The sequence below is a fragment of the Melanotaenia boesemani genome, chromosome 4 (assembly GCF_017639745.1).
Source record: "Melanotaenia boesemani isolate fMelBoe1 chromosome 4, fMelBoe1.pri, whole genome shotgun sequence".
In the NCBI taxonomy this organism is placed as follows: Eukaryota; Metazoa; Chordata; class Actinopteri; order Atheriniformes; family Melanotaeniidae; genus Melanotaenia; species Melanotaenia boesemani.
In genome coordinates, this window is record NC_055685.1 from 1,594,966 (window position 1) to 1,739,144 (window position 144,179).

A 144,179-nucleotide genomic window follows, 5' to 3' on the forward strand; every position below is an offset into this window, starting at 1 on the left:
CATGGTCTGTAGATCTCCAGGGTTTGCATCCTGGTGTCCTCTTCATGGTCTGTAGATCTCCAGGGTCTGCATCCTGGTGGACTTCATGGTCTGTAGATCTCCAGGGTCTGCATCCTGGTGGACTTCAGGGTCTGTAGATCTCCAGGGTCTGCATCCTGGTGTCCTCTTCATGGTCTGTAGATTTCCAGGGTCTGCATCCCGGTGTCCTCTTCATGGTCTGCAGATCTCCAGGGTCTGCATGCTGGTGTCCTCTTCATGGTCTGTAGCTCTCCAGGGTCTGCATCCTGGTGTCCTCTTCATGGTCTGCAGATCTCCAGGGTCTGTATCCTGGTGTCCTCTTCATGGTCTGTAGATCTCCAGGGTCTGCATCCTGGTGTCCTCTTCATGGTCTGTAGATCTCCAGGGTCTGCATCCTGGTGTCCTCTTCATGGTCTGTAGATCTCCAGGGTCTGCATCCTGGTGGACTTCAGGGTCTGTAGATCTCCAGGGTCTGCATCCTGGTGTCCTCTTCATGGTCTGTAGATTTCCAGGGTCTGCATCCCGGTGTCCTCTCCATGGTCTGCAGATCTCCAGGGTCTGCATGCTGGTGTCCTCTTCATGGTCTGTAGCTCTCCAGGGTCTGCATCCTGGTGTCCTCTTCATGGTCTGCAGATCTCCAGGGTCTGCATCCTGGTGTCCTCTTCATGGTCTGTAGATCTCCAGGGTCTGCATCCTGGTGTCCTCTTCATGGTCTGTAGATCTCCAGGGTCTGCATCCTGGTGTCCTCTTCATGGTCTGTAGATCTCCAGGGTCTGCATCCTGGTGGACTTCATGGTCTGTAGATCTCCAGGGTCTGCATCCTGGTGTCCTCTTCATGGTTTGTAGATCTCCAGGGTCTGCATCCTGGTGTCCTCTTCATGGTCTGTAGATCTCCAGGGTCTGCATCCTGGTGTCCTCTTCATGGTCTGTAGATCTCCAGGGTCTGCATCCTGGTGTCCTCTTCATGGTCTGTAGATCTCCAGGGTCTGCACCCTGGTGCCCTCTTCATGGTCTGTAGATCTCCAGGGTCTGCATCCTGGTGGACTCCATGGTCTGTAGATCTCCAGGGTCTGCATCCTGGTGGACTTCATGGTCTGTAAATCTCCAGGGTCTGCATCCCTGTGTCCTCTTCATGGTCTGTAGATCTCCAGAGTCTGCATCCTGGTGTCCTCTTCATGGTCTGTAGATCTCCAGGGTCTGCATCCTGGTGGACTTCATGGTCTGTAGATCTCCAGGGTCTGCATCCTGGTGTCCTCTTCATGGTCTGTAGATCTCCAGGGTCTGCATCCTGGTGTCCTCTTCATGGTCTGTAGATCTCCAGGGTCTGCATCCTGGTGGACTTCATGGTCTGTAGATCTCCAGGGTCTGCATCCTGGTGTCCTCTTCATGGTCTGTAGATCTCCAGAGTCTGCATCCTGGTGTCCTCTTCATGGTATGTAGATCTCCAGGGTCTGCATCCTGGTGTCCTCTTCATGGTCTGTAGATCTCCAGGGTCTGCATCCTGGTGGACTCCATGGTCTGTAGATCTCCAGGGTTTGCATCCTGGTGTCCTCTTCATGGTCTGTAGATCTCCAGGGTCTGCATCCTGGTGGACTTCATGGTCTGTAAATCTCCAGGGTCTGCATCCTGGTGTCCTCTTCATGGTCTGTAGATCTCCAGAGTCTGCATCCTGGTGTCCTCTTCATGGTCTGTAGATCTCCAGGGTCTGCATCCTGTTGGACTTCATGGTCTGTAAATCTCCAGGGTCTGCATCCTGGTGTCCTCTTCATGGTCTGTAGATCTCCAGAGTCTGCATCCTGGTGTCCTCTTCATGGTCTGTAGATCTCCAGGGTCTGCATCCCGGTGTCCTCTTCATGGTCTGTAAATCTCCAGGGTCTGCATCCTGGTGTCCTCTTCATGGTCTGTAGATCTCCAGGGTCTGCATCCCGGTGTCCTCTTCATGGTCTGCAGATCTCCAGGGTCTGCATGCTGGTGTCCTCTTCATGGTCTGTAGCTCTCCAGGGTCTGCATCCTGGTGGACTTCATGGTCTGTAAATCTCCAGGGTCTGCATCCCTGTGTCCTCTTCATGGTCTGTAGATCTCCAGAGTCTGCATCCTGGTGTCCTCTTCATGGTCTGTAGATCTCCAGGGTCTGCATCCTGGTGGACTTCATGGTCTGTAGATCTCAAGGGTCTGCATCCTGGTGTCCTCTTCATGGTCTGTAGATCTCCAGGGTCTGCATCCTGGTGTCCTCTTCATGGTCTGTAGATCTCCAGGGTCTGCATCCTGGTGGACTTCATGGTCTGTAGATCTCCAGGGTCTGCATCCTGGTGTCCTCTTCATGGTCTGTAGATCTCCAGAGTCTGCATCCTGGTGTCCTCTTCATGGTATGTAGATCTCCAGGGTCTGCATCCTGGTGTCCTCTTCATGGTCTGTAGATCTCCAGGGTCTGCATCCTGGTGGACTCCATGGTCTGTAGATCTCCAGGGTTTGCATCCTGGTGTCCTCTTCATGGTCTGTAGCTCTCCAGGGTCTGCATCCTGGTGTCCTCTTCATGGTCTGCAGATCTCCAGGGTTTGCATCCTGGTGTCCTCTTCATGGTCTGTAGATCTCCAGGGTCTGCATCCTGGTGTCCTCTTCATGGTCTGTAGATCTCCAGGGTCTGCATCCTGGTGTCCTCTTCATGGTCTGTAGATCTCCAGGGTCTGCATCCTGGTGGACTCCATGGTCTGTAGATCTCCAGGGTCTGCATCCTGGTGGACTTCATGGTCTGTAAATCTCCAGGGTCTGCATCCCTGTGTCCTCTTCATGGTCTGTAGATCTCCAGAGTCTGCATCCTGGTGTCCTCTTCATGGTCTGTAGATCTCCAGGGTCTGCATCCTGGTGGACTTCATGGTCTGTAGATCTCCAGGGTCTGCATCCTGGTGTCCTCTTCATGGTCTGTAGATCTCCAGGGTCTGCATCCTGGTGTCCTCTTCATGGTCTGTAGATCTCCAGGGTCTGCATCCTGGTGGACTTCATGGTCTGTAGATCTCCAGGGTCTGCATCCTGGTGTCCTCTTCATGGTCTGTAGATCTCCAGAGTCTGCATCCTGGTGTCCTCTTCATGGTATGTAGATCTCCAGGGTCTGCATCCTGGTGTCCTCTTCATGGTCTGTAGATCTCCAGGGTCTGCATCCTGGTGGACTCCATGGTCTGTAGATCTCCAGGGTTTGCATCCTGGTGTCCTCTTCATGGTCTGTAGATCTCCAGGGTCTGCATCCTGGTGGACTTCATGGTCTGTAAATCTCCAGGGTCTGCATCCTGGTGTCCTCTTCATGGTCTGTAGATCTCCAGAGTCTGCATCCTGGTGTCCTCTTCATGGTCTGTAGATCTCCAGGGTCTGCATCCTTTTGGACTTCATGGTCTGTAAATCTCCAGGGTCTGCATCCTGGTGTCCTCTTCATGGTCTGTAGATCTCCAGAGTCTGCATCCTGGTGTCCTCTTCATGGTCTGTAGATCTCCAGGGTCTGCATCCTGGTGGACTCCATGGTCTGTAAATCTCCAGGGTCTGCATCCTGGTGTCCTCTTCATGGTCTGTAGATCTCCAGAGTCTGCATCCTGGTGTCCTCTTCATGGTCTGTAGATCTCCAGGGTCTGCATCCCGGTGTCCTCTTCATGGTCTGTAAATCTCCAGGGTCTGCATCCTGGTGTCCTCTTCATGGTCTGTAGATCTCCAGGGTCTGCATCCCGGTGTCCTCTTCATGGTCTGCAGATCTCCAGGGTCTGCATGCTGGTGTCCTCTTCATGGTCTGTAGCTCTCCAGGGTCTGCATCCTGGTGTCCTCTTCATGGTCTGCAGATCTCCAGGGTCTGCATCCTGGTGTCCTCTTCATGGTCTGTAGATCTCCAGTGTCTGCATCCTGGTGTCCTCTTCATGGTCTGTAGATCTCCAGGGTCTGCATCCTGGTGTCCTCTTCATGGTCTGCAGATCTCCAGGGTCTGCATCCTGGTGTCCTCTTCATGGTCTGTAGATCTCCAGGGTCTGCATCCTGGTGTCCTCTTCATGGTCTGTAGCTCTCCAGGGTCTGCATCCTGGTGTCCTCTTCATGGTCTGTAGATCTCCAGGGTCTGCATCCTGGTGTCCTCTTCATGGTCTGTAGCTCTCCAGGGTCTGCATCCTGGTGTCCTCTTCATGGTCTGTAGATCTCCAGGGTCTGCATCCTGGTGTCCTCTTCATGGTCTGTAGATCTCCAGAGTCTGCATCCTGGTGTCCTCTTCATGGTCTGTAGATCTCCAGGGTCTGCATCCTGGTGGACTTCATGGTCTGTAAATCTCCAGGGTCTGCATCCTGGTGTCCTCTTCATGGTCTGTAGATCTCCAGAGTCTGCATCCTGGTGTCCTCTTCATGGTCTGTAGATCTCCAGGGTCTGCATCCTGGTCGACTCCATGGTCTGTAGATCTCCAGGGTCTGCATCCTGGTGTCCTCTTCATGGTCTGTAGCTCTCCAGTGTCTGCATCCTGGTGAACTCCATGGTCTGTAGATCTCCAGGGTCTGCATCCTGGTGGACTCCATCTCTGCTGCTGCAGCGTCTCTTTCCTCAGCTGATCGTCTTCTTCGTCCTGCAGACCTGCAGCGTTTGTGGATGGAACTGATGTGTCCTGATGCAGGGTCTGCATCCTGGTGTCCTCTTCATGGTCTGTAGATCTCCAGAGTCTGCATACTGGTGTCCTCTTCATGGTCTGTAGATCTCCAGGGTCTGCATCCTGGTGGACTCCATGGTCTGTAAATCTCCAGGGTCTGCATCCTGGTGTCCTCTTCATGGTCTGTAGATCTCCAGAGTCTGCATCCTGGTGTCCTCTTCATGGTCTGTAGATCTCCAGGGTCTGCATCCTGGTGGACTTCATGGTCTGTAGATCTCCAGGGTCTGCATCCCGGTGTCCTCTTCATGGTCTGTAAATCTCCAGGGTCTGCATCCTGGTGTCCTCTTCATGGTCTGTAGATCTCCAGGGTCTGCATCCCGGTGTCCTCTTCATGGTCTGCAGATCTCCAGGGTCTGCATGCTGGTGTCCTCTTCATGGTCTGTAGCTCTCCAGGGTCTGCATCCTGGTGTCCTCTTCATGGTCTGCAGATCTCCAGGGTCTGCATCCTGGTGTCCTCTTCATGGTCTGTAGATCTCCAGGGTCTGCATCCTGGTGTCCTCTTCATGGTCTGTAGATCTCCAGGGTCTGCATCCTGGTGTCCTCTTCATGGTCTGCAGATCTCCAGGGTCTGCATCCTGGTGTCCTCTTCATGGTCTGTAGATCTCCAGGGTCTGCATCCTGGTGTCCTCTTCATGGTCTGTAGCTCTCCAGGGTCTGCATCCTGGTGTCCTCTTCATGGTCTGTAGATCTCCAGGGTCTGCATCCTGGTGTCCTCTTCATGGTCTGTAGCTCTCCAGGGTCTGCATCCTGGTGTCCTCTTCATGGTCTGTAGATCTCCAGGGTCTGCATCCTGGTGTCCTCTTCATGGTCTGTAGCTCTCCAGGGTCTGCATCCTGGTGTCCTCTTCATGGTCTGTAGATCTCCAGGGTCTGCATCCTGGTGTCCTCTTCATGGTCTGTAGCTCTCCAGGGTCTGCATCCTGGTGTCCTCTTCATGGTCTGTAGATCTCCAGGGTCTGCATCCTGGTGTCCTCTTCATGGTCTGTAGCTCTCCAGGGTCTGCATCCTGGTGGACTCCATGGTCTGTAGATCTCCAGGGTCTGCATCCTGGTGTCCTCTTCATGGTCTGTAGATCTCCAGGGTCTGCATCCTGGTGGACTCCATGGTCTGTAGATCTCCAGGGTCTGCATCCTGGTGTCCTCTTCATGGTCTGTAGATCTCCAGGGTCTGCATCCTGGTGGACTCCATGGTCTGTAGATCTCCAGGGTCTGCATCCTGGTGGACTCCATCTCTGCTGCTGCAGCGTCTCTTTCCTCAGCTGATCGTCTTCTTCGTCCTGCAGACCTGCAGCGTTTGTGGATGGAACTGATGTGTCCTAGAAGCAGGGATGGTGTCCAGTCTGAGCCTCCATAATTTCTTAAGCTGGTTGACCTGCAACCACATATTAGTTATTAAAAACTAGTTAATACTGGATGCTTCCATTAGTTTCACAATCTGGACCACTTAATCCAACCAGTTAACATGCATCAGGTCTCAGAGAACTCTTGGTATTTACCTGTATCTTTAAAATCATTCACTCTGTGACGTTTTATATAAAGATGATTAAATAAAATAAAAACTGATCAAGCACACACAGATGAACCCATTTCTATTTCACTTGTAGTTTACAAGTGAAGTTGGCCACTTTAAAAAAAGTGACTTTAAAAAGCTAAATTAAGCTTATTCAGAAACGTCAGGGAGGCTCCGTCCATACAGTCTACGGTACATACTCAGAAGTGGATTACAATATGTATGAAAAAACGAAATAAAATATGAAATATAATAATTTATAAATAATCTGAAATGAAACCTTTAAAAACTACATGGAAATACTAATGCAGTTAAATCGATTTTGCTTTTTATCTTTTCATATTGAAGACTAATCAGCACCAGAGCTCCATTCCCTTATTTTGATGTGGAAAATATTTCTTTCTGTAATAAATAAATAAATATTTCAAATAATTACACAGGGAATAAATTATTTTTTCATATAAAAAAATAAAATATTTTTTATTTGTATAAAAAATAGGCCTGAGGTTTTGATCTCCAGACCAAAGAGGTTTTTAATCTTGGGATGTTGATTCAATCAGCCCGTATCAAAAATGTAAAAAGAGGGCAACATACAAAAGACCCAATACAGGAGACAGAAACGTGATTTAAATCTTATCCATTCCCATTTTTCTTTTACAAAAATGTGCCAAAACAACACGAGCTAACCGGAAGTACAGTGTTAACGTGCTGTATTCTGAAAAACGCCGGCGGAAGTGGATCCTGTTGGTGTCGATGATGGCGGTTCCCGAGCTCCTGAAGCTAACGACTGCGGGCTGAAAAACAAACAGGGAGTTCTGTTATTAATCCAGACCGTCGTCAGCGTGTTGTTGAAGGTATTTAATTAACATTTAAAGGACGAGGTTACATGACGTGTGCAGGAACTCTTGGTAGCGTCTCTGTTCTGGCTAGCATTAGCCTGCTAACATGGCTGGTCCTGGATATGCGGGGATACGGAGGGAGGCCTTGCAATCCCCACCACATTTAAATGAACATATTCATTTAACTACAGTTTGGAATGATGTGCACATGTTACTGCATGGACGATCGCGGTTGTGCAGACTAAAACGAGTTGAAATCATGCGTGACGAGGATAAGATTTAAGATTGTCTGCCGTGGAGACCAACACCCCTCGCGGTGCGGTGTTTGTGTTTCAGGGGAGAGTTGAAACCTCAGCGCGGTGCAGGATTATGGATGAAAAGGCTTCTGTTTTCACTTAGAGATGTGAATCGTTGTAGTTTAATCATAACCCCGAACATGAAAATGATTGTTCGCTCTGAGATCATCCGGACGGAAAATAAGTTGGGCCTTCTTACTGTCAAAGTACCCCGAAGAAAAGATGCTGCTCCTTTCCTGGACCATCATCTGCACAATAATCTGTGTCCACCTGTCATGGTAAACATCTGCAACACTAAATGTTAATACTGGGAGTGAAGTTAACCAGTACAGAATCAGGCTGGTTAAATTGGCAAATGTCAGTCTCGGGCTGAGTGATCAGTACACGTCTGATTCAAAAACACTCAGCTGGAAAGTTGTTGACTTTACTGCCTATCTGACCAGTGGCCTTTCACAGGTTTTTATTTCTCTAGCCCTCTGTGCACAAGTTCTCACATTAAAATATTTGCAGAAGAGCTTGATCATATTTATTAAAACTGCTTGTGCATCAACTGTGACTTCATGAAAAAATTGGCTGAAGCTGCACTAAAAACCAAAATTCCCATTTTTGCCTTTGAAACTTAATCTGTGCTGAGTTCATGAACACATGTTGCTCCTCTGCGTGCACACCTTTCTGCTGGAAAAGGTGCAGATGGAGGTTATAAACTGCTGCTTCTATTTGGTTGTTGTCAGCCATTTTGCACGCCACGCAGGCATTTACATGGCTGAAGTTTTATAGTTTCCCCAACACATCTTATTAAACAGTGTTATTTGTATAAGACGTGCCATCTTGCTTGGTGCATTGTTTTTTGCAGCCATACTTTTATTTAACATCTCAAAGGTTGCCTGGATGAGCTTGAATGAAGTGTAGGATCTGTCTGCAAGGTTTCCCACACCTCCGTCTCACGTAGCCGAGGTTTTCAAATGGCTGCCCAACTATTGTCATCTCTAGTTGATTCACTTTGTGGCAGCCAGCCGCAGTAGCTTTCCAGGTCAGCCACTGCTATCTGACGTCCCCCACAGGTCACTGAGTCCCATCAAGATTCATGTCCTGGACTGCGAATGACAACAGTCGTTCTTACTATGTTTTTCAGAAGTGTGCCAGCTCTTCTTCTGGTTTGTGTGATGTCATTCATAGCTAACAGTCTAAGGCTCGAGCAGAGCAACAATTTTGATCACTATTTTCAGTTCAGAACAGTTATTGAGAGAGAGGTTTAGAAAAAAAGCAGCTGAGCACATTAGTGCCTGTTAATCATTTTTCATAAATTACAAGAAATGAAAATAATCACCATCTAATTCATTAGCCAGCCGATATATCGGGCTGGATTTGTTTATTTTTTTAACTAGTATTGGTGTGATTTCCAGACGGGCGTCCACAGGCGGCTCTGTGGTGTCTGAGACGCTCCAGTCAGAGCAGAGCCTGCATTACTCCTCCCTCACCAGCAGATGGCGCTGGAAATCCTGCTGCATCAGCTTCAAAACAACGTTGAGTTTTAAACTTCGTACACTTAGCAAATTCAAGGAAATTATATTTGTTATGAAATAATCTTGTATGCGATCAGTGTTTTCAGATCTCTGACAGTGATCGATCAGAGTGATCAGCTGATATAGCAGGCAGACAACAGCTTCCTTCCACTGTTTTATAAAGTCAAGAGCGTCAGTGCGTCTTGTTTTATTCTATGAAGTCTAGAAGTGGCTGCAGCACAAAGCTGGAAAAACCTCCGACACCTGCAGCGGGTGAGGCCAAGCCTGCAGCGGGTGAGGCCAAGCCTGCAGCGGGTGAGGCCAAGCCTGCAGCGGGTGAGGCAAAGCCTGCAGCGAGTGAGGCCAGTGTCCGAAATTAACTTTTTGCCTCATCAGCCAAGTTGGCCGGTAGATGAAAAAATCCACCGGCCAAACATATTTTTTACTGGCTAAATTATTAAATTATTGTACACACACACACACACACACCTCTACGTACATGTTATTTCTATAATATTATGTTGTGTGTTGTATCCAAACTGAAAGTGGAAGCCACAGCAACATTAAACAAAGGCAACAAGAAAAATGGTTTTATTTGATAAAGTGTTGATGTCTGAATTCATGAACTAGAACCTGACCAGACGCCTCCCTCTCTGCTCTTCGTCTGGCCTCCTGCTCCCAACAGTCCTTGTACCACAGCATTACAGCCTTGGTGGGATCAAACTCCCTGATTTTTGCTTTTTATCTTATTGTTTAAAGAATAAACGTAACAAAACCTGATAATAAATAAATTTAAAACTTATTGATCTGATTCATAATTATCGGTAATACTATAATATAATATATATAATATAAATAGCCTATCAATAATAATAAAAGCTGATTTATAATAATAATGAACTTAACTGATCAATACAATAATAATAATAGTGATAATAAGTATAATTATCATATTGATAAGTTAACCGGTTGACAGCTGTTCGTAGTCTCGCAGAGTCACGCCTGTTATGCAGCTGTCATCACCCTTCATGTTGTAAACAGCTAAGCTAACATGCTAACATCACGTCCAACAAAGTGCTGCTGTGCTGGCAGCGCGGCACTCGCAGGTGTGTCACAGCCTACTGTCGGCGCGCGCAGGTGTGTTACCGCCTACAGTCGGCGCGCGCAGGTGTGTCACCGCCTACAGTCGGCGCGCGCAGGTGTGTCTCCGCCTACTGTCGGCGCGCGCAGGTGTGTCACCGCCTACTGTCGGCGCGCGCAGGTGTATCTCCGCCTACTGTCGGCGCGCGCAGGTGTGTCACTGCCTACAGTCGCCGCGCGCAGGTGTGTTACCGCCTACTGTCGGCGCGCGCAGGTGTGTCACCGCCTACTGTCTGCGCGCGCAGGTGTATCTCCGCCTACTGTCGGCGCGCGCAGGTGTGTCACCGCCTACTGTCGGCGCGCGCAGGTGTGTCTCCGCCTACAGTCGGCGCGCGCAGGTGTGTCACCGCCTACTGTCGGCGCGCGCAGGTGTGTCTCCGCCTACAGTCGGCGCGCGCAGGTGTGTCACCGCCTAATGTCGGCGCGCGCATGTGTGTCTCCACCTACAGTCGGCGCGCGCAGGTGTGTCACCGCCTACTGTCGCCGCACGCAGGTGTGTCACCGCCTACTGTCGGCACATTCAGGTGTGTCACCGCCTACAGTCGGCGTTACTTCTGGGCCGGTGTCCCGGCGTATGTGGAAAAGCTCAGTGTCGCGTTGCATCGTCGCAGCGTTCCATCGTCGCAGCGTTGCATCATTGCAGCGTTGCATCGTCGCAGCGTTGCATCGTCGCAGCGTCGCATCGTTGCATCGTCGCAGCGTTGCATCATTGCAGCGTTGCATCGTTGCAGCGTTGCATCGTCGCAGCGTTGCATCGTCGCAGTGTTGCATCGTCGCAGTGTTGTGGTTCACTCACTGCTCATAGATCAGTCAGACACGCAGTGATGAGGGGAGATGGTTTATTGATCTTTGAAGGGGTGTAATTGTATTATTATGGCATTGTCATTATCTTAGTTGAAAATGGTCTCAAAATGACATCACATTACAGCTTTGCTTATCGCAGTCGTTTTTGAGAAAATGTATCGCACAGCAAAGTTTGTTATCCCGACAGGCCTACGGACATATTCATGTATGCTTATGAAATAAAATTCCCAATCTGAAAGGTCACATACCAGCAACAACTACCACTGATGTTTCATTACTAACACGGATCAATCAAGCTGGATACCAGTTCATCTTCCTGTACTGATGCCAGTGTTTTAACACAAACCAGTCAGTCAAACCAGTCAAACAGCAGCATGCATAAACAACAACTAATCATTCACCAATAATACGTGTCAGAGACTCACTTTATTCTAGTTGTTCACAGTCTCCTCCTCCACCAGCCTCCCTCTGCTCCTCCCCTCTCCTCCCCTGCTCCTTCACCCACCTCCCCTGCTCCTTCACCCACCTCCCCTGCTCCTCTCCTCTCCTCCCCTGCTCCTTCACCCGCCGCTCCTTCACCCACCTCCCCTGCTTCTCCCCTCTCCTCCCCTGCTCCTTCATCCACCTCCTCTGCTCCTCCCCTCTCCTCCCCTGCTCCTTCACCCGCCTCCCCTGCTCCTTCACCCACCTCCACCTGCTCATCATGTCCCTCTTAGATTACTGCAGCTCCCTATCTTACGGCATTGACCAGTCATCTCTACATCGACTGCAGCTGCCCAAAACGCTGCTGCTCGGTTGCTTACAGGGACAAGATGGCGTGATCACATCACCCCCGTGCTCGCCTCACTGCATTGGCTTCCTGTTAGTTTTAGGACCCAGTACAAGATTTTATTAATTAGGGTCCGAGCCATACGAAGTATGGAAGGACCCTATTGTTGTTCAAATGTTTCTTCTCCTAAGCCCTTTGAGGCCAAATATGACCCCCTAAACACCCATGAAAAGTTGTGAAATTTGGCACACGTCAAACCCGGCGAAAATCGCAATATTCTCAGGTCCGCATACACTTCAATACAAAATTGGCTCAACAGCACCACCTAGACACCCCAAAAATCCCCAAATGAATGGGGTCCTGAACGTCTACTTCGACGTAGGAAGACGAAACTCGACACACACGTCTAACACACCGAGTCGAGCAAAAAAGTCAATTGAACACCTGTTGCCATGGCAACGGGGTGCCCGCCATCTTGCCATGTACGTCCATTTTTTTACCCATGTTTTTTCACTTTACACACATCGTATTTGAACGAACTAGTCTGATGGGATTCGTGTGACTGACTCCAAACTTGGTGGGAAGCTTCCTGACAAGTTGGGGACCAAATGCTATTCACATCTTTCTAATAGGAAAAAGCGTGTAACCGTGGCAACTGACAGAAAAAAGCCTTCTCGCCATGTAACACGGTTTGCGCATATCTCCTTAGGAATACATGGGAACTGCACCAAAGTTGAAAGTATTCATACTTGTTGGGTCCTTAACTCAGTACACCACCTGTTGCCATGGCAACATAGAATGTTAGCTAGCATGTTAGCATATTAGCAAAAAATGCTAACTAGGTATATCAACATTTCAGATTCTCAGCTGGACGTTTTACCATGTTACTTACCATGTTAGCAGGTTCCCTAACATGCTAGGAAAAGGTATATGAGATGGGTGCCGAGGTCAAGAAGCTCGGACCCGATGGATGTCGCCTGCGACTTTAATTGTTTTTAAAGCCTTAAATGGTTTGGCTCCCTCATGCTTGTCATAGTTGCTACACCAGCAGGACTTTGAGGTCCTCCTCACAGCTCCTACTGAAGGTCCCGTCTGCCAGACTTCATCCAGGGTGACAGACTTTCTCTGCTGCTGCTCCTAAGCTGTGGAACAGCTTCACATCAGAGCTGCTCAGTCTGTCGCTGGTTTTACGTCTTTACGGAAGACTTCTTTGAGCTGACGTTTGAACAAAACTGAGCCTGACATTCACGTGTTTTATTGTATTTTTATTCTAGTTTCTATTCTAGTTTTGTTGTTTTTATTAATTTTATCTTTCATCAATTTTATTTTTTGTTTTTATTTTTATTGGTTTTTATTGTGGTGTAGTGTTTTATTTTCAACTGTGGAGTGTTTGTTCTATTGTTCAGCAACTGCTGTTGCAAAAAATGTGCTTTATAAATAAACTTGAACTTGAACCCTACTGCTCATCTCCTGCTCCTCCACCTGCCTCCTCTGCTCCTCCCCTGCTTTTCCCCTGCTCCTCCACCTGCCTCCCCTTCTCCTCCCCTGCTTTTCCCCTGCTCCTCCACCTGCTCCTCCACCAGCCTGCCCTGCATGCTGAGTTCAGGTGCAGAGCAGATGTCGGACATCAGAGAAGCTAGCGCCGCTGGCAGGGCCGGCTGTATTGAGAAGTGTTGACATTCATGTGAAATGATTTTACTCTCTGCATTTTGAAAGCTTGGCGCTAGCAATATAGTAATATAGTGGTGGTTGAGTCAGTGAAACAAGTTTTTTCTAGTTACTGTGATTTTAAACACGTGTCTTTTTGCAATGTTTCGTTTTTCATGGGAAAATGAGTCCGGTGAGAAGGACGCGTACCTAGCAACTAGAGCTACCAAGATTAGTCATGATTATGTTGACTATCAAAATAGTTTGTCCCTTATTTACTAATCAATGTCATTGTTTTTCTCTGAAAACTGCTGTACCTTCCACTGCCTTTCTGTCCTTGATGCACATGTGCAGTAGTGGCGTTCAGGGTCAGCCGTGACGTCACCTGAAAAGTTATGGAAGAACAACAGTATCATGGCGAGCCGGCATCGGAGCTTGAGAGTTTGGGAGCATTTTATGAAAAATGTGCGAGAAGCAAGTGCAATGCTAAATCTGTCAGGTAGAGCCTGCCTTCCACGGTAGTACCACAGTGTTGCAAGAGCATCTTCAAAGAAAGCACGTTGTGGCTGATTCAGTTTCTGGCTTAGAGGAACAGTCATCTCTATAAGCTAACTTGGCTAGTTAGCTGCTAACATCAACGTCAACAGTGAGCTACTTGTATTGTTAGCTGCATCGTTAACAGTGGTGATGGCGAGTTCGTTCTTCTTAGCGCACACACGTCATGTGCTGTAACGATACAACGTTTAAGTAGGAAATGTGATAACGCCGTTTTATAACGCTACGTTACAGCGTTAAAACATGTGTTCCTCTTCAGTAGACTTTGTTGCCAATTTATATAATTACATAATCTGATTAGTCGACTAAAACAATGAGGGACTAGTAGATTGTTAAAATAATTGTTTGTGACAGTGCTACCATCACTGATTCCAGGACAGGACAGCTGAGATTGCTCATTTAGGATCTCTGCAGGATTTATGATGGGGTCAATAATTGTGTTGTCTCTGGAGTGGCTTTGTGCTGTTTGAACAGCTCCTCCGTTATAGATCTGAATTCTATCACAGGTTAGTTTTCTCTCTCTCAGGGACCAGAAAGTTAGACTTCCTGGTAATTACATCCATACTTCAGGCGCGGTTTTCTATGATTATGACTTCATTGTTGTTGCATAACATTGATTTCTTTCCCATCCTGAGAGAAAGTTGTTTCGGGTGCAATGTACTACAAGAAAGCCATCTCCAAAGTGACTGCTTTCTTTTTAATGGAGACACTGCAGTCAAAATGAAGACTAGCAGCTTATAACAAGTGTTCTTGAAGAACAAGGAGCACTTTAATCTGAAAGCTGCTTTTGAAATGACATCTTGAAACTTGTTTATTGTAATAGTATATTTCTGCTTTCCACCTCAGCCTCACCGTGCACTCAGACTGTAGTTCTCACCTCGCTCCCGCCCTTCGTTCAGAGCGCTGTACAACGCTCCCCATCGCCCACCGTTCCAGAGGGACCCATTTCATATTTGGACCTGTGGCAGCAGTGACAGCTCTAGGACTTGCTCAAATTGAGACTCAAACACAGATCGCGCTGCAGCGACTCGCTGCATTAGCGTCCATCATTGTCGGCCATCCGTGCCGCAGCAGTGAGCTAGCAGCGGCGTTGCCTCCTCACCTGGCCCTCCTGAGTCTTGTAAACAGACAGCAGGTGTCCACTGCAGGACTAAACATCACCAGTAAGAACTGTATCATCACCTGGCCGGCTCTGTCTGCTGCCATGTATCAGCAGCATCCACAGCAGCAGGGGTCTCAGCCCTTTCCCAACCCACCCATGCCTCCTCATCATCAGCCTCCTGCAAACCAGCATCTAAACCGCTCCAACATGCAGGCCATGGGGTTTCAGTTTCCCCGTCCTACCCAACTCCCTGAGGAGCTGGAGTCTGCATTGGCTATTCGGGGTGCCAGGGACATGGACCATCGTCAACTGGACCACATGAATCCACCAAACCAAGGTTCCGGTTCGGGGCTTGGCCAACATGGGGTTTATGGTTCCAACCCACTGTCCCTTCCTGCTGATAATCAGCCTGGCCACCAGCAAGGAGTGGACTGGTCAAGCTACCAACCCCCAACTAAACTGTTTGCTATTCCTCCACCTAATGCTGGCCACCAGGGGGCACAACAGCCTCCCCAACCCCGACAGTCACTCGGTGGCAGAGGTGGGGGGGATGGACAGAGTTTGTACACACCAGAGAGCGCCGGGAGCATCTTGGCTAGCTTTGGACTTTCAAATGAGGACTTGGAGGTACTGAGTCACTACCCTGATGACCAGTTAACCCCGGACACTTTACCGTTCATACTCCGTGACATACAGATCAACAAGTCAGGCAACCAGAAAAGCGTGGCTTCCACATCCTCATCTACATTTCCACACAGCATCCACAAGATGCCAGCACCTCCTTCCTGCTCTTTAGGCTCTCCAGAAGTTCCCAGCCTCCTCACCGTCACACAGACAGCAGGTAAAGTTATCGACTATGGACACGCCAGCAGGGGAAAGGACGAGAGCACCACCAGAGAGACTTTCAAACGGGAGCCACTGTCTAGTGAAAGGACAGTTAAAATGTATCTGTTACCACCATCAGCTGCTCCCAAAGCAGATCAAACGGAAAGACGGCAAGTTCGTTTGGAACACAAGGAACCAAGCAAGCATGAAGACCGGGACTATCGAAGGACGGGGAGCGAAAAGCGCAAGAGCAGTCTGTCTCCTGGCAGGGAATTTCCACGTTTGCCTAAAACTCAGAATCTGGACAAAGACTATCGGCATGCGGGGTCCAAACCAAGACACTCATCTGAAACCAGGAGCGAGGCGTCTTCAAGACGGTCTCTGTCCTCTTCATCTGGCTCAAGACCACTCAGCAGCAGTAAGAAGTTACCTACTCCAGCCATGATAAGTGATTTTGCCGCTGCGTCTCCAAAGGCGTATCCCCATACCTGCTCCCTGTGCCACATTCAGTGTGATCAGGAAAAGGTGAGTGTTACCACGTCATTGTACCGATTTCCAAAAGCCTCATGTAGAGTTTTAGTCCAGGAAGTCACCAACCTGAGATTCTAATGTTATATTACTGCAGATCACAGGCAGACAGGGTCATTGCTTTTTAAAAATGAATGAGGATGTGGCTCAATGTAGCTTTCCCCAGACGTCTTTGAAAGCATCTGCCTTCAGTGTGACCCCTCATAGTGGTAACTACATGTACCATCGGTGCCGCAGCGCAGTCAGATAAAAGACGCTGTCACAGCAGACATGCTTGCCGTACCAGTAAAAGAAGCTAATCTCTGCTTCATCCCTCGTGGAGCTCACCTACATGACCATCAGAATCCGGTAACTGGGAGTAATCAGATTACTGCAAAAATCACATCTGATGCATCCACTTCTGAAATGTAATTTTCTTAAAAACCCTGGTCTGTATTTCTCAGTAGACTATCAGATTTATTTTGGAGTACATGCGTAGTGACATCACTTCCTGTTATTTTCAAACATCTGATCTTTGTTCAACATGGTGGGGGCAGGGGCGATGGGAACCCGGCATCATGTCCGAATTCTGCCATGTGGCTGTTGGTGATGGGAGAAAAAAGGACAAAACTAATACAGGTGACCTTGTCAGGGGCTACGGTCACCTCCGACATACCGTCGTCCACCCACTTCTCATGGCGGGAGGGTCCCACACCTACACTGATTTTGCTGCTCCAGTCGCTCCGTGCTGCAGCACTGCCGCTTCCTCCTCTCCTGTTGCTCACTGTCGGTGATCAGCTGATCGACTTTCTGTCCCAGCACATCGTCCAGCTCGTGCTGAGGAGGAGGAAACTAGCAGGACGATGTAAAACAGAAGCCAGTTTCTGGCAGACAGCCTTTGTTTGCATTTATTTTCTGTTGTTTTCACCATTAGCCGAGGTTTGCAGGTGACGCAGCTGGAAAACCTGCTGGTCCTGACAGCAGATGGATCAGGATCAGATATCTAATGAGTGTCCAGATTAAACCAGAGGACATCTTCTCTAGGTCATCGGTACTGTGCAGATGCTGGACCTTTTAGGAGCCATGAACGAGAGGCAGAAAAAGAAACAGAGGACCACACAACTCACACGGTATTAAAAGCCAGAAATTAAAAGTGGGTCTTTAGACGAGACTTAAAGCTGTGAGGGCAGATCGGACCTGGAGGAGCAGAGCGTTCCAGAGTCTGGGACCGACTACAGAGTCCCTACACCCTGTCCCCTCTACGTTTAAGTCTTGTCTAAGGCACCACGGCTGGGACCGGCCCTCGGACCTCAGAGCCACGCTGGAGTATAAATTTGGAGGCAGTCGGTTTAAAGCTTTAAATACAAACAATAAAATCTTTAAATCAATTCTAAAATGTACAGGCAGCCAGTGCAAGAAGATAACATAGGGGTGATGTGTTCACATTTCTTGGCACCGTTTAAAAGTCGTGCCGCAGAGTTCTGGACTAACTGCAACCGAGAAAGTGCGTTATTGCTGATGCCTGAATAAAGAGCATTGCAGTAGTCCAGAGGAGGAGATATACAAGCTCAACCTGTTAAAAAAGATTAAAAGATAAAAAGATTTCATTTTTGATAAAAGACGAAGGGGATAAAAACTCGATTTTAACGACATTGACATGTTTGTCAAATTTAAAATTACTGTCCATGGTGACGCCAAGGCTGGTGACTTTGGTATGAACATAATTTTGGAGGGGTCCCAAGTGAAAGAGGGCATATCCAAACATCACAATCTCAGCCTTTCCCTCACTCAGTTTAAACAAATTGGGCTAACCAAGCCTTGACGTCACTTACACAGTTAAGTAGGGGTGTCAGTTTTTCATCAGCACAGAAATGATAAGCCATGCCATGTTTTCTAAAAAGAGTGGGAGGAATAAATGAATTTGAATGTTCACATGTCATCTAAGTTGCAGCTTATTAGCCCCGACATTAGCAGCTAATGCTAAAAACGTGGCCACCGCCATGTTCTACAATGACCAGATGTTTTGGAAATAACAGGAATTAACGTCGCTATGTACGTACTTTGAAAGAAATCAAGAAATGGGCTGGAAAATGTAGAGCAGGGTTTGTGCCTGTAGACGGGTCAGATGTAATTATTACAGTAATCTGATTACTCCCGCTTATTATGGGGGTATTTCTCGATCTTTAATCTGTTGTTTGCTTTGAGAGCAAGATTTCTGGTTTGCAACGTTGGGTTTTCCTTACTTGTTAAGTGATGATCCCAGTTAAGTACCCATTTTCTGAGAGCACTGTGTCAAGTAAAACAAGCGTACCCTGAAGAAGGCGGGGACTATATGCTCAGTCATCATTTATCTAGAATTCTATTGGCTGGAGGAGGTTTGACTGACAGCTCATTCAGCACCCCGAGAGAGGAGAAATGTCCAGGAGCAGAAGTTGTGAGAGCAGAGGATGGGTCTGAGGGAACGAGGCCGAGCTGGAGCCCCAGAGATTTCAACCTGCAACCCTAAACCTGAGAAGAGGAGACGAGTTTGAGAGGAAGAAATATCTGAGCGTGAAATCTTGCTCTCCAGTCAAACAGTTGCGCTCTTGATTAAAAAGGGAAACTGCCCCATAGCTTTTTGGATTCTGATGGTCATGTAAATGGACTCATTGTCTAATAACGGAGAGCAGATTATGGTGTTTAGTCCAAGACCAGAAATTGAGTAAAGCAGGGGTGTCAAACTCCGGTCCTCAAGGGTCGCTATCCTGCAGGGTTTAGTTGTTTCCTTGCTCAAACACACCTGAATAAAATCAAATGAATCTTGTCAGTATCTCCAACCTTCCGTTGGGATCACTGAAATAAATGTTTGGAGAAGCCAGGATGGCGTAGATGTTGCATGTCTGCTGAGACTGCGGTCTGCTACTGAGAGGAGGCAGCTAGAGAAGCATCCACTCATCTTCTAAAACAGAAATTATTCTGATGTTAATAGACGGCTCTTAGTCCTCTTTCCCTGAGAACTGCACCGCTGTCAGCTCCACTCAGACTTCTTCAGATCAGAAAGGTGCTTCTGTAAAAACGAAGCTAAAGTGGCACAACATGGCCATGATTACTGCAGTCAGAGGAGACTTCAGGTAGAAATACCAAGGAAGGCAGGATCCTCGTTTTTAAGCTGTGCACGTTCTGTAGCGCTAAACTGGTTTCACATCAGGTCTTTAGGGGGTTTTCCTTCTCTTCAAATAGAAGAGTTTCCCAATAAAACCATCATATTCAAGTCTGTTGAATGTTTCTCTAACTGCAAGCAGTAAGCAGAGAGGTGCTTCCTCGGATTTCCTTCCGAGATGAAACCACAGAGCTTTCCTGAGGTGAAACTCAACCGTTGTCAGCGATGGTTAATTAATGAACATTATCAGTAGGTGTGGGGTACATATCCACATAACAAATGCTGAGCAATCCTGGAATGTCACCATTTTCTGCTGCTGATGGTACAAGTGATTTAAACTGGGCATCTAAGAGCTTCAGGACCTGGAGGTGTTTCTGCTGTGAAGATGTTCATGTTGCTGCAAAACCTATTTTTAAACTGAACTGCTGCTGAATAAACTCCCAAATTCCCTGAGAAAATGAGATGTGATGGAGTTTCTCATGTAAAAGTGATGTGATCGGGTAAATGTAGAAGGAAAGTTCACATCTGGGATTAAAGTAGTTTGTAAGTCGGGCTTTTCGGACTCTTCAGGTTTTTCCAGCTGTAGACTTTAGGAAAAGCTCCTCTATTAAGAATGAAAACAAGTCATTTCTTTGGATTTTAGATGTTGGTTAAGGATGACGTCATGGTTCCTGTTCTCTGTGAAACTGACTGGAAGGTTTTCAGCTCTTAACCTCTTCATTATTCAAAGCCTTTTAAAAATGGTGAGCATAAATGTGTCTTTGAAGCCGCTTTACATCAGGAACTCCAGGTAACAGACGATGCTTATCCACCAGTGATTTGTCCTCGTTTAGCCTGTTAATGGGGACGTTTTACAGCTGAGGACCATGGAAATAAAGCTTGTTCTGTGTTTCTGGCTGCAGCCATAAACTGTAAGAACTTCAGGCGGTGCCTTATGTAAAACACCGGCCCAGGTCCACCTCTGGGTCCCGACAGTAAGACGCACTGTCCGTCTGGTTCAGTGGTGACCTTTTCTTCTCTGCTTGTCTTTTGTTGTTTGTTTTCCTTTCCTCTAGGACTGGGTTGACCATATTAACACAGTCGACCACACAGCGGCCTGCAGGGATCTACGCAACAAGTGAGGACATTTTACGTAATGTGTGCTCGGCATTAGACAGTAGAAAGTAAAAGGACTATCACATAAAGCTAAAACAAATAGTTTTGTTATAGATTAGGTTATTTTTCCTTTATTTTCCAGTTCACTCTGCCTTATTCCACCAGATCTTCTCTAACGGCTGTTTGTGTTTGTTTGAAGGTACCCTGACTGGAAGCCACATCTACCGAGGTCAGTTGGACACTTGTTGCCGTGGCAGCCAGTGAAAGGTTTTTATGATTTTATATTAAAAGGACAGTCCCTCCAGGAATTTGCATTGGTGCAACTGTTGATGCAACTTCTGCATGTCCTGCAACCTTCACCAATCACACCGTTCTCCACCTCACCCGATGTACAAACACCATCAGCTTCCTGTGGGCAGGGGAAATGTGTCTCCATCCAGAGCCGCCATGAGGCTCCATGCTTGTCGAGTTCCCAGTGTTCAGGGAGAGGTTTAGTTAAACTGGCCGAGCTGCTGCATCTCATACAGAGACTACAGCACCCGGCCCAGGCTCCACTGAGTCAACATCATCCACATCTGCTGCAATTATTGAAATAATCCAGTTTTCCTCCATGATCAAGAAAGTATTTTTAATTTAATTTTCTTTTTATTTTAATAAAGACTGTTGGATGTTGAGCGGGCTGCTGACATGAGACCATCTTGTTATTGGGTGCAAAGGTTTCTAAAAGGAAAACAACTGGAAAAGAGGGACTTTGTCAAGAACTGAGGCCTCCAGCCATAAGGAAGTAGCTGTATAGGTGCCATGCTGCATTAGCTTAATTACTGTTAACCCATGAATAAAGTGATGAGTCATGCTGTAGACAGGAATGCATGTATTCAGACCAGGCTGAGGAGAACGTGCCTGACCCGAGAACGTGTTGGTAATGAGTTGGTTAGGTTGATAAGTGATGTGTTTAGGTAACCACTAAGGGTAGCCATGATGGAAGTTGAACCAGTCTTCTTACTCAAGATAAGAACTGATCTGACCAGTATCCATGGCAACATGACTGATGAGGAGCAGAGAAGGACATCTGTGGAGGCAGTGAGAATGGAAGCCGATCCTCGTGGAAACGGTGGAATTGTTACTCCCAGCTTGGGACCAAAGCACGTCATGGTGGACCAAGACTAGAACCCAGTTGTGTCTGTAACCCCTGGCAACAGCAGGAAGATCAATCGGAATGCAGCAACTTCCTGCCCAAGCTGCTCTCTGGCTTCCTCGTGTCAAGATGGAGGACAAGGACTGGTGGTGTCACCGCAGGAAAAGAACTGTTACGACACAAAGGGATGAGCAGACTGTTTAAATCTTCCTTCCAAGAATCCGTGGATTTACATCAGGACCAGACTAGGGTCTGGATTTACAGGGGCAGCATGGCTCAGCAATCGCGATACCCTCCAGCAGGACCTGGCTGGCTCTCTAGCCTGGTCCTGATGGGCCATCGTGATACCGTCCAGCGGGACCTGGCTGGCTCTCTAGTCTGGTCCTGATGGGCCATCGTGATACCTTCCAGCGGGACCTGGCTAGCTCTCTAGTCTGGTCCTGATGGGCCATCGTGATACCTCCCAGCGGGACCTGGCTGGCTCTCTAGCCTGGTCCTGATGGGCCATCGTGATACCTTCCAGCGGGACCTGGCTGGCTCTCTAGCCTGGTCCTGATGGGCCATCGTGATACCTTCCAGCGGGACCTGGCTGGCTCTCTAGTCTGGTCCTGATGGGCCATCGTGATACCTTCCAGCAGGATCTGGCTGGCTCTCTAGTCTAGTCCTGATGGGCCATCGTGATACCTTCCAGCAGGATCTGGCTGGCTCTCTAGTCTAGTCCTGATGGGCCATCGTGATACCTTCCAGCGGGACCTGGCTGGCTCTCTAGCCTGGTCCTGATGGGCCATCGTGATACCTCCCAGCTGGACTTTACCTGTGCAGAAACCTGAACTCTTACACAGTTACTGATGCAGCTTGGAGGGAATAAATAGCAGATGTCTTTTCAGGCTGTCACGGGCCTGTTTGCAGTTTTTACTCTCAGGTGGTCTAGGCTAAGCCAACAACTGTAGCTTTGCTTGGTCTGTGTTTTCTTTCCAGTCGAAGTGGCCGATATGGCAGCAGAGCTCTTTGGGATCCCAAGGATGGCTCTCCATTTCAGTCCACATCTCAGCCCCTGTCCCGTTCTCCAAGTCCTCGGCATCGGATGGACACCCACCGTCACAGGAGGGCCTACTCCCCCCACGGTCACCAGAGGCTTTTTCACTACTCCGGTAGGCCTTATTCCCTTCTCTATAAAGTAGAGAAAGAGAGAATTGAGTGATCTCCACCCTCAGAGTCAGAAATGGTAACAGTCAGATGTCCTGTGTAGAGTTTTAGACGGTGGACTAGGCCCTTAATGTTGATGGATGGTATCAGCTAGGGCTGGGCGATATGGCCTAAAAATAAAATCTCAGATTTTTTTATAACCAAATCCGATTTCCGATTTTAATCGATTTTTTGTCTTTTCTTTTACAAAACATAAATAAACTTATTAAAAACATGTATTTGTTTATATAGATGAATGCCAGCAAAAATAAAGCATATAATGTCATAGCTCTTCCACCATATAAACGACTTCATATCTTACATAGAAATATGCAACACAACTGCATCCGTGATCTCTTTCCATCTGGATCCTTACCATACAGGATCCACTGCAGGAATAATTCCCCTGATGAAGGTTGTCTCTTAACTAGGGTTTGAGGGTTAAGTTGACTAAGTTGAGCATTTCTCACTGCAGTTATACACACAGCTAAATCCCAGGCATGAGTGAAGGGTCACTTCTGTCAGACAAACACCGTCCTGGTGTGGACAGAGGGCTAAGTCTGCTGCTAACTAACTATGGAAAAGAATCACGATTTTCATAAAAATAAATCTCCAGAAATGGAAAATTCGATTTATCGAATTTATCGATTAATCGCCCAGCCCTAGTATCAGCTTTCACTGTCCTGTATGGGGCTTGAGATACTCACCGATAAATGTGTCCTCTTACGTCTTCATTTTTGTTCTAACGTAGAACGCAGTCATCGGTTCGTCCACCACCACTCCAGCTCACACAGTCCCCCCTATTCCCACCGAGCATCCTCATCCAACAGAGAGAACTGGTCTGAGAGGGGAACCAGGGAGTCCTCAGGTTAGTCATCCTGATTTTACTTCTTCACACAGCCTGTGCTCTTGTCTCAGTCTTCTGAACAAGATTTCACAAACATTCCATAAGAGTTTAACCCTTAAAACTCCAAACTGCTCCAGATCTCCATCATATCTCCCCGAGGTCCTCCTCCTCCTCCACCAGCAGCAGTGGTGTGTAGCTCTGTGGGGTAAATGTGATGGATAGCTACCCTTTAGATGATCTATGAAGTTTTCCAGGCATTTCTATCCCAGCCAGGAGGTTTACAATCCAGCCACTACATGTAGTTTTATTCAGAGACTATCTGGTAAATCCACAATGATCCATGATAACAGCATTATTTATCACATTCCATCATAAAAACATCACCATCACTGCTATGTTGCTAAGAGACCTCTATTTAGACCTGGACATGATGATGAAGCCACTTCCTGTCAGACTTTCCACCAATCAGAGAGCTTAGATTGACTGTAACGTCCAATCAGGAGCAGCCTAAGATCAACCAGTGAGCAGAAAGTTCTATGTGTGTGTGAAAAGAAGAAAAATAATGCTCCTCTATGGCTGGAATAAAGCCAAGAAGACGTTTCTGATGCACGGTGGCGCCACAAAGCAGCTGAGCTGGAGTTGGTTTAGTGAGGATAGCAGGTAAATAGTAGCAGGAATAACTGGAAATGAGGAAAAAGTGGAAACATGGAAATAGTTTCTGTTGTGTGTTTGTTTCAATAACAATATTTTTCCTCCTAAAAGCCAAGACTTGAGAGAACGATGAGATGAGAAAAGGTTTGGTCACTGTTGATCTGTGTGTTATTTCTACAAAGTTCTGTTAGTAATAAATTCTGCTTTCTTTTTCTGGTCTTTATGCTACTTTATCTATCAATACATTCATTTTACATCGTTTTACCTCCCAGTCTGACAGCTGCTACACACTGGTTTATACTGGGATTAAAAGCTGTTACAGACTGGTTTATACTGGGATTAAAAGCTGCTACAGACTGGTTTATACTGGGATTAAAAGCTGCTACAGACTGGTTTATACTGGGATTAAAAGCTGCTACAGACTGGTTTATACTGGGATTTAAAGCTGCTACAGACTGGTTTATACTGGGATTAAAGGCTGTTACAGACTGGTTTGTACTGGGATTAAAAGCTGCTACAGACTGGTTTATACTGGGATTAAAAGCTGTTACAGACTGGTTTATACTGGGAATAAAAGCTGCTACAGACTGGTTTATACTGGGATTAAAAGCTGCTACAGGCTGGTTTATACTGGGATTAAAAGCTGTTGCAGACTGGTTTATACTGGGATTAAAAGTTGCTACAGACTGGTTTATACTGGGATTAACAGCTGCTACTGACTGGTTTATACTGGGATTAAAAGCTGTTACAGACTGGTTTATACTGGGATTAAAAGCTGCTACAGACTGGTTTATACTGGGATTATAAGCTGCTACAGGCTGGTTTATACTGGGATTAACAGCTGTTACAGACTGGTTTATACTGGGATTAAAAGCTGCTACGGACTGGTTTATACTGGGATTAAAAGCTGCTACAGACTGGTTTATGCTGGGATTAAAAGCTGCTACAGACTGGTTTATACTGGGATTTAAAGCTGCTACAGACTGGTTTATACTGGGATTAAAAGCTGCTACAGACTGGTTTATACTGGGATTAAGAGCTGCTACAGAATGGTTTATACTGGGATTAAGAGCTGCTACAGACTGGTTTATACTGGGATTAAAAGCTGCTTCAGACTGGTTTATACTGGGATTAAAAGCTCCTACAGACTTGTTTATACTGGGATTAAAAGCTGCTACAGACTGGTTTATACTGGGATTGAAAGCTGCTACTGACTGGTTTATACTGGGATTAAAAGCTGCTACAGACTGGTTCATCCTGGGATTAAAAGCTGCTACAGACTGGTTTATACTGGGATTAAAAGCTGCTACAGACTGGTTTATACTGGGATTAAAAGCTGCTACAGACTGGTTTATACTGGGATTTAAAGCTGCTACAGACTGGTTTATACTGGGATTAAAAGCTGTTACAGACTGGTTTATACTGTAATTAAAAGCTGTTACAGACTGGTTTATACTGCGATTAAAAGCTGCTACAGACTGGTTTATACTGGGATTAAAAGCTGCTACAGACTGGTTTATACTGGGATTAAAAGCTGCTACAGACTGGTTTATACTGGGATTAAAAGCTGCTACAGACTGGTTTATACTGGGATTAAAAGCTGCTACAGACTGGTTTATACTGGGATTAAAAGCTGTTACAGACTGGTTTATATTGGGATTAAAAGCTGCTACAGACTGGTTTATGTTGGGATTAAAAGCTGTTACAGACTGGTTTATACTGGGATTAAAATCTGTTACAGACTGGTTTATACTGGGATCACGAGCTGTTACAGACTGGTTTATACTGGGATTAAAAGCTGATACAGACTGGTTTATACTGGGATTAAAAGCTGTTACAGACTGGTTTATACTGGGATTAAAAGCTGTTACAGACTGGTTTATACTGGGATTAAGAGCTGTTACAGACTGGTTTATACTGGGATTAAGAGCTGTTACAGACTGGTTTATACTGGGATTAAAAGCTGCTACAAACTGGTTTATACTGGGATTAAAAGCTGTTACAGACTGGTTTATACTGGGATTAAGAGTTGTTCCAGACTGGTTTATACTGGGATTAAGAGCTGTTACAGACTGGTTTATACTGGGATTTAAAAGCTGTTACAGACTGGTTTATACTGGGATTAAACGCTGCTTCAGACTAGTTTATACTGGGATTAAAAGCAGCTACAGACTGGTTTATTCTGGGATTAAACACTGCTACAGACTGGTTTATGATGGGATTTAAGGCTGCTTCAGACTGGTTTATACTGGGATTAAGAGCTGTCACAGACTGGTTTATACTGGGATTAAGAGCTGTTACAGACTGGTTTATACTGGGATTAAAAGCTGTTACAGACTGGTTTATCCTGGGATTAAACGCTGCTTCAGACTGGTTTATACTGGGATTAAAAGCAGCTACAGACTGGTTTATACTGGGATTAAACGCTGCTACAGACTGGTTTATACTGGGATTGAAAGCTGCTACAGACTGGTTTATACTGCGATTAAAAGCTGTTACAGACTGGTTTATACTGGGATTAAGAGCTGTTACAGACTGTTTATACTGGGATTAAAAGTTGCTACAAACTGGTTTATACTGGGATTAAAAGCTGTGATAGACTGGTTTGTACTGGGATTAAGAGCTGTTACAGACTGGTTCATACTGGGATTAAAAGTTGTTACAGACTGGTTTATACTGGGATTAAGAGCTGTTACAGACTGGTTTATACTGGGATTAAAAGCGGCTACAGACTGGTTTATACTGGGATTAAAAGCTGTTACAGACTGGTTTATACTGGGATTAAGAGCTGTTACAGACTGGTTTATACTAGGATTAAAAGTTGCTACAGACTGGTTTATACTGGGATTAAAAGCTGCTTCAGACTGGTTTATACTGGGATTAAAAGCAGCTACAGACTGGTTTATACTACGTTTAAAAGCTGCTACAGACTGGTTTATGTTGGGATTAAAAGCTGTTACAGACTGGTTTATACTGGGATTAAAATCTGTTACAGACTGGTTTATACTGGGATCACGAGCTGTTACAGACTGGTTTATACTGGGATTAAAAGCTGATACAGACTGGTTTATACTGGGATTAAAAGCTGTTACAGACTGGTTTATACTGGGATTAAAAGCTGTTACAGACTGGTTTATACTGGGATTAAGAGCTGTTACAGACTGGTTTATACTGGGATTAAGAGCTGTTACAGACTGGTTTATACTGGGATTAAAAGCTGCTACAAACTGGTTTATACTGGGATTAAAAGCTGTTACAGACTGGTTTATACTGGGATTAAGAGTTGTTCCAGACTGGTTTATACTGGGATTAAGAGCTGTTACAGACTGGTTTATACTGGGATTTAAAAGCTGTTACAGACTGGTTTATACTGGGATTAAACGCTGCTTCAGACTAGTTTATACTGGGATTAAAAGCAGCTACAGACTGGTTTATTCTGGGATTAAACACTGCTACAGACTGGTTTATGATGGGATTTAAGGCTGCTTCAGACTGGTTTATACTGGGATTAAGAGCTGTCACAGACTGGTTTATACTGGGATTAAGAGCTGTTACAGACTGGTTTATACTGGGATTAAAAGCTGTTACAGACTGGTTTATCCTGGGATTAAACGCTGCTTCAGACTGGTTTATACTGGGATTAAAAGCAGCTACAGACTGGTTTATACTGGGATTAAACGCTGCTACAGACTGGTTTATACTGGGATTGAAAGCTGCTACAGACTGGTTTATACTGCGATTAAAAGCTGTTACAGACTGGTTTATACTGGGATTAAGAGCTGTTACAGACTGGTTTATACTGGGATTAAAAGTTGCTACAAACTGGTTTATACTGGGATTAAAAGCTGTGATAGACTGGTTTGTACTGGGATTAAGAGCTGTTACAGACTGGTTCATACTGGGATTAAAAGTTGTTACAGACTGGTTTATACTGGGATTAAGAGCTGTTACAGACTGGTTTATACTGGGATTAAAAGCGGCTACAGACTGGTTTATACTGGGATTAAAAGCTGTTACAGACTGGTTTATACTGGGATTAAAAGCTGATACAGACTGGTTTATACTGGGATTAAAAGCTGTTACAGACTGGTTTATACTGGGATTAGAAGCTGCTACAGACTGGTTTATACTGGGATTAAAAGCTGCTACAGACTTGTTTATACTGGGATTAAAAGCTGCTACAGACTGGTTTATACTGGGATTAACAGCTGCTACTGACTGGTTTATACTTGGATTAAAAGCTGCTACAGACTGGTTTATACTGGGATTAACAGCTGTTACAGACTGGTTTATACTGGGATTAAGAGCTGTTACAGACTGGTTTATACTGAGAGTAAAAGCTGCTACAGACTGGTTTATACTGAGATTAAAAGCTGCTACAGACTGGTTTATACTGGGATTAAGAGCTGTTACAGACTGGTTTATACTAAGATTAAAAGCTGCTACAGACTGGTTTATACTGGGATTAAAAGCTCCTACAGACTGTTTTATACAGGGATTAAAAGCTGCTACAGACTGGTTTATACTGGAATTAAAAGCTGCTACAGACTGGTTTATACTGGGATTAAAAGGTGCTACAGACTGGTTTATCCTGGGGTTTAAAGCTGCTACAGACTGGTTTATACTGGGATTAAAAGCTGCTACAGACTGGTTTATACTGGGATGAAAAGCTGTTACAGACTGGTTTATACTGGGATTAAAAGCTGTTGCATACTGTTTTATACTGGGACTAAAAGCTGCTACAGACTGGTTTATACTGGGATTAAGAGCTCTTACAGACTGGTTTATACTGGGATTAAAAGATGTTACAGACTGGTTTATACTGGGATTAAAAGCTGTTACAGACTGGTTAATACTGGGATTAAAAGCTGTTACAGACTGGTTTATACTGGGATTAAGAGCTGTTACAGACTGGTTTATACTGGGATTAAAAGCTGTTACAGACTGGTTTATACTGAGATTAAAAGCTGCTACAGACTGGTTTATACTGGGATTAAGAGCTGTTACAGACTGGTTTATACTGAGATTAAAAGCTGCTACAGACTGGTTTATACTGGGATTAACAGCTCCTACAGACTGTTTTATACTGGGATTAAAAGCTGCAACAGACTGGTTTATACTGGAATTAAAAGCTGCTACAGACTGGTTTATACTGGGATTAAAAGCTGCTACAGACTGGTTTATACTGGGATTAAAAGCTGCTACAGACTGGTTTATACTGGGATTAAGAGCTGTTACAGACTGTTTTATACTGGGATTAAAAGCTGCTACAGACTGGTTTATGCTGGGATTAAAAGCTGCTACAGACTGGTTTATACTGGGATTAAAAGCTGCTACAGACTGGTTTATACTGGGATTAAAAGCTGCTACAGACTGGTTTATACTTGGATTAAACGCTGCTACAGACTTTTTTATACTGGGACTAAAAGCTGCTACAGACTGGTTTATACTGGGATTATAAACTGCTACACACTGGTTTATACTGGGAATAAAAGCTGCTACAGACTGGTTTATACTGGGATTAAAAGCTGCTACAGACTGGTTTATACTGGGATTAAGAACTGTTACAGACTGGTTTATACTGGGATTAAAAGCTGCTACAGACTGGTTTCTACTGGGATTAAGAGCTGTTACAGACTGGTTTATACTGGGATTAAGAGCTGTTATAGACTGGTTTATACTGGGATTAAGAGCTGTTACAGACTGGTTTATACTGGGATTAAAAGCTGTTACAGACTGGTTTATACTGGCATTAAACGCTGCTTCAGACTAGTTTATACTGGGATTAAAAGCAGCTACAGACTGGTTTATACTGGGATTAAGAGCTGTTACAGACTGGTTTATACTGGGATTAAACGCTGTTACAGACTGGTTTATACTGGGATTAAAAGCTGTTACACACTGGTTTATACTGGGATTAAAAGCTGCTACAGACTGGTTTATACTGGGATTAAAAGCTGTTGCAGACACGTTTATACTGGGATTAAAAGCAGCTACAGACTGGTTTATACTGGGATTAAAAGCTGTTACAGACTGGTTTATACTGGGATTAAAAGCTGTTACAGACTGGTTTATACAGGGACTCAAAGCTGCTACAGACTGGTTTATACTGGGATTAAAAGCAGCTACAGACTGGTTTATACTGGGATTAAACGCTGCTACAGACTGGTTTATACTGGGATTAAAAGCTGCTACAGACTGTTTTATACTGGGATTAAAAGCTGCTACAGACTGGTTTATACTGGGATTAAAAGCTGCTACAGACTTGTTTATACTGGGATTAAAAGCTGCTACACACTGGTTTATACTGGGAATAAACGCTGCTATAGACTGGTTTATACTGGGATTAAAAGCTGTTACAGACTGTTTTATACTGGGATTAAAAGCTGCTACAGACTGGTTTATGCTGGGATTAAAAGCTGCTACAGACTGGTTTATACTGGGATTAAAAGCTGCTACAGACTGGTTTATACTGGGATTAAAAGCTGTTACAGACTGGTTCATACTGGGATTAAGAGCTGTTACAGACTGTTTTATACTGGGATTAAAAGCTGCTACAGACTGGTTTATGCTGGGATTAAAAGCTGCTACAGACTGGTTTATACTGGGATTAAAAGCTGCTACAGACTGGTTTATACTGGGATTAAAAGCTGCTACAGACTGGTTTATACTTGGATTAAAAGCTGCTACAGACTGGCTTATACTGGGACTAAAAGCTGCTACAGACTGGTTTATACTGGGATTATAAACTGCTACACACTGGTTTATACTGGGAATAAAAGCTGCTACAGACTGGTTTATCCTGGGATTAAAAGCTGTTACAGACTGGTTTATACTGGGATTAAGAGCTGTTACAGACTGGTTTATACTGGGATCAAAAGCTGCTACAGACTGGTTTATACTGGGATTATAAACTGCTACACACTGGTTTATACTGGGAATAAAAGCTGCCACAGACTGGTTTATACTGGGATTAAGAGCTGTTACAGACTGTTTTATACTGGGATTAAAAGCTGCTACAGACTGGTTTATGATGGGATTAAAAGCTGCTACAGACTGGTTTATACTGGGATTAAAAGATGCTACAGACTGGTTTATACTGGGATTAAAAGCTGCTACAGACTGGTTTATACTTGGATTAAAAGCTGCTACAGACTGGCTTATACTGGGACTAAAAGCTGCTACAGACTGGTTTATACTGGGATTATAAACTGCTACACACTGGTTTATACTGGGAATAAAAGCTGTTACAGACTGGTTTATCCTGGGATTAAAAGCTGTTACAGACTGGTTTATACTGGGATTAAGAGCTGTTACAGACTGGTTTATACTGGGATTAAAAGCTGCTACAGACTGGTTTATACTGGGATTATAAACTGCTACACACTGGTTTATACTGGGAATAAAAGCTGCCACAGACTGGTTTATACTGGGATTAAAAGCTGTTACAGACTGGTTTATACTGGGATTAAAAGCTGTTACAGACTGGTTTATACTGGGATTAAGAGCTGTTACAGACTGGTTTATACTGGGACTAAAAGCTGCTCCAGTCTGGTTTATACTGGGATTATGACCTGCTACACACTGGTTCATACTGGGAATAAAAGCTGCTACAGACTGGTTTATACTGGGATTAAAAGCTGTTACAGACTGGTTTATACTGGGATTAAAAGCTGTTACAGACTGGTTTATACTGAGAGTAAAAGCTGCTACAGACTGGTTTATACTGGGATTAAAAGCTGCTACAGACTGGTTTATACTGGGATTAAGAGCTGTTACAGACTGGTTTATACTGGGATTAAAAGCTGCTACAGACTGGTTTCTACTGGGATTAAGAGCTGTTACAGACTGGTTTATACTGGGATTGAATGCTGTTACAGACTGGTTTATACTGGGATTAAAAGCTGTTACAGACTGGTTTATACTGGGATTAAGAGCGGCTACAGACTGGTTTATACTGGGATTAAAAGCTGTTACAGACTGGTTTATACTGGGATTAAGAGCTGTTACAGACTGGTTTATACTGGGATTAAAAGTTGCTACAAACTGGTTTATACTGGGATTAAAAGCTGTTACAGACTGGTTTATACTGGGATTAAAAGCTGCTACAGACTGGTTTATACTGGGATTAAGAACTGTTACAGACTGGTTTATACTGGGATTAAAAGCTGCTACAGACTGGTTTCTACTGGGATTAAGAGCTGTTACAGACTGGTTTATACTGGGATTAAGAGCGGCTACAGACTGGTTTATACTGGGATTAAAAGCTGTTACAGACTGGTTTATACTGGGATTAAGAGCTCCTACAGATTGTTTATACTGGGATTAAAAGTTGCTACAAACTGGTTTATACTGGGATTAAAAGCTGTTACAGACTGGTTTATACTGGGATTAAGAGCTGTTACAGACTGGTTTATACTGGGATTAAGAGCTGTTACAGACTGGTTTATACTGGGATTAAAAGCTGTTACAGACTGGTTTATACTGGGATTTAAAGCTGTTACAGACTGGTTCATACTGGGATTAAGAGCTGTTACAGACTGGTTTATACTGGGATTAAGAGCGGCTACAGACTGGTTTATACTGGGATTAAAAGCTGTTACAGACTGGTTTATACTGGGATTAAGAGCTGTTACAGACTGGTTTATACTGGGATTAAAAGTTGCTACAAACTGGTTTATACTGGGATTAAAAGCTGTTACAGACTGGTTTATACTGGGATTAAGAGCTGTTATAGACTGGTTTATACTGGGATTAAGAGCTGTTACAGACTGGTTTATACTGGGATTAAAAGCTGTTACAGACTGGTTTATACTGGCATTAAACGCTGCTTCAGACTAGTTTATACTGGGATTAAAAGCAGCTACAGACTGGTTTATACTGGGATTAAACGCTGTTACAGACTGGTTTATACTGGGATTAAAAGCTGTTACACACTGGTTTATACTGGGATTAAAAGCTGCTACAGACTGGTTTATACTGGGATTAAAAGCTGTTGCAGACACGTTTATACTGGGATTAAAAGCAGCTACAGACTGGTTTATACTGGGATTAAAAGCTGTTACAGACTGGTTTATACTGGGATTAAAAGCTGTTACAGACTGGTTTATACAGGGACTCAAAGCTGCTACAGACTGGTTTATACTGGGATTAAAAGCAGCTACAGACTGGTTTATACTGGGATTAAACGCTGCTACAGACTGGTTTATACTGGGATTAAAAGCTGCTACAGACTGTTTTATACTGGGATTAAAAGCTGCTACAGACTGGTTTATACTGGGATTAAAAGCTGCTACAGACTTGTTTATACTGGGATTAAAAGCTGCTACACACTGGTTTATACTGGGATTAAAAGCTGTTACAGACTGTTTTATACTGGGATTAAAAGCTGCTACAGACTGGTTTATGCTGGGATTAAAAGCTGCTACAGACTGGTTTATACTGGGATTAAAAGCTGCTACAGACTGGTTTATACTGGGATTAAAAGCTGTTACAGACTGGTTTATACTGGGATTAAGAGCTGTTACAGACTGTTTTATACTGGGATTAAAAGCTGCTACAGACTGGTTTATGCTGGGATTAAAAGCTGCTACAGACTGGTTTATACTGGGATTAAAAGCTGCTACAGACTGGTTTATACTGGGATTAAAAGCTGCTACAGACTGGTTTATACTTGGATTAAAAGCTGCTACAGACTGGCTTATACTGGGACTAAAAGCTGCTACAGACTGGTTTATACTGGGATTATAAACTGCTACAGACTGGTTTATACTGGGAATAAAAGCTGCTACAGACTGGTTTATCCTGGGATTAAAAGCTGTTACAGACTGGTTTATACTGGGATTAAGAGCTGTTACAGACTGGTTTATACTGGGATTAAAAGCTGCTACAGACTGGTTTATACTGGGATTATAAACTGCTACACACTGGTTTATACTGGGAATAAAAGCTGCCACAGACTGGTTTATACTGGGATTAAGAGCTGTTACAGACTGTTTTATACTGGGATTAAAAGCTGCTACAGACTGGTTTATGATGGGATTAAAAGCTGCTACAGACTGGTTTATACTGGGATTAAAAGCTGCTACAGACTGGTTTATACTGGGATTAAAAGCTGCTACAGACTGGTTTATACTTGGATTAAAAGCTGCTACAGACTGGCTTATACTGGGACTAAAAGCTGCTACAGACTGGTTTATACTGGGATTATAAACTGCTACACACTGGTTTATACTGGGAATAAAAGCTGTTACAGACTGGTTTATCCTGGGATTAAAAGCTGTTACAGACTGGTTTATACTGGGATTAAGAGCTGTTACAGACTGGTTTATACTGGGATTAAAAGCTGCTACAGACTGGTTTATACTGGGATTATAAACTGCTACACACTGGTTTATACTGGGAATAAAAGCTGCCACAGACTGGTTTATACTGGGATTAAAAGCTGTTACAGACTGGTTTATACTGGGATTAAAAGCTGTTACAGACTGGTTTATACTGGGATTAAGAGCTGTTACAGACTGGTTTATACTGGGACTAAAAGCTGCTCCAGACTGGTTTATACTGGGATTATGACCTGCTACACACTGGTTCATACTGGGAATAAAAGCTGCTACAGACTGGTTTATACTGGGATTAAAAGCTGTTACAGACTGGTTTATACTGGGATTAAAAGCTGTTACAGACTGGTTTATACTGAGAGTAAAAGCTGCTACAGACTGGTTTATACTGGGATTAAAAGCTGCTACAGACTGGTTTATACTGGGATTAAGAGCTGTTACAGACTGGTCTATACTGGGATTAAAAGCTGCTACAGACTGGTTTCTACTGGGATTAAGAGCTGTTACAGACTGGTTTATACTGGGATTGAATGCTGTTACAGACTGGTTTATACTGGGATTAAAAGCTGTTACAGACTGGTTTATACTGGGATTAAGAGCGGCTACAGACTGGTTTATACTGGGATTAAAAGCTGTTACAGACTGGTTTATACTGGGATTAAGAGCTGTTACAGACTGGTTTATACTGGGATTAAAAGTTGCTACAAACTGGTTTATACTGGGATTAAAAGCTGTTACAGACTGGTTTATACTGAGATTAAGAGCTGTTACAGACTGGTTTATACTGGGATTAAGAGCTGTTACAGACTGGTTTATATTGGGATTAAAAGCTGTTACAGACTGGTTTATACTGGGATTTACAGCTGTTACAGACTGGTTTATACTGAGATTAAAAGCTGCTACAGACTGGTTTATACTGGGATTAAAAGCTCCTACAGACTGTTTTATACTGGGATTAAAAGCTGCTACAGACTGGTTTATATTGGAATTTAAAGCTGCTACAGACTGGTTTATACTGGGATTAAAAGGTGCTACAGACTGGTTTATACTGGGATTAAAAGCTGCTACAGACTGGTTTATACTGGGATTTAAAGCTGCTACAGACTGGTTTATACTGGGATTAAAAGCTGCTACAGACTGGTTTATACTGGGATTAAAAGCTGCTACAGACTGGTTTATACTGGGATTCAAAGCTGCTACAGACTGGTTTATACTGGGACTTAAAGCTGCTACAGACTGGTTTATACTGGGATTAAAAGCTGTTACAGACTGGTTTATACTGGGATTAAGAGCTGTTACAGACTGTTTTATACTGGGATTAAAAGCTGCTACAGACTGGTTTATGCTGGGATTAAAAGCTGCTACAGACTGGTTTATACTGGGATTTAAAGCTGCTACAGACTGGTTTATACTGGGATTAAAAGCTGCTACAGACTGGTTTATACTTGGATTAAAAGCTGCTACAGACTGGTTTATACTGAGACTAAAAGCTGCTACAGACTGGTTTATACTGGGATTATAAACTGCTACACACTGGTTTATACTGGGAATAAAAGCTGCTACAGACTGGTTTATACTGGGATTAAGAGCTGTTACAGACTGGTTTATCCTGGGATTAAGAGCTGTTACAGACTGGTTTATACTGGGATTAAGAGCTGCCACAGACTGGTTTATACTGGGATTATGAACTGCTACACACTGGTTTATACTGGGAATAAAAGCTGCTACAGACTGGTTTATACTGGGATTAAAAGCTGTTACAGACTGGTTTATACTGGGATTAAAAGCTGTTACAGACTGGTTTATACTGGGATAAAGAGGTGTTACAGACTGGTTTATACTGGGACTAAAAGCTGCTACAGACTGGTTTATACTGGGATTATAAACTGCTACACAATGGTTTATACTGGGAATAAGAGCTGCTACAGACTGGTTTATACTGGGATTAAAAGCTGTTACAGACTGGTTTATACTGGGATTAAAAACTGTTACAGACTGGTTTATACTGGGATTAAGAGCTGTTACAGACTGGTTTATACTGGGATTAAGAGCTGTTACAGACTGGTTTATACTGGGATTCAAAGCAGCTACAAACTGGTTTATACTGGGATTATAAACTGCTACAGACTGGTTTATACTGGGAATAAAAGCTGCTACAGACTGGTTTATACTGGGATTAAAAGCTGTTACAGACTGGTTTATACTGGGATTAAAAGCTGTTACAGACTGGTTTATACTGGGATTAAAAGCTGCTACAGACTGGTTTATACTGGGATTATCAACTGCTACACACTGGTTTATACTGGGAATAAAAGCTGCTACAGACTGGTTTATACTGGGATTAAAATCTGTTACAGACTGGTTTTTACTGGGATTAAAAGCTGTTACAGACTGGTTTATACTGGGATTAAGAGCTGTTACAGACTGGATTATACTGGGACTAAAAGGTGCTACAGGCTGGTTTCTACTGGGAGTATAAACTGCTACACCCTGGTTTATACTGGGATTAAAAGCTGCTACAGACTGGTTTATACTGGGATTAAAAGCTGCTACAGACTGGTTTATACTGGGATTAAGAGCTGCTACAGACTGGTTTATACTGGGATTAAAAGCTGATACAGACTGGTTTATACTGGGATTAAAAGCTGCTACAGACTGGTTTATACTGGGATTAAAAGCTGCTACAGACTGGTTTATACTGGGATTAAGAACTGTTACACACTGGTTTATACTGGGGTTAAACGCTGTTACAGACTGGTTTATACTGGGATTAAAAGCTGTTACACACTGGTTTATACTGGGATTAAAAGCTGCTACAGACTGGTTTATACTGGGATTAAAAGCTGTTGCAGACACGTTTATACTGGGATTAAAAGCAGCTACAGACTGGTTTATACTGGGATTAAAAGCTGTTACAGACTGGTTTATACTGGGATTAAAAGCTGTTACAGACTGGTTTATACAGGGACTAAAAGCTGCTACAGACTGGTTTATACTGGGACTAAAAGCTGCTACAGACTGGTTTATACTGGGATTGAACGCTGCTACAGACTGGTTTATACTGGGATTAAAAGCTGCTACAGACTGGTTCATACTGGGATTAAAAGCCTCTACAGACTGGTTTATACTGGGACTAAAAGCTGCTACAGACTGGTTCATACTGGGATTAAAAGCTGCTACAGACTGGTTTATACTGGGACTAAAAGCTGCTACAGACTGGTTTATACTGGGATTAAAAGCTGCTACAGACTGGTTTATACTGGGATTAAAAGCTGTTACAGACTGGTTTATACTGGGACTAAAAGCTGCTACAGACTGGTTTGTACTGGGATTAAAAGCTGCTACAGACTGGTTTATACTGGGATTAAAAGCTGTACAAACTGGTTTATACTGGGATTAAGAACTGCTACAGACTGGTTTATAATGGGAATTAAAGCAGCTACAGACTGGTTTATACTGGGATTAAAAGCTGCTACAGACTGGTTTATACTGGGATTTAAAGATGCTACAGACTGGTTTTTTTCTCCGGTTAGCCTCACTGGTTGGTGGTTTTCTTCTGGCTCCACAGCTGTTCGGTCCCTTGAGCTCCTTCATTTTTCATGTCGAAATGTTTTAACTTTCACTATTAAACATGGTCCTGAGTTCTACTGCTGTTTTTCTTCCATCTGGCTCCACCAAATGTTAAATCACCATTATTTAGGATGTTTTTATGACCACGTTTCTTCCTGTAAGACGATGGTTCCCACCATCCTTCCAGTTTTAATGATGACATTGGACATCTTTGAACCATGTTCTAGTAGCTTCTGCTTCTCCTGGGATGTTTCCTCTGCTTGATACCGATGATCTGGACCAGACCAAACATCTTCTCCACGACCACAGATGTTTCTTTCCTCATGGTTGTTTCAGACATGAGAAGCTGCTCGTTGAACAGTTGGGGTTAAATAACTAGTTGCAGCTGGAAGATGTTCATCCTGCAGGAATCATCCAATAGGAGGCTCCCACCTGTTAGCTTAGTTAAATCCAGATGGACACTTCTGTGTTTTTTCTTTTTTTTTGGAAGTGCAGTGTGTAGCTGTGGATTATCAGAAGAGAAATGTCCCATTCATCTTCTCCTCCTGTGTGTTTGTTTCTGATGTATGGCGCCTCTACAGGGAGTTTTCCTCGCGGTGGTCTGAAGCGCCCACATGATGGTTTATCTAAGAGCTCTGCTGATAGCGGCCATGCTTCATCTTCCTTTGCAGCAGGTCTCAGCTCCAAACACCCTCCTTCTAAAAGTGTGAAGGGCGCGACGAAGCCAACAGTCAGAACTACCAAGACGGTGCGCACCGAGGCCCCAGACATTACTCTCAGCAAAGTTGTTAACATCATGAAGTGTTTGTGGTCGTGGAATAAAATTAAGCTGTTTGTGTCCAGTCTGTTAAACCTCCACCAGCCAAGAAGAAGAAGAAAGTGGTGACCCCAGCCTCCCAGAGCTCCGGTGTTGCAGATCGCCTGGTTTATCTGACAGGCATCCCAATGGATGCCACAGAACAGGAAGTTACTGACTTGGTCGGGTCCTTTGGAAAGATTAATAACGTGATCCTGATGCCGTGCTCTGAGGAAGAGAGTGAGAAGCACCAAGGGCAGAGGGTAAGTTTACCTATGAGCGATGCAGCTGAGGCCATGGTTTCTGTCTCAGGGACATGACTGACGTCCACGCTTGTTGCAGGCGTCTGTTTGCATGGTGAAGGCCGAGGACGCCCAGGCACTGGCTTCCTCTGCCAGCCTCTGTATCAGAGAGAAGGAAATCACAGCTTCAGTAGCCAAGGTATGAGGACGGGGTCCTGTCCTCGTGTCTGCTGGAGCCTTTCAGGACATTTAACTGCAAATCTGAGACAGACCTGGGATTAAATTTAGTCCTTTTCTCCACCTGGAGGGTTTCATAGCTGTAAACAATTTGACATTTTCCTCTTTCACACACTCACACACACACACACACACAAACTGCTTTCCAATAACCTGATGGCATCTGAAGCCCTCATCCATGTGTGAATGGCAGCCCCTAGTCCTCAGATATCTCAGGTCAGATTTGAGGTGGGCGTGGTTAACACAGAACAGAGACAAGCGGGGTTAGGGTTAACCCTTTCCCCTGACGCGAGGGTGAATGATAGCTTTAATACACAGCTGATTGAGGTGGTGAGAAAGTATGTAAATGCAAACAACGCGTAGCATTTAAATACACAACACTGCTGCGTCGGGCCAAGCTTCTTATGGAGGATGAATTAATCAGACCAGTACGAACATTTTTCTTTTTCTTTTAGCCTCAAGGACAAAATTCTGGCTTCTCATGGAGAATGTAACAAACTTTAATCAGTAACGTAAACGTATAGCTTTCACACAGCTGCGCTAATGTGAGATGTGAACAGCTGTTCACGAGAATGTGACCGGGTGAATTATTAAATCAATAAATAACAGCATTTAGCCATTCCTCCTCCCTGACTTTAGCCCTGATCATTAGCTCCATCACCAATTTCTTCACCATTTCAGCCAAAATGCTTTCTGGCTATATGTCCCATATTATTATCGTTATTGTTATTATTATTATTATTGTTAATCGGAACAGAGCTGGACTGTGGTGGATAAAACATTTCAGATGGAAACTCAAGCAGGCGGTTTACTGTTTGATAAAAGGTTGATGTGTAAACCTGTAATAGATTAAATGTTACTTTAAACGAGCATATCGGATTTATTATAAACTACGTGCATAGTGACACCACTTCCTGTTGAACGTAATAGTGACCGATCTCACCAAACCTCGGTAAGTCATACGAGTCGAGTCACGTTACAGGAAATAAGGACATTTAAAAAATCGATCTCCAGTTTTATGAATCGATATTCGGTTTATTTAATTTGAATCGATTAAAAATTTATGAATCAATTTTTTTTCCCAACCCTACCTAATACTATCCCTAATACGCAACCCGTCCCTAATACCTGTCCCTAATACCCGTCTCTAATACCCGTCCCCATACCCGTCCCTAATACCCGTCCCTAATAACCAAAGAAAACCAACCAGGAGAACCTTGGTTCAGCATGTTATCTTACAGTCAGCTGTTTTCATGGTCTCCATCCTGCGTTCTCCGGAGACAGAAGAGCTACAACCAGCAATTTATTACATGTTTTTTTAGCATTTTTTTATTTTTCCTTTTTTTTTTTTTTTTTGCTTGAAATGAATGGGAATAAAGTTGAGATAAGCAGTGGAACCAGGTATTGTGGATCACATGCAGGTGTGCCAGTGTGATTTTTTGTGTAACGTGTATTTTTCTTCTTGCAGAAGCCTAAAGATGGAGCATCTTCCGATGCCAACAGGTATGTCAAAGTTTTTCATTATTTTTACTCTGCTGATCTCAGTCATTCACTGCAGACCCAGTTAGTCCCACTCCTCTCTTCACAGCAAACCGGCTCCAGACCAGGACAAAGGTGTAGCTGGGAAAGGCTCCGGTAGGAATCTGTGCTCTATGCTCGTGTAAAGAAACCACTTAAAGCGTTAAAATGATGAGAAATTATACCAGCTGTGACAAAGAGGATTGCTATCATCCTCCTTTAACAACAAACTGAAGTTGTTTTTATTTCCAGGCTTTTAAATTGAACTAGATTTGTTGAAGATGTTTTTAAAGCTCTTTCTTCTCTAATCCATCAGAAGGTGAGGCTGACAACAAGGCTGAAGATCAGGTACATGATCCAGTACATACCATCTCCTTTACTTACCAGATAAAGCTCGTTTTTACCTCATCATTATGTCTTTAACAGAAGTGTAAGGTGCTGATCACAGGACTTCCTGAGTCTGGTTGGTCAGAGAGTGATGTCGCACAGCTTGTCCAGTCCTTCGAGACGCCGTCTGACATCATCCTGGCAGCACGCATCGGAAAGGTTAGCATCAGCACGATGCGATGGTCTGGAGAAGGTCTGGCCTCCTGGCTCCCAGTTTCTTTCTAAGAACTTAGAAAGAAAGGTGTAGAAACCATCCTTACAACTTCAGATTTGATTAAAAGTGTGACTTCAGCTGTAAAAATACAGCTCTGGGTTAGGGAGTGGAGCAGCCTCACATCTAACGCACCACAAAGATGTAGAACTATCAGGTAAATATTTGTTATGCATGAAAATTAGCTTGTTGGCATGGGTTTTCTGATAAAATCAGGCCAGGGGCCCTTACGGAGGAGAGAATTAGACACGGACCCATCACAATCCTGATTCCAGTCACTTTTACTGCTGTGTGAACTGTAGTTGAAAGGGACTCTTTCAACGTTTTAACTTCATACAACTTCACTACAACTTAAAATTAAGTTAGACATATAGCGTTATTGCGTTAACGCATCAATTGATTAACAGCATTCATTTTTCACGGGTTAACGCAGGTTTTTCTTCAAATACATAGACAATTTTAAATAGTAGTAAGCACCCTCGCTTGCTTTGAAGGGGGAGAAATGTCCGATGTAAATTTGTCAAGAGAGCGATTAAGGTGACAACTCCACCTGCAAGTAGCCCCTGAGACCCGGTCCAAAAAACCGCTAAAGTCTTGGAGAGAAAGTCAGGGGAGCAGGTTGGGGGACAATCTAGGTTCATGAATGTTTCCTCTTTACCTGCGAGAATTCCTTTAACTATTACACAGCGGCTCTGGCTGTCTTTAACACAGCCGAGACTTAAATGCCAGCTTTTTACTACGCCCCTACTGAAAGAAGAATATGAGGCAGCAAAGACCTGCCCCACTTAACTCCTCTGGAACTTAGCATGGTCCTCGTCCTCCAGGTGGGTCTCCTGGAGGAATTCGACAGATACATCTTCCTGGTTTTTCTTGGCAGGTTTTTGGAAGCCAGGAACAGATTTTAATATAATATAAATCAGACACTACCTTGAGGGCAACTGTAACGAAGCTGAGGTTCGTTACGTGGACTGGGACATGTAAATAGTATAGCACACTGATTGGTTTTCATGTACATTTTCACGTTAATTTACAGGCTGGCACTTTAAAAGAAGCACACTAAGGTTGAACTGTTTATTGAATACTGATATTTGGTTTGTTTTGCAGATACCTGCCAAAGACAGCCGTTAGCAGTGAATAGGTGTACATTTGAAGTCCATGGAGTAATGGGTTTTACTTACCTGGCGCATGGCCTCTCCAGGGTGACCGGGCAAGTGGGTTGCAGGTGGCCTGGATAGCTTTTAATGATTTGGGAGAGACCATGTGGCAGGAAGATTTTTTGGAGTTTATTTGTATATTGGGTTTTTGGTTTAACTTTATGATTGTAATATGTATATAGTGTGTAAATACTTTTAGCTTTGGTAGGAGGAATTTTAATAGAGAAATGTGTTATAATTGAGGATGCACCTATTGGAGGAATGGTACAGTCCTCGCCTCACTGTTTTCCAGCCGCTCTTAGGCCAGCCTGCTCACAGCAACAAAAAAGTCAGGGCCAGTTACACCTGCACTCATCCTGTAAATGCATCCCACAACCCACATTATCAAATACATAGGACGGTTACATTTAGCAGGAATGGAAACCACACTGATGCCCCACATAGATCTAGCACATCATGTCCTGAGCTAAACACCAAACAAGTATAACAAACGTACAACAGAGCAAAACAAACCATGGGTTTTTCCCCAAATAAACGGGACTGTTCACCATACAAACACCTTTCAAACTCGCCAAGAGTGAACCAACAGCATGGAATGAAAAGTGTGTCAGGCAAACTAAAAGAGTCCTCCCTTTGGGAGTGCCTTGTTTTTTATTGCAGTCGAAGAGGAAAATGATGGCTCGAAGGTAAATGCAAGGAAAGGGGAGGCACATTTGCGGCATATTTGCATGCCCTTGTAGAGAGAGGGAGGGCCCGAAATCAAACTTTCTATGTCCCATCACTGGATAATTCCAACAGCTGATCTTCTGATCTACTCTGAGGTGATTTACACTTGTTTAAGTGGGTTGATTTAAAATATATCCACTGGGTCAACGTGAGTGGCCTACATGCTAAACGAACGGTAGGAGTGCGTGGCAGCCGTGATATATACGTGTGGCTAACAGTAAGTATATCACAGCCTGCACTGGGAATGATATATCTTTTAAATTTTATTATATAAAGGCCAAATCAAAACTTGTCAACAAACCAGACCCCTTAGGGTCAGGACCTTTCTGAAGGTCTAGCTTAGTTTAAATGTCAGTTCTGGTGATAAATCCTTTTACAGTGATAGCTGCAAACACTCATCGATCAAAAGTATTTCCGTCTGGATGTAACCTGCCTCGTCCGAAGCCTGGAGGAAAGGTTTAGGTGATAAACTATGAGAGCCTCATGTCTTCTGAGGTGGTACATGATGTAAAAGGTTGGAGAACTCTGTTATCAGGGCTTTATTCTGATGTTGTTGCTTTCTGTTTTGAAGCCTCCACGTGAGTGGTTTAGTTAATAAACAGCCATGGAATGTGTTCAGGTCAATACGATGATTTAAATTCATCCAGTCAGTGGGATGTTTTCTCTGTGAATCGCTGCTTCTGTAATGATTCATTTGACTATTTCTTTAGAATCAGGTGTTGAAGTTGATGTATTTTTGGGGATTTTAGGCTCTTGTGTCACTGCCTGACCTGGAAGTCGCTGAGGAGATGGTGAAGGTCCACAGCTTCAAACCTGCAAAGATTAATGACAGCGAAGTAAAAATGACTCTGGTCAAACAGCCCATCAGCCTGAGCACGCCGGTACGTCCCTCGTCTTCCTGAAGATGTTTAACCCTTACAAATCCACTAGCTTTTACTTCTTCACAGCCTGTGCACAAGCTTTTAAAAACACTTTTTGAGAATTTAACCCTTAAAACTCCAAACTCCACTAGATCTCCAGCCCTCCTGAGGTCTATCTCTTCAATGATCATCAGTGTGTAGTAGTGTGTAACTCTGGGGTAGACTGTGATGGATAGCTTAACTACACAAGTTTTCCAGGCATTTTTGAGAAAAGGTTTGGTCACTGTTGGTCTGTGTGTTATTTCTACAAAGTTCTGTTAGTAATAAATTCTGCTTTCTTCTTCTGGTCGGTCTTTATGCTGCTATATCTATTCATACATTCATTTTACATCATTTTACCTCCCAATCTGACAGCTGAGGCTGGAAACATCATGTCTGCATGGTAACTGGGGTTTGAGGTTTTACATGGATTTTATATAAAAAGAAGAAAAAAAAAGTGGACCAATAATAGCCACAACTGTCTTGGAGTTTTAAGGGTTCGTGAATATGATCCTCTGATATTCTTTCATTATTCACCAATAAACTTTATCTAACAAATGCCAAAATCTCCTCACACAGGTGGCTCTTTATAACATCCTCATGAGTTCAGCAGATCCATTAGTGAGTATAACTGCTTCATTTTTGTCTGTGTAGCTGGAAGACTTGCTGTAATTTGTGACTGTTTATGAGCAGAGGTATCTGTTTGTGGTGCTTTTTAAATCCTCAGGACCTTTTCGTGTCTGTCCTGCAGGAGAGTTCAGGTCTGGTTGGATGGAGCAGCCTGTTGGTCATTAGGAACGTTCCAGACACACCAGCAGGCTCCTCCGAGGTCCTGAAACTAGTGCGACGCTTTGGTACGGTCATCAAGACTCTGGTGCTCAGTAACATGGTGAGAGCTGTTTGGTTAACCAGTACTCCCAGTTCAGTCCATTCCAGTGTGATCTAACTAGAATAATAAGTTCACCGCGCTGTTTTCTCCTCCTCGTCAGGTCATTTGTGAGATGGCGACCGCAGCAATGGCCTTGTCTGTCTACAAACGTTTCCAGATGTTTCCGTGCATCATCCAGAATAACCCTCTGTTTTTCTCCCGCAAGCCCGACCCCAAAGCCAGCACACAGGGTAAAGTCATCGCTGCGTATCGGGACGTATCCCAGGTTAGTGGTTGTGTGTCTGCGGTGCACTTGACTTAAGTACATGAGCCAGGGACTGGAAAAACATCACAATTAGAAAAAAATACTGCTTGTATATTTCTTTTCCACAATAGGGATACATCATGAAACTAGAATAGAAATGAAAAGGGTAAAGGGCACTGTGGAAAGGGGTCTGCAGGCAGCAGAGGTCCGGGCCTTCCTGGAGGCCCTGGGAAGATTTTATGTAATATTTATGGAATGGAAAAACCTCTGGAAAAGATTAATATAAATCCAAATGAAACCATGAACTTTGTGTAGGACATGTTAACATACATGGAACACCCATGACCTAACATATTACTGTAAAACTGAGTTCTATTACTTGTTTTGGAGTTGCCACCAGGCCACAGGATCAGCTACCAGTGTTGCTCTCAAGATTTATGGACGACACCTCCTTCCAATGTAATACCTTCACAAATTGGAGGACTGGGTTGATTGCTTATGATATCCACTACTTCAAGGCCAAAGCTGCCCTGAAACGTCGACTTGAGGTCCAAAAAACATGGATTAGGCTCTTGACTGCCAGAAAGATAAAGTAAAACTGACTACCAACAAACCCAGAAAGATGCATGGTCCATGATAATCCCGCAGTTCTTTTAGGAGATTTGACCAATATGAATACAGCTGCAGCAGCATGGAACCCAGACAATAGAAACCTCTCTCATGGACAAGAAATAGCTGCAGCCTTAGCAAGGTGTAACCCTGAATCAACCAAACACCTCTCCAGCATTAATACCTGATGAAACCTGGATTTTACAGACAAACCAGACAGACAGAAGATGTGCACATACTTTACATGTATGTTATTCCCTATGTCTGCCCGGTCTGGCTTGTCTCCAACAGCAAGCACTCCTGACAGAGGTGTACAGAGTAGCTTTAGCGTCCACCCCGATGGTCACTCTGGTCTTCAGGGCAGCGGGTACGATGAGTGGGCTAGTCTGCAGGCTTTTACTAACCTTGAAGGGAATAATCCTGACAGCGAGTTTATCATAGATACAGATAGTTTGAATCTATGTTCAGCTATAGAGCAGTCTCTCCAGGAGGGAGCCAGCATTGGGCCGGCAGCCCCAAAGGCCCCAGTACTGCAGAGATTTGCATTACTTTGTCCTGTTGGGGTCCTGAGTAGAGCGGCTGAACAGATGGGTGACCTGGACATACAGGAGCACCATAGTGGGGAACAAGCTTAAGCCTTGGGAGGTTATGGATTATTCTCCAAGTGGGGGATGTTTTCCAGACGGGAGATCATGCTTCATCAGCACTTCTGCTGTTCCAAGAGGGAGGTTTAGCCTGGCAGAGGTAAGGAGATGCAAGGAGAGACAGCAGAGGCAAACAGACTGTTCAGCTACTGCTGAGGCTAGAAGAGACTAATGATGGAGGAGAACAAACCACCAGGGAGGCGTCCAGGAGGTATCCTGACCAGATGCCCGAGCCATCTCATCTGGCTCCTCTCGATCTGGAGGAGCAGTGACTCTACTCTGAGCCCTTCCCGGATCACAGAGCTTCTCACCCTATCGCTAAGGGAGAGCCCGGCCACCCTGCAGAGAAAACTCATTTCAGCCGCTTGTATTCGAAATCTTGTTCTTTCGGTCACTACCCACAGCTCTTGACCATAGGTGAGGGTAGGAACGTAGATCGACCGGTAAATCGAGAGCTTTGCCTTTTGGCTCAGCTCCTTCTTCACCACGACAGACCGATGCAGAGTCCACATCACTGCAGACGCCGCAACAATCCGCCTGTCAATCTCCCGCTCCATCCTTCCCTCACCCGTGAACAAGAACATGAGATACGTGAACTCCTCCACTTGGGGCAGGACCTCATTTCTGACCCAGAGAAAACACTCCACCCTTTTCCAGTTCAGGACCATGGTCTTGGATGGTCATCCCAGACGCTTGACACTCGGCTGCGAATCACGACCCGATGAAGCCAACAGAACCACATCATCTGCAAAGAGCAGAGACCCAATCCTGAGGCCACCGAACCAGATCTTCTCAACACCTCGGCTGCACCTAGAAATTCTGTCCATAAAAGTTATGAACAGAATCGGTGACAGAGGACAGCCTTGGCGGAGTCCAATCCGCACTGGAAATGATTCTGATTTACTGCTGGCAATGCGGCCCAAGCTCTGACACCGGTCGTACAGGGACCGGACAGCTCGTACAAGCGGGTCCGGCACTCCATACTCCTGGAGTACCCCCCACAGGAGTCCCCGGGGGACACGGTCGAACACCTTCTCCAAGTCCACAAAGCACATGTGGACTGGTTCAGCGAACTCCCATGCCCCCTCCAAGACCCTGAAGAGGGTGTAGAGCTGATCCACTGTTCCACGAAAACCACACTGCGCCTCCTCAATCCGATTTTCGACTATCCGACGGACCCTCCTCTCAAGCACCCCTGATTAGACCTTACCGGGGAGGCTGAGGAGTGTGATTCCCCTGTAGTTGGAGCACACCCTCCGGTCCCCCTTTTTGAAGAGGGGGACCACCACCCCAGTCTGCCAGTCCAGGGGAACTGTCCCCGATGTCCACCTGATGCTGCAGAGGCGTGTCAGCTAAGACAGCCCTACAGCATCCAGAGCCTTAGGGAACTCTGGGCAGACCTCATCCACCCCCCGGGCCCTGCCACCAAGGAGCTTTTTAACCACCTCAGCGACCTCAGCCCCAGAGATGGGAGAACCAGCACCAGCTACCACAGACTCTGCTTCCTCATCGGAAAATGTGTTAGTGGGATTGAGAAGGTCTTCGACGTATTCTGTCCATCGCCTCAGAACGTCCTGAATCGAGGTCAGCAGACTCCCATCCCCACTGTACACAGTGTTGACGGAGCACTGCTTTCTCCTCCTGAGACGCCGGATGGTGGACCAGAATTTCCTCGAAGCCTTCCGGAAGTCACTCTCCATGGCCTCTCCAAACTCCTCCCCTGGTGTCCCTCCCCTTAGTTTTTGCCTTAGCGACCGCCGAAGCTGCTCTCCACTTAGCCCGCAATATGCAAGAACTATTTAGGGAAGAAGCAGTCAGCTGGTATTCTGTCTATAAGGGAGTGGCCAAAACAGTCACCAGATCTCAACCCTATTGAGCTGTTGTGGGAACAGCTTGACCGCACAGTGCGTAAGAAGTGTCCATCAAACCAATCCGACTTGTGTGAGGTTCTTTAGGAAGCATGTGGTGAAATTTCCTCAGATTACCTCAACAAAGTGACTGCTAGAATGCAAAAGGTCTGCAAGGCTTAATTGCTGCAAATGGAGGATTCTTTGATGAAAGCAAAGTTTGAAGGACAAAATTATTATTTCAAGTACAAATCATTATTTCTAACCTTGTCAATGTGTTTTGACTATATTTTCTATTGATTTTGCATCCCATTTGTTTAATAAAATGTGAGTTTTCATGTAAAATAAATGACAGTTTTGGATGACCCCAAACTTTTGAGTGGTAGTGTAAATAAAAAAAATATATATATATATATATATATATATACATAAATTTATAATGGACACCTCGAAGGGCATTATCCCGCTTACACCATGGTAACTTAGGAAAGAAATAAATATTAAATAAATTATTAATGTGTTAATGTCTATATATATATATATATATATATATATATATATATATATATATATATATATATATAATTATTGCACATCTTTAGGTGTACAATTAAAACCAAACTTAATTATTTATTTGACCCTAATCCAAACTTAAATAGAACCCAAAGCCAGAGTAAACTGCTTTGCAACAAAGGTTCTTCTTTATTGATGAAATAATACAAGTTGCCTTGTCTGAACAGACAAGAATTACATGTGGAGTTCCCCAAGGTTCCACCCTGGGGCCTCTTCTGTTTAACATCTACATGCTCCCACTGATACAGGTCATAAAGAACAACATTAGTTACCATAGCTATGCAGATGACACACAGGTATATATTACAATGTCACCAGGAGATCGAGGCCCCGTACAGCTTCTTGGTAAATGTATTGAGGAGATTTATGACTGGATGTGTCTGAATTTTTTTCAGTTAAACAAAAACTAAACTGAGGTGATGGAGCCACAGAGAAACGATTAAAGGTCACCACAGAGCTTCAGTCTACACACCTAAAAACCACCAACCAGACCAGAAATCTGGGTCTAGTGATGGACTCAGACTTAAACTTTGAGAAACACACGAAGGGAACCACAAAGTCACCTTAAGAACATATCAAGGGTAGATGTGATGTCTCAGCAGGACCTGGAAAAACTAGTCCAGCTTCCATCTTTAGTCGGCTTGATTATTGTAACAGTGTTTTTACAGGTTCTACCTAAAACATCAGTCAGACACCTGCAGCTGATCCAGAACTCTGCTGCTCCAGTCCTCACTAAGACCAAGAAAGTGGACCACATCAGTCCAGCTCTGAGGTCTTTACACTGGCTGCCGGTCCGTCAGAGGATAGACTTTAAAGTTCTGCTGCTGGTCTAGAAAGCTCTGAATGGTTTAGGACCAACATACATCAGAGACCTCTTATGAACCTACCAGAATCCTCAGGTCATCTGGATCCAGTTTCTTATCAGTTCCAGAGTCAGAACCAGACATGGAGAAGCTGTATTCAGCTTCTATGCTCCACATGCCTGGAACAAACTCCCAGAAAGCCTCAGATCAGCTGAAACACTCAGTTTATTTAGATCCAGGTTAAAGACCCACCTGTTCTCTGCTGTATAGACTAGTTTTTATTTAGAGTCCAGATCTAGATCTGGTTCTTTAAGCTGGAATCTTTAAACTTGATCATGTTTTAATGCTGTTTTTATCCATACTGGAACTTTATTTCTTGCATTTTATCTATTTTATTTTAGCTTTTTTTCTTTCTGTTTTTATTTATTTACTTTTATTTCTTTTGAAGGTTGTTTTTCATTGTTTTTCATTTGCTTCCTGCTCCCCGCTGTCATGCTTTTAATGTTTTATTTAAAGCACTTTGAATTGTATTGAACATGAAATAAATAAACTTGCCTTCCCTCATAATTTATGGTATGCAAAGTTGTGTAAAGAACAAATGATATGACAGTTATTGCTATTACCATTGAACTCTGTGGTCACAAGATGTCTCTGTATGTGTGGTGGTAGGATAAACCAGCGAATGGGGATGACAGCCAGTCAGCAGCAGCTGCAGAAGAGGTGATGGCACATGGAGAGAAATCAGAACCCCCGCTGGAGGCGGTGGAAAAAGACTGCGATGAAAAGATGGAGAAGATGGCTGAAGACGATATTAAGGAAGAGCGTATGGTTTCTGAGTCTCCAGCTGCACTAGATGCTGATTCAGTGACGGAGATAAAGGAAACATCAGATGCTGAAGAGAAGAAAGATGCTGGTTTTTCTGAGGAGGGAAAGGACTCCATGTCTGCTGGAGAAAAGACACAAAGACCTCCTGCTGATGGCAGCTCACTCCCCCAGGAGGCGGCAATGCCTGAACTCCCCAAGGTAACATCATTTAAGGTTGGGAGTCATCAACTGATTGGCTCATACGTTTTTACCATGTTTGTTTTTTAAATCCCTGTATGACCAGATGACCCAGGCGATGGTGAATGCACTGCTCGTAGAGTGCAGAACAAGAACCGCCAGTCATCCCAAGAAAACTGCAGCACCAGCGGCTGGAAAAACAGAGGAAGCACAAGCAAAGACAGAGGCAGAAACAGCAGAGGAGTCAGCCACACTGGAGGAGGAGAGGCAGGACAGGGACAGAAAAGACAGGGACTTCAGAAAGGAGAAGGAGGTGAAGGAGAGAGAAAGAAGGGAGAAGGAGAGAAGAGCCTGGGAGAAGGCGAGGGCCCGGAGGGAGAAGGAGCGAGCTGAGAAAGCCAGCAAGGAGAGGGAGAGGAGGGAGGAGGAGAGGAGATGGAGGGAGAGGAAGAGAGGCTACGGTGAAGATCTAGGATCTGGGTCCAGGTCCTCCTGCAGGTCTGAGGGGTACAGGCAGAGCTCCTGGAGGGATGGACAGTACGGTGGGGAGGCTGAATCCAGAAAGGTGAGAACACACCTGCCGACATGCCGACAGGTGAAACGTCGCTCAGTCTCATCTCATGGTTCTGGGTTTGTGTTCTAAACTCAGGTTGAGGAAGAGGAGTCGGATGACTTCCCCTTCAACATGAGTGACTTTGTTACAGTAGATGAAGTCGGCGATGTGGCAGACCTTCCTTCTCCCACTGTTGCCACGGAAACGTCACAGGAAGAGCATCCCACACCTGGACAGCAGGACGCTCCAGAGGTACATATCAGCTCTCCCGGCTCACAATAATGGCTGTATTAAATGCTACCATTAATTAATCATAAAGATCCATCCATATCCGGACCGTGTGATCACAGCAGGAAGGTAAACAACACGCGTGTTACTGCTTCCATGTTCTCACGCAGACTTAAACTTCCTTATAAGTTTATAAGAGCTGTAGGGCTCTCTTCTTCCGGCTCTCAACCGAGGCAGACGCTTTTTCTTCTCCCTCCCTCTCACTCTGCCCTGCTGCTACTGTCCTGTCATCTCTGAGCCTCTCTCTGCATTTCCTTCCAAAAACTAAATCTTGGATATGGATTTGATCAGCTGGTCCCTAAATGCAATCGACCAAATTTATTCGAACCGGAAAACAGGCGTAGGGGAGCCTGCTTGCCCTGGCGGAACGTTTTCGGCTGGATATGTGATGGATTCCTGGGGAGCGTGGAAAGTCATGTGTCTGTCGATTCTTTCTGTCGAGGACGTGGAGGACATCTATACATTCGGTTTCATGATAACTGGGTTTCTGCTGTTTGGAGCGGGCGGTTTCCTGGCATATCGCAAAATTCGGACACTGTCGGCAGTCACTGGCAAGCTGCCGGATTTCTGTGCGGGTGTGTGCCGAGCTACGAACAATCAGGCTGTGGCGGTACAGGAGCTGAATCGTAAACTGGAGGCTATTCCAGTACTGGATGGCAAACTGGTTGCGCTTTCTGGGCTTGTACGTGAGGTGGTCACCAACTTGGAGAAGTTGTCAGCTCGGCTGGATGGAAATTGACCCAAAATTCGGATCATTGGGAGTCGCCAGTGGGACCACTGAGAGACTTAAGGCAGACGAAACAGCTCTGGCCTGAACCAAAACAAATGCTGTTATCAAATTTGGCTCCCTGTGCTGGCCTTGAATGGCTGGCTGAAAGCTCCCTGGAATGTTTTGTTGATGGACGCTCAGTCCCCCACCCTCCCCTCACCCTCTTCACGGGGTAATGGACTTCAACCTGGATCAGCCCTCAAGGATGCCCCACTATCATCAGGTGGCAGAGACTGTGAGGGAGAACTGGGGCAAAGTTCATATGCTCACTTCTACGCACACACACGCACCACACTCAAGTACACGACTACAGATACACCTCCCCGTTATTCACTGCCTTGCTGTCCTTCCACCTCCTTCCACTCCCGGGCAGTGGGTTCATTGGACGCGCTCTGAGAATGCAGCTGCGTCTGCACTTGCTGCGATGGGAGTCCCCCCCCCTCCCCCCCCGCCACGTGTTTCTCATGTTGTGATTGTCTGAGTTATGTTTTTGTATGTACTGAGGAGTGTTTTTTTGTATCTCAATAATGGGCCCTTAGGCCCAGTGTGGAGATGCCTATTTTTTATCCTCTCAGCTACATCTTACTCCCTAATGTTCCTTTCACCTATATCTAAGACAAGGAGCGCTGTAGAAATGGCTGCTCCGTCAGTGTATGCCTGTTCTGTTTGTGTCATCACATGTTGTTTTGTCTAGTCTTGGATGGGTTGTACTGAAAACATGAATTTCCCTGCAAAGGGATTAATAAAGTATTTTTCATTCATTTCATTCATTCATTCATAATGAATCTGTGTCATCTGCTTCTTCAGGACACGCCCATGGAGGTCGCCGTGACCCAGGAGTACTCTGATGAGCCCACATCAAAGTCTGAAGATGTGAGCGAGCCGATAGCTGAGGTTTCACTTGGTTTCACAGCTGGTCTGGACCTGGTCCCTTCTACACCTGTTCCTCTGTGTCAGCCAGAGGACCCCCAGGATGAGGTCAAACCTGAGCCAGGTGCAGCCTCACACTCAGCAAACTGTCTTACAGAATGTAATTTAAAGAGCAGTTCTCCTGAAATCTGATTTTTCTTCAGACAAGAAGCCGAAAGCTTCTCTGGAATCCACCGCAGATGTAGAACCTGTCCCAGTTCCAGCCGACTCTTCCTCAAACAGCCCAACAACAGGTGTGATGGCTGAAGATGACAAGGACAGCAGCCCTCTTCTTCACGGTCAGCGTAACAGTGAGGAGGTGGACGTGTCCACCAAACAGGAGGAAGAGGACAAAGCCGAAGCAGGTCAGCTGAGTTTGTTCTGGAGTCGGCTCCACGTCTCAAACATGAAACCAGAAAAGTTGTTCCAAGCCTGGTCCCAGTAGAACATACAGGGGCAACTCAAAAATTTACACTATTTCACAAAACTTGAATTACTGAAATAAATTAACTTAAAAAGGGAAACTATTATTTTATATAGACTCATTACAAGCAGAGTTTTGTTATTTGTTCTAACAGCTGATGGAAACCCAGAAATCACACCTCAGGAATTAGAACATGAAGAGTCTGGTCCTGCATATGAACCAGGTCTCTGTCTAGTCCTGCATATGAACCAGGTCTCGGTCTAGTCCTGCATATGAACCAGGTCTCGGTCTAGTCCTGCATATGAACCAGGTCTTGGTCTGAGTCCTTCTGCATGGACTCCTGCCTCCATGCGGTGTGGATGTTACCAGCCTGGGGTCCTGCTGGGTGGAATGAAGACCAGGATGCTTCAGTCCTTCAGCTCTTCTGCATCGCTCCATCTCATATGTCTCATCTTCCTCTTCGCAACGGGGTCCAGGTCTGGAGAGTCTGCTAGCCAGTCCAGCCCAGTAATCCTTGGTCCTTGAACCAGATTCTGGTTCTTGTGGCAGTGTGGGCAGGTGCCGAGTCCTGCTGGAAGATAAAGTCCACATCTCCACAAAGGAAGCATGAAGAGCTCTAAGACCTTCTGGTAGACGCTGCGTGGACTCTGGACTTAGTAAAGCCTGGTGGACCAGCCCCAGAGGACACGGGTCCCATGTCACCACCCACTGTGGAAACTTCCCGCTGCTCTTTAAGGGTCTTTGATTGTTGCCTCTCTGGTCTTCCTCCAGACTCTGGCACCTGGATTTCCACACGAGATGCAGAACTTGCTCATCAGAAAAGACCCTTTGGACTACTGCTCAGCAGGCCAGATCCTGGTTTCTAAAGTCCAGGTGAGACACTGCTGAGGTGTTCAGAAGCGGCTGGACTAGAGTCCTACGACATGTGAAGTCCAGGTCTGTGTGGTGGCTCTGGAAGCTCTAACTCCAGCCTCAGTCCAGTCCTGGTGAAGCTCCCCCACATTTCTGACCAGCCTTTTCCTGACAGTCCTCTCCAGCTGCTTCATCCTGCTGCTTGTTCCAGCTTCGCCTTCCTCTTTGATGCAGCATTTTGATCATCCAGCTTCTTCTACAGCCGCCTGCTGAGGCTTTTCCTCCTGGTGGAGGGAGGTGATGGTTTCTGTCAGGTCAGCAGCCTTCCCCATGATGCTGGACTCTACTGGAACAGACTGAGACCATCTAGATGCTCAAGAGGCCTCTGCAGGTGTTTGGATGGATCAGCTGATCAGAGCAGCTCTTAGAAGCTACAACACTGAACCTTTCCACTATATTCTAATTTCTAAGATGTTTGGGTTTTCATCAGCTATAGCCATAATTATCAGAATTATAACAAATAAATGCTTCTCACTTTGCATATATCGGTCTGTATGTTTCCATTTTGAAGTTGAATTACTGAAATTATTACGTTTTACACAGTATTCTGAGCATGTGCCGTCAAGCTGAAGAAGGAGTCCTATCGGGCCTTTTTGGCCTGTGGGACTCCAGAGGCAGCTGATGGGTATCGGCAGGCTAAACGGAACTCAGCTTCGGCGGTCGCTAAGGCAAAAACTCGTGCATGGGAGGAGTTTGGAGAGGCCATGTAGAATGACTTCCGGACGGCTTCGAGGAGATTCTGGTCCACCATCCAGCGGCTCAGGAGGGGAAAGCAGTGCTCCGTCAACACTGTGTACAGTGGGGATGGGGGGCTGCTGACGTCGATTCAGGACGTTGTGAGGTGGTGGAGGGAATACTTCGAAGACCTTCTCAATCCCACTAACACGTCTTCCGATGAAGAAGCAGAGTCTGGGCACCCTGGTGTTGGCTCTCCTATCTCTGGGGCTGAGGTCGTTGAGGTGGTTAAAAAGCTCCTCAGTGGCAAGGCCCCGGGGTTAGATGAGGTCCGCCCAGAGTTCCTTAAGGCTCTGGATGCTGTAGGGCTGTCTTGGCTGACATGCCTCTGCAGCGTGGTCATCGGGGACAGTTCCCCTGGACTGGCAGACTGAGGTGCTCAGCCTCCCTGAATAAGGTCTAATCAGGGGTGCTGGAGAGGAGGGTCCGTCAGATAGTCGAACCTCGGATTTTTGTCCCGGTCGTGGAACAGTGGATCAGCTCTACACCCTCTTCAGGGTCTTGGAGGGGGCATGGGAGTTCGCTGAACCAGTCCACATGTGCTTTGTGGACTTGGAGAAGGTGTTCGACCGTGTCCCCCGGGGACTCCTGTGGGGGGTACTCCGCGAGTATGGAGTGCCGGACCCGCTTGTACGAGCTGTCCGGTCCCTCTACGACCGGTGTCAGAGCTTGGTCCACATCGCTGACAGTAAATCAGAATCGTTTCCAGTGCTAGTTGGACTCCACCAAGGCTGTCCTTTGTCACCGATTCTGTTCATTACTTTTATGGACAGAATTTCTAGGCGCAGCCGAGGTGTTGAGGGGATCCGGTTTGGTGGCCTCAGGATTGGATCTCTGCTCTTTGCGGATGATGTGGTTCTGTTGGCTTCATCGGGCCGTGATCTTCAGCTCTAACTGGAGCGATTCGCAGCCGAGTGTGAAGCGGCTGGGATGAGAATCAGCTCCTCCAAATCTCAGACCATGGTCCTCAGCCGGAAAAGGGTGGAGTGCTAGGCAGCTGCCCCTGCCACCCGACTCGGATAAGCGGCAGAAAATGGATAGATGGATGTGTGACAATATTCAAATTTTTTGAGTTTCCCCTGTAAACCACATATCAGATGTAGAAACTGAGACATTTTACCGTCTCAAGGAAGATATCTGGAGCAAGTCTAAAATATCTTGGTCCTGTAACAAAGGGTGTTGTATAAAACCAGGACCTTTGTTAGTCCTCAGGCCGCATCTTCAAGACATTTGTCTCTAACAGAAAAGCTGGAGAAGGCTGAGGAGTACAGCGAAGAGAAGAGCACAAAGACAGAGTTAAAGATGGACGTTAGCATGGACACACAGCAGCCCCTCCCTCCGTATGATTCCAGCAAACCTGTTGGTAAGAACTAGTATTCAGTCATAACGACGTGGTTCTGTAGACATCATGGCACAAACGCCTGTTGTTTCTGTTTCTGTGGACAGGTTTGGAGTATTTGGTCCCAAAAACAGGGTTTTTCTGTAGGGTGTGCAGTCGCTTTTTCAGTGGAGCCAAGGTGGCAGAGATCAGCCACTGCAAGACCCTCAAGCATTATGAGAACCTAAAGGTAAACATCAACCCTAAACCTCCAGCAGATCTCCACGAGGTCTCTCTCTTCCACCACCAGGAACAGTGGCATGTAGCTCTGTAATGGTTAGCTTAACTACACAAGTTTTCCAGCCATTTTTGAGAAAAGGTTTGGTCACTGTTGATCTGTGTGTTATTTCTACAAAGTTCTGTTAGTAATAAATTCTGCTTTCTTCTTCTGGTCGACCTTTATGCTGCTAAATCTATTCATACATTCATTTTACATCATTTTACCTCCCAGTCTGACAGCTGCTACACACTGGTTTATACTGGGATTAAAAGCTGCTACACACTGGTTTATACTAGGATTAAAAGCTGTTACACACTGGTTTATACTGGGATTAAAAGCTGCTACAGACTGGTTTATACTAGGATTAAAAGCTGCTACACACTGGTTTATACTGGGATTAAAAGCTGCTACACACTGGTTTATACTAGGATTAAAAGCTGCTACACACTGGTTTATACTGGGATTAAAAGCTGTTACACACTGGTTTATACTGGGATTAAAAGCTGTTACAGACACGTTTATACTGGGATTAAAAGCAGCTACAGACTGGTTTATACGGGGAATAAAAGCTGCTACAGACTGGTTTATACTGGGATTAAAAGCTGCTACAGACTGGTTTATACTGGGATTAAAAGCTGTTACACACTGGTTTATACTGGGATTAAAAGCTGTTACAGACTGGTTTATACTGGGATTAAAGGCTGCTACAGACTGGTTTATACTGGGATTAAAAACTGTTACAGACTGGTTTATACTGGGATTTAAAACTGCTACAGACTGATTTATACTGGGATTAAAAGCTGTTACAGACTGGTTTGTACTGGGATTAAAAGCTGCTACAGACTGGTTTATACTGGGATTAAAAGCTGTTACACACTGGCTTATACTAGGATTAAAAGCTGTTACAGACTGGTTCATACTGGGATTAAAAGCTGCTACGGACTGGTTTATACTGGGATTAAAAGCTGTTACAGACACGTTTATACTGGGATTAAAAGCAGCTACAGACTGGTTTATACTGGGATTAAAAGCTGCTACAGACTGGTTTAAACTGGGATTAAAAGCTGCTACAGACTGGTTTATACTGGGATTAAAAACTGCTACACACTGGTTTATACTGGGATTAAAAGCTGCTACAGACTGGTTCATACTGGGATTAAAAGCTGCTACAGACTGGTTCATCCTGGGATTAAAAGCTGTTACAGACTGGTTTATACTAGGATTAAAAGCTGCTACAGACTGTTTTAAACTGGGATTAAAAACTGCTACAGACTGGTTTATACTGGGATTAAAAGCTGCTACAGACTGGTTCATACTGGGATTAAAAGCTGCTACAGACTGGTTCATCCTGGGATTAAAAGCTGTTACAGACTGGTTTATACTAGGATTAAAAGCTGCTACAGACTGGTTTATACTGGGATTAAAAACTGCTACAGACTGGTTTATACTGGGATTAAAAACTGCTACAGACTGGTTTATACTGGGATTAAAAGCAGCTACAGACTGGTTTATACTGGGATTAAAAACTTCTACAGACTGGTTTATACTGGGATTAAACGCTGCTACAGACTGGTTTATACTGGGATTAAAAACTTCTACAGACTGGTTTATACTGGGATTAAAAGCTGTTACAGACTGGTTTATACTGGGATTAAAAGCTGTTACAGACTGGTTAATACTGGGATTATAAGCTGCTACAGACTGGTTTATACTGGGATTAAAAACTGTTACAGACTGGTTTATACTGGGATTAAAAGATGCTACAGACTGGTTTATACTGGGATTAAAAGATGCTACAGACTGGTTTATACTGGGATTAAAAGCTGCTACAGACTGGTTTATACTGGGATTATAAGCTGCTACAGACTGGTTTATACTCGGATTAAAAACTGCTACAGACTGGTTTATACTGGGATTAAAAGCTGTTACAGACACGTTTATGCTGGGATTAAAAGCAGCTACAGACTGGTTTATACTGGGATTAAAAGCTGCTACAGACTGGTTTACACTGAGATTAAAAACTGCTACAGACTGGTTTATACTGGGATTATGAGCTGTTACAGACTGGTTTATACTGGGATTAAAAGCTGCTACAGACTGGTTCATACTGGGATTATAAGCTGCTACAGACTGGTTTATACTGGGATTAAAAGCTGTTACAGACTGGTTTATTCTGGGAATAAAAGCTGCTACAGACTGGTTTATACTGGGATTATAAACTGCTACAGACTGGTTTATATTGGGATTAAAAACCGCTACAAACTGGTTTATACTGGGATTCAAAGCTGCTACAGACTGGTTTATACCGGGATTATAAGCTGTTACAGACTGGTTTATACTGGGATTAAAAGCTGCTACAGACTGGTTTATACTGGGATTAAAAGATGCTACAGACTGGTTTATACTGGGATTAAAAGATGCTACAGACTGGTTTATACTGGGATTAAAAGCTGCTACAGACTGGTTTATACTGGGATTATGAGCTGTTACAGACTGGTTTATACTGGGATTAAAAGCTGCTACAGACTGGTTTATACTGGGATTAAAAGCTGTTACAGACTGGTTTATACTGGGATTAAAAGCTGCTACAGACTGGTTTATACTGGGATTAAAAGCAGCTACCGACTGGTTTATACTGGGATTAAAAGCTGTTACACACTGGTTTATCCTGGGATTAAACGCTGCTACAGACTGGTTTATACTGGGATTAAAAGCTGCTACAGACTGGTTTACACTGAGATTAAAACTGCTACAGACTGGTTTATACTGGGATTAAAAGCTGCTACAGACCGGTTTATACTGGGATTATAAACTGTTACAGACTGGTTTATACTGGGATTAAAAGCTGCTACAGACTGGTTTATACTGGGATTAAGAGATGCTACAGACTGGTTTATACTGGGATTAAAAGATGCTACAGACTGGTTTATACTGGGATTATGAGCTGTTACAGACTGGTTTATACTGGGATTAAAAGCTGCTACAGACTGGTTTATACTGGGATTAAAAGCTGTTACAAACTTGTTTATACTGGGATTAAAAGCTGCTACAGACTGGTTTATACTGGGATTAAATGCCGTTACAGACTGGTTTATACTGGGATTAAAAGCTGCTACAGACTGGTTTATACTGGGATTAAAAGCTGTTACAAACTTGTTTATACTGGGATTAAAAGCTGCTACAGACTGGTTTATACTGGGATTAAAAGCAGCTACAGACTGGTTTATACTGGGATTAAACGCTGCTACACACTGGTTTATACTGGGATTAAAAGCCGTTACAGACTGGTTTATACTGGGATTAAAATCTGCTACAGACTGGTTTATACTGGAATTAAAAGCTCTGTGAGTGGGGTCATCTTTATTCATTGTCATTAAACTGTGTAATTCACTTGTTTCCTTTTTTCTTTCAGAAATTTCTGCAGACGAAAGCAGAATAGATCCTGGCCGTCAAACCGGACTACAACAGAACACGTCTAAAACTGGATTATTAGCTCCGTCTCCAACGCTGGGTTCAGCATTTACATGTTGGTCTTTCCTTTTACATTATGTCTCCGTAGTTATTTAGTAATCATTTTCTTTCTGTTCATGATGAGCTGGAAGCTGTACAGTGGAGGTCTTCCTGATCAATAAAATGTTTTTACTGAACTGTCTGGCCATGTCTCATTTCAGTTGTATTGAAGTCCGTTTGGGTTTGCTGACATATCAGGTAGTTTAATGCTTTCTGCTGTGTTAAATAGAAATGGTCCCATTTGCAGAGAAGTGGTGGAAGCATCAGACCTGGAGGCTGAAAGCAGTGTTGCTTGTAGGACCTTTTTAGACCAGAAGGTGGCAGCAGAGGGCTGTTAAAGCTGCTAGCACCACAATCCCTCCGAAGCCTGAACTGCTGAGTATTTTTAGTAAAATTCTTTATTGGTTTGGTAAACGATGTTTACAGCTCACACTAAAAGAGGAACAGAAGGAAATTCATGCTCATCTAATCCCACCCCCATTTAATAAGCCATTATATCTTTTTTACACTGTATAACACATACTACATGTACCACTAAAGCATGTACCTTTCTGTATGTTTCTTCGGTTATTGACACTGAGTAAAGATCATATCCTGTTTGTAGTGGCAACAACTGGTAGCACTTTAAAGCCACTCTTTTACTGGACAGGAGGTGAGGTTGGATTAGAGCAAACGTAATGCCTACTTCAGGTGCTGTAGGACATTTAACAACTAGGCGAACATCAAAAAATAGTGTAACACAATGAATACCACAGTACAAGAAAAATAACCAAAGTACACTAACCTACGCCAAATATCCTTACTTTTCATATCACAGTTTAGCTCCTACACTGTTCTTATACAGAGTTATACCTATTAACCTGTCCGCATTTAAAATATTTTACTCCATGATGCTCCAGATGCTGCAAGTTGCGCTGTAATGCCAAAAGTATTGTTTCACCAGCCTTGACTCCTGTATGAACTTAACAGACATCCATTCTTAATCAGACGAGTTCACTATGACGTTGGCCCACCGTTTGCAGCCATAACAACTTCAACTATCCTGGGAAGGCTTTCCACACGTTCAGGAGTGTTTATAGGAATTTCTGACCATTGCTCCAGAAGCACCTTTATGAGTTCCTTTCACTGGAACTAAGGGGCCAAGCCCAGCTCCTGGAAAACAGCCCTAAACCATAACCCCCCCTCCACCAAACTTTACACTTGGCCCAATGCAGTCACACCAGTACCGTTGTCCTGGCAACCGCCATATCTAGACTTCTCCATCAGATCGCCAGATGGTGACGTACGATTCGTCCTTCCAGAGAGCGACTCTCCACTGATCTAGAGTCCAGTGGCAGCGTTCTCTCCACCGCTGCATCCCACGCTTTGCATTGCTTCTGGTGATGGCGGCCTGGATGCAGCTGCTGCCGTGGAAACCCGATCCATGAAGCTCTCTTCTGTTCTAGAGCTGATCTGAAAGCCACATGAAGTCTGGAGGTCTGGAGCGATCGATAGCGGAAAGTTGTTGACCTTTGCGCACCATGCGCCTCAGCATCCGCCGACCCTGCTCAATCATTTTACAGCTGACTGGAATGTTTAGGAGTGAGGAAATTTCACGACTGGACTGTGATCGGTGGCATCCCATCACAGTACCACACTGGAATCTACTGAGCTGAGAGCGACCCATTCTTTCACAATGTTAGTAGAAACAGTCTGCATGCCTCAGGTCGGGGTTTTATACACCTGTGGCCATGGAAGTGACTGGAACACCTGATTCCAATTATTTGGCTGTGTGAGTGAATACTTTAGCTAGATGGATGGATGGATGGATGGATGGATAGATAGATAAGCCAAAAATAAAGCAGCAAAATTTACATATAAATATATAAATCTATAAACCAAATCTACTGATCTATCCATTCACCAGCGGTGCTTCTCAGTCTGGTTGGAGAAGGAGCTCCGCTGGTTGACCAGTGTGGTGGAGAGGATGGTCGGGTTCTCCATGATGGAAACGAGATTGTTCAGCACCTCCTCTCCACCAGTTCCAGCCTTCTTTTTAAGTGTGTTCAGGCTGCTTCCCCAGCACAGCAAGGAGAAGCTCCCTGGAGACGGCAGACTGGTAAAAGATCTCCAACATGTTACTGCAGGCTTTTGTGTCCAGAAAATACACCGACCATGGCTCAACTAGCTTTTATTTACAAACCACAGCATCTTACATAACAGACTCCTCTCACAGAAGTGACATCACACCGTGGTGACCCTGCTTTGACGTTGCGTACAGCTGTATACCACATTCACACCTTCTGTTTACAAACCTGAAAAAACACAACCCAGAACATTTCAGTGCCTAAATAGAACCAAACTGACTGGATAAACCAGGCAGACCGCTGATTTACCCGCATAGCCTTGTGGAGTAATCTGCCACATGACTGGCTATGGAATGACTGCCAAACACATGAAACACTCAAAAGTCTGTAACATAGTCACTGATATAAGGAGGCCTCTGATGGCTCCGTGCAGGGTGATGTCCTGGCTGAAGGGATCTCGCTGACAGGTCAGTTTCTGGCAGACACCCAACTGGAATCTCCAACTGATCGTCCACGAAGTCTCAGACCGCTGCCATAGGAAACGGGTCAGGTGCAGCTGGACGTTCAGAGGGTACGCCATCTGTCTGAGACCAGTGCGAACCATCGACCAAGCGCTTAGTGATCTGCTGTGGTGCAGACCAGAAAGAGCTTGTGGGACCAATTGTGTCGACAGACCCGAACACAGTCCAACACGGCGAGGTCAGGGCGTTTCACTGTTCTGTGGTCGTCCGTAACACATACATATGCAGAGCTGGGTGAAAACAGGGTCATGTGCAGATGCAGCATGGAGCTCCTGCAGGGAAACAGTGGCTTGGAGGGGCGTATGCTGCATGAGGACCAGTTCTGGCTCTGAGAGGTCCTGAGCAGCGTCCAGTGCAGAGCTGGTTGTGGCTCAGGTCAGCTACAACATTCTCCCTGCTGGGCGTGAACTGTGTGGTGGAATTATACGCATGTAGCATGTCAAACCACAGATAAAGGTGCAGGGGTCTGTGTCCTGATCCAGTTGTGGCCAGCAGAGCTGTGACCTGCGGTCTCAGGTTGGCCAAGACCAGCCTTTCCAGCACCTTCATCACATGCAATGTGAAGCCACTGGACGGTGGTCGTTGAGGTCTGGACGTCTTGGGGAAAGGAACCAAGCAGGACGTCTTCCAGAGAACTGGAACTCTCTCCTGACTCAGGCTCAGACTGAATCAGTGCTGCAAGATGAGGACACAGCTGGGTGGTGCAGGTCTTCAGGATCCTGGGCCAGATCCCATCTGGACCTGGTGGTCAGGTTGTGAAGTGGAGATACCAGCTACCTGCTTGTCTCCTTCCAACCTGTGATCTCCTTCATACTGTCCCGTGTTGTAGAAAAATTACCAAGCGTCTGGAATGAGTAAAAGTATATAAGGTTTATTTACAGAAGTATTGAATAAAGAATTACTTGCAAGTAATGAGAGTGGTCGTCCCGACTCGCGTGAAGGCGGGAGAGACTCTGAAGATTTATCAGAGAGAAACAGTTTTATTCAGCTGGTCGCCAGCTGAAGGTCAAACAGCAAAATAATAAATGAGGAATAGAAGACTTAGTGGCGCCACTTTCTTCCAGTTTTCAGACAAAACCCACAAACCACAACAAGCTGATATCCCAAACAACTACTGCTAAAAACCAGCCTCAACTCTGTCATATCAGAGCTCTGGGAAGAAAGTGGTCAGTCTGACCTCACACACACACACACACACAATGAAAACTGTAACTTCAGTATTCTGTAGAATGAGAACACAATATGAAAAAGTAATAGTGAATGGATTAACAATAATAAATTAATAATGAAAACTGAATATACATGTGATTATTATATGAGTATATATGTAGTGAGTGAGTGATTACCATAAGCAGCTAAATTTCTTTCACACCCGTAAGTCTTATTTTAAAGGAGAAAGTTGGGAGATGAAGAACAACAAATTTCTGTTCAGCATGCCGAGAGCCTTTTCTGGAACATGTGGTAATAATTATCATCCTGGAGCAGAATTTTCTAATTATTATCTCTACTTTCTCAGTTTCAGTCATCTGGAGAGGTTTAGATGGATGATGGTTCTGGATGAACTTCCACAGAGGACGGTTAGATTATATCTTTAATTTACACCAAACGCAACTACACTCACCATCCTCTTCATCGGGTCTGCCTTCTAGTAATGGGTCGTCCTCTCCATCGGGTCCGCCTTCTAGTACCGGGTCGTCCTCTCCATCGGGTCCGTCTTCTAGTACCGGGTCAACTCTTCATCGGGTCCGCCTTCTAGTAACGGGTCAACTCTTCATCGGGTCCGCCTTCTAGTACCGGGTCGTCCTCTCCATCGGGTCCGTCTTCTAGTACCGGGTCAACTCTTCATCGGGTCCACCTTCTAGTACCGGGTCGTCCTCTCCATCGGGTACGCCTTCTAGTACCGGGTCCTTCTCTTCACTGGGTCCGCCTTCTAGTACTGGGTCGTCCTCTCCACCGGGTCCGCCTTCTAGTACCGGGTCGTCCTCTCCATCGGGTCCGCCTTCTAGTACCGGGTCGTCCTGTCCATCGGGTCCGCCTTCTAGTACCGGGTCGTCCTCTCCATCGGGTCCACCTTCTAGTACCGGGTCGTCCTCTCCGTCGGGTATGCCATCTAGTACCGGGTCAACTCTTCATCGGGTCCGCCTTCTAGTACCGGGTCGTCCTGTCCATCGGGTCCGCCTTCTAGTACCGGGTCGTCCGCTCCATCGGGTCCGCCTTCTAGTACTGGGTCGTCCTCTCCATCGGGTCCGCCTTCTAGTACCAGGTCAACTCTTCACTGGGTCCGCCTTCTAGTACTGGGTCGTCCTCTCCACCGGGTCCGCCTTCTAGTACCGGGTCGTCCTCTCCATCGGGTCCGCCTTCTAGTACCGGGTCGTCCTGTCCATCGGGTCCGCCTTCTAGTACCGGGTCGTCCTCTCCATCGGGTCCACCTTCTAGTACCGGGTCGTCCTCTCCATCGGGTATGCCATCTAGTACCGGGTCAACTCTTCATCGGGTCCGCCTTCTAGTACCGGGTCGTCCTGTCCATCGGGTCCGCCTTCTAGTACCGGGTCGTCCGCTCCATCGGGTCCGCCTTCTAGTACTGGGTCGTCCTCTCCATCGGGTCCGCCTTCTAGTACCGGGTCAACTCTTCATCGGGTCCGCCTTCTAGTACTGGGTCGTCCTCTCCATCGGGTCCGCCTTCTAGTACCGGGTCAACTCTTCATCGGGTCCGCCTTCTAGTACTGGGTCGTCCTCTCCATCTGGTCCGCCTTCTAGTACCGGGTCAACTCTTCATCGGGTCCGCCTTCTAGCACTGGGTCGTCCTCTCCATCGGGTCCGCCTTCTAGTACTGGGTCGTCCTCTCCATCGGGTCCGCCATCTAGTACCGGGTCAACTCTCCATCGGGTCCGCCTTCTAGTACCGGGTCGTCCTCTCCATCGGGTCCGCCTTCTAGTACCGGGTCGTCCTCTCCATCAGGTCTGCCTTCTACTACTGGGTCGTCCTGTCCATCGGGTCCACCTTCTACTACCGGGTCGTCCTCTCCATCGGGTCTGCCTTCTAGTACCGGGTCCTTCTCTTCACTGGGTCCGCCTTCTAGTACCGGGTCGTCCTCTCAATTGGGTCCGCCTTCTAGTACCGGGTTGTCCTCTCCATCGGGCCGCCTTCTACTACCGGGTCGTCCTCTCCATCGGGTCCGCCTTCTACTACTGGGTCGTCCTGTCCATCGGGTCCACCTTCTAGTACCGGGTCGTCCTCTCCATCGGGTCCGCCTTCTAGTACCGGGTCCTTCTCTTCACTGGGTCCGCCTTCTAGTACCGGGTCGTCCTCTCCATCGGGTCCGCCTTCTAGTACCGGGTCGTCCTCTCCATCGGGTCCACCTTCTAGTACCAGGTCGTCCTCTCCATCGGTTCCGCCTTCTAGTACCAGGTCGTCCTCTCCATTGGGTCCACCTTCTAGTACCAGTTCATCCTCTCCATCAGGTCTGCCATCTAGTACCGGGTTGTCCTCTCCATCGGGTCCGCCTTCTAGTACCGGGTTGTCCTCTCCATCGGGTCCGCCTTCTAGTACCGGGTCGTCCTCTCCATCGGGTCTGCCATCTAGTAGCGGGTTGTCCTCTCCATCGGGTCCGCCTTCTAGTACCGGGTTGTCCTCTCCATCGGGTCCGCCTTCTAGTACCGGGTCGTCCTCTCCATCGGGTACGCCTTCTAGTAACGGGAGAGTTTATATCTGTGGGTGAGGTTTCTCTAATTCACACCAAATAAATACTAAAAACTATATTCTTATTCAGATTCCAGGTGTTTCAGCATCAGGAAGCAGAGGAACTATTCATCTACTGAGTAGTCAGTGTGCTTCGTTTCAGCAGCGTCTGGGCTGCAGAGGAAGATGGAAACAGGTTATTCCGCGCTGCACCTGTTGAACAGGTTGGGGTGGTGACGTTTGTCGGGGGGAGGGCTGAGAAGGAAGGAGCAAGGAGAAAAATGAAAAACATTCAAAGGAAAACACTGAGAGACGGCTGACAACATCAGGAAATCATCCTCCTCTTCCTCACAGACAGGTGAGTTTAGGTAAATAAGAACTTTCTCAGGAAATTAAATTGTTCTGTATCATGAAGTTAGTTCAAGGTGTTTTTTTCTCCAAGTGGCGCCGATAGTTTCATCATTCAGGTGAAAAGAAGAAACTATGGAGACACAGGGTGAGGGCTGCAGGCGTTATGTTAGATGACTGTGACAGAAATTTACTGGCTGTTTGATGGACGTAGGCTCACCAATCACGGATCATGTAGCAGCAGGTAAATGACTGGCTGGAGTTGGACTTTGTAAAGCTTCTTTGAATTGAGGTAGTGAACGAGTGGCTGTTAAACAGCAGAAAGATCTGAGCCACCACACCTCTTACAGTCAGGTAAGACTTTACCTGAGGGACAGGTTACATCAGAACGATGATGAACCAGGCTCATTTCTGTGTCCACATCTGGTGGGACAGATTTTCTTCTTTATGTCAAAATTCTGTGATAAATGATGTTGTAGTTCTGAGTTTGACTTGAACAGGTTGCATCTAAAATTTATGATTCAGTGTCTCAAAGTTCTGATTTACAAGCCTCAAAATCTGGTTTCTCAAATTTCTACTTAGAAACTTCAGCTTCTCAGTTCATTTCAGATTATTCTGACCTGGTATATCATTGCTTTTACTAAAAATCACAAAATTTTGATCAATTTTCTTATTCAGTGTGCAAAAATGATGACTCATCCAACCAGAAACGTCGGACTGTGTCTGAATCCGGACATGAAACAGATTAGAAATAATAAAACTAATCAGAATGATGGGAACCTTGTCCTCTTCTTTAATGAAGGAAGTTTTTGATCATTTTATCTCAGCTCATCTCGGTCCTCAGGTGCCTTGCTTCGTACCTGAAGCTTGAACAACGGCTCACCAGTTGCAAACTGGTGCAGTCTGTTGAGCAACTGTTTGATAAGATCCTGAAGTTGTGGGAAATGTCCTCACGGTGGCAGTTTTCATTCTGTAAACCCACCGAACGGCCAAACAAACGTATGTGCTCTGGATCGGTTACGCTTTTGGTACAAAACTAAGATCTAATTTATTCATAATGTTGACCAGGGGTGTCCAGCTCCGGTTCTTTAAAGGCCACAATCCTGTAGGTTTTCAATGTGTCCCTGCTCCAAAACCACCTGAATCAAACTGATGAGTCATTGTGCAAAACCTAATAGGCTGTTGGATCTATTTCATTTGAGTCAGGTGTGTTGAAGCAGGAAACATTGAAAACCTGCAGGACAGCGGCCCTCGAGGACCGACTTCAGGCACCCCTGATCTAGATGATGTTAAAGGAAATTCTGGTGTCATTTTGTTGTCTGGAAATGTCTCAGTTTCTCTAAAGCAGCTGATGTTTTCGTTTTCTGGAAAGACTTTCTCCTCCAGGACCCCATCACGCCTCGTTCAGGTCGGGCTAAAGTCAGAGAACCAGGTTCACTGAAACGAGCTGCAGGATCTTTGTTTTCAGTAGCGACCAGGAAATGACTCGTAGGTCATGTGTAACGATGATGTCATCATGATCATCCTCCTACCAAACCTGATTTTCCAGATCTCCCCAGGGTGTGTGTGTTTAAGTGCACCCGGATGGAGGCCTCATAGGACTGCTTCATTGAGGAAGAACTTGACTTTGGTTTGGTCTCGAGTTCAATGAAGAAACAGAATTAGATGAAATGATTTATTCGCGTCTGTCACACAAGTTTTACTATCCTGCTTTTATCCTCACTTCTATGTATGTTGAATCATATGTGTGTGCAGTGTAATTTCCCTTTAAGGGATTAATAAATAATGATTAATAAATAATGATTATTGATTCAGCCCATCTTCCCTGTGGAACAGCTGAACTCTGTTATGGCGCTGCCTGCTGCCTGCCTCTCTGAGGACCAGTTCACCTGCTCCATCTGTCTGGAGGTCTTCAAAAACCCAGTCTCAACACCATGTGGCCACAGCTTCTGCAAACCCTGCATCAACTCTTACTGGAATGGAGGAGAAAGAGGACGGGGTGCAAAGTTTTACCAGTGTCCCCTGTGCAAGGAGTCGTTCCGCAAGCGTCCAGAGCTCCACATCAACCGAACCCTGAAGGAAATCACTGAACAGTTCCAGCTGATGGCGAGTCTGCCAGCAGATGCAAGAGTCGGAGGGGTTGAGCACCCACATCATCATCACCATCATCCTCAATCAGTCCAGTCTGCTCCTTCACGACCGGGGGAAATGCCAGAGAGCCTCTTAGCTGAGATGATTACACGTTTTCAGCAGCTGGCAGCTCCTGGGATGCTCGGTGCCACCCCGTCCCATCCTAGTGATCCTCAAACCCTAAACCCCGATGTGGCCTTCCAGACTCAGAACCCACCTCACAGGTACAAATCTACACTTCTTACACCAAAAATTATATATATATATATATATATATAGCATATATATATATATATATATATATATATATATATATATATATATATAGCATATATATATACACACACACACACATACACCCTGTTAAGGTTTGTGGGAAGACAGGCAGGAACCAGGATGGAGCAGACGGTGAATTTAGTGAAGCAGTAACAAGTTTATTTTGGGTTGTCACAGAGTCCTTGAAAGTCACTGAGGCAGAGGGTGGTGGCAGGGCAGCAGGCCAGAATGAAGAGCTTGTGGTTGGTCCTTCCAACTGGAAAAACAGCATTCCACTGTAGGGTAGGGAAACAAAACAAAAAAACTGTTACGAACAAGACTGCATACAAAAGTCAATAAATCTTTTAATGGCCGGAGTTGTACCACTAGGGTAAGGCAACGATCTGGCGACGAGTAGACTGCAAACTGGCTCTTAAGTAGGCTGGTAAGGCCAGACAGCAGCAGGTGCGTGGCATCTCCCATTACTGCCAGGTGAGGAGAATCTCCAATTAACACCACCATGCCCAGTGGGATCTCTGACTTACAAGGCACAAAAAGAATATATGACAACATAACAGTAAAACACAATCCTGACAAACCCTGCACAATGTGTTATTTCTTTCCTTTAGTTTTAGTTTGGAATCCATAAAATAGAGACTTTTTATAGATCTCTTCTAATACGTCAAATGTCCCATTAACTTCTATTATCATGGAATAAAAAAGAACAGAAGCAGATCCACATTGGTCCAGGAAAAAGTCCCATTCTGGTAATATGGTCTTGTTTCTCCCTCTTATGAGAGAACTAGAACCTGTGAACACATAGCCCCCGAGCTGTCGTCGCTCTGCTGGCGTCCAGCTGGTTTTAGAATTGATTTTAAACTTCTGTCTGTGTTCAATGTTTGTAGCAGCAAAATGATAATCTGGTTTCTGTATCATGCTGAGCAAATTTGCTCTGCCAAGGGGGGGCCTATGGGTAAGGCTCCTCTTGATAACCTGATTAATTAATTAATTTATTTACTTTGAATCATGGAATCTATGTAATCTTGCTGGACCTGACCGGAGGGGACAGAAAAAGATGGAAAATAGCAAAAAGAGCAAAAGAAGAAAGGCGACAAAAAGATCACAGACAGAAGGAAAACGACCCTGCAATCCACACCATCACCAGACAACAAACTGTTACACCTGTACATGAACACACCAGAACATTTCCTACAACTTTTACAAAAACAGAAACACACACACAGAAAAAAACAGGGCTGCCCGTCATTAAGAGTTTTTAAATAATAACCAAATCAAAAAGACATAACAGCGACCAGATACTAACTCACAGGAAAAATAAAAAGAAGAATTATCTCTTAGTATAAAAACCCACTGGACAACTCAATGACTGTGTCAGCATGCAGAGGATGAGGAAGAGGAGCGATCACTGATGAAGAGTGGTGCCTCCACCACGCCTCCACGGAGGCCAGAGGCAGACCAGGGCCCTCAGCAGCAGACCTGGAGCACTAACCCAAGCCACCCCACCACGAAGACGACTCCAGCCCCACCCGAAGGGCGGCAGAGGAGAGCCCCAGCAAGAGTCCCCCACGGTTCCGGGGCACAGGCCCCAGTGGGCCAAAATCAGCAGCCGCCGGCCCCGCCAGGGACCAGCCACCCAGGGCAGCCCAAACGAAGGGCCCAGGGCCCCAGGAGCCCAGAGGCGGCCGCCCCACCCCCCAAAGGCAGAGGGCCCGCAACATACCTAGGACCAGGCCCCCCCAGACAGCCACCCGGCGTAGGCCAGCACACACCCTGATGTTCCAGCCACACACCCCGGGATCCAGGGTGCCATCGGCCCCCTCCCCCCACTCCCCACCTACTCCAATCCGCACCCCATATAACCCCACACTCACACCCTCCCCCGCGCCACATCCACAAGCACTCACCACCAGAGGACAGCGAGCCCCAAGCACCCCCCCTTGACCCAACACCCACAGAGCCAGCAGCCACCAGCGCAGCCACCCCGGGACCCGGCCCCGGGGCAACCATCCCCCCCCGCCTGTCCCCAGCCACACACAGGGGGAACAGGGGTGTGAGAGGTCCGCAATACCCTCTCCCTCCCCGCTCCTGACTGTTTATGTAGTGTGTGTTGTGTGCAATTAAAATTGAGGGGCAGTGACCGCAATGAGCCGGGAGCCGGGCCACCTAAGTGGCCCTTCCCGACATGCACCGCATGCCATGCCCCCCAGGTGTTGTTTGTGTGTTGTGTTTCAACAAACTTCCCTCTGGATGATGAGCCTCTAGTGGCATTAGGCACCCCCGCTCCCCAGGAGGCCCCCCAGGGCAAGACAGGCCAGGAGAGGCCACCCCCCACAACCGGGCCATTCAGGGACCACAGCCAGTAAGCAGTCACCAACCCTAGAAAGTACTGCTGTGTTTAATGCTGTTAATGGCCTGGTGCCCTCCCACTTGTCTGAGATTTTATTTATCCGTAATCAGGTGGGGTGGGGAGGGATCACATGACCCTGTGGGGGAGGCCTGGGGTGGTGCGCCGTGGATCTGGCCTCTCCCGCTATTCTTCTCCTGCTCCTCCCCTTCCCCCCTGGGTGGCTGGTGGGTGCCTTCTTGGGTCGGTGGCGACTCATTGGCTGTGGTCACTGTATGGCCCGGTCATGGGGGGCGGCTGCTCCTGGCCTGTCTTGTCCTGGGGGGCCTCGTGGGGAACAGGGGTGCCTAGTAACATCCAGAGGGAGTTTCGCTTCCCTTCAGACTTACATCCCCAGATCCCTCTTCTTCCCCGCTCTCTCTCTCTTTCTCTCTCTCTCTCACACACACTCACACACACGCACACACACACACACACACACACACATAGGGATTTGGGAGGCATGCACGTCATGCAGGGTGGAGCGGAGGGGGCCACCCATGTGGCTTCTTTGGCTGCACCCTGTGGCGACTCGCCTCTCAGTTTTAATTACACTTAGACATCAAAACAAAAGCACAACACACAAATAACTTCTTGTGGGGTGTGTCATGCAGTGCAGGGTGGGCGGGGCCTCACTCCCAGCACAATGCGGTCACTGCGCCTTAATTTTAATTGCAAACAACACACACTTCATAAACGGTCAAGAGGGAGGGAGAGGGTAAAGGGACCTCCCACACCTCTGTTGCCCGTGGGTGTGGCCGGGGGCGGGTGGGGGGTGGTGGTTGCCCCAGGAACCGGGACCCATTTTGACTGCACTGATGGGATGCTGGCTCTGGGGGTGGTAATGTGTACTGTGCTTAGGGCTCGCTGTCCTTTGGTCCGCCTTGGACTTCCCCCACAGGACATGGTGGGAGGGTTATGTGAGACGTGACTGTGTGATAGTGAGTGCTTGTGGGTACAGCGCAGGGGAGGGTGTGAGTGTGGGGTTATATGGGTGGAGATTGGAGTAGGGAAAGGGTGGGGGAGGGGGTTAATGGCAGCCAATCTTGGCCCACTGGGACCTGTGCCCCAAGACTGCAGGGGGCTCTGGCTGGGGCTCATCTTCTTGGGGTAGCTTGGGTTAGTGCTCCGGGGCTGCTGCTGAGGGCCCGGGTCTCTGGACTGCCCTGGTCTGCCTCTGACCTCCATAGAGGCGTGGTTGTATTTGCATGACCTCACTCATCACTTTACTTCATTGTTCCAGATACAATGTGAGTGATCCAGGTGAGTTCTCCCCCAGCCTCCCTCTGTGTCCCGTCCACCTGAGAGGTCTGGAGTTCTTCTGTCGCACCGACAACACCTGCATCTGCTGCATCTGTGTGGAGACAGCCGAGCACCGAGGACACGCCGTCGTCCCCGCCCACCGCGAGTGGCAAATCAGCAAGGTGAGTGTCAGTTATTCACTTTATTCCAGTTTTATTTATACAACAACAATTCACAACAAAGTCATCCAGATACAGTCCGGGTGAAACAAATCCATCATTCGATCCACATTAGTCCTGTTTATAAAATAATGATCTAGAAAAACCTACATCAGAACCAAGAAGAAATCCTTTTATCAGAACCAGGAAGAAAACCCTTTATCAGAACCAGAACCAGGAAGAAACACCTCCATCAGAACCAAGAATAAATCCCTTCATCAGAACCAGGACCAAAAAGAAAACCCTCTATCAAAATCAAAATCTGATTTTTCTTCCTGGACTGTCTCTGAGTCTCTGTCCACATGGCGCCAAAGCCGGTTCAGGTGTGACCGCTGTTGTACATACTACAAGGCTGTGGGGGGCGTTATGATGATTACACAGTAACACTCCAGCGCTAGAACCAGATGTAGCTCACTGCGTGTTGCAGGAAGTTCACACTGGAAGAAGAGAAGATGGCTGAGGATTCCCTGCGAGGAAAAGACTAAACATTAGTTTGGACTGATGAAGAAGTCGAGCTTCCTCTTCAAGTAGCACTGGACTACAAAGCAAAAACCATTTAGGAAGACGTGGACTGGGAATTGGAGCATGTTCTTCACATCATATCCTCCAGTGGTGTGATTACCCTGTCCTCACGTAACACAGATGATTGGGGTTCAGACATGATCGGGTTCATGGAGGCTAATCCCTGGTTTCGTGGGAATGAAAGGTGGATTGCTAGGTGTCGTTGGGATGGCCCCTGAGTCTGTCTGTGGTGGTTTTAATGCTCCTACCCAGCTTTCCTGATGGAGGCGGTACAAACAGGGCGTTGCCCGGGTGGGCAGGGTCGGCTGCAGTGCGTCTGGCATACTTCTGGACTCGGGCGGTGTAGATGGACTCCAGATCTGGTAGACGGCGGCCCCCTATTCCCCTGAGCTGTCCTCACCAGCCGGGCTATGCTCCTCTGGTCCTGTGCAGCTGCCGTACCGTCACTCTGAGACACAGGATGCTCTCCATGGAGGCTCTGTAGAAGTTCACCAGCAGCTGAGAAGAGAGTCCCGTCGCTTCACCTTCCTGAGGAAGAAGAGTCGTTGTTGGCCTTCTTCACCAGGTGGGAAATGTTCAGTCCAGGAGAGGTCACAGGAAATGTGGATGTCCAGGAACTTCATGCTGTCCACTGGCTCCACTGCCTCTCTGCAGAGAAAGAAGAAGAGAAACACTAACGAATGACAACAACATCAGATGTTTCTACATGAAGAGTAAAGCGAGCAGAGAGGAGCCCAGTGCATCATGGGATGTCCCCCAGCAGCCTCGGCCTCTAGCAGCAGGACTAGAGGATGGTTCAGGGTCACCAAGCCAGAATTGTTATAAGATTTAGCAAAAATGAAAGTTTGTAGATGATATGAAGGTAGACAGGGGGTCTGATACTTGAAGCTAAACTGGGAGCTGGTTCCACAGAGAGGGGTCCGATAACTCATCAGAACCCCTGCCGGTTCAGTGGAGGCTCTGCTTCCTGAAGCTAAACTTGGAGCTCTTATTATAAAACCCTACATGCCATCATCATGCATTAGCCTAGACCAGGGGTCACCAACTCCGGTCCTGGAGATCCACCATCCTGCAGGTTTTTGTGTTTCGCTGCTGTTACACCTGATTGCAATGAAAAGCTTCTCCAACAACTTCTCAGCTTCTGCACCAGCCTGTTAATGAGCTGTTGATATGAGTCAGGTGTCACAGCAGGGAAGGACTAAAATCTGCAGGATGGTGGATCTCCAGGACTGGAGTTGGTGACCCCTAGCCTACAGTATTTTCCCTGTACATTTTTAGGACTCCTGTTTTTTGTTTTTACCTTCAGTCTCATTTAGGAATTGCAGAGGTGGAGCTGAAAGATCTCATCTGTGAGAGACAGAGGAAAGTGGAGGAGATCCACATCTCTGTTCAAGAGATAAAGGTGAGTGTTAGGGTTATTCTCCCATTTTAACACAACTCACATCACCTTCATACCTGGGTTAGGGTTATGAAACGTGTGTGTGTACTGCAGTATTAGTACATTTCTGTCTCCCAGGGAACAATCTGGACCTCAAGGTATCCGTGTTTACATACCTGAGGGCTTTAAAAGGTACATTTATGTTGCCAAGTAATTAACGGTACATTAATGTACTATTCCCTCTTTTTATTCGGATACGACACCAGGAAATAGTCTGTGTTGTGAAAAACAAAAAGAAAGAAATGGCTGCATGTATTCTCCTTCCCTTCCAGCTAGATTTCAATATATGGTGTAATAATCAAACTACACCATTTATTGAAATGGGGGTGGATAGATAGACTAAAGAATGTAGCTGTATTAAAATGTAGAAATTGGAGAAATTTATGAGAGTACTGATGGACAGATGACGATGAATCAAAGACAGACATTTCCCCAGGTCCTGACCAGGTACTGGTCAATGGTCTGTGGTGGGAAATGGTATGAAGCCACGTCTCATTCAGAATACAGAGAAAAGCCTGATGATGACTTTAGAAAACAACTAAACTCTGCTGAGTTGTTTCACTAAAGCAGCATTATCTCAAGTAAGTCCAGTTTTCTAAGATTCTTAAAATAAGTCTTTATGCTGATGATGTATTACTTTTCCTCCAGAACTCCCCGACATCTCTCCCCCAGACAATCACACTTATTAACACATTCTCATCAACATCTGAATACTCTATTAACTGGTCTAAGACTATTGTTAACTGTGACCTAAACAACACACCCAATACTACAATACAGTCTGGAAACATTAGATATTTAGGCATAAACATTTCCCCCAGGTTATCAGAACTAACAAAGCTAAATTCTGTCCAGCTACTTAAAGCAATAGAGGATGATCTCTCACGGTGGAGGCACTTACCCATATCACTCATGAGGAGGGTTGCCACCATAAAAATGATGGTTCTACCTAAAGTCAACTGGCTGTTTTCAATGATACCCACTAAACCATCCTCCAACTGGTTTAAGTCGCTGGACTCACATATATCTAAATTTTTATGGAAAAACAAGCCGTCACATATCAATCTAAAAACTTTACAACAGACTAAAGGTGGATTGGAGCTACCCAACTTTAATCATGTTTTCTTAGCTAACAAGCTGCAGTATATCTCAGAATGGCTTAAACCTAGCAGTCTGGATGAAACATGGTTAGATGTAGAGCAAGCATTGTGTGAGGATGTGTTTGTCTCTGACCTGCCATTCATCAGCTCAACCATCAAAACACTTAAGTGTTTTAAAAGCATTAATATCAGTTCCTCTTTAGTGGCTTGGTGGGAATTTCTAAAAATAACCAAATCTTCATTTTTTCTATGTAAGCTTCACCCATCTGGAACAACCCTGACATCCTTCAGAACAACAGCTGATTACTTTCACTCAATGGAAAAATAAAGGAATAAAACCACTTATCTTCCTACTTCAAAATGGAAGGGTGACTTATGCAGTAAGTAAGAATTCAAATGTGCAACTAATACAATTCAAAATTCAGCATAGAACTCATTATACAGGACAAAGGATGTTCAGGATGGGTCTGTCACAATCAAATGCAATGAAAACACGACTGACAACTACTTCCATGCCTTGTGGTCCTGCATACCTGTCCGCAGGTTCTGGCTTCAGGTATGTGAAGACATGTCAACGTGGCTTCAATGTAATATTCCTGCAAACACCACACTGTCTACTAGGTGACTTGGGTGACATTAATATAGCAATTAACTCTGGGCTCTCGGGGCCTGGGGCCCTTCGCTGGTGCCTGGCTGGGTTGGCAGCTGCTGATCTTGGTCCGCCGGGACCTGTGCCCTGTGACTGCAGGGGGCTCTGGCTGGGACTTTCCTCTGCAACCCTCTTGGGTCTGGGGTTGTCTTTGTGGTGGGGAGACTTGCGTTCGGGCTCTGAGATCACTGCTGATAGCCCGGGTCTCTGGGCTGCCCTAGTCTGCCTCTAGCCTCTGTGGAGGCGTGGTTATGTTTGCAGGATCACACTTATATCAGATCCCTCCTCATTCCTCATCCTCTGCATGCTGACTCAGCACTGAGGTGTCCAGTGTGTTTATACATTAAGAGATGCTTTGGTTCAGGTGTGTGTGTTTCTGGTTCTTTGGTTGTTGTTGTGATACATGTTGTTGTTGCTGTCTTGGTTATTTTTTAGGTACTCCTGATGATTGTCAGCTTAGTTTACTTGTAAAAGCTGTAGGAAATTCTCTGTACAGGTGTAGCAACTGGTTGTCTGGTGTTAGGTTGGATTGCAGCTCCTTGCTTCTATGTCTTTGTCTCCTCTTCCTTTTCTCTACTTTCCTTTTTACTTCTTTTTTTCTGTCTTCTCCGGTCAGGTCCAGTAAGATTACATAGATTCCATAATATCAAATAAATTACATGGGTTTCTGGTGCCACAGGAGACCACAGGAGGCCACGCTCCCACTAATTCCAGGTTCCGCTTCAGCTGACAGACGCTGTACAAGACGCTCTGCCCAACTTTGCTTGATTTTTACTGGTTTTATTGGCTTTTAGCTATTTGAAGTCTGTTTTAAGCCTTTTTTAAACCTGAACTGCACAGTCACAGTATTTTTAACCGTAGCTTTTATTGTTCCGGTTTTTATAAAGAACGGTTTTACCAGAAACCAGAGAAGGTTTGAAATGGCTGCCTCGGCACTTTCCGATAAAAGCCTGGAAATAACAAACAGACAGATCACCAATCTGAAAGAAGACATCCGGAAATTATCCGAGGAACTGAAGATAAAAAACAATCAACTGAATTCCCTGATGGATGTAGCCCACCAGCAGTCGATTCACATAGCGTCCCTTAAAGCGGCTCTCCAGGACACAATGACTTGGGACCCTGCTACCTCGCCCTGGCCCTCTTCCAGCTCCACGCCGAAACATTTGCCATCTTGGTCTGAGGTGGTCTGCCGTCCCAAAAAAGACTCAAATAGAGCTTGCCTGGTTTTATCTAACCCTTTCCAGGTTTTGTCTGACGTTCCGCTGCCCGGCTGTGATTCTGTGGCTGCCGGGACTGCCGGTGTGAAATCGAGCAGCGCATCGCCGGTCTGAACCAAGGCGACCGGGACCCGACGGTCATCCCAGGGCTCCTCGAGGCGTCGAAAGCTTCTGAAAACCGCTGTGAAAAGACACGCCAAGATGCGGCCCGGGAGTCTCGGCTGGGAGTGTGTCGCCACTCGAGCTGGATCCTCCCTCTTCTCCTGCGTCCACTGATGCAGGAGCCAATGTCGCTCCTCCCACCACCGCTGAGACCGCCGCATCGAACTCTGATGCGGTAGGCCGCCCTACCGCTACCCGGAGACTGCCCGGCTAGTGCTGGCCCTTGTGCGCTCATCGTGGGGGATTCTACTGTCCGTCATGTCCACGTGAACAGATGTAACACTTCCTGCCACTCAGGTGCAGTAGTCACTGACATTAGCCACTCCGCCCACCAACTTTCTCATCATCACCTCTCAGCTTCCACCATAGTTATACATGTAGGCACAAATGATCTTAAGTTCCAGCAGTCAGAGACACTAAAGATGGATTTTATCAACCTCATTGACAATATCAAACAGTTAAATAAACACTGCATTATTTCCGGTCCACTACCTTCACCCCGTTATGGAGACGTTAAGTTTAGCCGCATCCGACAGCTTCACATCTGGTTAAAAGGCTACTGTCACTCCTTCAACATCCCATACATCGAGAACTTCACCACATTTTACAATAGACCACACCTTTTCAAACCAGATGGCTTACACCCAAATCACACAGGTTCTCATCTTCTCTCCATGAACATTGATCTCACCCTCCAGTCCTGCAAAACTTTTTCAGATTGACAGTCCAGCCAGTACACACCTCCCTCAATTAAAACTCACTCTCTGATACATAACATACCAGTACACATCACCAGCAGACGATACAGACATGTCCGTCCACATTCACATACTCTTACCGTCAGATGTCTACATCCCATACATACAGCTCCCAGTACAGAACACATATCCTCAACATCACAACCAAATTTTCCTGCAACGTTTAACATGGCTCTTTTAAGTGTCAGATCACTGTCAAACAAATCTTTTATTATCAATGATCTGATTTTAGATAATAATATTGACTGTCTCTTTTTAACTGAAACTTGGCTCGGCACTGATGCTTCAGTAATCCTCACCGAGGCATCTCCCCCAAATTTTTATTTTTTATTTTCTATCAGGGGAGGTAAGAAAGGCGGTGGAACAGCCTCGATTGCTCATCAGTCATTATCAGCACAAATAATCTCATTGACAAACTATTCTTCATTTGAGCATCACTCATTTGTTTTCAACAACCCGCCTGTTTTATTCAGTACAATTTATAGACCACCAAACCCTCCTTCCTGTTTTATCAAAGAGTTTTCAGAGTTTTTATCAACCATACATATTAAATACAATAAAATTTTAATAACTGGTGATTTTAACCTTCACATTGATAACAGCAGCGATCAATGTCAACGACTTTTTAAACATTTTAAACAGCATGGGTTTTAAGCAACATGTAACACAGCCTACTCACAACAGAGGACACACCCTGGACCTGGTCATTACCTATGGCCTGTCCGCTGGTGTGTCCTCTGTTGTCGATCTGGCTGTGTCAGACCACTACTGTGTGTTTTTTAACGTCACCAGTTTTAGCCAGCGGGAGACCTCGGTGTGAACTGTGAGGAAACAATATATTACTTCTGAAGTGGCTGCAAATTTTATTAACATTTTAAACCAAACTCCTGCTCTGATCTTACCTGCATCGTGTGATTTTATTGTTGACCATTTTAACAACAAACTAAAATCAGCCATTGACTCAGCAGTTCCACTTAAAACAAAAACATTAGGAGTTAAATCCAAAACACTGTGGAGAAGCCAGGAAATTAATGAGTTAAAAAGAAGTTGCAGGAGAGCAGAGAGGAAATGGAGAAAAACAAAATTAACAGTTCATTATGAAATTTTAAGGGAACAACTCAAAATCTACAATAATTCAGTCAACAGGCAAGAAAACTCTACTATTCAAATCTCATCACAAATAATAAAAACAACCCAAAATTTCTTTTTAAAACAATAGATCTTTTAATAAACACAGATTTTAACAAGTCCTCCATGCCTCCATCAGACTCTGCACGCGAGGACTTTGCAGACCACTTCACAAGTAAGATCAATACTATTAGATCCAGTCTTTTATCTCAACAACATGTTGATTTTAACAGAACTGAAGCTTTGCTTTTACCTGAGGAAACACTGGAGAGTTTTGTCCTGGTTGATGTGAAAATGCTTGGTAGAGTTTTCTCCCAACTAAACCTAACAACCTGCCTCTTAGACCCAATTCCCACATCACTTTTAAAAACATTTTATGGTTTCTTTGAGCCTGAGCTTTTAAACATAGTAAATTACTCTCTTCAGACGGGCGTCTTTCCTGCAGCCTTTAAAACAACGGTGGTGAGGCCCCTTCTGAAGAAGAGTCATTTAGATCCAAACATTCCTGATAACTACCGACCTGTATCCAACTTACCGTTTTTAAGTAAAATGACAGAAAGAACTGTTTTTATTCAATTGCATGAGTTTTTGAATGAACACAAGATTTTAGAAAAATATCAGTCCGGTTTTAGGACAAACCACAGTACCGAGACACCCTTTTCAAAATTGTTAATGACCTTAGACTTAATTTAGACTCACAGAAACTTTCTGTCCTGATTTTACTGGATCTTAGTGCCGCCTTCGATACAGTTGATCACCAGATTTTACTAGATAGACTCAAAAGTCTGGTGGGCCTCTCAGGTACTGTTCTTAAATGGTTTTACTCCTATCTCACAGATCGCCAGTTTTATCTAAGTATGGATACATGCTCCTCAAGGATCCATAAAGTCAAGTGTGGGGTTCCCCAAGGATCAATATTAGGCCCAATACTTTTTAATTTGTACATGTTACCTCTTGGGGATGTCATCAGGAGACACGGCATTGATTTTCACAGCTATGCTGATGATACACAGCTTTACATCGCCGTGTCTCCTGATGACTTGGAGCCAGTTAAGGTCCTTTTAAACTGTATTTTAGATATTAAGTCATGGATGGCAGAGAACTTCTTACAACTCAATCAGGACAAAACTGAAGTTTTAATTATCGGTCCTGAGGGCAATAGAGAGATCATTTTATCAAAATTACATCATTTTAATCCCTCTCAGTGTGTGAGAAACCTGGGTGTTCTTTTCGACTCTGAGCTTGATTTTATTCCACACATCAGAAATGTCACAAAGACAGGATTTTATCATCTTAAAAACATTGCCAGAGTCCGCCCATTTCTCTCCCTTGCTAGCACGGAGGTGCTGATGCATGCCTTTATTTCAAGTAGATTAGATTACTGTAATGCCCTGCTCTCTGATCTTCCTAAAAAGTTCATCCTAAACTTACAACTTCTTCAGAACTCAACGGCACGTGTTCTGACGAGGACCAGAGGGTGGGAACACATTACACCAGTTTTAAAATCGCTGCATTGGCTCCCCGTGCACTTCAGGATTGATTTTAAGGTTCTTTTAGTAGTTTATAAATGTCTTAATGGTCTTGGGCCCTCTTATTTATCCGATTTGCTTTTAAATTATGAACCCTCGCGGACCCTGAGGTCCTCTGGTACTGGCCTTTTAGTTGTTCCAAAGGTGAGGACCAAGACATATGGCGAGGCCTCTTTCCATTGTTACGGCCCTCGTTTGTTGAAACAGTCTGCCGGAGGGCCTCAGGGCTGCAGAGAACATTGATGTTTTTAAAAAGAGGCTTAAGACCTACCTTTTTAACTTGGCTTTTAACTAAATTTATTTGATCTCAATTTATTTTAGATTATTTTATTTTCATGTTATTTTATTTTGATTTTATTCAACTGTACTATTTATTTATTTATTCATTCATTTACTTATTTATTTATTCATTCTTAAGCTGTTCTTATTGTTTCTTAAGGTTGTTTTATTTTAATTTTAACTCCGGTGTTTTCCTCGTGGGGATCCTCCACGCCGGGGGGCTATGCCTCCTTGGTCTGGGGACTGCTGTCATGGTGATTGCACCTATCCGGGTGGCTGGGGCCCTGCACTGCGGCCTTTTGGCTGTGGTGTGGGCCCCCCGGTCTGTTCTGATGGGGGCGGTTGCCGCTATTTGACATGGGTGGACTGGCCCCTGGTGTGGATGGATCCCCATGACACTGATATTGTTTCCTCACAGCAGCATCAGGCCAGATGCTTATCACTTTTAGTATTTTTAATAACATTCAGTTGGAGACAGAAATAAGAGAATCATGTTTTTGTTGCAGCTGTGTGAAATATTTTGGTGAGTGTTTCTATTGTTATGTATTCTTACTCTGTTTTATATGCATAAATGTTTTTAAATCATGTAAAGCACTTTGTGTTGCCTGTGGCATGAAAGGTGCTTTTTAAATAAAGTTGATTTGATTTGATTTGATCAAATAAATTAGATAAAAGAATATATTTAAGCAAATAAAGAAATAAAAACCTTAGGAACCTTATACCCATAAAGGAAATCAGCCAGACCATCATTCTGCCGCCACCATGCTGGACAGGACAAGGTTAAAAAAAAAGTCCAGAGTTTCCTGGTCTAACAGGAGGTAATATTACCCTCCACCACTAGCAACCAGTAAACTAAAGGCTATTTCTCTGGCGAACAGGACTATTTCACAATGCTTTTCCTCATCTCATTTCGTTACAAGGCTTAGGGTGTATAGGGTTGGATGGGGGACTTGACATTGTTGTTGCAGATGAAAAGGGGCCCCTGCCAAACACGTTTTGGAACCACTGTTATAAAGGTAATTACTGCCCACAGGGTAGAGCAGTAGAAGCTTTAAGGGTCCCAACCCAGTGACAAGCCTTTGGACTCATGGAGGTAAAATATGGTGCTTTATTTTCTGAGAGAGTACATTTAACAGTCTTAAACTGAATGTTTGAACCATCTGCAAACTCCTGAACATGTCCTGTACTGTGATCATGAACTGCTGCTGACCAATTTATAAAACTTCCAAGATGTTCCCTCTTGTCATTTATTCAGGCTGCTGCAGAGCAGGAAACACATTTAGTAGTTTCTGCTTTTTCCAAGCTGATCTCCAGCGTGGAGGTCTGCCAAGCTGAAGTCATGGAGGTAAATAATCCCAAACAATATGTATGGAACGCATCCCTCCAACCACACGTCTGCTGATTCACATGAATCTTTCCTGCTTTTCCCAACAGGTGATAAACATGAGTGTTCAAGCAGCAGAGCTCAGAGCTCAGAGTTTACTGAGAGAGGTGGAGGAGGAGATCGCTGCTCTTCAAGAGAGGAGAACAACCCTGAGTCAGCTGGCTTCAACAGAAGATTACGTGCTATTCCTGAAGGTAGAGAATAATAAAACCCCAACGTGCTTCATTACCACCACCTGCTTCACTCTTTTAATGACGAACATGATTATCTGTCTGCAGCATGTTGACATTTTACCTTCCTGGTTTTTATAGAAAACGTTATTGATAAACAGCTGGTCACACAAATGAAATTTTCTAACTTGAATCCCCACCTGATTTAGAAAGATTCTATATAACTTCTAATTTAAAGGACAAAAACAAACTGCATTTTAAAATCAGCCTTTGTGTCTCTTTCTGCATCAGTTTAATCTCAAAGTTTACATTTTTACTCTGTTACAGGTGCTATTTCTGAAAATTTCTAGATTATTTCAGTAGATTTTTTACCTGAATAAGCTCCTGAGTTTACCAGGTAGGTTAATGATGAACCAGAACAGAGCTGGCCAAGACATAAGCAAAGTAAGCAGTGTGGGGCACCAAGCACACACACACACACACACACACATATATATCTCCTCCCTGAGCCACCACCTTACCGTGGTGGAGGATTTTGCACATCCTGATGATCCTCGGAGCTATATTGTTGGGGGCTTTATGTCCCTGGTAGGGTTACCCATTACAAACAGGTCTCTAGGGGAGGGACCAGGCAAAGTACGGCTCATCAGACCCTTGTGATTAGTCAAATCAATGGATCCAGGTTTTCCTTGCCCGGACTTAGGTCACATGGGGCTCCACTCTCGTGCCAGGCCTGGAGGTGGGGCACAGAGGTGGTCTGACCTTTGCCCATAGGACCCGGACGGGCTCTGCCCAAGAAGGTGACATTGGTCCCCCCTCCTGTGGACTCAAAACCTGCAGGAGGGGCTGTAGGTGTCAGATGCAGTGTGAACTGGGCGGCGGCCAAAGGTGGAGACCCTGGCAGTCTGATCCTCAGCTGCAGAAGCTGGCTCTACAGACCTGAAATGTCACCTCTCTGGCAGGGAAGAAGTCTGAGCTGGTGTGCAAGGGTGAATGTTTCCAGCTAGATGTATTTGGACTCACCTTGACGCACGGCTTGAGCTCTGGAACCACTGTCCTCAAGAATGGCTGGACCCTCTTCCATTCTGGAATTGCTCCTGGTAATTTACCAAGCAGGTGTGGTGTGAGCTCATTGCTCATTGTCCATAATGAACACCTTGTTCAGCCATAAGAGTGCCCACATGTGCAGTTGGCACCAGGACACTCTAGGCCGCAGTTTGATGATTGACTTTGTAGTCGTATCGTCAGACTTGCGGCTGCATCTCCTGGACACTCGGGTGAAGAGAGGGGCAGAGCTGTCAACTGATCACCACCTAGTGGTGAGTTGGCTCAGATGGTGGGGGAGGATGCCGGTCAGGCCTGGGAGACCCAAGTGTGGTGTGAGGGTCTGCTGGGAATGTCTAGCAGAGTCCCCTGTCAGAAAGAGTTTCAACTCCCATCTCCTGCAGAGCTTCAACCATGTCCCGGGCGAGGCGGGGGACATTGAGTCCGAATGGGCTGTGATCCGTGCCTCTATAAAAGAGGCAGCCAGCCGCAGCTGTGGCCGTAAGGTCGTTGGTGCCTGTCGTGGCGGTAACCCCCGAACTCGTTGGTGGACACCGGCAGTGAGGGATGCCGTCAAGCTGAAGAAAGTGTCCTATCAGGCCTTTTTGGTCTGTGGGACTTCAAAGACAGCTGATGGGTATTGGCGGGCAAAGTGGAGCGCAGCTTTAGCAGTCGCTAAGGCAAAAACTCAGGCATGGGAGGAGTTTGGAGAGGCCATGGAGAATGACTTCCAGACAGCTTCCTTAAGGCTCTGGTTGCTGTAGGGCTGTCTTTGCTGACAAGCCTATGCAGCATTGTGTGGTTATCCAGGACCCCTGAATAAGGCCTATTCAGGGGTGCTGGAGAGGAGGGGCCATTGGATAGCCGAACCTCGGATTGAGGAGAAGCAGTGTGGTTTTTGTCCCTCTTCAGGGTCTTGGAGGGGGCATGGGAGTTTGCTCAACCAGTCTACCTTCAGTAGACCTTCATGTGCTTTGTGGACTTGAAGAAGGTGTTCGACCGTGTCCCCCGGGGACTCCTGTGAGGGGTACTGCAGGAGAATGGAGTGCCGGACCCCCTTGTACGAGCTGTCCGGTCCCTGTACCACCGGTGCCAGAGCTTGGTCTGCAGTAAATCAGAATCGTTTGCAGTGAGGGTTGGACTCCATCAAGGCTGCCCTTTGTCACTGATTCTGTTCATAACTTTTGTGGACAGAATTTCTAGGTGCAGCCGAGGTGTTGAGGGGATCCGGTTTGGTGGCCTCAGGACTGGGTCTCTGCTCTTTGCAGATGACGTGGTTCTGTTGGCTTCATCGGGCCGTGATCTTCAGCTCTCACTGGAGCGATTCGCAGCCGAGTGTGAAGCGGCTGGGATGAGTATCAGCACCTCCTTCTCCAGGTCGGCAATGAAGTCCTGCCTCAACTGGAGAAGTTCATGTATCTATAGTACATATATATATATATATGTACACTACTGTTCAAAAGTTTGGGGTCACTTTGCCATGGGATTCAATAGGGAAGTGACCCCAAGCTTTTGAACGGTAGTGTATATACATATATGTATGTACACACACACACACACATATCTATCTATCTATCTATTTATCTATCTATCTATCTATCTATCTATCTATCTATCTATCTATCTATCTATCTATCTATCTATCTATCTATCTATCTATCTATCTATCTATCTATCTATCTTTACATATATATACAAAATTTATTTCTATTTTATTTTTAAGCAATTTTGTTGTGGAAGATATTGAATATTCTGCACTAATTAAGTTGGTAAACTCGTTTACTCTAAATGTCTGCTGATGTTTTCTGTTAAAGGTTTAGTATGCCACACTCTTGTCATTCTAAATAGTAAACAGTGCTAATAAAAACCACACAATTTTAACGATTTTGCTGCTGCATTAAGGTTAAAAACCATACTGACATCATCTAATCCAACTACAAATAATGCAAATGAATTGGTGTGTTACATTTATTGTGTAAGAAATGATGAAGCACCAGTTATTGTTGAGTACCAGTGATGCTGTGGTGGTCTGATTCTGATTAGGGCCCTATAAGGCTTGGGCTGACCCTGAGCCAGGACACCAGTTCTACTATGAGATGAAGTGCATGATGTTGACTAATGGGTTCGACACACGGGGGAAGCAACGACAGTGACGGGTAAAACTCATTGCCACCCAGGTGAATCCCAACACGCAGGACGAGACAAACAGCAGCGATGGCAGCAGCATCACACCTCGCGCTCTTGGATGACTTGTCTCCATAAAATGTGATTGGTTATGATATTGGAGGGAATTTGGAAATTTTCAGAGTAGTCCATGACAGAAGAGGCCTGAAGGATGAAGAGTCAGAAAATGTTATTCAAACTGACAGAAATCTGCTGTACAACAGGGAAAGACAACCGTGGGTTCATCCTATTTTACAAGCAAGGAAACAGCATGATGAATATCATCTTGTGATGGCGGACCTCAAGGCTGATCCAGATAAATCCAGGACCTACATTTCACCTCATCTTTTATTTACATTTCTAAATTCTCTGCATGAAGCACGGTAAAGTCTGGGAAAGTCAGACACAGCTAAAATGATCTGATCCTCCATGTTGGAAGTGTTTGCAGACTGCACTGTCTAGCCTGCTCTCAGCTCATTGGTCAGTCAGTAAAGCCCTCGCTGGTTCGTTGTAGTGCCATGCGAAAGCAACAAAAGTTGAACATTTTTCAATATTCTTCTGTTGTGTTGCAAGTCCCTATGTGCACGTCTATGTGAACAATGAACATTTTACATGCACAAATGTCACATGTTGCTTTGCTGGAGGAGAGCAGCGATTTTCACCTCCTCGCATAGGTTCCACAGGGAATGATGGAGGAGGAGCGACGTCACCTCCTGTGTGTCGAGCCCATAACTTGGAGCAGCACTGGATGTCCTGCTTGGTTAGTTACATGTGGTGGCTGCCGCAGAGGTGACCAAACACAGGGTCGGGTCGTGTTAGTGACACATGACGGACCATGAGCGAGATTTCATCCCATCCTTTCTCCCTGCAGGCGTTCCCTGCTCTGTCCACGCCTCCACAGACTAAAGACTGGTCCAGTGTCTCTGTGCGGTCTCAGCAAACACCAGTTTTTAAAACTGTCAATCAGATGATGGAGGGCCTCCAGGAAGAGATTTCAAAGCTGCCTGAACTCTGTATGTTTTCTACTTAGATATGTTAAAGATAGATAAATATAATCCTTTTTTACCTTTGCTAAAGAAGAAAGAGAGAATCCCATTTACTAATTTTATTAAAACACAGCGTGTGTCTTGTTTTTGAGTTTAAACGTTGTTTATCTTTAATGGACAGGCCGACGATCCTCATCAACCCAGTCTGCACCCAGACCGAAAACAAGTGAGATTTGGTTAACTTACAGCACAAAATAACTTGAAGAATTTCTGCTTCTGTTGAAATCAGTGAGTCAAAGAGCAACAGACTAAACAGATAAATAAAGAACTAAATCCCCTTTTCTTTGCAGAGGCACCAAGGGTTGAGGAATATGCAGGTAAGGATTTAGAAACATTCCCTTCCAATTCTCAGGTTTTTGTTTAACCAGAACCAACCGAACTCTCTCTGATCTGTCAGCTGATATCACTCTGGACCCCAGCACGGCCCACCCACGTCTCCTCATCTCACCAGATGGAAAGATGGTAAAGTGTGGTGAGCGCCATCAGCTGGTGTCGGACAAGCCACAGCGCTTCGATCGAGTGGTGTGTGTAATGGCCCACCAGGGCTTCAGCTCAGGACGCCATTACTGGGAGGTGGGTGGGTCTCCTGTCAGTATTGACAGATAAAAGGATGCAGTTATTATATAAACTATATGCAAATAATGGTGGATTAGGGGTTTTAGTTGTATTTTTACCCCCTTAAAGTCTCTGTTCATGTCAAGCTTTTCTGCACAGGTGAGCTATGACAAGTAAGTAAGTACAACTTTATTTATTTAGCACCTTTCAAGATATAAAATGACAAAGTGTTTTATATGAGAAACTGATAAAAATTAGATTTTAAGAGACATGACTATCTGGCTTTCAAAATGATCACAGCGTCTGAAAGTCCTAGGTATGAGTAAACTAGTACTAGGAACGAGTGAAAAAGTCATAAGTATGACTAAAACAGTACTAGTATGGGTAAAGAAATCATAAAAATGAGTAGAATAATCTAAGGCATGAGTAAAGTAGTCCCAGGATTCCCCGATTGGATAGAAGTTCTGGGTTACTGACCCAGGAGGATCAGTTAGCCTGTTAACAGTAACGAACGAGGCTTGAGCTTTATCGCTGTTCTTAGCAATGATGTCAGAAAGAAAGACGGGCTGAATTTCTCAGCTCCAGATTAGAAATTTTCAGTTTCTCTTTATAGATCTCATAGTGAACCTGCAGCTTTGTTTTCCACCACCTGCATTCAGCTTTTCCTCATTCTGGTTTTCCAGCTCTTACCAGCGTGGCATTTTTCCATGGAGCTCTCTTTTTGGCAGCGATCACTTCCACCTCGGTGGGAGCAAAGACATCAATAATGCTGTAATTTTACCACTGAAATGATCCACCAGTGTTTCTTGATAACCTCTGTTTGAGCTTTTTGTTGACAATAACAGCGTCTCAAAGAAAACCCAGGAATGATCAGACAGAACAACATCCACCACAGCAACCTGGGAAATATTCAGACCTTTAGAGACAACCAGATCCAGACAGGGTCCTCTGGTCCACATGCTGAGTTAGACCAAAGTTATCAAGAACACCATCCTCTGGTCCCTCTGTCCTTGACTACACAGTCAATGATGAAGCCTGAGGATTTCCTAGCAGAGAATCTCAGCACATTATGCTACCTGAGAAGGACCGAAGAACCAACCAAAGTAATGGAGTAATGGACCTGGTGTTGATCTCACAGGTACCACTACCCACAGCTCGTGACTATAGGTGAGGGTAGGAGGAGGGTAGGTAGATATGGGTTTTGACTGGATAAAAACCAAATAAATTGGTAGTGAACATCTTGAAAACCAAATGAATTATCTTGGGATCAAGTCAAAAAATGTCATCTACGCTAAAGATGAGTTTAAACCTGTCTGGGGAACCTATAGAACAGGTAAAATTTCTGGGCACAGTAACTGATGGTCAGCTGTCATGGGCAGACCACACTGATACCAGTGAAGAAGATGGGTTGTCAGGTCATGGTCAGGAAATGTCTTTATGTCCCTTCACACATTGTGGGACAGGTGGGTAAATCTTTAATGTTATGTCAGCTATGTTACTGTGCACCTGTATGGTCCAACTAAAGGTCAAATAACAACATTACAAACTGTCCAGAACAGAGCTTCTAGGTTAGTTTTACATTGTTCCATAAGAACAAACTCTATTAGTATGCCGTCAGCTCTCATGGTTAACCGCTGGTTTCAGTACGATTACATGTTCCAGGAACGTTGTTTTTTCTTCTCAGCCCGTTTTCTTATATCACGCTCATTGTCATTTTACTAGGTCAGCAGATGATGGCCGGGTCATGGTGCCATGCCCAAAATCAAATGCTTCAAAGAGAAGTTTTTATCGTGCCATCAGTCATTGGAATAATTGCCCACTGACCGTGAAGTGGATAGCAAATTCTCTGTAAAGTACTATTTAAATTTGTGTGTAGGAAACAGACACACCCTCTGTATGTAATAACTTTTTCTGAATAATTTCTGATGTCTGTTTCATGTCTTTTAGATTATTATTGTCAAGTGAATCAGTTTTTATTTTATTATCAGTGTGTATTGTATGTTTTGTGTTTTGGCTTGTCTTTTTGTGTGGACCCCAGGGAGGCTAGCTCGTCCCACTTTGGAGATCCTTTTAACAATGAAGAATAAACCACAAATCAGCTGCTGTCAGGCGCAAACCTCCCATCTCCAAAACTGAGATTGTCCCAAAGTCTGACCACAAGGAGGAGGAAACTCACATGCTTATTGTGGAGGGCTTCCTGCTTTACACCTATGGACCATTGATCGATGTGCTGAACCAACGCTACTTCATTTCCATCCCCTATGAAGAATGCAAAAAGAGGAGGTGCAATAGGAACTACTCAGTGCCTGATCCACCTGGCCTGTTTGATGGCCATGTCTGGCCCATGTATTTAAAACATAAGAACATCATTTCAAAAAATGAAAAAAACTGTATGGTTTTATAATAACTTGACATAATGTCATCAAACTTGGTATTGTGTTTTATATCATATATCTTTGGTTAAATATTTGTAAAACAACAGACAGACATAAAGGGTGACCAAAGCTATTGATTTATGAAGGAAAACAAAAATCACGAATTTTGGGCATGGAAGGTTTTTGCCCGACAGCAACGTCAGATTATATTATATTATTAGATTATATTATATTATAATCTTTAAATAATTATAACTGCTTGGGGTTTGAACTGTTTTGTTTGGATGCAAATGCTTGGTAGAGTCGTTTAGCTGAGTTTCTCCCATCACGTCTGTAAGAATCTGCTGGACTGTATGATCTCATGCTGCCTCTTGTGCAGGGGTCTGTCGTGAAGGGGTTAAATGTCATATAGATATGAAGATTTTTGCATTTTCCACATGCTGCAGCTGAACTTTTGCATCTGGGGTCATCCAAAGTTCAGGATGACATGTTTACACACTGTCATCAGCCATATTAGCCTCAAGCAGTGGTGATGAATGAATATGTTATTAAGAGGTGTAATCTGTTGTACATCGTTGTCTTCCAGGTGGAGGTCGGAGGAAAGACCGACTGGGACCTGGGAATTGCAAGTCGATCTGTTAATCGAAAGGGCAAAATCACTGTAAGTCCTGCCCATGGCTACTGGTTCCTCAGTCTGCGGGATGGAACCGACTACGCCTTCCGAACAGAACCCTCAATAAACCTGATGGTCAACGTCAGACCCTCCCGGATTGGAGTCTTTGTGGACTGTGATAAAGGACAGGTGTCCTTCTACAATGCGGAGGCCAGAATACTCATCTATTCATTTTATTCGGATCGTTTTCCTGACACCATCCATCCATTCTTCAGCCCCTGTACTAACAAGTCAGGACAGAATGAGGCTCCATTAATTATCTGCCCTGTTTCAGTGACAGAGTAAAATGAGCTGATCATAATTGACATGTTAAAAACATACATGACAAGATGGTCGAACACAGCCAGGATGTATGATCCTGTGTCAATATCTAGATTAAAATCAGCAGTAGTCACTACTCTGTCTTTTATTCTCTCTATAACTCCTTACACTTGGCTCCATACTAAGGAAACATGCTCTCTTGTTTCATTTTTATGCAAACAGACACATTTATCTAGCTCTCATAAAGCTTCACTGCCTCCAGGACATAAAGACAGCTTGCAATTCCTTAAATTTAATGAAGACAATATAGAAGTCTTGGACTGCATTTTGTTGTACTTGTGTCCTGTACTTGTATGATGACAAATAAAGAATCTTGAATCTTGAATCTTGAAGTAATGGTCTATGCCAGCACCACTGGATCTCCTCACTAGGTCTGGGCACCATGGCCCACTATGTCAAATGTGAAATCAAAAACCTTGGTGTCAAAATGGACACTGATGTTGACTTGAAATACAAATTAAGACCGTTGCGAAGCCAAAGACTTTTCACTTGAAGCAGTTAGCCAAAATGAAATCAGTCATTCGCAGACAGCAGTTTGAAATGATTCATGTCTTTGTTACCACTGAGCTGGATTACTGCCATGCTTTGGATTTTGGGGTCAAAGCGCCCTCAATAAATCACCTCCAGATGGTGCAGGGGCATGTCTTTTAACTGGCACATGTAAATACGATCACATTACCCCAACTTTAGCACCGCCCTCATACATTTTAAGGTTTTTAAGTCCACCCGTCTGAGCTCTTACATCCTTACTCACCTGTGAGGTCCCTGAGATCAGGTAACCAGCTGCTTTTGGGTGTACCTTGAAGTCAAGGGGACGGTGCTTTCACTTTTTCTGACCTCAAGCTGTGGAAGGACTTTACTGCATGTCAGACAGGCCTCCACGTGATTCAATTTTACTATTCCTTTAAAACCATCTGTTTACTTTGGCATTTGACACTGAATTTTATTACTTTATGATTTTAAAGTTTCTTCGATGTTCTTATTGTCATTGAATGTTATTTATGTTGTTCACTACCTTTTAGTACGCTTGTAATTTTAATCTTTGATGTAGTCTGTGTGTATGTAATCTGTACAGCGTTTTGGCCCTGCCATGGTTTTATTCAAGGTGTTTTACAAATAAAGTGTGATTGTATTCCTGTTGTGACAGACAGAATTCTACAGTTAGCCCCATAATCCCAAAAAACCCATGCGAGGGGAATAAATTGATTTCAGGATGAGTGAAACCAAAGACTCAAGCTGCAAAAGGCTGTAACACACGGACAGGTAAATTAGCCATAGATATTAGAGGGGGGCCAGAATACGTTTGCCATCTGAACTTTTATTCAAAACATAAAACATTGGAAAATTCTCATCTTATTTAAAACCTGCTGAGAATGTAGCATGAAGCTACATGTCCATAGCTCACCTTTAAAGTTTTTCTGAGAAACATACTGAACCTCACTTAGGCTGCTTTGGATACAAGAATCCGGTGAATGATGGTAAAATCTGAACTCATCCCAATAAAGAGTTATTTCAGACTGTCAATATTATTGTCCGTTTGAGTCCATTTACCAAAAAACAGATATATGGGTTGTATACATAACGTTTTTGTCCTCAGTTTAATGTGTGCTGACAAGACTTTGACAATTACCTTTGTTATGAGTGCAGTAAATGGCATCTCTGTGGCAGGGATGGTGTTGTGTTTTCTTCAACTTCCATCCATCCATCCATCCATCCATTCTCTTCCGCTTATCCGGAGTCGGGTCGCGGGGGCAGCTGCCTAAGCAGGAAAACCCAGACTTCCCTCTCCCCGGCCACATTCACCAGCTCATCCGAAGGGATCCCGAGGTGTTCCCAGGCCAGCCGAGAGATGTAGTCTGTCCAGCGTGTCCTGGGTCTGCCCCCGGGCCTCCTTCCGGTGGGACGTGGCCGGAACACCTCACCAGGGAGGCGTCCAGGAGGCATCCTAACCAGATGCCCGAGCCACCTCATCTGGCTCCTCTCGATGTGGAGGAGAAGCGGCTCTACTCTGAGCCCCTCCCGGATGACCGAGCTTCTCACCCTATCTCTAAGGGAGAGCCCGGCCACCCTGCGGAGGAAACTCATTTCGGCCGCTTGTATTCGAGATCTCGTTCTTTCGGTCATTACCCACAGCTCATGACCATAGGTGAGGGTAGGAACGTAGATCGACCGGTAAATCGAGAGCTTTGCCTTTTGGCTAAGCTCTCTCTTCACCACGACAGACCGATGCAGAGCCCGCATCACTGCAGACGCCGCACCAATCCGCCTGTCGATCTCTCGCTCCATCCTTCCCTCACTCGTGAACAAGACCCCGAGATATGTAAACTCCTCCACTTGGGGCAGGACCCCATCGCAGACCCGGAGAGAGCACTCCACCCTTTTCCGGCTGAGGACCATGGTCTCGGATTTGGAGGTGCTGATTCTCATCCCAGCCGCTTCACACTCGGCTGCGAATCGCTCCAGTGCGAGCTGAAGATCACGTCCCGATGAAGCCAACAGAACCACGTCATCCGCAAAGAGCAGAGACCCAATCCTGAGGCCACCGAACCGGATCCCCTCCACACCTCGGCTGCGCCTAGAAATTCTGTCCATAAAAGTTATGAACAGAATCGGTGACAAAGGACAGCCTTGGCGGAGTCCAACCTACACTGGAAACGATTCTGATTTACTGCCGGCAATGCGGACCAAGCTCTGACACCGGTTGTACAGGGACCGGACAGCTCTTGCAAGCGAGTCCGGCACTCCATACTCCCGGAGTACCCCCCACAGGAGTCCCCGGGGAACACGGTCAAATGCCTTCTCCAAATCCACAAAACACATGTAGATTGGTTGGGCAAACTCCCATGCCCCCTCAAAGACCCCGAAGAGGGTGTAGAGCTGGTCCACCGGGATGAAAACCACACTGCTCCTCCTCAATCCGAGGTTTGACTATCCGACGGACCCTCCTCTCAAGCACCCCTGAAAAGACCTTACCAGGGAGGCTGAGGAGTGTGATTCCCCTGTAGTTGGAACACATCCTCTGGTCCCCATTTTTGAAGACGGGGACTACCACCCACATCTACCTGTCCAGCTAAGACAGCCCTACAGCATCCAGAGTCTTAAGGAGCTCTGGGCGGACCTCATCCACCCCCGGGGCCTTGCCACCAAGGAGATTTTTAACCACCTCAGCGACCTCAGCCCCAGAGATAGGCGAGCCAGCACCAGCTACCCCAGACTCTGCTTCCTCATCAGAAGACGTGTTGGTGGGATTGAGGAGGTCTTCGAAGTATTCCCTCCACCGCCTCACAACGTCTCGAGTCGAGGTCAGCAGCCCCCCATCCCCACTGTACACAGTGTTGATGGAGCACTGCTTTCCCCTCCCGAGCCGCCGGATGGTGGACCAGAATCTCCTCGAAGCCGTCCGAAAGTCATTCTCCATGGCCTCTCCAAACTCCTCCCACGCCCGAGCTTTTGCCTTAGCGACCGCTGAAGCCGCGCTCCGCTTAGCCCGCCGATACCCATCAGCTGCCTCTGGAGTCCCACAGGCCAAAAAGGCCTGACAGGACTCCTTCTTCAGCTTGACGGCATCCCTTACTGCTGGTGTCCACCAACGAGTTCGGGGGTTACCGCCACGACAGGCACCGACGACCTTACGGCCACAGCTGTGGCTGGCCGCCTCGACAATAGAGGCACGGAACACAGCCCATTCAGACTCAATGTCCCCCGCCTCGCCCGGGACTTGGTTGAAGCTCTGCCGGAGATGGGAGTTGAAACTCTTTCTAACAGGGGACTCTGCCAGACGTTCCCAGCAGACCCTCACAACACGCTTGGGCCTGCCAGGCCTGACCGGCATCCTCCCCCACCATCTGAGCCAACTCACCACCAGGTGGTGATCAGTTGACAGCTCCACCCCTCTCTTCACCCGAGTGTCCAGGACATGCGGCCGCAAGTCCGACGACACGACTACAAAGTCGATCATCGAACTGCGGCCTAGAGTGTCCTGGTGCCAAGTGCACATGTGGACACTCTTATGTCTGAACAAGGTGTTCGTTATGGACAATTCATGACAAGCACAGAAGTCCAACAACAAAACACCACTCAGATTCAGATCAGGGGGGCCGTTCCTCCCAATCACGCCCCTCCATGTCTCGCTGTCATTGCCCACGTGAGCATTGAAGTCCCCCAGCAGAACAAGGGAGTCCCCAGAAGGAGTGCTCTCCAACACCCCCTCCAAGGACTCCAAAAAGGGTGGGTACTCTGAACTGCTATTTGGTGCATAGGCACAAACAACAGTCAGGACCCGTCCCCCCACCCGAAGGCGGAGGGAGGCTACCCTTTTGTCCACCGGGGTAAACCCCAACGTACAGGCGCCAAGTTGGGGGGCAATGAGCATGCCTACACCTACTCGGCGCCTCTCACCGGGAGCAACTCCAGAATGGAAGAGGGTCCAGCCCCTCTCGAGGGCAGTTGTTCCAGAGCCCAAGCTATGCGTCGAGGTGAGTCCAACTATATCTAGCCGGAACCACTCAACCTCGTGCACCAGCTCAGGCTCCTTACCCGCCAGAGAGGTGACATTCCACGTCCCTAGAGCTAGCTTTTGCAGCCGAGGATCAGACCGCCAGGGTCCCCGCCTCTGGCAGCTGCCCAGCTCACAATGCACCCGACCCCTATGGCCCCTCCCGTAGGTGGTGAGCCCACGGGAGGAGAGGCCCATGTCTCCCTTTCGGGCTGAGCCCGACCGGGTCCCATGGGCAAAGGCCCGGCCACCAGGCGCTCGCCTCCGTGCCCCACCTCCAGGCCTGGCTCCAGAGGGGGGCCCCGGTGACCCACGTCCGGGCAAGGGAAACCTTGGTCCTTGTTTTTTCATCATCATAAGGGTTTCTTCAACTTGGATGGTGAAAACATTTTAGTACATTAGCATGCTAAATATTAGCATAAGCTTTATGTTAAAAAGTCATTTCTTTTGTGTTCCAACTGCGCAGGTTGTATTAATTTTGATGAGTAAAAAAAAGAAAAGTGTTTTCAGAGTGTTTTTAGGGTTTTCAGCTCTAAACTGATTATGTACAGTGGTGTGAAAAAGTATTTGTCCCCTTCCTGATTTCTTTGCAAGTTTGTCACACTTAAACATTTTAGATCAAGCAAATTTAAATATTAGCTAAAGACAACAAAAGTAAACACAAGTTTTTAAATGAAGATTTTTGTTATGAAGGGAGAAAAAAATCCAAACCTACATGGCCCTATGTGATAAAGTAATTGCCCTAAACCTGGCTGGGCAACCCTCAGCAGCAACTGCCATCAAGCGTTTGCGATAACTTGCAAAGAGTCTTTTATGGCTGTGGAGGAACTGCAGACCACTCATCTTTGCAGAGTTGTTGTAATTCAGCCACATTGGAGGGTTTTCGAGCATGAACCACCTTTTTAAGGTCAGGCCACAGCATGTCAATAGGACTCTGGTCAAGACTTTGACTAGGCCACTCCAAAGTCTTCAGTTTGTTTTTCTTCAGCCAATCAGAGGTGGACTTGCTGGTGTGTTTTGGATTATTGTCCTGCTGCAGAACCCAAGTTCGTTTCAGCCTGAGGTCACAAACAGATGGCTAGAATTCATGATTCCAGTTATCACAGCAAGTCTTCCAGGTCCTGAAGCAGCAAAACAGCCCCAGACCATCACACTACCACCACCATGTTCTACTGTTGGTATGATGTTCTTCTGAAATGCAGTATTACTTTTATGCCGGATGTAAAGGGACACACACCTTCCAAAAAGTTCAACTTCTGTTTCATCAGTCCACAGAGCATTTTCCCAAAAGTCCTGGGACCATCCAGATGTTTTCTGGCTAACATGAGACAAGCCTTAATGTTCTTTTTGCTCAGCAGGGGTTTTCATCTTGGAACTTTGCCATGGAGGCCATTTTTGCCCAGGTGGAGTCATGAACACTGACATTAACTGAGGCAATGATACCTGCAGCTCTATGGATGCTGTTGGGTCTTTTGTGACGTCTTGGGTGAGTCATTGCTGTGCTCTTGGGGTAATTTTGGTCGGCCACTCCTGGAAAGATTCACCACGGTTCTGTGTTTTCACCATTTGTGGACAACGGCTCTCACTGTGGTTCGCTGGAGTCCCAACTCTTCAGAAACGGCTTTTTCAGACTGTGAGATCTAAGTTATTTTCTTTCTCATTTGTTCCTGATTTCTTTTGGATCTTGATGTGATGTCTGGCTTTTGGGGATCTTTTGGGCTACTTTACTACTTCTTCTTAATCTGCAGGTTTGCGTTGGCAAAAAACGCACAGATGTTATTACCGCCGCCAACTAGTAAGGAGTGTGGGACAAGGACAAGGAAAAAAACCCAAAACCCTGTCCTCTATATTCCAGTGATGTTATGCTCGAGCCGATCTACTCGTGCATGTGACGTGGAAGTGTCGCAAGCATTGTTTCGGCACATTATAAAGTCACGTGACCATACTAACCGAAGTCTTGTCACATCATCAGTGTGTGTCGCGCAGCATGCGGGAGCTGCGAAGGGGCGGGGCTTGTCAAATCAAGTCAGTGATTTTAAAGGGGATCTAAACGCTTAGGGAATTGTGGGTTTTTGAGAGGAGGAGATTCCGCTAGCGCGTGTGCGACATTACATTTTGAAAACCGATTTTGGGAAAAGCATCACATCAGCATTAACTTATATTGGATCACATTTAGCTAACATACATTTATATCTGTCTTTGGCCCGGTCGCAGCGGTGAGAAGGACATCACTTTCCACACCATCTCCCTTCATGCAGGTTTGCTCTTGGTATTTTCATAAAGGCAAGTGGGAGAATTTTTGTAGTTGTTGTTTTTATTGTTTAAGTAATGTAACTGAATATGATATTTCCACTTTCTAAAGTTGCTATTTTCACATTGGCTAACCTCACTTGTAAACAACAGGCAAAGAGGAAGGGAACTAGAAATGGGTTAACCTGTTTGTGTTTGATCAGTGTTTATTTTATTTAATCGTCTTATATCAAAACATCCCAGAGTGATTAATTTAAATATACAGGTTAACAACTAGAATGCATTATAACACAAATATGTATCAATGCATGAGATTTTCTCTCTGAGAGATCTGATGGGATGGTTAACTGGTCTGGTTAAAATTGTGAAATGTAATGGAAGCATCCAATGATAACCAGCTTTTAAATAAAACCAAACACGTGACTGCAGGTCAACCAGCTTATGAAATGATGGAGGTTGGCCCAGACTGGGTCCCATCCCTGCACCTGGGACACCCACAAACGCTGCACGTTCTGCAGGATGAAGTAGATGGATCAGCTGAGGAAAGAGACTCTGCAGGCAGCAGGGATGGAGGTCCACCAGGATGCAGACCCTGGAAAGCTACAGATCAAGGAGGGGACACCTGATGCTGGAGAGGAAAGCAGTCCGCTACAGACCAGAGAGGCTGGAGAAGCTGATCAGCTGATCAGAGACAACAGCAGTCAGGATGCGACACAGACTGAATGTAACCTGTGTGTGCTCAGGCAGGAACTTACTGAGCGTAGGATGATGAAAAAGTAAAGTACTATACAGGTCTGCTAAACCTGGGAACCTTTATGGCATTTCATTTTTTGTTGCCTCTCATGTCCAGTCAAAAGAAAATTCTTTCTCCATTTCAAATGCATCTGTTAACATTCATACGCCTTCAATTGGATCTGCCTGCACAACACTTAGATCATCTGTTTCGTGTTTCCCCAATGACAGTGTACAGATCAGTCCATGAAATGCTGTCATTTTTATATGCAAATGTTGGACTGTACAGTCTGCTAGAGACGACACAAAATTCTTCGAAAAGGCTGGGAAGGTTTCTGGATCGTTTGTTGGCGGGGGACATGGTCTTGGCTGACAGAGGTTTGGACATGCAGGAATGTGGGCATGTTGTGTGCAGAGGTCAAACTCCAAGCATTTCCAAAAGGCCACTGTCAAATAGCACATTTGAGAATCCGTGTTGAAAGGGTCATTGGAAATGTTTGTCAGAGGTATCCATACCCACAAACATGGCTCTTCCATGTGATGTGAAGAAGCACAACGTTGGATAAGGTTGTCACTGTGTGCTGAGCCCTGACAAACCATCGCCCAACAATACAAAGTAGGTCAGTGGCATTTTTGAAGTCTTCTTGACTCTTTGTTGACTCTTAAGCACATAAATAACCAGCATAATTTTTGATAATGAACATGATCACGGAATAGGAAATACGATTGTTAACTAAATCAGAAGCTTGACAGTTTTACTTTTTAGACATGTAGTTTTATTGAAATTGACAAAATAAACAATAACAGCACAACGGTGACCGGAAACAGCAGCAATAAAAGAAAATACAACAAATGTGCCCCGTAATATAAATAAAAACACTCAAGTTGTGGCAACATGTGTTGTCGCAGTACTGCGGTGGAAATGTGACCAGACCCTGCAGCCATTCCTGAAATGTCCGTGAGCTTCCACAGATTTATAGTTTCTGATCTTATCTTACATGTAGTTTCTGATCCGTTTATACATGTAGTGTCTGAACCGTATATATGACGATGACCATCCTTTTCCATGACTCTTTTTCCACAATTAACTAATTCAATGAAAATATTTAATGCCAGAGATCTTAGTACTGTCATCGCCCCTGAGTTTGACCATGCAACTTGGTACCACACTGCTCACCCCTACCCTCACATGCCTCCATGTGGTGATGCTGCTGAGAGCCAGGCACCTGGTACACAGGATTAAGGAATAGTGCAGACAACCACAGACGTGATATCCATGTATGTGGATGCCAGGTTGTGGGAGGAGGTTATATCTACTCTGTACTCTAACTGATCCTGATATCTGTTGCTGCTTCCTAATCAGTAAGTCTGTGACTGTGGTATTTGATTACAGAAATTACATGGATGTGAGATGCTGGTAAAAGACAACCAAAGTTACCATCTTGTTTTACTCAATAACTGATTTATTTAACTTTACTATACAGAGATCACGTGTACTAAACAGTACATCTCATGACACTGAATGTTTACTTTAGTAAATTTGATTTAATTTTTACACAAAACTTTCTCCATACAAGCATAAAATAAACATCAGCTCTCTATGATCTCACCCAGTTTTAAGTAAAATATGTCATGATGTGTTCATTAGACCTTTTCATACTTAATGTTATTTGCCACAGGACCCTCCATCGTAAATCCGAGGTAGAAGGATACTTCCTCTTGGCTGGATCCACTTCGGAAAATCCCCTAGGTACAGTGGACGCACTGACATTCTTAGGTTGCCTCCATAGTTCACATAAATCGCCTCATGTCCTGATATCCCTTTGACCTGAGGAGCTCGCTCTGCACCTTTGTCTCATTCCAAGGTGCCCCACTCTGGCTGATGTCTTTGACGTCTTTGACTACTTTGACCACTCTTGTCTTGAAATATTGATCAAAATTTAATCAAGCTTCACTTTGGAAATAATTTGTACACTCGAACTGCCAAGAAAAAAAATTAGATATAGCAGTCCTTGCTGGAAACATGTGAAAAATGCTGATGAAAAGATCTCTTGACTGATGTGGTGTATGTGCTGATATTCATGTAGGCTGGAATGTTTTCAAGTTTTCTATCTCTTCTAGGCCACATCAGCAGTGTGGAGAGGTAGTACATCTCAATCTGACTCAAATGCGTGCCCTTCTTCTGAAGTTTCATCGTTCAGAAGTTCAACCAGCTCTTCAAAAGAAGAAGGGCTTGATGCTGTGCATGACTATGTTTGCCATGATGAAGTTGACCATGTCTGACACAGATTTAGAGGGTGTGTTGTCAAAGATGAATTTTCTGAGAACATGAGAACAGAGATCGTTGTCACAAGGAAGGCTGTGAAGATCTGCATGTGGTCGACCTGTGACTGCATCTGACCCGACTCCAGCAACTGCAACATTGTCAGCAAAATTATCTATAGCAAGAACACATATAAGGGTTCAGAAATCAGTTAGACTGTGTCCTGTCTAGCTGCCAGCAGGACATTTGTTATGTCTGTTTGCCAGGGATAGATATGGACCCGGGGCTCTGTAATTGCACATTCTCATACCTTATAAATGAATAAATCGTCAACTGAGAGAAGTAATTTGTCATCTATGCTCCACCAAAACGAACACGCAGAAGAACCTAAAGAGAAAGGTAAAAAGAAAATGTGTGTGGAACAGTACCTGATTAATTAGGAAAGTGGGAAATTAGTACCTGTTCTTTATTACTTGTGCATTTTCAAGGTTTTCTCCAACTTGCCAGATGCCAAATGTCTTGCCCGAGCTTGAGGCAGTGTTGCACTTATGTCAATGGTGAGAATAGAGTCTTTTCCATCCCCTTGTTCTTTTCCATGGCACGTGATGAGCATGCTTTGGACCAGGAAATCTTTTCCCATGCATGATTTGTAGACTTTGTCACAGACAGCAAAGTTTGTGCTCTTGATTAAAGATTTGAAGACACTTATTTGCAATCATTTGGTGTAAGAATCGTACTGCCTGGTAGGTGCCATGTTCTTCAACATTAAATGTTAGCAGCAGTGTGGAATAGGGATTCATTTTGTCCTCAAGAGTTTCTTGCCTCCAGAGAGCATTCTTTATGCCAACTAACCCTTCACACAACAACAGCGACAAGTAGGATCCATTGACAAAGGTGTTCATCAAAGCAAGAAAGGAGAGGAGTCTGCCCTGATTTGTGGTGGTGTCAAGATCTTTAATAATATTGCTCACCAGATTTGTGATGTAAGTCTCACTGAAATTATTTATCATGATCATGAGGCATAGAAGGTCTCAGGCTTCCTGTGCTCGTCCTTCAGCTGTTGAAGTTTCTCAGAAAATAAACTGTCTATGGAGGACAGCTTGTTCATCATGAACACATTGGAAATCCGACTACTTCTGGTGCTCTCTTCAGGATATGGAGTTCTCTAACAGTTCAGTATGAGAACCATGAGACCATTGTGGCACTTCCTATCACTCGCAACAATGCACTGTTTTAGGTCCTCTATGTCCTCCCAGCTGTCCACAAAGAGGAGGACAGGTTGCCTGGCTGCTCCTGTTTTCCATATGTGAATAGATTCACAACTTGGGCTGAAATCTCGTTATTTGTTGCTCTGTTGTTTTTAACAACAGCACATCTGAATTTTCTTCTTAGGTTCCAAAGGACATGCATAGCGAGAGTTGTTCCATCACATCCTGGGTAATAGAAAAGATTGATCATAACACACAGAGACATGCACACTTCAACAGGTGTAAGAAGATCATACAGTTCGTTGAATTTGTCTTGCTTGGCAAGAATGGCAGGCTGCTTGTTTCCACAGACATCAGAAATCATTTCTTTCAACTTCTGTGTTCTCACACTCATTTTCAGTCAGATTGTCCAAAACAGGGAAAAGTTCCTCATCTTTCTTTGTCAGCAGGACTGAACTTGAGCCTGTGGATGGCAGGAACTTCCGGGAGAATTGTGTTTGAGGTTCTTTAAGTTTTTTTACAGTGCTGGATATTTCATTCAGGCTTAGTTCATAGATGCATTTACTGGTGATGTCTTCCTCACAGCGAACCTCTATCAGCTGCTTCCACTGACTAAATACAACTGAGTCTTTGCATCTGCTCAGCATATTGTCAGCCCATTTCAGCATTCGATAGATTGCACAGAACATCTCTAAAATGGGGCTTGAGGTGTCAGTGACTGCTGAGTGAAGGACAAAGATGTCCAGGAGTCTGTCTTTAGAAATCAAATCTGGGTTGCAAAGCAAGGTAACCACGCTGGTAATGTCTCCAGAGCGTCTCTTTAGCCATTCACTGGGTGTTAGTGGCTTGTCTGCATTGTTGTCTTCATTCTTCTGTCCATTGCAACAAACCCAATTTGTTTGCTTGAACAAGTTCAACTTTCCAACGACCACAGCCAAACTGTCCTGAGTGGTGTATATGAGTAGGTGCACAGATTAGCAACATGATCTGCAAAAAGCTTTGTCTCTTTTAGAAAATCCATGTGCTCTAGATGTTTTGAGTGACACTTGTCAGTAAGTACCTGAAGGGAAGCGTCAAAAGCATCTCTCCCCCATTATCAGCTGTTTTAGCCTCTGACCCTGGTGGCCTTAAGAGAGGTGTTTTTCCTCCTGTTCTTCTGCTGACTTGCGTGCTGATGCCCAGTTCTTGACTTTATCTGTCAAGGTTTTCAGCTTTTCTTGAACTATTCAGGGATTAGGATCTGTTAAAATGTTTTACAGACCGTGGGCCATCCCGCATAAAGAGGCACTCAGTTTTACGTTGTTGTTTAGGGTTAGGAAGATGTTTCTGTGTCTGTAAAAACTCTGGGACTACATCAACCTCAATCACCCATCTGTCTGAAGTTGTTCCAACCTGATGGTGGACTTGGGGGCCTGATACATTTTCTGGCTGCATTCACATGCTGTTCAACATCGCTCAGCGATGATTCGAATGCCTGAGTGTACACGCTGAAAGCGCTGATCTTGTGCCCAACTACTTGACCATGTTGTGAGTCTGGTTGGCTGTTCACTCCAAAATGAATAGTTCCATTTGTACGTGCATTCATGCAACTGGCAGCAAAACAAAACAGTTCTTTTGTGAATTCATAAATGATTTCTTTTTTACTAGCTTCATCTGTGTTTGGCAGGAGGTGGTAGTCATAAACAGGGTCAAGGAGATTACTTGGACCAGCCATAGGCTGAAAAATGTCCTTTTCTGTGTAGAACATGGAATGGTGGCTTTTGTCGAAGGGCCGGATCTGACATATTGACTTCATTAGTTGTGAAGCTGTTTGATTCTTCTGAGGTTGGACATAAGTCTTCTGATCTATTACAGATCTTATTCTTTTTCTTGCCATTTGTAAGATCTGTACTGCAGGGCTAACACTTTCTATCCCTGAATCTGATGACACTGTTTCAGTTTCCAGAGATTCATCCAGATTTCCTGAAAACTCAAACCTCTCCGGCGTTCACCCTGTCTGAGTTCAAACGGACTCTCTGGGGTTTGAAGAGCGGACTAAAATATCTCTGAATGTTTCCTCAACTTCTCCACCAGTTTTATGATTAGCATTACAGGAGCTGATGGAACACCTAGATCTAACAAATCTCGTTTCTCTAAACATGCCAGACGAGCTCCAGAGATCTCCAGAGATTCTGTGCGATTAGTTCTGATACTTTAAGTTTTACAACCAGCCAGTCTTTTACGTGGTCCTGAGTCCAGTCTTCAATCAGTAATGGGAGTTTGAGATAATTTTCTCCCTGTTCAACAAGAAGTTTAAGTAAAAAGTGAAATAATATTTAATATTGTGAAAGAAAATTGGATTTTTCGTTTTGGGGATACCATAAATAAGATAAAATAGGCGTACTGCTTTTGTCTGTTTCCCACAGAGGGGGTTTTGTGGTTGTTGGTGTTAGATAAAGATGATATACTCACAGCCAGCCACAGATAAAATAAGCTTTTAATTTGCTTATGGAATAATATCAAAATGATTTCACATGTACAATTCATTGACAATAAGAATTCATTTAGCATTTCCCCTTCATAACCTCTAGCAGACATTTTGCATCATGCTCAGTTTGTGAACCAGTGAACCTGAACGTTGCTTCGCTGTAATCGAGGCAAAAACATTCTCGGTTGCAAGATGTTTGATGGTTTTCTTGTAATTACAAATTGGTATTTGACCTATCCAATGCATTAGCCCTAATGTTTGGATTGGAAACCTGGAATATCAGGAGCTATACGCCTCAAACAACTGGAACTGGAATGCTGAGTGACCAGACCCCTGATCTGGTTCATTAGACCCCTGTGCTTATCAAGAATTGGAGGTTCGCAGTCCTCAGCCTCCCTGGTTGGGTAGCAGAGGTCCTGGTAAGAGGTTCTGTTTCAGTCAATCAGTCAGTCAGCCAATCAGTCAGTCAGTCAATCAGTCAGTCAGTCAATCATTTAATCAGTCAATCAGTCAGTCAGGCAATAAGTCAGTCAGTCAGTCAGTAAGTCAGTCAATCAGTCAGTCAGTCAATCATTTAATCAGTCAATCAGTCAATCAGTCAGTCAGTCAGTAAGTCAGTCAATCAGTCAGTCAGTCAATCATTTAATCAGTCAATCAGTCAGTCAGTAAGTCAGTCAATCAGTCAGTCAGTCAGTCAGTCAATCATTTAATCAGTCAGTCAGTCAGTCAATAAGTCAGTCAATCAGTCAGTCAGTCAGTCATTTAATCAGTCAATCAGTCAGTCAGTCAGTCAGTCAGTCAGTCAGTCAATCATTTAATCAGTCAGTCAGTCAGTCAGTCAGTCAGTCAGTCAGTCAATCATTTAATCAGTCAATCAGTCAGTCAGTCAGTCAGTAAGTCAGTCAATCAGTCAGTCAGTCAATCATTTAATCAGTCAATCAGTCAGTCAGTCAGTAAGTCAGTCAATCAGTCAGTCAGTCAATCATTTAATCAGTCAGTCAGTCAGTCAGCAGCCAGTCAGTCATGCTGTCCGTCTTGTCTTGCAGCCTGCTTACAACCTTTCGTTTGCTCCTCCCAGAATCCGCCCCGCCCTCCTCGTTGTGCCGCTCATCAGCGGTTGGTCGTATTAAACCTTTTCCCTCCATCTCAGCTCCGTCCGTGCTTGGATCCTGTTCTCACCCTGAACACGTAGTTAAACATAATTAAAAGGTTGATGACTTTAAAAGTGGTCTTTGGATTATCGTGGTTTTTTGTAATAATCTTGGAAAAATATTTTCGTCTTGCTTGTTTTATTGCTTCGTTGTATAAAATTTAAAAATTTTATTTGTGAATGGTAAATTTCGTCTTTCTCCATATTCTTTCTGCTCTACGGTTTCTTTTTAATCTCCTTATGTCTTCATTGTTCCATGGTGGTTTTTGTTCAGTGTTAATTTAATCCTGAAACAGTCAGGCCTGCGTAGATGTTTGCATTGCATGTAGTATGTTTGATGCCAGTACATGCCAACCTAACTTATTTGGGTGCAACCTGTCGGAACCAAAGAATGAGGGGCAGTTCCAGAATGAATGAAAATTATCTATAAAATCACTGTTTTGATTTTTGCAGGTGTTCTGGAGCCAGGTGTCCAGTCCAAGCAGTCTGCTGAAACACCCTGCTCCGTGGTTTAGAGCGGGCCACTGATACAGACTAGTTTTAAAAGGTTAATAAGGTCCCTAAAATCCCTTTTGGTCAGTTCAGACTGTTGGTGGTTACCGAGTTCGGTAGCTTATCCAGTAGGCACAGTGGCTCCAGGTTAACAGTGTGTGCTGATGTTAAAGTAATGGACACCCACAGAGTCACATAGACCAGGGTCGTTAGTGGGACAAGAGGAGGTGAATTCGAGGGCTTGGTTGTCCGAAAAGAGGAAGGGTCCCAGAGGACGCTGGTGCTTGACTCCTGTGGAGTGCTGGAAGGCAGATCACTCAGTAGCTAACGCTTTGCTGAAGATGAGCATTGCACAGAATGGGGACAGAAGCAACAACTGGCTGAGCACTACTTTCCATCGAGTCCTCAGTGCCCACAGGACCACAACTGGACAGAAGAGCGGCCAAGACCTCGTCCGATGTGAGCGTCAACACATCGGACGGGGAACCTCAGATTGAAGCAGTGTGGTTTTCATCCAGAAAAACTGATAAGCTCTACACTCTCAGCAAGGTCTTGAAGGCTGCATGGGAGCTCACCCAGCCAGTCTGCATGTGCTGGATGGACCTGAGAGGCATTTGACCGTGTCCCTCTGGGAGCCCAGACCCCTGGATGCTCAGTCCCAGTACAAGTGGTGGTGCATGAATTTGCTTGTTTGTCTGTGAATGCTGAACTGAATGCAACATATTTGTATCAAAAACATTTATGAAGAAAACCTGAATGTGACTTCATTCAGTTTGTTTAAGGTTTCGTAACAGTCATTGCCTTCATTTTCTCCACGCTACATTGATTTCACACTACATTACCCACCATGCATTGCACACTGTAGCATAACAAACTGGCAATGTACCATGCCCTGTCTGCAAGTCCTCAACAAAGATGCCATTAGGAAAGGACAAGAGCCCACAGCCCCACACAAACCAGTTCACACTGCCTGCAGACGTCCCAGCAACAGGTTAGTTATGTGATCTACCACATGATTATCAGGTGGAGGCTCAATGAGATGGAAATTCTTGAATTTTATTAAATTCTTTTTATTGATTTTAACATGTATAGCAAACAGTGACTAACAACAAGCAATGTTATATTATATTATATTATATTATATTATTAGTATTGATTTGAAAACTATTTTTTCTCTCCCGTTTGTGAATTCCCATGGACCATGTCAACCTCAGCATATGCCATACGTACGCCAGGCTCTGTGCTGGTTTCAGCTCCCTGCTGCAGTGTGTTTAAGGGAGAAGAATGAATTCCAGCAGTGGTTCATGGAAAGATTCAGTGCCTCATTTACAGCCACACCAGAGAAAAATCAGGAACAAAGGGGGGTGTAGTTACAGCTGAGCCATGCCCCCCATTCTAAACATTAATGTTTAGAAGTAATTTAGTTGCTTTTTAGTTGTTCATGGATTAAATGAATGAAGAAGAACCCGATTAGTGTGGATAAAAATTTTATTTACATTATATTTCTTTTGAAGGTTTTCTAGGGATTAAAGCAGTTTTGTCCAAAGTCCTCAAAGGATGCTGTCCTGCAGGGTTTGGAGCACAGCCAAACCAGATTAATGGCTCATGAACTCATTTAATCAAGTGTGATTGTCAATGTGTAAAACAGAACTGGACTAACTGATTAGGCTTTTTTTTCTGTAAAATTATAGTTGTTTGTACTTTTTTTGTTTTTTGGTTTGGGGTATAAAGCAGCTGATTAGTAACAAGCGACACCTGGCAGAGAGGGAATACAGAGAGGGAATACAAAGAGGGAATACAGAGAGGGAATACAGAGAGGGAATACAAAGAGGGAATACAGAGAGGGAATACAGAGAGGGAATACAAAGAGGGAATACAGAGAGGGAAGGAAGATACACGGAACGCGTCAGCGGCGGTGAATCTGGCAACAAGTCGACCGTGAGCGGAGGGGCGCAGGAGGGATCCCCGCCTGGCATAAGGGACGGAGCAACGCACTGAACAGATGAGAGTACAGGGGCGTGACGCACTGTGACTGCTGCTCGTCTGCGTGAACAGTATCTTGGTGTGGTTTTGGCAGCAAGCAGCTGCAGAGACGTAGACGCCAGGGCGCCTGGGAGAGGACACGCCCCCGTTCTGGCTGCAGTGGATTGCCACCAGGAGGAGCACCTTTCATCTATGGTTTATTCACTTTTATTACTGATTCCCAAAACTGAACTCAGATCAGCCCGGGCAGCTTGTCATTTATTTTTCAGCAGCGGAAGTTTGTGCTTGTACCAGAAGAAGTGTGTGTGTGTGTGTGTGTGTGTGTGTGTGTGTGTGTGTGTGTGTGTGTGTGTGTGTGTGTGACATGTCCTAGAGGATGAACTTGGGTCTTTGGATGAAACTATCCAGTCTGGTTCTCACTGTTTGCATTTTCTTTGTTTGGGCCCTCCTCAGCCGGTCTCTCTGCATTCCAGGGCTTACACTAGTGATGTGTCGGTCACGAACGATTCGTTCAGTATGAACTAATCCTTTATATAACTCGGGAGTAACGGGTCCTCTCAGTGAGCGATTCGTTCATTTTCATGCGGTACCTCCTCTCGCCACATGGCAGGCAGCTGCATAAACTCAGTAGGTCAGGACACAGAAATGATTCGTTCAGGACTCGCTCAGGTCCGTCCTCAGGTCCTCGTTCTTTTGTCACGTGACAGCCAGGCTGCTCAGGCTGTGTGGCGAGCAGCAAGTCGGGCTGCACGGTCTCGTTCTCGGTCTCGTTCATCATTCAGGCTGTTTGGTGAGCAGTACGTTCGCTCTCGGATTGGTCTCTCTAGTGCTTCTGTCACGTGACAGGCAACTCGGACTCTGAACGGGTCTTCCTTCGTTCGTTCACAGCTCAAGCTGTATCAAGCTCAGCAGTACGTTCGCTCTCGGCTCGGTCTCTTGTTCATTTGTCACGTGATAGCTACCGAGTCACTGTTGCGCTGTTAAACAATGGCAGGGAGGATGTAGGACACAAATCACTTTATTGTGGTGTGTATTTGCTTCCCTACGTTTTCACATGGTTTGAATTGCTTGTGGCATTACCAGTAGTTTTGTTGCCTTCAGTATTTACTGCTTGAGAATCGCGGACTTTTTTACAACGCTACCTGCTGTAAAAATGAACGACATGATTCGTTCAAGATTCGTTCACTTTACTGTTCGAGAGTAAAAGACCTGGGTTAGTGAAAAGAGTCGAACTTCGCATCACTAGCTTACAACCAATCAAGAGGGCACGTTGGCCAGCACAACTTACATTTAAAGGTCCCATATTATACACTTTATTCCCAATCTGAGACCATTCATTAATATCTAAATGAAATATTTCCGCCATGGTATGGACAAATCGACCCTCAGTTTGAGTGCAGCGGCTTCTCTTCACCTCCCTCTTTTTAGCAGCTTCAGAAATGTGCCGTTTATGGTGGGCGGAACCCTGGTGGAGCAGCTCAGCTGTTGGCTCCGCCCATCGCATCGCCCGTCATGAGGTGATTGACAGGTTAGGCCTTAGCGGTAACTAGACGCTGATTACAGCGTAGTGAAGGATAAACAAACGCCGGAACACCGGAACCCATTCCTGAAGCCCCCATTACCGACCCAAACCGCGACGCACGGAGAACACAGCTAGCTACGCTCATCAATCTGATGCACAATGGCACCGGATACAAACAGTAGAAACAGTAACTTGGCTACATTTACAACAGTGCTAATATATTTTCAAGCTATCAGACTAATAAGGCCGAAACGATAAAATAACTGCCAGCTCTTACCTCTCCAGCTGTGTCACGGACAGTTGGTATTGAACCTGGCTTCAGCTTCAAACGGTTGGCGAAGCCTGCTTTCCATGCCCCCATGTTGTGGAAACAGTCCTCTTTGAAATGCTGGCCACAGACATGCAAAACCTTTGGAAGTTTTCCGGGTACATTTCCTCCAAAAATAAAATTAATCCACTCAGTCCTCGTGGGTTCAGTGGATGGAAGTAAAAAAACGTTTTCGTGTTCATTTATGCAGCCACAAACAGAACAGTGCTTCTGTCGCTTAGCCATGTCCGCTAACGAGGGTTGCCGAAAAGGATAAACACTGGGCGCTAGGTGATTTTTAGAGGGCGGGCTTTGAGAGCCGGTAAGCGGGTCCATCGCTCTGTGGGGAGTGGTTATTGTCCCTTATGACGTCTTAACGTACAGGCTTTCAAACTCGCTCAATTCAGCGCTTACTTCCCTAGAGGTGGAGCAGGGGGGAGAGAGAGCGCCTGAAAGAGTTTCACACTTACGGGTCTCCTACACATGCGGGGGGACCAGTATGACTGTTCCAAAACCATTAAAAAGTGAATTTTGCATAATATGGGACCTTTAAAAGGTTTCCTGTTTGAGGAAACAAAAGCAAAAGGGAGCAGAACCTTTAACTGATTTATACAGCAATGCTGCTCTGAAGCCGTGAAAACTAAACTAAACTAAAGTTCCTGTGTTTTCTTTACATTTTAGCAGAAGTGAAGCATTAGCGTGCTCTGCAGGACGGTCGATGCTACACCGACCGGGTGATGGTGGAGGGGCTGAGATCCAGCGTCTGCTTAGTAAAACTTGTCCCTGTATTCTGATGTGAACTAAAGATTATTTCTGTGTCTTTGTCATGCAGACATAAATCTGAATAAGACAACAAATGCAGACACTCATCAACCATTACCAGGAAAGCAAAAAAGTGCAGCTCTGAGAGTAGATTCATGTCTCACCTGTCAGCGTCCCATCATTCCACACATTAAACAACACGGCCGAGCTGAGCCGAGTTCAGGTCAGGAGAAGGTGTGTGTTGGTGTGTCAGGTGTGTCTGCTTTGTTGGTCCTGGTTGCCGGGGGCAACAAAGCAATCAAAAGTCTCTGAGGTATGTTGAAGCAATGCCAGTTTAGTCTGTATTAGGGATTTCATTTCAGTCAATTCTTAACTTGTCGTGGACTGTACTCTAATATATTATACGTTAAAACAGTTTATGAGACATGATGGTACAGTTTACACGTGAGGGCTTTTTTATTGATATTCAGGCAAACAAAGACAAATGTTTGGTCCTAATGGAGACATACAACAAGTCAGGTTATAATTCAGGCTTCACATCCACCGTTAGCAGGATGAAAGGTTCTGCTACTTCATCGGCCAGTAACGTGGCTCTGTGTGGAGCTTGTTTTAAATGGGATGAACGTGGATCTGTCATCAAGGTAATAATCTCACTGCACCACATCCATGCAGAAGAGCTCATAAAGCAGCAGGAGTCAAAGGGGTCAAAGCTCAGATTTTAAAATCACTGAGATTTGGGAGGATCTGAAAAGTTCAGTTTACGTAAGAAAATCTTCAAACAGCTTCCAGCTGGAGAGGTGAAACATTTCCCTCGTTACCTCGTCCAGGAGACAGCGTCCCTCACTCCTTCTGAGGTGAAAGTTGTTAGTAAATGTTTGGAATGAAGTTTATTTGCTGTTTTTAGATCTGCAGGCAGAGTTTAAACTTTTGTCTGAATCGATCAAACAAGCCACCCGCTCTTCACATGAAGCCCCGATGATGAAAATAAGAGGTGTGTTAATGTGGTACTGCAGCAACAATAACAAATAGCCTGTTAACAACATGCTCTGCTTTTTATGCAGCATGCACTGTAAGGACACATCCATCAGAATACAGACTGTGTGAAGGGATGACATATGCTACCATTGAGATGTTCAGTTAAATCTGAGAGATGGGTTCATTTAAAGAGCTGCTGAGCTCTTTTCCTGGAGGAAAACGGTGGCAATGTGAGGAAATGAGGCCAGAAGTCATCATGCAAGCAGAATCATCATTAGCATAAAAATATTCGCTTAAATCAGCTGCATGGACTAAAATATTCCCACCACCAGGACATGTTTGAAGATTTAAAAGAACCAAATTAATAGTCCAAATTTGTGTAGTGAAATAAAAAAAAATCATGGAAGGCTTTCCAAAGAAGTCAGATTTAGGTAATTAAAAAAAAAAAAAAAAAACCTCTGGAAAACTCTGCATCCCTTAGAGCTTCATTAAATCCACCATTATAACAGAAATAATCTGATGCCATTTATGGAGCAACCAGGGGTAGGAGACCAAGGTTAGGAGCTGCAAAGCTCCACAGCAGACTGGATGCTCATGTCTGAAGAGACACAAAAGAAAAAAAGCTTTTTGTTCCTTTGGTTTTCTCCATCTGAACACCAGCAGGACCATCTAGCCTGAAGGAGATGAAGGAATTCTGCCTTGAGGAGCTGGTGAAAAACACCAGAGGATGGATGGACTCTGGGTGGTGAATCATGTTCTCCTGACATCACTGAGCCAAAACTGCTCCCCTGCAAGTCCTATTAGAGATCCAGGAGTAAGATCATTACTGTTGTTCTTATGTCTCCTAAGTCTGTTAATGTAATGAAACATCGTGGGCTCAGAGTACAACAGGTGACTTTTTATTAGTGCATGTGTGATCCTGCTGATGACTTGTTCTCTTGGCAGTGGCTTGGTGTAAACTGGGTCGTGTCCATGCTGGTTTATTTTACCTCTACAGCAGCAGAGGCTTCTTCCTTATCTAACAGTGAGCTGGTGGTAATTCAACTCATCCTTTTAAAATGACAACGTACCATCACAGACCCAACACCTCCAAGTCAAAGAGGTGTGTAGCCCAGTAGGCAGATGTTCTACACACCACTGTGACCCCAATCCCTTTACAGATATATAAGTACATAACAACAGTAAACGTATGTTTCCTCTCTTTATATCCTCTTCCGATCACTGCTGTGCATCTTGTGAGCATCTCTCTGGGAGCCCAGGCACCTCACTCCCTCCAGCAGCATGGGGGTCCCGTGATGTGGGTCTGATGGATGAAGACAAGACTAATGAGTTCTGTTTGCAGCCAAAATTACAGATGGGTTTTTCACCTGTCTTTGCACAAAGTACAACATCCCCATCACACACATATTTATTAAGAAATTATTCTACATAAGAAGGGTATTTAACGTGATGTTAATCTGCTGCAAACTTACTAACATGTAGGTTTTTTCAAGTGTCATTACAGCTGAAACCTGGCATTTCAGCATCATTCTATTTAACTTGATTTAAATTCCAGATTCAGGTTCTGTGAGTCCACCTACCAATGACTCTGGCCTGGAGTCTGATTTTCAAGCTGATGACTTTCCTCCCCCTGGTCACCAGCGTGATCTCCTCCTGGACCACGCCCTCCTGGTGGGTCCTGTACTCACAGGTTACCTTTGCTCCTCCTGCAGAGTCATGGAAACGTTCAGTAGTTTAATCACCTGCACAAATCAGAGCACCATGTTCAGTTCAGATGGAAATAAAGGCTGGTACACATCAGGATTTTTTAAATCTAAAGAGATGTTTTATCTGTTTGCGACCCCACATATGAAGATAAAAAAAAATCAGGCATTTAATAGTGTTGACTGTACTGTGTGTGGTGGCTCCGATAATCTCAGCACAGAACATCACAAGCGTAATGGTTCTGCCCCATAACCGATCTAGAATCTAGTCCTCTGAGCCGGAAATCTCACGTGATCAAACGTGATCTAACAAAAATGATGAAGAATCATGGTAACAACCAGAAAAACAAAGAAGAACCATGTCAATAACTGGAAAAATGAAGAAGGACCATGAGGTAGGAGACAGGTGCTGCAGGTAGGTGACACTGGTGGCAAGTAAGTGACGCTAATGCTGTAGGTGACGTAGTTCCGGGGAGACGGCAGATTCAAACTAGGCGCCCAAACATTTATACTTTCATTCAATTGTATTTTGTGCCAGCCTAATCAAAATATTCTTTAAAGTAGGAAAATAGTGTCTTTAAAAGGTACACTCTGGAGCACAGCGGGGAGGATTTGGCCAGCCTGACAGATTTTATAGATCGTTGTTACGACAGAATCGTCATGGGAAAACCAAACACGTCCACCCCCTCCACCTCATCCAAGTCCAAGAGACAGCGAAATGAGGATTCACCTGGAGCTATTTCACCACCGGGGAACGACTCAACAGATGTTCTGATCTCTATAGATAAGAAACTCAGTAGTTTTGATGCGCGTTTGAGCCTGGTAGAAATTCTCCACAAGGAGTTCCAGGCGCTACGTGAATCATTAGAATTCAGCCAGAAGCAGGTGGAAACTCTGGCTGTAGAAAATGCTGGTCTCAGAGAGTCGGTAAAATCCCTCACCGAGGGCTTGACCCGTCTCTCGGAAGAAAATAAGAAGATGAAGGAAACGGTGATCGATCTGCAGGCGTGGAGCATGAGAGAGAACCTGGTGTTTGCAGGGATTCCAGAGCAGACGGAGGAGGACCCTGAGACCACAGTGAAAAACTTCATCAAAACCCACCTGAAGCTCCCGGAGGAAACGGTGAAAAACATCTCCTTTCACAGAGTCCATCGGCTCAGCGGGAGGAAACCTGGGTCCAGCAGACCAAGACCTATTGTAGCGAAGTTCGTCAGCTTCAAACAGAAGGAGCAGGTGAAGAACCAGGGCCGCGAACTGAAGGGGACCAACTTTGGAGTAAACGACCAATATCCGAGAGAGATTCTGGACCGACGGAGAGTCCTGTTTCCCATCAGGAGGAAATTCATCATGCAAGGTGCTCGCGCTGTCATCGCGGTGGATAAATTATTTATTAATGGACAGCTGTACCGCGACCCGGACATCACTCCGTGGCTCTACTGACTTGGTATGTGCTTTAATTTTCCTGTTTTCTCACTAGATCATGTTATATCCATAAAACTGCCATAAAAGATAATTTAGTTAACAGTAAATCCACTGCTCGTCTCCACTACACTGCTCTCAGCACAGATGCGTTTTTTAAATTACTTTTTTCTTTGGCACTGTCGCTCTTTTCACTCTTTACACTTCTTCTCTCCGACCCTTTAACGGTTAACGGTAACACTTGTCATTATATTATATACACATCAGCACTTTTCATGATTCACAGGAACACACACAGAACAGCACAAGCGCACATACATCCCTGTCACAACCAGCTGGCAGATACACATGCACGCGGAGAAGCAGTGGGATACACGCACACACACTTCAGTAATATGCATATAGCCTCATCTCTGTGGTTGGTTCGTGAACGAACTCACGTTTGTCACTTGGAATGTGCGTGGAGCTGGCACAAGGGAAAAGAGGTTAAACATTTTTAATCGTTTGCAAGAAATGAAAGCAGATATAAATGTGGCGAGTGGGGAAAAGGGGGATGAAAGGAAATCAAAACTATTCTAAACCGACAACGCCAACTGGGGAATTCCACCCCAATAATAAGACACGCAGGTCCGATGCACCAGGACAACAGAATGTGATTGACCTTAAAAATTAGTTTATTAACAGTAGCTACTAAAACAATTAAAAGAATTCAACCACTTGGTACCAAGGGGTGGAGAACTGGGAGGTAAACAACGAACAACCTGAAAAATGGACAAAAATTAATACAACACAATTCAAACCAAACCACAGCAAACAAACAAAAATAAAGCCACACAAAAAGTCCAGGAAGCAGGCTGTACCGTGGGACCAACGAGCTCAATCTTGCCCTTAGTCACCAGAGTAGGTGAGGTCCTAACGTTCGCCCCCTGGAACCACAACTGGTGAGCCAGGTGTAACGGAGTTAAAAATGCACCTTATGTTATTCCATTTCCTTTTCAGTGTTTGTATTTTGTTTTCCAATATGTATGTGAATTTTATCGCTTTTATATTTTATTTTGAAAAACCGGAAACTGCACTCCGCTCGCGCGAACGTTATTTTGTGCTGCTGCCGCCCCCTCCTCACAGTTCTGTTATAAACTGATGAGGGTAAGTTCGTCGCGGCAATATATATATATTTTTCACTTATTTAATATGCTAACTTCAGTCTCACACTGATGTATGCTGTGAAGAAAATATTTTAAGTTGTATTGGTACTGTTTTGTGTACTTTGGTGAGCTGATAAGAGTTTTGGAGACGTTTTTATTCAGCCTCGATTTTATTTCAGTTAGCTAACCTGTGTAGACAACGTTGTTACGACGGCAGCCATTTTACAATGTCATTTTATTTTATAGGGAGCGAGAGTGCCCGGTCCATGTGAAGACACTGAAATAGTGTATTTTTTTATGTCTGTCACAGGTATGTTTATTTCGTTTATAAGTGTAAAATACATAATATGTGCATTTTGCTCCATGTTAATACGCCTGTTTCCACACAATATAATTTTATACATGGTTCATTGATAATAAGTTCATACATGATTTGTTCACATATAAAAGGAGTTCACATGATTTATACTCTGTGTAATAATATGTAATAACCCGGCCAGTATGTATTAATGTGTTTTTGTGCTGCTGCCGCCCCCTCCTCACAGTTCTGTTATAAACTGATGAGGGGAGCGAGAGTGCCCGGTCCATGTGAAGACACTGAAATAGTGTATTTTTTTATGTCTGTCACAGTAAACGTGGTCAGCTCCATTGTGTGTTCTGTCCTCTGTATACGGATTGGTGAGGAGTTCGCATCCGTAACACTGGTGCCGTGACCTGTCGGATCTCCAGATCTGCTCCACGCCGATCACCGTGGTTGCCTGCCTGCATTTCAACGTCTCATCTGATCCATCAGTTGGTACACCTGAGTCCAACTGGCGTTAAAATCAGGACGTTGGGGGGGGGTTAAGAGTTACTGGTACTACTGATTGCAGTTATTATTTTTCTGCCATACTATTTTGGACATTTAATATATTTCTTCTTGTTACACAACGCAAGTATTACTTAGTAAATTATACATCTGAGTACACGTCACAATGGATGACTTTACCACACCTGTTTTGCCTAAGGGTAGAGGTTTAGGGCTGAGTCGTGATGGTGATGGTGGGAATGTGGGACATCCAAAAGCCTCGTTTGACAGTGTTAAAACTGGACTGGGTGTAAGTCAGGTTTTTCCTGGGTTAGGTGGAGAAAAGGTGCAAACGTCTACGCCCAATAGTGATGCAAGTGCTATTCACCAGCTTACAGATATGGTGGGACAATTAGGTGCCCAGATCGGTGAGTCCATTGTTGCTAAGCTGATGTCTGCTGGTTTTGTTAATATGTGCAGTGATAATCAGACCTCCCCTCCCGTTCACCCTACTCAGTGTAGCATGACCAAATGTGACTCCCCTCACGTGACTGTACATGTCGCACCTGACAGAGACCTTCAGTCATTTAAAGGTGACGGTTGTGACAGATTCTCAGTCCAGGACTGGATTGACATGACTAAGACCTACCTCAAGAAAAGGGGGACTCCACTGCACGAACAAGCAGAAGAAATCACAAGTCACCTGTTGGGCAAGGCCAGGGACGTTGTTAAGATCGCTCTGCGTGGGGACCCTGACCTTAATGCTACTGAGAAGCCTACTCTAATATATGATGTTCTTCTGCGTTATTTCAGTGATGCCCCCTCATGCCTTCCCCTTGCAGACTTTTATGCCACTCTGCCCAAGCACAAAGAAGATCCAGTCGACTATTGGATAAGGTTGAATAAGGCTGCTGACCGTGCGCTGGAGGGTCTTCATAGACAAGGTGATGAGGCAAGTGATTTGAATAATGAAGTTGCTCTCATGTTTGTCAAGTATTGCCCGGACCCAGATCTGTCGTCCACTTTTAAGTGGAAGCCCATTCATGAATGGTCTTCACGTGACGTCCAGCTGAGAATTGATGACTATCAGAGAGAGTTACGGGCTAATCTACGAACTACCAGTGCGCCTCAACTCAAGGTTCACGCTGCTGCAGTGGCCCCAGAGCGGTCCGGTCTGCTGTCAGTGACCCCACCGCTGCCCGATCAGTGCCCCCACGCCATTATTCACTCCTCCACTCCTGAAGTGCCACTCCACACACTGTGTTCCTCCAAGTCTCATTCTTCTCACTCAGTTCAAGTTACGCCTAGTCACATGGCAAGCACCCCGAGTTATGCTTCGGTTCCAGTGGTGGCTCAAAACCTACAGCAGTCGGAGGAGAGGCTACTCAGTCGCATGGTGGAAATGTTTCAGGAGGTGATGGAGAGAGTACAGCTCCGTGGTTCCCGCCCTGCGGGGAGTGGTGGTCCTTCTCGTGCTCGCCAGAGGCGTCCAAGGGAGTCAGCTTGCAAAGTCTGTGGAGAGGCTGGCCACACCACCATCTCGCACTGCATGTCAGAGAGACTTTGTTTTGAATGTCTTGCCCCCGGCCACACCAGATTACAGTGTCCTGTCAATGCTACCAAGTCTTCTCCTTCCCAGTCTCAGGGAAACTGAGTGACCTGTATTTGGAGGGAGGCAGTACGGGTCTAGACACAAACTCCCAAATTGATGATATATCTGATGCTGAGTCTATCTACTCCTCTGCTGTAATGTCTAGTTCCAGCCAAGAAGTTGTGTATCAGAATATTCACAAAGTTGGCAGCAGTGACAGCCTTTTCTACACACCTGTGACTATCGGTGGCTCAGTTAAGATGGGTGGAATGCTGGATAGTGGATCCATGGCCTGTAGCATTAGCGAGAACACGGAAGAAAAACTGAGACACGCTGGCATACTTACAACTGAGAAACTGTTGAGTGTGGACGTGGTTCTGGTTGGTTGTGGCGGACTTCGTGTAAAGCCAAAGTATGCTTTCGAGTTGGAAATGGAGGTCTATGGCTGCAAGATGCTGGTTCCAACGCTTGTTGTCCAGGGCCAACATGATGATATCATCCTTGGAGCAAATGTCATATTGGCAAACAGTGTCCAGTCCCTGCTTTTCAAGAGACCCTGAATCTGTGCGGTTCCTGTCTATGCTCTCTGGTCTGAACCCCTGGCAAGGTGATCACATCCCAGACAAAATTGGCACAGTTAGGTCGAACTCTGCTACCTGCCTCGAACCAGGCCAAGAGTATCTCGTCTGGGGCAAACTGCCTAACAACACTGTCGTGTCTCCAGGTAGTACAGTGCTGACCGAACCCACTTCTTCGCGTTCAGCTCCTAGAGGTGTTCTTGTTGCCAAGCTCGTGACTCATCTGTGGGGCGATAGGTGGGTTCCCTTAAAGCTTATCAATACCTCCAACAAGCCAGTGATCATAAGACGCAATGCAAAGTTGGCAGACGTGTATGCCTGTGTCGCTCTTGAGGACATTGATGAGGCTGAGCAACCTGAATCATTACTGTCCAGCTGTGCCGCATCGGCTGTGTCGTCTGCAGTCAACCTTGAGTGTGTGAAAGAACAACTCAGCTCAATAGGGCTCTCTGATGTTGACATCGGCTCATGTGAGGTGTCGGATGAGTACAAGAGGAGAATGGCGAACCTTGTCCTGCAGTACCAGGACGTATTTTCACGCCACCATCTGGACTGCGGCGAGGCGAAGGGCTTTGTACACCGGATACACCTTTCAGACAACAGACCTTTCAGACTTCCCTACCGGCGAGTGCCGCCGAGCCAGTATCAAAAGTTGCGCCAAGTGTTAAGTGAAATGGAGGAGAAAGAGATCATCAGAAAGTCGACAAGTGAATATGCGTCACCGCTAGTGCTAGTATGGAAGAAGAATGGTGATCCCCGCATTTGCACTGATTTTCGCTGGCTGAACAAAAGAACCCTGAAGGACGCTCATCCGCTTCCCCACCAAGCTGACTGCTTAGCAGCTCTCGGAGGCAACTGTCTTTTCAGCACCGTGGATTTGACATCCGGCTTCTATAACATGCCGCTCCATGAGGAAGACAGGAAGTATTCGGCCTTTACCACTCCCATGGGCCTTTACGAGTACAATCGTCTGCCACAGGGCCTCTGCAACAGTCCCGGTAGCTTTATGCGGATGATGACCAACATTTTCGGAGATCAGAACTATCTAAGTTTGCTCTGCTACTTGGATGACCTCTTGGTCTTCGCGCCTGATGAGAACACAGCACTTCAGCGTCTCGAGATGATGTTTGGAAGGTTACGTGGCCACAACTTGAAATTGGCTCCTAAGAAGTGTTTTTTTCTGCGGAGGTCTGTAAAGTTTCTGGGCCATGTCATCAGTGAGAGCGGCGTCTCCACAGACCCTAGCAAGGTCGAGGGTATCGCTAACATGTCCTGTGCTGACCTTATGGAGCCCGATGGCGTGACGCCTTCCCAAAAGCGCATCAGGTCGTTCCTGGGAATGGTGAATTACTATCAGCACTTTGTGCCAAAGTACTCTGCTATGGCCAGGCCTTTATTCGACCTCCTGAAGGGTGAGAAGCGGAAAGGGAGAAACAATAAGTCTAAACTTCAGTACAAGAAACTCTCTGCTGCTGACTGGACAACTGCACATGTTCGAGCCTTTGAAAACCTGAAAGAGTGCTTAATGCATGCCGTAGTCCTAGCCCACCCTGACTTTTCCCGCCCTTTCGCGCTTTCAACTGACGCATCTCTGGATGGAATAGGCGCAGTTTTGTCCCAAGTTAAGGAGGGCGAGTCCCGTGCCAGACCCATAGCTTTTGCAAGCAAGTCACTAACTCAGTCCCAAAAGAACTATCCAGCCCACAGACTTGAGTTTTTGGCTCTAAAATGGGCCGTATGTGACAAGTTCAGTCATTGGCTGAAGGGCCACAAGTTTTCAATCTGGACGGACAATAACCCATTGACTCACATACTGACCAAGCCGAAGCTCGACTGTTGTGAGCAACGTTGGGTAGCCAAACTTGCCAGCTATGACTTCGACATAAAGTATGTTCCAGGTCGGCAGAACATTGTGGCAGATGCTTTAAGCCGTGTCCCTTTTGTTGGTGTCCCTGTAGGTCAAAGATTGTTTGCTGAGCCCTATCAGAATCTCCTCAGTGAGGTCCAAGGGGTGTCGTCTGCATCTGTCCATCAGGCTTTTTTTAGTTCCAGTAGTCGGGACCAGACCCCATGCGATTCACACCAGTCCATACACGGCCCTCTCCAGTTGCACTCGCAAGCTCTGGAACGGGAGGTGGTGTCCGCCGTCTTACAGTCTCACATCTGTTGGGATGCTGGTCCTGCTGCCCGTGCCATGACCGCTTTGCAGTATCTTCCACAACTGATGGCTCCTGGCGCGGATGCCTTACCTGCTTACACTGAAAAAGACCTTTGTGACAGTCAGCTTCGGGACAGAATCCTTTCCCGTGTCCTGTTCTATGTTGAGAGGCACCGGAGGCCTACTAGGAGAGAAAAAGCAAAAGAACCAATTGCAGTGTTGAAATACCTGAAGCAATGGGACAAACTCAACGTAGTCAATGGTGTCCTGTACAGGGTCTCAAAAGATCAACGGACAAGAGCCAAGCGTCACCAATATGTGGTCCCTGACTCACTCATAGCTGAGGCCCTCCGTGGTGTGCATGACGAGGCAGGTCATCAGGCCCAGTCAAGGAGCTTGAGCTTAACCCGACAGAGATTCTTCTGGCTGACGCTTGACAGGGATGTGAGAGAGTACGTTCGGCGGTGTCAGCGCTGTATTGTGAGCAAGACAGCTGAACCTGAGGGGAGAGCGCCTCTGGAGAGCATTGTCACATCTAGACCACTCCAGCTGGTTTGCATCGATTTTTGGTCTGCAGAAGACTCCCGGAATAAGTCCGTTGATGTCCTTGTCGTCACAGACCATTTCACGAGAATGGCACAGGCATTCCCATGTAAGGACCAAACCGCTAAACGAGTTGCCACTGTTCTGTGGAATAGGTACTTCTGTGTGTTCGGATTTCCAGAAAGAATCCACAGCGACCAGGGACCTAACTTTGAGAGTCAACTGATCAGTGAGCTGCTGAAAGTTTCTGGCGTCAAGAAATCACATACCACGCCTTATCATCCCATGGGCAATGGTTCTGTGGAGCGTTTCAATCGGACCCTGGGTGGGATGATTCGTGCCCTATCCCCTGAAGCAAAAGCCGATTGGCCTCGAAAGTTACAGACTCTTACCTTCATGTACAACTGTACCGCCCACGAAACAACGGGCTTTCCCCCCTTCTATCTCATGTTTGGACGTGTCCCACGCCTGCCCGTGGATGTCCTGTTTCGCTCTGTCCTGCATGATTCAGCTGTGACGAGCTATGACAAGTATGTGCAGTCTCTTACCAGCGACCTTAAGGAGGCGATGGGGGTTGCTCAGGAACATGCCGCTAAGGAACAACACAGACACACTTTGCTGTACAACAGGAGGGTAAAGGGGTCCAGCATTGAGATAGGAGATCGAGTGCTTTTAGCCAACAAGAAGGAAAGAGGGAAAAAGAAACTCGCTGATAAGTGGGAATCAATTATCTATACTGTCCTGGATGTCAATCCTGAAACCCACACCTACAAGATCAGTGACAGTGTTACGGGAAGGGTGAAGACTGTCCACAGAAACCTCCTGATGCCTGTGAACTTCCTTCCAGTAGAGCTCTGTGACACGTCCAACAATGTTTCAACTTTTGTCAGTAGTTGCTCCATCCCAAGTGTCAGTGACGTGAATGAGACCAGGTCAGAGTGTGAAAGTGATCAGCAGACCGTATGTGGACCGATGTTTTCAGCTGGAGAGCAGGACCCCTTGGATGTTGCAGAGCCTGTGGACTCTGTGGGGAGAACTGTTGAGTGGATCACTCAGTTGACTGAACCGGTCTCGACACAAGCGGATGTTACTGACCTGATCGGTGTCACTTCACCTCCTCAAGGCACGGTCAACTTGTCCCCAGATGGAGGCCCCAGCCGACATGCTTCCTGTGACTCTAATCTTGTGCCTGGCCCAACCTCTGACTCAAAGACTGGACTGTCTGACTCTAGCTCTAGTACTGGTCAGTCTACTCATGCCCTACCGACTGCTGACCACTCGACTATTGCACGGCCTGTTACTCCTGTTAGTCAATCACAAGTACGCTCTAGATTTGGTCGTTTGGTTAAACCTGTGAACAGACTAATACAGACTATGACTCGGCAGGATGTTATCCCTGACACTTTTAGTGTTAAGAGTGTTTGCAAATCAGTGCTCCAGGCCCTTGCAGATTAGTTTTTGGCCTTTTTATGTCCTTTTTTGGACTTGTTCTGTTGTTATTTCTTTTATCTGTTCTCTGATATCTTATGCCAATTGAGCCTGTGTTGTGAAGTCTGTTTCAGTGTGGGGTTTGTGGGGTGTAGAAGGCACCCTATTACCAGTAGATGGGTTGAGGGTTTGGCGCCACCCTCATTCCACTTTGTCCTTCTGGGACACTTTTATTGTTGGTTCACCTTTGAGGTACCCACTTTAGTTTGTGATTCTTTGAGTGTTTGATGACTCCTGTGTACTTGTGGCTCAAATTCGATAAAATTCAGTGGGGGTGGGTGTAACGGAGTTAAAAATGCACCTTATGTTATTCCATTTCCTTTTCAGTGTTTGTATTTTGTTTTCCAATATGTATGTGAATTTTATCGCTTTTATATTTTATTTTGAAAAACCGGAAACTGCACTCCGCTCGCGCGAACGTTATTTTGTGCTGCTGCCGCCCCCTCCTCACAGTTCTGTTATAAACTGATGAGGGTAAGTTCGTCGCGGCAATATATATATATTTTTCACTTATTTAATATGCTAACTTCAGTCTCACACTGATGTATGCTGTGAAGAAAATATTTTAAGTTGTATTGGTACTGTTTTGTGTACTTTGGTGAGCTGATAAGAGTTTTGGAGACGTTTTTATTCAGCCTCGATTTTATTTCAGTTAGCTAACCTGTGTAGACAACGTTGTTACGACGGCAGCCATTTTACAATGTCATTTTATTTTATAGGGAGCGAGAGTGCCCGGTCCATGTGAAGACACTGAAATAGTGTATTTTTTTATGTCTGTCACAGGTATGTTTATTTCGTTTATAAGTGTAAAATACATAATATGTGCATTTTGCTCCATGTTAATACGCCTGTTTCCACACAATATAATTTTATACATGGTTCATTGATAATAAGTTCATACATGATTTGTTCACATATAAAAGGAGTTCACATGATTTATACTCTGTGTAATAATATGTAATAACCCGGCCAGTATGTATTAATGTGTTTTTGTGCTGCTGCCGCCCCCTCCTCACAGTTCTGTTATAAACTGATGAGGGGAGCGAGAGTGCCCGGTCCATGTGAAGACACTGAAATAGTGTATTTTTTTATGTCTGTCACAGTAAACGTGGTCAGCTCCATTGTGTGTTCTGTCCTCTGTATACGGATTGGTGAGGAGTTCGCATCCGTAACACAGGCGTATTGCTGGATTCCAGGGTGAGAAGACACAGGACTGGCAGTTCTTAAAAGCAGCAATTAAGATTGAGCAGGTGTAACACCCAGAGACCGACAAACCCCAATCACTCAGGCAAGAGATGGCACTTACGATCCAGAGTAGAGTCCAAGGCAAAACCAGCCAGACCAACCGCTGACACACAGCCGAATGAGTGAAGGCATGCTGAAGAGCAGGCACCTGCTCTCATATAAAAAGGGCTGCCTGCTCAACCCAGCAATCACCACAACAGGCCACACCTGTTGCATGCCAAATGGGGAGGGAAGGTGAACACTCCAGTGAGTAAGAGAGGTGACAACCTGTCTTGCCACATAATATTACTCCAAGAGACTCATTTATCAAACTCAACAATAGATCTTCTCTCAACAACCCAGTTTCCACACGTGTATTCAGCTTGTTATAATTCTAGGCAGAGAGGAGAAGCAACTCTTATTAATAGAAGGTTAAATTTTGACATAGATAATACAATCATAGATCCAGAAGGCAGATTTATAATAGTTACATTTAAAAAAAATGAAAAAGAAATAGTTACAACTATTAAAAATGTTAAGTTATGTATTGCAAATATATTTGGTCCAAATTTAGATGATCCCTCCTTCTTTCACTCCCTCTTCGCCTCTATGGTCACTCAGATAACACATTAATTATAGGAGGTGATTTTAACATTATACTGGACAAACATAGTACCACAGGAGCTCATCGAGTCTGGAAATCCTCAGAAACTGTTAAACATGAAGGATTTTGGTCTCTGTGATGCTTGGCGCTCTCACCATCCCACACTAAGAGAATACACCTTCTTCTCTTCAGTCCACCATTCCTATTCTAGATTAGATTATTTCTTAACTAGCAGCTCGCTGATGAATGACATGTCAGAAATCAGAATCCATCCTATTAGCATTAGTGATCACGCACCAGTATCATTCACTCTGAGAAGTAAGAGCAATAAACCAGCAACTAGAAACTGGAGATTTAATACATCATTACTTAAAGATCCTGAGTTTATCAGCTACTTTAAAAGAGAATGGTCCTTATATCTAGAAAATAACGACGTGCCAGAAACTTCAGCGTGTGTTCTTTGGGAAGCAGGACAAGCAGTAATGAGAGGGAAAATAATTTCTTTCTCTTCTCATAAGAAAAAGAAGGAAACTTTGAGAATTTCAGAGTTAGAACTCAGAATTAAATCCTTAGAGGAGCTTACCATGTCTCCCCAGAAGAACACCTACTAAATGCTATAAGGAAAGCTAAACTTGAACTTAATGAAATAACAGATAAAAAAGACGCAATTCTTGGTGCAAAGACTTCGAGAACTTTGAGCATGGTAACAAATCTAGAAGGTTCCTGGCAAATCAGTTAAAAACAAATAAGGAGAAAACAACCATCTCCTCTGTCAGAGATCCAGAAGGAAACATCAGCCAAGACCCTGACAAGATAAATAACACTTTCAAAGAATTCTATAAAACATTATATACATCACAACTAACTACAACAGATGACAATATTGATAAATTTCTTAGTAACATCAATCTTCCAAAATTAAAACATGAAGATAAAATGGTCTTGGATTCCCCCCTTTCAGTCGGCGAACTCCAAGAAGCTCTCCAGCATATGCCCAGCAATAAAGCTCCAGGTCCAGATGGTTACCCAGCAGAATTCTACAAAGAATTCTGGACAATGCTGGCACCCACTTTCTACAACATGATATTAGAAATAAAGGAAAAACAAAAAATACCTTCAAATATGAACCTAGCCGATATTACTCTACTATTAAAACCAGGTAAAGACCCGACACTTCCATCCAGTTACCGTCCAATTTCATTAATAAATGTAGATCTCAAAATAATTAGCAAAGCTTTGGCCAGAAGAATAGAAAAAATAACCCCTCTAATAATACATCCTGACCAAACAGGCTTTATTAAAGGTAGACATTCCTCTACTAACATGCGTAGATTAATTAACATCATAGATTATTCTACTCTACATAATCTGGAATCCACAGTAATTTCTTTAGGCACAGAAAAAGCATTTGACCGAGTAAACTGGAAATTTTTATTTGCAACATTAAACAAATTTGGGTTTGGGTCATCTTACATAGATTGGATAAAGATATTATATAACAACCCAAATGCATGTGTGAAGACCAATGATCAAACCTCTCCAAGCTTCTGTTTGCAGAGAGGCACCAGACAGGGCTGCCCGCTTTCTCCATCACTCTTTGCTATTTTTATTGAACCCCTAGCTGCTGCCATAAGACAAAATAAAGAGATTAAAGGAATCCATGCCAAAAATATAGAACACAAGATAAGTCTTTATGCTGATGATGTATTACTTTTCCTCCAGAACTCACCGACATCTCTCCCCCAGACAATCACACTTATTAACACATTCTCATCAATATCTGACTACTCTACTAACTGGTCTAAGACTATTATTATGCCCATCAACTGTAACCTACAAAACACACCCAATACTACAATACAGTCTGGAAATATTAGATATCTAGGCATAAACATTTCCCCCAGGTTATCAGAACTAACAAAGCTAAATTATGTCCAGCTACTTAAAGCAATAGAGGATGATCTCTCACGGTGGAGGCGCTTACCCATATCACTCATGGGGAGGGTTGCCACAGTTAAAATGATGGTTCTATCTAAAGTAAACTACCTGTTTTCAATGATACCCACTAAACCATCCTCCAGCTGGTTTAAGTCACTGGACTCACATATATCTAATTTTTTATGGAAAAATAAGCCATCACGTATCAGTCTAAAAACTTTACAACAGACTAAAGATAGAGGCGGATTGGAGCTACCCAACTTTAATCATGTTTTCTTAGCTAACAAGCTGCAGTATATCTCCAAATGGTTTAAACCTAGCAGTCTGAATGAAACATGGTTAGATGTAGAGCAAGCATTGTGTGAGGATGTGTTTATCTCTGACCTGCCATTCATCAGCCCAGCCATCAAAACACTTAAGTGTTTTAAAAGCATCAATATCAGTTCCTCTTTAGTGGCTTGGTGGGATTTTCTAAAAATAACCAAATCCTCACTCTTTCCATGTAAGTTTACACCCCTCTGGAACAACCCTGACATCCTTCAAAACAAAAAGCTTATCAATTTTACTCAATGTAAAAATAAAGGAATAAAACAGTTAGAACATATAATAGAAAATGGAAACTTCTTGTCATTTAATATTCTCACTTCACAATATGGAATCAGTAGCAAAAAATTTTTTAGAATATCACCAGCTTAAATCTGTCATATGTAAAAAATACATTTAAACTTACAGCTACTTATTAGGGTGGCAGAATTCAAGAATCTCAATGCCCCAAAGCTATTATCAAAAACATATAGACTATTATCTAAACTAGAAGACTCAATCTGTCTTCCAACTTCAAAATGGGAGGGTGACTTATCCAGTAACTTTAAAAAAGATAAATGGTCACAAATATGTTTAAACACCTTTAAAATGACTAAGAATTCAAATATGCAACTAATACAATTAAAAATTCTGCATAGAACTCATTATACAGGACAAAGGATGTTCAGGATGGGTCTGTCACAATCAAACATCTGCACACACTGCAATGAAAACACACCTGACAACTATCTCCATGCCTTGTGGTCCTGCACATCTGTCCACAGGTTCTGGCTTCAGGTATGTGTGGACATGTCAACATGGTTTAAATGGCCAGGTCCTGGGGTGGCTGCACTGGTGGGCTGCTGGCTCTGTGGGTGTTGGGTCAAGGGGGGGTGCTTGGGGCTTGCTGTCCTCTGGTGCGGCTGGGACGTCGGGGTGTGTGCTGGCCTACGCCGGGTGGCTGTCTGGGAGGGCCTGGTCCTCCTAGGCATGTTGCAGGCCCTCTGCCTTTGGGGGGTGGGGCAGCCACCTCTGGGCTGGTAACAACCGGAAAAATGAAGAAGAACCATGGCAACAACCGGAAAAACGAAGAAGAACCATGGCGACAACTGGAAAAATGAAGAACCATGGCAACAACTGGAAAAACGAAGAAGAACCATGGCAACAACCGGAAAAACGAAGAAGAAGAACCATGGCAACAACCAGAAAAACTAATAAGTAGAACCACGGCAACAACAGGAAAAAACGAAGAAGAAGAACCATGGCAACAACTGGAAAAACGAAGAAGAACCATGGCAACAACCGGAAAAACAAAGAAGAACCATGGCAACAACAGGATAAACGAAGAAGAGGAACCATGGCAACAAGCGGAAAAACGAAGAAGAAGAACCATGGCAACAAGCGGAAAAACAAAGAAGAAGAACCATGGCAACAAGCGGAAAAACAAAGAAGAAGAACCATGGCAATTGCCAGAAAAATTAAGAAGAGGAACCGTGACGATAACAGGAGAAATGAAGAAGAACCACAGCAACAACCAGAAAAATTAAGAAAAACCATGGCAACAACAAAAAAATCGAAGAAGTAGAACCATGGTAACAACCGGAAAAATTAAGAACCATGGCAACACCTTAGACCAAATGGAAAGTTTTGGGGAAAATCTTATAAGACTTGAGCATAATAGTCTGCATGAATAAGGTCTTACTGATTGTACAAACATTTGTTGAACATCAGCGAACTGAATGCTTTCCTCTAAATCACACTGCGAAACAGATCCTGGACCAAATGCTAACTTTCTGCTTGATGACCTCCTCTTTCCACTATTTAGGTATTAACATTTCAGATAATTTTTCTTCTATCTATAAACATTTTTTAAAATTAGTTACCCAAATTAAATCTGACCTCAAGCTCTGGAATGTTCTTGTCCCTTACAGGAAGAATCAACACAATAAGAATGAATGCAGTATCAAGAGTCTTATTACTTTTCCAGTGTTTACCAGTGCACCTTCCTTCCACTGGCATATTTTATCTTTTTAAAGTCTCCTAGAGCCCAATTCTCTACTTTGCAAAGATCAAAAGAAAATGGCAGTCTTGCACTCCCCAGTTTCTTAGCATATATTATTATTATCAGGCTGCTAATATCAAAATAATTTTTCATCTGGTATGACCAGAGTCTGGACCCTGGACTGGAATCTGGCCTGACTTTGATCTGTATGTTGATCTGGACCCTGATCTGGACTCTAGCCTGGTTCCTGATCTGGACTCTGGTCTGGACTCTGGTTTGGACTCTGGCCTGGACCCTGGTCTGGACTTGATCTAGGCCAGAGTCCAGACCAGGGTCCACATCAGAGTTCAGACTAAACATGGAGAAGCAGCATTTAGCTGTTCTGCTGCCAGCGGAAATGCAACTTTCACCAAATGTATGAAATCTGCAGCTAACTTTTAACTGATCTGGTTTCAGTCATTTTAATTTAAATTATGATTTTATTGTGATTTTTGCCATTTATTGCTCAGTTAACTACTTTTTAATGCTTTCTTGCACCATCTGTGATGCTTTTAATGTTTTATGTAAAGCACTTTGTGCTTTAGAAAAAAACATGCATTGCCTCCAAAGGTTATCCAGTCATAGTCCCATACGTAAGAATCATCTTTATATTCACCCCAGACACTAATAGACCTTCCCAACATGGCAGAGATCATGCTTGGTCAGACAAAGGACTTTTTACATTAAAATGTTTGTACCAGCTTCAGTTTCAGTATCTACAGTTTTGTTATTGTGTTAAATATAATAATCTTCTTTTCTCCCCAGCATTCCCCCAGATACTGTAATCAATTCAACTGTGGACATCTTCATAAACCGGAAAGGCCTTATAACCACAATTCAGACTAGTTTCCCAACAGAGACTTTTGATAAGATCACAAACCTTTATATGAAAAGCAACACCCACTTACTAGTCATCTCACCAGCCCAGGTAAACAAAGCTCTGAGGAGGATCAACCCCCACAAAGCAGCAGGGCCAGACAGCATCCCTGGACGAGCCCTCAGAGCATGTGTCACCGAGCTGGCTGACATTCTCACCTCCACATTCAGCCTGTCCCTCAACCAGAGAACTGGTCCATCCTGCTTTAAGACCACTACCATGGTCCCCCAACCTGCTTTAAGACCACTACCATGGTCCCCCAACCTGCTTTAAGACCACTACCATGGTCCCCCAATCTCATTAAGACCACTACCATGGTCCCCCAACCTGCATTAAGACCACTACCATGGTCCCCCAACCTCATTAAGACCACTACCATGGTCCCCCAACCTGCATTACGACCACTACCATTGTCCCCCAACCTGCATTACGACCACTACCATGGTCCCCCAACCTGCTTTAAGACCACTACCATGGTCCCCCAACCTGCTTTAAGACCACTACCATGGTCCCCCAATCTCATTAAGACCACTACCATGGTCCCCCAACCTGCATTAAGACCACTACCATGGTCCCCCAACCTCATTAAGACCACTACCATTGTCCCCCAACCTGCATTACGACCACTACCATGGTCCCCTCCCCAAAAAGAGCCCCCCAGCTGCCTGAATGACTACAGGCCAGTAGCACTCACTCCAATCATTATGAAGTGCTTGGAGACAGTGATGCTGACCCACATTCAGAGCTGCCTACCAGACACACTGGACTCCTGCAGTATGCCTACCGGTCCAACAGGTCCACCTCAGGCGCTACTGCTGCAGCCCTGCACATCTCCCTCTCACACCTGGAGGATAAAGACTCCTACATCAGGATGCTCTTTATTGACTACAGCTCAATTTCAATATAGTCATCCCCCACCAGCTCATCCAGAAACTGTTTTCCCTGGGACTACACCCCATCCTCTGGGACTGGCTCCAGGACTTTTCTGACCAGCAGGCCTCAGTCTATCAGGATCGGGACCAGGACTTCAGCCAGCATCATCACAAACACTGGCACACCACAGGGGTGTGTCCTCAGTCCCATCCTCTACACCCTGTTCACCCATGACTGTGTGGCCTCCCACCAGGACAACACCGTCCTTAAGTTTGTGGACCACACCGCAGTGATAGGACGCATCGCTGGCGGGGACGAAGCAGCCTACAGAAGGGAGGAGGCTTCTCTGGTGACGTGGTGTGAGGACAACCTTACCCTCAACACGGACAAGACCAAGGAGATGGTAATGGACATGAGGAAGGAGAGGAACCCTCACCAGCCACTGCTTATCTGCGGGCTGGAAGTGGAGAGGGTGAGCAGCTTTAAATATCAGGGTCCACATCAGCGAGGACCTCACCTGGACACTCAGCACCACTCAGCTGGTGAAGAGAGCTCAGCAGCAGCTGGACTTCCTGAGGAGGCCGAGGATGTTCGGCATGTCACCAAAGATTCTCAGAAATGTCTCCAGCTGCATGGTTGAGTCCATCCTGACCAGCTGCATCACCGTGTGGTACGACAGCAAATGCCTGCAGAGAGCAGTGAAGACTGGTCCAGGATCACCAGGATCCGCTGGCCTCTCTGCAGAGCATCTACCAGCACAGAGTCCATCATCAGAGACCCCACCCACCCCCAATATGGACTATCCACCCTCCTCCCCTCAGGCAGGAGATGCAGGACAACCAGACTCTGAAAGTCTTTCTTTCCCTCCTGAACAGCTGTTAGTCTGTAACAACGACCTGTACCTGCACCCTGACTTATGTTGTCACCCACAGTAAATATTGTTTACTGCTCATGTTTCTTATTACTTATAACAGATATTACACATGCATCTCACCATCTACCTCAGGGCAGTTTGTTTGCACAGCTGATCATTCATTGCTGAATGTGGCACACGGCACATTTATGTACATAGATTATTTACTCAGAGTTTTTATCTTATCTTTATTTTCTATCTAGTTTTTTTAAAGCTGTTTTTTTTCTATTGCATAATCTTTATGGCACTCAGTGTGGATGGCAAAGTAAGACTTTCATTGTTCAGGGAAACTTGTTTCCTTACTGGGAAAATGACAATAAACACTTTAAATCTTGAATCTTGAATAAGGAAGAACCTGGCAGTCATAGACGATGATGACTGGGAGACTGTAATAATATCAGAACATCCTGCTGCATGTTAAGACTGCTCCACTTCACGGTTGTTCATCAGATAACTGCAAATTGTGCTTCATTATCTGTACTGCTTAGTCCATTACATGTCGCGGGGAAGCTGGAGCCTATCCCAGCATTTTAACAGGTGAGAGGCACGTACACCTGGACAGGTCACCAGTCCATCGCAGGGCCGACACAGAGAGACAAACAACCACTCACACTCACTCATAGGGAGGATTTACCACCACCCCAAACCAAGGCACAAACAGTAACGTTTAAGATGTAATGCCGCAGTGCAAACTACCACCATGCAGCCCTTCAATAATAGTAAAAGTGCTGGGCATTCGCAGCCTGTCATTTGCATGACAAGCTGTGAATAATCGTGATTTATCGCATTGTTAGGCGCAGAATGTCTCTTTCCTTCAAAAGAAGGCCTATGGCTATATAAAGAAAATACAGTAAATTTTGGTTTACAAACATCAGGGGTGTCCAACCCGCGGCTCTGGACCTTCCACAATGTCTCTAAATACATGGCTAAAATATTTTTTTAAATCTATACTTCTTGTCATTATGTTGGAAACCAGGGAATTTTTTTCCCTTTTACATAATTTTCCATAAATATCTACATCCCTTAGAAGAAAGTCTGTCTATCCTCTTTTTATAAAGGTTTTATGTTTTTCTTTGTTTTAAAACCTAAAAACGGAAATACAAATATGGTTTTTCAAAAATAACAAATATCCTATGGTGGCTCTTTATTTAAAATATATATTAACTTGCCTTTTTGAAAAGTCTGGTAACATCTGCGTCTCTAAAGTAGTTTTATTTAGCTGGCTGAGGGAAAAATGTCTCTTTGGATTGGAAAGGCTGCAGACCCCTGCACTAAACACATAAACAGGTTTAGCAGCAGTTTTCTCTTTAAACACCAACAGTTAAAATATTTCTTCATATAAATTTATAAAATCAAATACTTATGACAAAGAAGGATGAAATGTTCAGGATTTACTAACTAAAAGGTAAAAAGTCAGCAGGATGAATTTAAAGCTGTGAAGCTGCTTCCTTCTAAACACAGAAGGAACAATATGTGATGAATATCAGCATCAGGTGAACAGACAGAAAGCAGGATGAGAATCTCACAGCTTCTAGATGGTGAGGAGAGAGAAATATTCACAATATGCACAATAACTTCCATCCATGCACCTTCACTGCTTCATTATCCAGATTTCTGGATATAAATTTTTTTTTTTTTATGGATATAAACTTTCATTCTTAGCTTGACTGTTTAGCTTCACCTCTGCACCTGCAGCCTCCGCTACCGGGAGTTAAGGGTTAACATCTGGTTTCCGGGTGTAGCGTCAGGTCTGTAGATGTAACTATAAACATGTGTGGTATCCACAGAAAGTCCAGAATCTCAGCTACCAGCTCAGTAAAACCATTTCTATCACCAACAAACACAGTTAAGACAACAAATGATTCAAAAGGCAAGGTGCACAGAGTCCGAAAAACATGTAAACACAGATGATGTCTCCCCATGAACACGAACAAACGGCTCCTCTACTGAAAGCTCACATCTCACAGATTCCACAGCTGGAAGTTTCATCTTAATACGACCAAGATCCACCGAACCAGAGGCAGAAGAAGACCCGATTTATGCTGCACGCTTGTAAAAGTCAGAAAACATGTCTTACCTCTGCTGTCTTGCATAAATTAAAACCGTATTTATTAAAAAAAATAATAAATAAATAAAAAGTTTCTCATTGTCTTTTGGGAGCAGTTTCCCGTCCAAAAATCGTGATGTTCTACCATCTGCATGAGTTTAGAATATGAAGAGAAAGGTCGGTTCTTCTTCTTCATTGGGTTAGGCAGACTTGACGCATCTATGGCGTATTGCTGCCATCCACTGGTCAGAGGTGCCACAAAAAAAAAAAAAAAATTAACGCACAAAAAATTAACGGTGTTAATTAAGCATTGCGTTAACATGCCCAGCACTAAATAATAATAATAATAATAATAATAATAATAACAATAATAATAATAATTCCTGTCTAAAAATTGATCTTAGCCTGTAACTAGTCTTTATTGTGGTCTCTGAAGCTGGCCCTTAGTCTGTCACAGCCAATAAGAAGGCTGCTTCAGAGAGGCTTCCAACAAGCAAGTGTTGATTCTGTATCAGTGTCCTACATAACTTGTAAAACCTTCACTCTTACAGTACAGTCAGTGGCTGTTTAAATGCAAACACAGTAAAAGTCCTGTTAACAAGGTTACATCTGCTGTTGTCATGGAAACAACAGAGGTAACTGAGGATGTGTGATGCCAGCCACACATGAACAGGTGGATTATCTGGAAGGAAATAACCTACAACTTTGTTTCCAGCTCCCTAAAGCTGCGTTTCCATGAGGAGGAAATGCAGAAACACCTGCATCAGTCAAGCTGCCGGTGTAAGCCTCGGTAAGGATGCTCTGCTGCACCGACGCCTGAACTCACCCTCCAGTGTTGAGCTTATTCGGTGGACCCGGAGGCTCTGGGGTTTCCGAGATGGAGAGCAAGAAGGAAGACAGGACAGCTCCTTACCCAGCGTGGGGACATCTGGGACAGTAAAGACAATCTCATAGCAGTGATGGCTCTTCAGGAAACCAGCCTTCAGAGAAAGAATAGAGGGGGGAGGGGTTGTTTGGCAGAGAGGGTGGGGGGGTTATCCGAAAAACAGATGGAGTTAGGACAGGAGAGATAAAGAAAAAAGCCCCGACAGAGTTGGTTTGGTATTATTCACAGTGACCTACATTAACAAGAACATGATTATCTGCAAATTCACTATGAGCACATGTTAATTGTTTTCCTCCAATCGCAGTGTTTGTCAGAGCCCCAGAGCTGCGTTGTTGATAGCAGATGAGCAGTTACATCATACATACAGGCAGAGAAGAGAGCTGAAAGACCCACTCCCTAACTTCTCAACCTTAAAACTCTGGTTTGATGCCATCAGTGACGTTGATTATGTGCATTTTGAAGCTGTCGCTGCCAGCAGCGCACTATGCAACTTTTCTACCGCTTCACACACGTCACAGCCAGCAAGCAGATGTGAACAAACCGGCCGTTCAGCACCGTGGCAGATCCAGCAAAGAAATGCTAGAAGACATTATCGGAGGAAGAGAGGAATGAAAAGAGAGCCAGAGATGAGACTCCTGTCTGGAGCGATCTCACCGACGGATGCTGGATTAGCCGTCGGTATGGAAAATGGAAAAAATTACGGAATGTGTCTTTAAAACCAGCAGTGCTCATTCATTCAGGCTGCTGGGCTGGAATATTATTCATTTACCAGGTCAGAATGTCTAAATAGAGCTCTAAGAGTTAGGGTTTCCTCTAGCCCTACTTCCACTCCTTCGTCTTGGTTTGAAGTTGTCGTGTTGTCTTCAGTAACCCCCGTCTCCATTCCTGGAGGCTTTTTCTGATGTTTAACAGCTTTTTCAGGTCTCTGGTGATCCAAGGTCTGTTACTGGGAAGTTGGTATAATCTGTCTCACACTCAGTTGCTGACGTCTTCTCGTGGTTCACAGAGGACGCTCCAGTCTGTGGCCCCCAAGCAGCTCAGAGCACCTCCAGCTTCATAAGACCAGGTTTTACTAGTCTGTGAGGCCTGGTTGCTGCTGAACGATGGGCTTGTAGGTCGAGGTGAGAAGAACCAGATTAAATTTCTTTATTAAACCCTTGGATCCTGCCACTCTCTGTCTTTTATTTTATTTAGTTATTTTTTATGATGTGATTTTATTTAACTTTTGTGGTATATTGATTTTGTGTGCAGCACTTTGGAACCGTTTTGCTGTGAAATGAGCTATATAAATAAAGTGATTGATTGTTTATGACTTCATAAAAAACCATGGAGAAACCTCCATTCATTTTATTTTTTGCATGACAACCAAAAACAACCAAAAACAACAAAAGCCATTCTGGTCTACAGTCAGCCGGTTGACCGCTGCTACCTGAGACGGATGTAAATATACAAGCAATGAAGTTATTTGTACATGAGAGCATGAATGTCATGCTTTATAAAACTCAGAGACACACCTTGACCAGGTAGCTGCCATCCTTCTCTAGGACTGCCATAAGTGAAGAGAGGCTGGACTGGTCATCCCTCCATGTTGGAGAGCCGGGAGGCTCGTCATCGTCAGGGAAACGCACCCCACCACCTTTGGAAGTAGAGCCTGATGATGGAGAGCATATTTCAATGACTGAGACCAGAACATGACCAAACAGTAAAGTTGTGCTTTACTTCCATTTAGTCCATTAAAACAGTTGCTCCTTATGGAGTAAATCATCTAATGACATTTTTGCTGTACAGATTGTTGATCCTCTTTTTTTAAAACAAAATTTTTCTAGTATTCTAGGAAAAAAATGTTGACAAAAAACATTTAAAAAGTACATGATTGTTCTCCCTTTAAACAAGAAACTGGTACAAGCAGGACCTCCAGTGCACTTAGCTGTTGCTCATACATAGAAGTCCAACACATGGATGCAGGACCGGAAGTGGGTGTTGCATCATCACACTCACAGGCTGCGGAGTATTTCTCATATTTTCAGCATCTCAACTCAAACCCAGCTTCTATCCCGTCCTGGACAGGGTCCAACAAACTGAACTGTCCCCTGCTGTTTCCAGTCACACTGAGCCCTGTGAAGGCCCAGGAAGAAGGACTCACACTTACCTTTTCTTCCTGTTGCCATGGCAATGTGGTTAGAAACTGGTTGGACAATGCTGTTGTGGTGTCATCACTGACCTGAGCACAGAAAAACCAGAGAAACAACTCAGTTTCAGATATTTCAGCTGCTCCAGACTGACTACATCTACTGAAGTTAAAACTGAAATATTTCTGAGAGATTTTACAGACGGTTGTCCAGGCAACGTTGGACGTCCATCTGAAATGTGCTCCCTCCGTGTATTTATCTGTTTTACATTCTGCAGTTTAGTCTGATTCATCAACAAAACTAGTTCGATAACCACCAGTAATCATAATTATTACATGTACATGTCATTTCGTGTACTATCAATGTTATTGTTGAATTAATATGATGAAAACTTATGATTACCCATGTTGTAATCATATTAATAATATCATTATTGTTATTAATTATATTATTATTATAATTTTTATTGCTGTTATTGTTACTACAAGATCAACAACATTCTAAGAGCCTTCGTTGCAAACTCAATGAGGCTGTGGCAGACCACCATGGAGCAAGTCTCATCAAATATGCTATATACCAAGGAGATGCTCTGTCCCTGCTTCTGTTCTGCATAGACCTGAACCCCCTCAGCTAATTAATCAACAAGACTGGCTATGGCTACCGACTCAGGAATAGGGCCACCATCAGTCACCACAGAAGAAGCCACAAAGAAAGCTGCCACAGCCACATGTCTGCAACGAGTTACTCCTGAGAAGTCAGCAAGAACAAGAGCCGGGCAGCTAACAGTGATGCCCTGCCAGTGATCAGATACCCTGCTGGGATAATAAACTGGCCGAAGGAGGATGTTCAGACCACAGACGTTAAAACATGGAAGCTGTTCACCATGTATGGAGGATTCCACTCCAAATCCAGTGTCCAGAGGCTCTACACTAAACACAAAGAGGGAGGCACAGGACTAGTGAGCATCAGGGCCGCTATCCAAGATGAACCGTCCAAGCTCCATGAATACATCAGGAAGATGGCCCCAAGGGATGAAACACTGAGTGGTGCAAAATCAGTAGCTAGACTCTTCTCCTCTGTTGTCCCCCGGTGGTGGAACGATCTACCAAACTCTGTCCGATCCGCAGAGTCCTTATCCACTTTTAAGAGCAAGCTAAAGACTCAGTTGTTTAAGGAGCATTTCCACACTTAGCTTAACTCTTCTACTCAGAATGAGGTAGAAAGATTTGTCCAGCTCTTTGGCTCAACCAAGTACTGAAGAAGCTGCTGCACTTATGTCCAAGATGATATTGTAGGATGAAATTGTGATGTTTGTAAACAAAATAACTTACAAAAACTACACACAAAAAAAAAAAACTTTAAAAAAAAATATGCACTGCCTCTAGCACTACATGACTTCCCAACTTGTTTGAATTCTTGCTTGGGTTGTTCTTCCTCTCAAATGTAAGTTGCTTTGGATAAAAGAGTCTGCTACATGACTGTAGAATAGAATGTAGAATAGAATAGAGTGGTTGCCTCACGCAATGGAAACTGGAGGAGAATTAAAAGGAGGAACCATCATGGGACAACAAGCCCCTGCATGGGATGTACCACCGACAGATAGCTGAAGTGGTGGATATGAACCAGTCCTACCAATGGCTAGAAAAAGCTGGACTAAAGGACAGCACAGAGGCGGTAACCATGACCCCAGATCTACTACACCAGGTAGGACCCCAGGTCTACCACACCAGGCAGGACCACAGGTTCTGAGCAAACAATCCTGCACCTCACATCAGGGTGCAAGATACTGTCAGACAAAGAATACATTGAACACCATAACCAAGTAGTCAGCATAGTGTACAGAAAAATCTGTGCAGAGAATGGACTGGAGACCCCTAGGTCACACTGGGGAACACCTCCCAAGGTGGTGGAGAATGAGAGGGCTAAGATCCTGTGAGACTTCCAGATACAGACTGACAACATGGTGGTGGGCAACCAACATTGTGATCATGGATAAGCAGGAAAGGAAAGCTGAATGTAGCCATCCCCACCAATGGAAATATCAGAAAAAAGGAACATGAGAACCTGGAGAAATATCAAGGACTCAAGGAAGAGCTGGAGAAAGCCTGGAAGGTGAAGGTAACAGTAGTACCAGTTGTCATCGAAGCACTGGGGGCCGTGTCCCCCAAACTGGAGAAGTGGTTCCAATAGATACCTGTAGAACCATCAGACATCACCATCCAGAAGAGATTAGTCCTACGAACAGCTAAGATAAAGCATAGGGCCCTCGGGCTCCCAGGACTCTGGTAGAGGACCCGAGCTGTAGCCACCCAGCCTAACCAGGGGAGATGGGAGGGTGGGTGAGGAAAGAGTTTATATATCCATTCATTCATCCATCAATCCATCCTATGCTGCTTATCTAGATTCGGGTCGTGGGGGCAGTCACCTAAGCAGGGAAACCCAGACTTCTCTCTCCCCAGCCATATTCACCAGCTCATCCGGAGGGATCCCGAGGCGTTCCCAAGCCAGCCGCGAGATGTAGTCCTTCCAGCGTGTCCTGGGTCTTCCCCAGGGCCTCTGTCCAGTGGGACAGTGTCCAGTGTCCAGTGGGACACCTCACCAGGGAGGCGTCCAGGAGGCATCCTAATCAGATGCCCAAGCCACCTCATCTGACTCCTCTCGATGTGGAGGAGCAGCGGCTCTACTCTGAGCCCCTCCCAGATCACAGAGTTTCTCACCCTATCTTTAAGGGAGAGCCCAGCCACCATGCGGAGAAAACTCATTTCGGCCACTTGTATTCTTTCGGTCACTACCCACAGCTCATGACCATAGGTGAGGGTAGGAATGTAGATCGACCAAGTAAATTGAGAACCTTGCATTTTGGCTCAGCTCCCTATTCACCACGACAGACCAATGCAGAGTCCGCATCACTGCAGACGCTGCACAGATCAGCCGCTCCATCCTTCCCTCACTCGTACAAGCAGGTCCAGCACTCCATACTCCCAGAGTACCCCCCACAGGAGTCCCCGGGGGACACGGTCGAACACCTTCTCCAAGTCCACAAAGCACAGGTAGACTGGTTCAGCAAACTCCCATGCCCCCTCCAAGACCCTGAAGAGGGTGTAGAGGTGGTCCGCTGTTCCACGACCTGGAGGACAACCACACTGCTCCTCCTCAATCCGAGGTTTCGACTATCTCACAGACCCACCTCTCCAGCACCCCTGATTAGACCTTTTTCAGGGGTCCTGGATGACCACACGATGCTGCAGAGGCATGTCAGCAAAGACAGCCCTACAGTATCCAGAGCCTTGAGGAACCTTATACACCCCCGGGGCCCTGCCACTGAAGAACTTTTTAACCACCTCAGCGACCTCAGCTCCAGAGATAGGAGAGCCAACACCAGGGTCTCCAGCCTCTGCTTTCTTGTCGGAAGATGTGTTGGTGGGATTGAGAAGGTCTTCGAAGTATTTCCTCCACCGCCTCACAATGTCCTGAGTCAAGGTCAGCAACCCCCCATCCCCACTGTACACAGTGTTGACAGAGCACTGCTTTCCCCTCCTGAGCCGCCGGATGGTGGACCAGAATCTCCTCAAAGCCATCCAGAAGTCATTCTTCATGGCCTCTCCAAACTCCTTCCATGCCCGAGTTTTTGTTTTAGCGACCACCGAAGCTGCGTTCCGCTTATCCCGCTGATACCCATCAGCTGCCTCTGGAGTCCCACAGGCCAAAAAGGCTCGATAGGACTCCTTCTTCAGCTTGACGGCATCCCAGCAGACCCTCACAACACGCTTGGGTCTGCCAGGTCTAACTGGCATCCTCCCCCACCATCTGAGCCAAATCACCACCAGGTGGTGATCAGTTGACAGCTCCGCCCCTCTCTTCACCCGAGTGTCCAAGACATGTGGCCGCAAGTCCGACAAAACGATTACAAAGTCGATCATCGAACTTTGGCCTAGAGTGTCCTGGTGCCAAGTGCACATGTGCACACTCTTATACCTGAACAAGGTGTTCGTTATGGACAGTCCATAACGAGCACAGAAGTCCAACAACCAAACACCACTCGCATTCAGATCAGGGGGGCCATTCCTCCCAATCACGCCCCTCCAGGTCTCGCTGTCATTGCCCACGTGGGCATTGAAGTCCCCCAGCAGAACGAGGGAGTCCCCGGAAGGAGTGCTCTCCAACACCCCCTCCAAGGATTCCTTGGAGGGTGGGTACTCTGAACTGCTATTTGGTGCACAAGCACAAACAACAGTTATGACCTGTCCCCCCACCCGAAGGCGGAGGGAGGCTACCCTTTCGTCCACCGGGGTAAACCTCAATGCACAGGCGCCAAGTCGGGGGCAATGAGCATGCCAACACCTGCTTGGCGCCTCTCACCGGGAGCAACTCCAGAATGGAAGAGGGTCCAGCCCCTCTCAAGGACAGTGGTTCCAGAGCCCAAGCCGTGTGTCGAGGTGAGTCCAACTATATCTAGCCAGAACCGCTCAACATCACGCACCATCTCAGGCTCCTCCCCCGCCTGAGAGTTCACGTTCCCTAGAGCTAGCTTTTGCAGCTGAGGATCAGACTGCCAGGGTCCCCGACTCTGGCAGCCGCCCAGCTCACACTGCACCCAACCCCGATGGCCCCTCTTGCAGGTGGTGAGCCCACAGGAGGGTGGGCCCATGTCACCTTTCGGGCTGAGCCCGACCAAGCCCCATAGGTAAAGGCCCGGCTACCAAGCGCTCACCTCCGTGCCCCACCTCCAGGCCTGGCTCCAGAGGGAGGCCCCGGTGACCCACGTACGAGCAATGAAAACCTGGGTCCATGATTTGTTGTCATCATAGGGGTGCGGTCCTGATGCAGGTTTTTCTTCCTGGTTCTGATGGAGGTTTTTTTTCCTGTTTGTGATGGAGGTTTTTCTTCCTGGTTCTGATGAGGGTTTTTCCTCCTGGTTCTGGCCCTAATGGAGGTTTTTCTTCCTGTTTGTGATGGAGGTTTTCCTTCTTGGTTCTGGTCCTGATGGAGGTTTTTCTTTTTGGTTCTTATGGAGGTTTTTTTTTCCTGTTTCTGATGGAGGCATTTTTCCTGGATCTGATGGAGGTTTCCTTCCTGGTTCTGGTCCTGATGGAGGTTTTCCTTCCTGGATCTAATGGAGGTTTTCCTTCCTGGTTCTGGTCCTGATGGGGGTTATTCTTCCTCGATCTGATGGAGGTTTTCCTTCCTGGATCTAATGGAGGTTTTCCTTCCTGGTTCTGGTCCTGATGGGGGTTATTCTTCCTGGGTCTGATGGAGGTTTTCCTTACTGGTTCTGGTCCTGATAGAGGTTTTCCTTCCTGGTTCTGGTCCTGATGGAGGTTTTTCTGCCTGGTTCTGGTCCTGATGGAGGTTTTTCTTCCTGGATCTATTGGAGGTTTCCTTCCTGGTTCTGGTCCTGATGGAGATTTTCCTTCCTGGTTCTGGTTCTGATAGCAGTTTTTCTTCCTGGTTCTGATGAAGGTTTTCCTTCCTGGTTTTGGTCCTGATGGAGGTTTTTCTACCTGGTTCTGGTCCTGATGGAGGTTTTTCTTCCTGGATCTATTGGAGGTTTTCCTTCCTGGTTCTGGTCCTGATGGAGGTTTTCCTTCCTGGTTCTGGTTCTGATGGAGGTTTTTCTTCCTGGTTCTGATGGAGTTTTTCCTTCCCGGTTCTGGTCCTGATGAAGGTTTTCCTTCCTTGTTCTGGTTCTGATGGAGGTTTTTCTTCCTGGTTCTGATGGAGGTTTTCCTTCCTGGTTCTGGTCCCGATGGAGGTTTTTCTTCCTGGTTCTGATGGAGGTTTTTTTTCCTGTTTGTGATGGAGGTTTTCCTTTCTGGTTCTGGTCCTGATGGAGGTTTTTCTTTTTGGTTCTTATGGAGGTTTTTGTTTCCTGTTTGTGATGGAGGTTTTTCTTCCTGGTTCTGATGGAGGTTTTCCTTCCTGGTTCTGGATTTGTTCTAACTGAAACCTTTAGAAATGACTCCATCTTTAATAAGAACTCATAGTTGTTCTGATTTGAATCCAGATCTGCATCGGATGAGAACCGGGCCGCCGTGGTGTAGAGGTGCGTCCTTTTTCGAGTTTTAATGAATAATCCTCATTAAGCCTGATTTAAGTCCATTCTGGACGTAACAGCTTCTTTTTTGTTTTGCTGCGCAAAATAAAATGAATGTGCCTCGCGCGCATGCATCACGGCTCCTTCGTTTATATTATGAATCTGATTTTTTTTTTTAATTTTTTTTCTGGTCCCAGACGGCCAACGCTCAGACCCACGCCCATCAAGTTAGCATTCTGCAGGACACCTCTAGAAACGGCAATGATCCCAAAAGACACGCATGATGTAAACAGACGTACCT

General features: G+C 45.1%; 3 protein-coding genes and 1 long non-coding RNA gene across 7 annotated transcripts in view; 2 read left to right on the forward strand and 2 right to left on the reverse strand.

The window, feature by feature from the left end:
* The first annotated feature begins 6,909 nt into the window (after positions 1-6,909).
* si:ch211-89o9.4 (uncharacterized protein LOC566247 homolog) lies at positions 6,910-60,750 on the forward strand. Its single transcript, XM_041982506.1, has 25 exons — positions 6,910-7,040; positions 14,585-16,190; positions 20,367-20,428; positions 20,606-20,635; positions 22,520-22,692; positions 23,478-23,594; positions 38,716-38,882; positions 38,978-39,193; positions 39,273-39,371; positions 40,878-40,912; positions 40,998-41,044; positions 41,244-41,275; positions 41,354-41,473; positions 44,155-44,286; positions 44,884-44,925; positions 45,056-45,193; positions 45,294-45,458; positions 50,583-50,936; positions 51,022-51,480; positions 51,565-51,720; positions 53,333-53,519; positions 53,599-53,799; positions 56,749-56,868; positions 56,952-57,073; positions 60,516-60,750. The coding sequence occupies exons 2-25, from the start codon at positions 14,943-14,945 to the stop codon at positions 60,540-60,542; spliced, it is 4,449 nt and encodes a 1,482-aa protein (XP_041838440.1). The 5' UTR covers positions 6,910-7,040; positions 14,585-14,942; the 3' UTR covers positions 60,543-60,750.
* A 6,419-nt stretch (positions 60,751-67,169) lies between these two features.
* On the forward strand, positions 67,170-92,316 carry btr01 (bloodthirsty-related gene family, member 1). Of its 4 annotated transcripts, none has more exons than XM_041982511.1 (11): positions 67,170-67,236; positions 69,063-69,580; positions 73,259-73,439; positions 75,304-75,399; positions 83,516-83,605; positions 83,695-83,838; positions 87,893-88,034; positions 88,189-88,233; positions 88,358-88,384; positions 88,465-88,640; positions 91,584-92,316. In XM_041982511.1, the coding sequence occupies exons 2-11, from the start codon at positions 69,075-69,077 to the stop codon at positions 91,953-91,955; spliced, it is 1,779 nt and encodes a 592-aa protein (XP_041838445.1). In that variant the 5' UTR covers positions 67,170-67,236; positions 69,063-69,074; the 3' UTR covers positions 91,956-92,316. The 4 variants fall into 4 exon arrangements, with proteins under 4 accessions (XP_041838445.1, XP_041838448.1, XP_041838446.1 ...); XM_041982514.1 differs by having other exon boundaries at positions 67,188-67,236; positions 69,042-69,580; positions 73,295-73,439; XM_041982512.1 differs by having other exon boundaries at positions 67,192-67,246.
* On the reverse strand, positions 85,097-109,583 carry LOC121638074. The gene is made up of 4 exons (XR_006009988.1): positions 109,514-109,583; positions 104,792-104,795; positions 93,605-93,608; positions 85,097-85,109 (listed from the first exon to the last, which is right to left on the reverse strand). It is a non-coding gene; the product is annotated as an uncharacterized LOC121638074 (long non-coding RNA).
* A 3,858-nt stretch (positions 109,584-113,441) lies between these two features.
* Positions 113,442-144,179, reverse strand: part of LOC121639145 (UPF0687 protein C20orf27 homolog) — a 30,862-nt gene continuing 124 nt past the window's right edge. The window contains exons 1-6 of the mRNA XM_041984376.1: positions 144,178-144,179; positions 137,865-137,936; positions 137,230-137,366; positions 135,656-135,809; positions 114,178-114,303; positions 113,442-113,900 (exon numbers count right to left, since the gene is read on the reverse strand). The exon at positions 144,178-144,179 is cut by the window's right edge and continues 124 nt beyond it. Coding sequence (XP_041840310.1) covers positions 113,800-113,900; positions 114,178-114,303; positions 135,656-135,809; positions 137,230-137,366; positions 137,865-137,883 — 537 coding nt within the window. The 5' untranslated portion in view covers positions 137,884-137,936; positions 144,178-144,179 and the 3' untranslated portion in view covers positions 113,442-113,799. The remainder of the gene's footprint in view (positions 113,901-114,177; positions 114,304-135,655; positions 135,810-137,229; positions 137,367-137,864; positions 137,937-144,177) is intronic.

Excerpts from the sequence above, each read along its gene's own strand:
- si:ch211-89o9.4 (XM_041982506.1), top strand. The coding sequence starts at position 14,943 with ATGTATCAGCAGCATCCACAGCAGCAGGGGTCTCAGCCCTTTCCCAAC. Across the intron at positions 40,913-40,997 it reads GCATCTTCCGATGCCAACAG|CAAACCGGCTCCAGACCAGG; the intron begins GTATGTCAAAGT and ends CTCTCTTCACAG. Across the intron at positions 45,459-50,582 it reads CGTATCGGGACGTATCCCAG|GATAAACCAGCGAATGGGGA; the intron begins GTTAGTGGTTGT and ends GTGTGGTGGTAG.
- btr01 (XM_041982511.1), top strand. The coding sequence starts at position 69,075 with ATGGCGCTGCCTGCTGCCTGCCTCTCTGAGGACCAGTTCACCTGCTCC. Across the intron at positions 69,581-73,258 it reads ACTCAGAACCCACCTCACAG|ATACAATGTGAGTGATCCAG; the intron begins GTACAAATCTAC and ends TCATTGTTCCAG. Across the intron at positions 83,839-87,892 it reads ATTACGTGCTATTCCTGAAG|GCGTTCCCTGCTCTGTCCAC; the intron begins GTAGAGAATAAT and ends TTCTCCCTGCAG.